This window comes from Dasypus novemcinctus, chromosome X, assembly GCF_030445035.2.
Source record: "Dasypus novemcinctus isolate mDasNov1 chromosome X, mDasNov1.1.hap2, whole genome shotgun sequence".
Classification (NCBI taxonomy): Eukaryota; Metazoa; Chordata; class Mammalia; order Cingulata; family Dasypodidae; genus Dasypus; species Dasypus novemcinctus.
This window is the reverse complement of record NC_080704.1, coordinates 34,673,517-34,811,158: the sequence shown is the minus strand read 5'-3', so window position 1 is coordinate 34,811,158 and position 137,642 is coordinate 34,673,517. Positions and strand designations below refer to the sequence as shown.

Sequence of the window (137,642 nt, the reverse complement as noted above, 5' to 3'; positions counted from 1 at the left end):
GTGGAGTCTATGTCCACAGACTACCCCTTTTGGCCACATTATAGTGAGTATAACTAACACTGCTGATTTAGAAATGTGATTGTGGCTGAAAGGGGCAGTCTGTGAATATAAACGTCAACTGAAAGGAAACTAGAGAATAATCTAGGGTATGTTTAACATAGTGATTTCAGTGGTGGATGATGACTGTCGTTAATAGTATAAATATAAGAATGTCCTGGGAAACGGACTTGGCCCAGTGGTTAGGGCGTCCGTCTACCACATGGGAGGTCCGCGGTTCAAGCCCCGGGCCTCCTTGACCCATGTGCAGCTGGCCCATGCGCAGTGCTGATGCGCGCAAGGAGTGCCCTGCCATGCAGGGGTGTCCCCCGCGTAGGGGAGCCCCACGTACAAGGAGTGCGCCCCGTAAGGAGAGCCACCCAGTGCGAAAGAAAGAACAGCCTGCCCAGGAATGGCGCCGCCCACACTTCCCGTGCCGCTGACGACAGCAGAAGCGGACAAAGAAACAAGACGCAGCAAATAGACACAGAGAACAGACAACCGGGGGAGGGGGCGGGGGAATTAAATAAATAAATAAATCTTAAAAAAAAAAAAAAGAATGTCCTTCTTTTACAAAGTGTTAAAAATATGGCAATGCATGGAAAAATTACAACTAATGTAACTTATGGACAATAGTTAAGAATAACATTGTGGGAAGTAGATTTGGCCCAACGGTTGGGCATCCACCTACCACATGGGAGGTCCAAGGTTCAAACTCCGGGCCTCCTTGACCCATGTGGAGCTGGCCTATGCGCAGTGCTGATGTGTCCAAGGAGTGCCCTGCCACGTAGGGGTGTCCCCCATGTAGGGGAGCCCCACATGCCAGGAGTGCGCCCCATAAGGAGAGCCACCCAGTGTGAAAAAATGCAGCCTGCCCAGGAATGGTGCCACACACACGGAGAGCTGACACAGCAAGATGACGCAACAAAAAGAGACACAGATTCTGGGTGCCACTGACAAGAATACAAGCGGACACAGAAGAACACACAGCAAATGGACACAGAAAGCAGACAACTGGGGGGAGGGGAAGGGGAGAGAAATAAATTTTAAAAAAAGAAATTAAGGTGTTAAAATTTTTGGTTCAATAATTGTTTTTTGAGGAAAGAAATTGCATTTGTAGCTTATTAACATTGATGCAGATCTATTGTGATTTTTTTCCAAGTATGCTCTGTGTCTCATACTGTATGTGGAAAAAATGTTCACTATGAAATATTCTATGAATTTGATCAGTCACCATTTCCCAAATTAGTTAGGTTTTACTATATTTGGATGCCAAAGTGCTTATGGTGCTTAGAACATGGTATGACCAAAATGTTGATGAAACTGTAGTAATAAAGAATATTTTCTTAATAAATTTGTAAAGCTCAATATGTAAAAAGCAAATGACAATAAAAGAGTTAACAAAAAGATTTGCTTGACATTAAGACAATAATGGTGTCATCAACATAAGGTACAATTAACACAACTTTGTCTGAGTTTTATTTTATTTGTGGATTGTTGTAATAATATGACCTGTGCATGTATTCAAACTTATCTAATTCTACACCTAAGTTTGCCTAGTTTCTGGAAAGCCAATTAAATGATATAGACTCTACAGGCTTTGAGTAATCAGGAAGGATGTAGACTGAATGTGTATTAGAGCGCACATCCAGACGGAATGTGGGCAGTATGTTAATTCAAGCTTACCTGGTTTCCAAACAAACCCGAAACCCTAAGAAACTAATAAAGAAAGTTCTTTCTGCACCAAAAGCGCCACTTGACCCATGCTCCTAAATCCTCTGTGTAAAAGGAACCTGGAAATCCTGTTTCAGGACTTGGTCTTTGGACAGAAGTCTGCTGGATCTGGCCAGCTGTTAATAAACCTTCCTTCTCAGAAGAATCTCACATCCTGGCCCTCAATACCATGATCACCGACTTCTCTCTGCTGCCACAACAGTAAAGACATCATTTTCTTCATACTTTTGTCGAATCCAGTAGGTGGAAGGCAATAAACGAACAAACACCAAAAAGGGAAAGTGAAAAATAATTTGGTTGGTATTGAGGGAGAAAATGGGAATACAATTTTGTTTTGGAATTGACTGATTGTATTTTATCATCCCACGAGTCAAGCATGAAAAGAGGTGCTTTAAAAACTTTTATTTAAAGAAAACTGGCTATAACTAAGATCTTTATGATTGAATAAAATTAGGAGCACATATAATGTGTAACTGGCAGAGATATTCCAGTTTTTTAATAATTGTTATATATTAAAATATAAATTATGAAGAGCCATATCTATAAACCTGAGTTTTACGATGAGCTGAAAAGTTTAAGGAGAAACAAAGATGCAGGGAGTGTCAATGGATTGCTAGTTTCACTTAAGCCTTTGGTTTTTATGGTCCTAGTATGATAGCGTCCCTTACATGTCCTGTGGCCACTACAATAGTTTCATTTAACTGTGATTAAAACAGGTAGAGTTCCAGCTTCTGCAGTACACACTGATGGGATCCAGTACATCCTGATGGGAGGGATGCCTGAGACTGAAAAGCCTGACTGTGGAAAGCAGCGCCATCTAGGGGTTCAATTTTTGTCTAACAAGAAACTAGCTTTTCAATAGGTAACTTAGTCACTAGATCCTATTCTAGAAGGCCTATGTCAAGATAGCAGAAGATCTAGAAAACAAGTGATGGACTTGGAAAAGATAGGGGAATCTTACTTAATTGTGGATGAATATTTGCGATATTTCAAAGAAATGGTTCAGCCTCTGTCCATATAACAATCAATATTGACTTTATGGTGCCTAAAATAAAACTCAGGGCAAAAAAAATCTGTCATTAAATTTGAAGTCCTTTCTACTCTGATCAAATGAAAGAAACCGTTATTAACATTTGTAACTTCACAAGTTCTTTGAGTTGTAGGACAAAAACACGTGGCTGGAATGTCACAGTTGGAGTTGGGTATGGAATGAGGATTTTCTTTCCTCAGGTTGGAAAGGCAATCTGCTTTTTTGGACCTTCATGTGGTTACCAGCAAGTGTAGTTCAATTTAGCCCAACACAGTTGTTGAAGTTAATTAGGAGACAATAAGAAGCAGCAGGCCCTATGTGTTATAGGTATGGGCTTGCCGAGGCTGGGCACACCTTTCTCTAGGGGGGAGGGATGGCAACCATGGTGTCTCTAATGAACAGACTAGGGGCCTGGCAAAAATTCCCCTCCAGTAATTTTTATTACCCCAGCCCATAACTGATAGACAAGAAAATGGCTCTGGTTTTGTTTATTCTAAATTTACCCATTTAATAGAAAGTGCTAAGAATTGCTATTATACTCACATGTGATTATACTGAATAGAAGAAAAATATGTACTGTATGCATGTGTGTGTGTGTGTGTGTAGGTGTGTATCCCTACAGGTACTTATATTTAACATATAGAATAAGCTCAGTCTGTGGGATGGATACATAAAAATAATATTGAAAATCTACGGAATGACCCAAATGACTTAGCCTTAGTCGTTCCTTCCACTTCTTGTTTTAAAATCTAATAAAGTGACTAATTGGCAGTAAAATTTCCCTGAGTGTGAGCAAAGAGAAGTAAACTATCAAGTCATAATGGGAAAAAAAACAGCAGCATAGGTGAAACTGTATAATTGTTTGCTTTCAAAGCCCTTCAATATCAGTGGTTAGCCATTTGGATCATCACCCTACCATTTTATGTTGCCCATGTAAAAGTTGTGAACTTACAAAACATGCTTGCATAACATACAGGGCTACCATACCTCACCCCAACACCAATACCTTGCATTGTTATGAAATATTTGTAACAAATTGTGAAAGAGCATTGTCAAAGTATTACTACTAACTATAGTCTATATTTTACAGGATATTTTCATTTTTTAATACATTTTATTTGGAGGCGGACTTGGCCCAGTGGTTAGGGCGTCCGTCTACCACATGGGAGGTCCGCGGTTCAAACCCCGGGCCTCCTTGACCCGTGTGGAGCTGGCCCATGCGCAGTGCTGATGCGTGCAAGGAGTGCCCTGCCATGCAGGGGTGTCTCCCGCATAGGGGAGCCCCACCCGCAAGAAGTGCGCCCCGTAAGGAGAGTCACCCAGCGTGAAAGAAAGTGCGGCCTGCCCAGGAATGGTGCCGCACACACGGAGAGCTGACACAAGATGACGCAAGAAAAAGAAACACAGATTCCTGGTGCAGCTGACAACAACAGAAGTGGACAAAGAAGACGCAGCAAATAGACACAGAGAACAGACAACCGGGGTGGGGGGGGGGGAGGGGAGAGAAATAAATAAATAAATCTTTAAAAAATACATTTTATTGGACAAATAATACAATAATAATGTTAGAGGAAAAGTAGAATACAACCTTATCCATTATTCTACCACCTAGCACAACTTCCATTTTTGCTTGTTCCTTTCCATTTTTTGGTTAATAGGAAGGTTCCTTTCCATTTTTTGGATCACATGTATGCTATTTCCAAAGCTGCAAATGTACCTAACATTTCTAGATTTTAAAAGTTACCAAATATTTTCATGTTTGAGTAGCCTCTAAAATTAAAGTAAGGAAAATAAGCACCTCTTACAGAATAAGCCCTCAATAAATGTTAGTTGAATGCTTTTCCTACATAAGATGACAATGAGTTTGCGAGTATTCTCTTTTTTTCCTCTTTTTGGAAAGAGTTTTATAAAATTAGAATGATCAGTTCCTTGAGTTTTCTAGAATTATTTCCTAATAAAATGTGGGCCAGGTATTTTTCACTTGTAAGTTTTAAACTTATTTTTCTTTTTCTAATATAAACATTTAATTGTCATCTAAATTTTGACTTCATTGAAAGTCTCACATTTGGATAGGTAACATTTTCGTTATCATACAGTTCTGAATATTTGTAGTGTAGTTTCCCCAATGACTTCTCTAATCTATGAATTATTTACAATAAATTTTAAATTGATTCTACTGTTTTTAGGTGGGCTTTTTCTTGATTGGGCACATGCCCTGTTAACAGCAGTCCTTCAACTGTATTCTGGAGCTTTTAGAAAGATGTTTCTGCCATTTCTTGCTGGTTGTTTGAAGTTTCTGTGGCAGGGATAGAACCCTGAAACTTCTCACTCCACCATCTTGATCCTCATGTCAGTATCTCCTTTTTGAGTCATTCAGGCTAAGGACGTAACTTATTTATTTTTTATAATCTATATTTAACAATGTAAGTTTCTGCATTGATTTTTTTTTTAAAGATTCATTTATTTACTCCCTCCCTTCCCCTCCACTCCCCCTGCCCTGCTGTTTTTACTGTTTGTGTCCATTCACTGTTTGACCTTCTGTGTCTATTTCTCTTTTTGTGTTCTCATTTTTTCTCCTGTAAGATTCGCCAGGATTCCATCCTGGAGGCCTCTGATGTGGAGAGAGTTTCCTTGTCAGCTGTGCCATCACAGTTCCTGGTTTCCACTGCACTTCACCTTTACTTTCCCCTTTATCTCTCTTTTGTTGCATTATACTTGCTGCGTGACTCACTTGCATGGGCACTCGGCTTTCCACACAGGCACTTGGTTCACCACATGGGCACTCAGCTCACCATGTAGGCACTGGCTCGCTGTGTGGGCACACTTTCTCTTCTTCTTTTTGACCAGGAGGCCCCAGGGATTGAACCCGGGTCCTACCATGTGGTAGGCGGAAGCCCTATTACTTGAGCCACATCTGCTTCCCAGTATGTAACTTAGAATACACAGTATTTCTTTTGTATTATGACAATTTGTACCAGATACTTGAGGGAATTCTGCTAGACGATCAGGACTTCTAACTTTTTAATTGGAAAGGCCGTTAGGATAAACAAAATGATGCCAATGGGCAGTGAGCAATGGACTTATACACACACACCAGGAGGGCACTACATTTCATATGTTTCAAGCATACAGAAAAGTAAAGAGAATATAAATACCTCTGCGCTCACTATCCAGTATTGTCAAACCTTAAGATTATGCCATTTTGCTTCAATTAAAATTTTTTTCTTTAAAGAAACAAGAAACATTTCAGATTCCAGTGAAGCCCCTTTCCCTGATTCCATTCTCCTTCCTCCCTCCCCAGAGGTAACCATCATTCTTAACTTGGCAGCATATTTTAGACTTCGATTTCACCTTCATGTATCCATATACATGACATCTAGTATCCTTGAAAATTTTAAATATGTTTTATGAACAATCAGAATCTATGAAATAGTTTTGGGGGAAAATAAAAATAAGTACAATTTTGGGAGAATTTTAGGACTATGGATGATTTCCCACTCTTCTAACCACTTTTATATTCCAGCTTGTCTAAGATCAGAATTCTTATTTTCAGAAAATTTCATCAAAATATTAAAAATTAAAAAAGAGCATCCTTGGCTATTGAGAAACAAATGTTACAGAGTGGGAACTTGCAAATAGTTACCGTCATTAGAATTAGATTTACAATTAATTGAAGCTGTAGATTGCAAACCTTTTGTTTCTTCTTATAAGCTTTGTGGTAAAGAGGATGTGGTGGTTAATTAAGAGCTAAAGGTTTTGTTTTTTTTCTTTTCCTTCAGAGGACTCATTTTTAGGGATCATAGACTGGGCATTTATGTTTTATGTTTACTTGCTAAACTTTCATAAATGGAAATTTAAAACTATGTTGTTTTTTTAAAACCTGTTGGCTGAGTTTGGCCTGAGTAACTAGCTTGAGATCTGAGCTTTACTTTTCTCCTCCTTTATTTTATCTCAACTTAAGGTAATTGTAAGAAATTACATTTCGTTGAGATATAATTTACATACCAGAAAACTCATCCTTTCAAAGTGCACAATTCAGTGTCTTCTTATATATTCACAGAGTTGTACAACTGTCATCCCTGGTTAGTTCTACAACATTTGCTTCACTCCCAAAAGAAATCCCATTCCCATCAAGTCGTTACTCCCCATTGTCCATTCTTCCCAGGCTCTGCAACCACTAATGTGTCTCCAAGGATTGCTTATTCTGGACAATTTCATAGAAACTGCATAGTCATAAAATATGTGGTCTTTTGTGCCCTATTTCATTCACTCAGCATAATGTTTTCAAGCTTTGTCTATGTTGTAGCATGTGTCAGTATTTCATTCCTTTTGATGGTTGAATAATATTCTATTATATGGATGTACCACATTTGTTTATCTTTCATCAGTTGATGGACATTAGGTTTGCTTCACTTTTTGGCTATTAATAATACTCCTGTGAACATTCATATATGACCTCCAAACATAAGTTCAAAAATTTTAATTTAGTATTGTAAATAGATTATATATTAACATATTTAAATATCATACATATGTAGCAGTTTGATATGGTTATGAATTCCAAAAGTAGATATTGGATTATGTTTGTAATCTGGTCTTTACCTGGGCATGATTAGGTTATGATTAGGGCTTGATTGGGCCTCGTCATTAGGGTGCTGAGTCCCCACCCCATGGTGGGATGGTCAATGTATTAGTCAGCTAAAGGGGTGCTGATGCAAAATACCAGAAATTGGTTGGTTTTTATAATGGGTGTTTATTTGGGGTAGGTGTTTACAGATAAAAGGACATAAAGAATAAGTTATTTCTCTCACTAAGTCTATTTTCACATGTTGGAGCAAGATAACTGACATCTGTGAGGGTTCAGGCTTCCTGGGTTCCTCCCTTCCAGGGTCTTCCTTCTCTCTAGGTTCAGGGTTCCTCTCTTCCTGGGGCTAGGCTTCAGCATCAAACTCCAACATTAAAACCCCTCAACTCTGTCCTTTGCCATGCCTCTTATCTGTGAGTTCCCGCCCACCAAGGGATGGGAACTCAACGCCCTAATCATAACTCAATCATGCCCAGGTACAGAACAGATTACAAACATAATCCAATATCTATTTGTGGAATTCATAACCATATAAACCGCTACAGCAAAGAACAGAGTTGAAGCTTTTGATGGTGGAAGATTTTGATGTTGGGGTTTTGATTTGGAGCCCTCGGAAGTAAGCACACAGAAGAAAGAAAAGCAAACCCCAGGAAGAGAGGACCTGAGTCAGGAGAAGAACACAGAGGAATATAGATGGCTCCTTAGATACGGCAGAAGCCCCAGGCGGGGGTGGGGGGAGGTGGCGAGAGATAGAGCCATTCCCTGATAGTCTACAGCTGACCTTGTGGAGAAAACAGAGAAACTGAGCCCAGAGGAACCCAGGAAGCCTGAACCATCGCAGATATTGGCAGCCATCTTGCTCCAACATGTGGAAACAGACTTTGATGAGGGAAGTAACGTATACTTTATGACCTAGTAAGTGTAAGCTCCTACCCCAAATAAATACCCTTTATAAAAGAGTGTTGAAGAGAGTGTTGATAGCAATATGGATGCTAAAGAGATGTTTTATGATGCCTTAGAAGCAAATGATGAAACTATTATTGGAAACTGGAGGAAAGGCAATCCATGTTTTATTTTTATTATTATTACTATTTTTTAATTGATTGAAGTATATCACTCATACATAAACATACATAAACAGCAAGTGTATAGTAATAGTTGTGAACTTACAGAACAAACATACATAACATCATACAGGACTCTCATAACTCACCCTACCACCAATAACTTGCATTGTTGTTAAACTTTTTAAACTAATGATTGAAGAGCATTGTCAAACTATTACTACTAAACAATATTCCCCCAACCAATCCTATTATTATTATCTTTATCATTTATATATGAACATACATAAACAATTAAGTGTATAGTAAAAGTTGTGAACTTACAAACATGCATAACATCATATAGGGGGCCCATACGTCAGCCCTCCACCACACTTGGCATTGTCGCGAGACGTTTATTACAAATCATGAAAGAATATTGTCAAAATCTTACTACTAATCATAGTCCTTATCTTACATTTGGTGAGTTTTCCCCCAATACACCCTATTATTATTTTGTAAATATATTTTTTATGACAGAAGTTGTAAACTTATAAAACAATCATGCACATGTGCAGAATAACCAAACAATACCCCTCCATTAACACACCACATTGTGATGGAACATTTGCTACAGATAAGATAATATCATCTGATTGTTACCATTAACATAGTGTACATTTGGCTCACATTTTCCATACTGCCTCATTATCAATACAGTACATCTTTTGCATAGATGCAAAAATGTTATATTATTACTGCTAATCACAGTCTATAAGTCACTCCAGCTGTATTTTCCCCATGCATCTCCACATTCCCAATACCCTGCAGTAGTGATATACATTTGTTCTGAGCTCACAAAGGAAACTCTTGCATCTGTACCATCAACCACTATTCTCATCCACCTCTTGGTTTATTGTGCTACTCAGTTCCTAGATTATTCTCTAGCATTCTGTCAATTGACATTTACATACCTAGACTACCATTTTCAGCCACATCCCCATTTATAAACTAGCTGTTACTCACAATGTGTTACCATCCAATCTATACATTTCCACCATTTTACAGTAAAGCTAATAAAAACTTCTGCATACATTAAACATCAGTAGTCCATGGGTCTTGAAGATATTTTCCTACAAATTCTTCCAGAAGTTTTATGGTTCTTGCTTTTATTTTTAGGTTTTTGATTCATTTTGAGTTAATTTTTGGATAAGGTGTGAGATAGGGGTCCTCTTTCCTTCTTTCAGCTGTGGATATCCAATTCTTTCAGCATCATTTGATGAATGGACTATTCTGCCTGATCAGTGTGGGTTTGACAAGTTAGTAAAAAATCACTTGACCATACATGTGAGGGTCTGTTTCTGAACCACTAATTTGGTTCCATTAGTCTATGTGTCTGTCCTTATACCAGTACCATGCTGTTTTTACCGTTATACCTATGTAATATGATTTAAAGTCTGGAGATCAGGTTTCGCTTTTCCTTTTTATGATGTTTCTGGCTATTCAGGATATTTTACCCTTCCAAATAAATTTGATGATCGTATTTTCAATTTTTTAAAAATGCTGGTGGAATTTTTATTGGGATTGCATTGAATCTGTGTATCAATTTGAGTAGACTTGACATCTTAATGATATTTAGTCTTCCATTCCATGAGCATGGAATGTTCTTCCAGTTATTTAGGTCTTTTTTGATTTCTTTTAACACTGAGTTGCAGTTTTCTGAATACAAGTGCTTTACATCATTGGTTAAGTTTATTCTTGACTATTTGAGTTTTATCTGTTATATTTTATTTTTTACCACTCTTTTGACACTTTTAGTTACTTTTATTGATATAATCTTTATTTCTACACTCTCTTTTAGGCCTCTCTCGCCTGTCTTTTCTTTTCAGGCTCTAGCACACCCTTTGGTATTCCTGAAAATCTGGTCTCTTGTTTAGAAATTCTCTCATTTTCTGTTTATCTGTGAATTTTCTAATCTTGCCCTCATTTTTGAAAGACAGTCTTGCTGGATATAAGATTCTTGGCTGGAAGTTTTTCTCTTGCAGTATCTTACATATATCAGACCACTGTCTTCTTGCCTCCAGGGTTTCTGGTGAGAAATCAGCACTTAATCTTATTGGGGATCCCTTATATGTTATGCATTGCTTTTCTCTTGCTGCTCTCAGAATTCTCTGTCTTTGGCCTTTGACATTCTGATAAGAATGTGTCTTGGAGTTGATTTATTTGGATTTTTTCAGATGGGAGTATGTTGTGCTTCTTGGACATGGATATCTATGTCCTTCAATAGGGTTGGGCAATTTTCTATCATTATTTCTTCAAATATTCCTTCTGCCCCTTTTCCCTTCTCTTTCTGGGACCCCCCATGACATGTATATTTTCACACCTTTCGCTGTCATTTAGTTCCCTGAAACCTTGTTTTCAATTTTTTCCATTCTTTTCTTCATCTGTTCTTCTTATGTTCACTTTCAGAGGCCATTTCTTCTGCCTCCTCAAATCTATTATATGATTCCAATGTTTTTTAAAATTTCATTTATTGCACCTTTCATTCCCATAAGATCCACTATTTTTCTCTGTATGCTTTCAAATTCTTCTTTGTGCTCATCCAGTGTCTTCTTTTTTTTAAAAAAAAAGATTTATTTATTTATCTCTCCCCCCGCCCCCAGTTGTCTGCTCTCTTTGTCCATTCACTGTCTGTTCTTCTGTGACTGCTTCTATCCTTATCAGCGGCACTGGGAATCTGTGTTTCTTTTTGTTGCGTCATCTTGTTGTGTCAGCTCTCCGCGTGTGCGGTGCCATTCTTGGGCAGGCTGCACTTTCTTTCGTGCTGGGTGGTTTTCCTTACGGGGCACACTCCTTGTGTGTGGGGCTCCCCTACGCAGGGGACACCCCTGCGTGGCACAGTACTCCTTGTGCGCGTCAGCACCGCACGTGGGCCAGCTCCACACAGGTCAAGGAGGCCCGGGGTTTGAACCATGGACCTCCCTTGTGGGAGGCAGATGCCCTATCCATTGGGCCAAGTTCACTTCCCCCAGTGTCTTCTTAATATCCTCAATCTCTTTCGCTCTTAATATCCTTAATCTCTTTATTAAGATTTGTTTGAATATCTATGATTAGTTGTCTCAACTTTTTTTAATGTCATCTGGGTGCTTATCTTGTTCCTTTAACTGGATCATATCCTCCTGTTTCTTGGTGTAGATTGTAATTTTTTGTTTGTGTCTTGGCATCTGGCTTAGTAGAGTATTTATTCTGGGTGCAGTTTTTCTCTTTGGTCTAGGGCTTCCTGCCCTTTCTCCCTTGCTGGTTGTGCAGTAGGAGCCAAGGTTGTAATTTGTGCTATGAGCTGTGGAGGCTCAAGCTGCCCTCATTGTGCCAGGGACCAATGAAGCTTCTCCTAACTTTCTCCTTTGCCAGGGGTAGGGACAGAGTCACAGCTGTGTGGAATAATCCAAGTGCAGGCCTAGACTGTAGTTGCCCAGAGAGACTGATGAAGCTTCATACCCCTTTCCCCCCTGACTGGGCAGGGATGGATCTGCAGGTGTGGGCAGCAATCTATGCAGTGCGGGGCCAAGATGACTGCAGTTTCCCCGGTAGACTTCTGATTATTCAGTCTGTGCATCAGACATAGTCTTTTCGGCAGATGGGAAGCCTCCTCTTTCCATTCCTTCAAGAATGTTGCAGGATGCTCTTTTGGCCTCCTGAAGCCCCCAAACAAGTGCTTCGGCTAGCTCCAGATAGCTCTGGGTGTTTGCTAACTGCCCTATAGCAGGAGCTGACTGTAGGAGCTCCTTACTCCACCACCATCTTGCTGGTTGTCTCCAATCTGTGTTTTAGAGTCACAGAGAACTTAGCAAGATTAACTCCTAGTGTTTTATGGAATGCAGATTTGAAAATGGTGAGCCTGGGAATTTAGCTGAAGAACTTTCCAAAGTAAACTTGAAGAATGTGGCTTGGCTTCTCCTTGCAGCTTATAGCAAAATGCTCGACAAGAGAGATATACTGAGGGCTGAACTGTTGGGCACAAAGAAAACAGAAGCTGATTCTGAAAATTCCAAGCCTCTGGAAATCAAGCTCCCAAATGTAAGTACCCTATTGGAGGACTTCACTAAACTTGGAACTTTTAAAACAGGATTGAAGATGCAGTTATGTTGGAAAGACTTGTAGAAATTCTTACTGTCTGATGGCTTGGACCCCTGCTTCTGGCATGCTAAACCAACAAGGTTTTTGAGAGAGCTGTATGAACAAAACCACTGTCAGCATGGAGTAAAAAAGACATGAAAAGGAGATTGAAGGAGAAACAACTTTAAGAGGAAACCCATGGAAGCCGAGATCTGGAATTAAGACATTACCTTGGGCCAAGAGAGGAACCCCAACCATGTACAGAGAGGGTGAAGCACATCCCTCAAGGTTTATGGTGGTTAAGGTCAGCACGCCACAGGTCTGAGAGGGGTGGACTTGTCCCTCCCATTAGTTAGGAAAGGCCATGTGTTCAACTCATTGCTCTGAGAGGGTTGAGCCTGCATGCCAAAGTTTAGGGGATATGTTGTCTTTATGTCACTGTACTAGGGGGGTTAAGCCTCTAACACAAAGATTGGGTAAGTTGTGGCAATCACCCCAACACTCTTGGAGGGTGAGGTCTGGAGCTTGGTTGACACCCACATGCTTGATGAGGGTGGAACCAAGAAAATGGTCGTTGGGCAAGCATGTGGAAAGGGTGGGTTCACATACTGCCCCAAGGGGAAGAAACCATCATCTAAAGAATGACTGTATTTTTGGAATTCATAACCATATCAAACCACTACATCTTCTTTCATCATTTGTAACATATGTGACAACAATGTAAGGTGTTGGTGAAGTGATGTATTGGAATCTTGTATGTTATGCATGAAAAACATATCCCTTAGGGGCTCCCAATTATGTAAGTGCAATATGGAAAAAGCATACGCACAATAATTAAACATATTAAATATAAGTTTTGCCTGAAACCTGTACTGGTTTTGTGGTCTTGGTTAAGTGATAAACTTCTCTCTGTTTCAGTTTCTTCATTTGTAAAATGCCAATAAAATTTTTAATCTCAAAAAAAAAAAAGAATGACTGAATGAAATTGAATGGAGGATGCTCTGCAGGTTTACTGAACTGTAGAGGACCTGTGACTCATGTTTACCTCCCAATTTCTCCTTATTGTAATGAAAATGTTTATCCTATGTCCATTTGTGTATTAGAAACAGCTAAATTGTTTTCCAAGTTTCAGAGGTCTATAGCTGATAGAACTTTGCCTCAGCACAAACTGTATTTCTTTAAATTGATTGTGAAATGATTTAGTACTTACATTGTTACTGATTTAAGGTTTTTTCTTTTTTAATATTGTAATGTCTTTTTGGAATTCAGAGGGTGGAGTGTAGCAGTTTGATATGGTTATGAATTCCAAAAGTAGATATTGGATTGCTTGTAATCTGGTCTGTACCTGGGCACGATTAATTTATGATTAGGGCTTTGATTGGGCCACATCATTAGGGCATTGAGTCTCTGCCCCTTGGTGGGTGGGTACTCAGGGATATAAGGCGTGGCAAAGGACAGAGTTGAAGCTTTTTGATGCTGGAGTTTTGATTTGGAGCCCTGGGAAGTAAGTACACAGAGGAAAGAGAAGCAAGCCCCAGGAAGAGAGGATCTGAGGCAGGAGAAGAACACAGGAATATAGATGGCTCCTTAGACACGGCAGAAACCCAGGGAGAGAGAGAGCCATTCACCTGATAGTCTATAGCTGATCTTGTGGAGAAAACAGAGGAGCTGAGCCCAGAGGAACCCAGGAAGCCTGAACCCTCACATACATCTGCAGCCATCTTGCTCCAACACGTGGAAAGACTTTGGTGAGGGAAGTAACTTATGCTTTATGGATTGGTAACTGTAAGCTCCTACCCCAAATAAATACCCTTTATAAAATCCAACCAATTTCTGATATTTTGCATCAGCACTCCTTTGGATAATACAACATACTTATGATGAACATAGTTAAATACATATATATGAAAATTTCTTCCCCCACTGTCTCCCATGTGCCTGGTTACTGCCCATTTAGGTCCCAGCAACTATGCAATATTACAGCTTCTTATGTCTTTCCAGCACAGGGAAATATTCTTTTATTTTTCAGTAGAAAAGGTAGCACACTGCTCTGCTCTTTGTTTTTTTCACTTATGCTGGAGATGTCTGAATGCATTTCCAGATAGCGTTCTCAGGCTTTTTTAAAGTTACACATTTTCTATTGTACCATAGTCTTTTTAACAAGTATCCTTTTGAGGGATGTTTTGATTATGATTTAAATGATTTGACCTAAAGAGACCCATGGGAGTTATGGTCATGGCCGATGGGGTTAACTACCAGGTCAGATGGCCCCTCTTTGGAAATGGTGTTTATGTGTGATGAATCTGGACTCAGATGGGATCTTCCTTCATAAGACTTTCATGCTAATGTGCTGGAGGTGCAGTTAATGTTGGGGTTTAAGATATATTTAGGGGATTTGAATCTCTGGACTGACAATGTGATAGCCAGGTCCTGAGCCTCAACAGACTCCAGCACCTACAATCTGATTTATTGGACTTACCACACTCAGCTAAGATGGAGTTGAAGAAGGACAACCACCACACCTTGGAGCCTAGAGTGATTACAACTGAAAGTGGGAGGATTGCATCCAGCATCCATGTGGAATCTGAGCCTCCTCTTGACATAGAGGTGCAATGGACACAACCAATCCAATGTCCACATAGAAGAGGTGGCATTGGATTGGGAAAAGTGGACATGGTGGACGATGGGTATGGGGAAAGGCAGGAAGAGATGAGAGGTGGAGGCGTCTTTGGGACATGGAGCTGCCCTGGATGGTGCTTCAGAGGCAATCACTGGACATTGTAAATCCTCACAGGGCCCACTGGATGGAATGGAGGAGAGTATGGGCCATGATGTGGACCATTGACTATGAGGTGCAGAGGTGCCCAAAGATGTACTTACCAAATCCGATGGATGTGTCATGATGATGGGAATGAGTGTTGTTGGGGGGGGAGAGGGGGGGGTGGGGGAGCGGGGTTGAATGGGACCTCACATATATATTTTTGATGTAATATTATTACAAAGTCAATAAAAAAAAAAAGAAAAAAAAAACAAATCCAATGGATGTGTCATGATGATGGGAATGAGTGTTGCTGGGGGGGGGGGGAGAGGTGGGGAGGGGGGGTGGGGTTGAATGGGACCTCACATATACATTTTTAATGTAATATTATTACAAAGTCAATAAAAAAATTAAAAAAAAATAAATGATTTGATATTTATGAAATCTATTTGTAAAAGTCACAAAAAATAATGAACAACCAATGAGATAAATGGTTATCAGGTTAAATAATGTGAAATAAATAAGCTACTGAATACTAAATAGGAAAAATTTTAAAGGCCTGAGGCCTTTTAAAATAAAATACTGGGAGTGAATGTGGCTCAAGTAGTTGGGTGTCCTTCTTCCACATGGGAGGCCCTGGGTTTGGTTCCCGGTGCCTCCTAAAGACAGGCAGATGCAACAAGCTGATGCAACAAGCAGACACAAGCAGGGAACAGATGTGGCTCAAGCAGTTGGGCACCTACCTCCCACATGGGAGGTTCAGGGTTTGTTTCCTGGTGCCTCCTAAAGAAGAGGAGCAGACAATGAGCAGTCATGAGCACAATGACTAGTGAGCCATCTTGGGGGAGGGAATAAAATACTGTCATGTAGAAGTTATCTGAAAAGGGCTGAAAAATGGCAGTATTGGTCAAGTTGAGCAACTTGTTCTTAACCCATCTTTTGATTCTTAGAATACTTATCTTTATAGCCCCCCAATTTAACTTAGTCAATCATTAAACCTGATAAGAGGGAGATCTCAAGAAATACTTATGAGTTGTCTATAATAGTTGGTTTATCTGATATTTTATCATAATGCCGAAAGTAAAATATGCATCTCTAAAGTAGAGACAAAGTAGTAATCAAGTTGGTTTAAAAATCGGTTTTCTGTTTATTATGTGAATATTAGGGGAGTTGTTAGGTTGCATGAACAAAGGATCAAGTCAACTTCATTATTCAAATATTAGTTAAAATAGGCTATTATGGCAGGCAGGTGTAGCTCAGTGATTGAGTGCTGCTTCCCATGTACAAGGTCCCAGGTTCAATTCCTGGTACCTCCTAAAAAAAGAAAAATAATTTATTAAAAAAGTTTCAGTTAAAAAATAATTTTTGTACTTCTGTTTATTATTAGGTAAATACTACCTACTCCATGTTAATGCCTTTCTGTTCTATGACAGCTTCTATTTAAATGGTTTCTCCTAAATAGCTATCATTCTTCATTACCACATGATACAAAGCAGCCATTAACATTCAAGGAATTGAGCTTTGGACACTTCCAGCTGGGATATAACAGTCTAGTCAACAAATCGTGCTGGGAGAACTGGATGTCCACATCCAAAAGAAAGAAAGAAGACCCCTATATCTCATACCTTATACAAAAGTTAACTCAAAAGACAAAACCACAAACAAACAACAAACAAAATTAACTCAAAATGGATCAAGGACCTAAATATAAAAGCGACAACCATAAAACTCCTAGAAGAAAATGTAGGAAAACATCTTTAAGATCTTGTGACAGGTGGTAGTTTCTTAAGAAACTTTATACCCAAAGCACAAGCAACAAAAGAAAAAATAAATGGGACTTCCTCAAAATTAAACACTTTTGTATCTCAAAGGACTTTGTCAAAAAGGTGACAAAGGCAGCTAATTCAATGGAAGAAAATATTTGGCAATCCATTGTAACTCAAAAATAAAGAAATATTTGGCAATCCAGTATAACTCAACAATAAAAAGACAAACTACCCAATTAAAAAATGGGCAAAAGACTTGAAAAGACAATTTTCCAAAGAGGAAACACAAATGGTGAAGAAACACATGAAAAGATGTCCAACATCACTAGTGATCAGGGAAATGCAAATCAAAACTACGAGCTATCATTTCACACCTATTAGACTGGCTACCATTAAAAAGCCGTGAATGTTGGTGGGAATGTAGAATGGTACAGCTAGTGTGGAGGACTGTTTGGCAGTTTCTAAGGATGTTGAACATAGACTTGCCATGTGACCCAGCAATACCATGGATAGGAATATACCCAGAACTAAGAGAAGTGACACAAATAGACATCTGCACAACGATGTTCATAGCAGCATTATTCACAATTGTCCAAAGCTGGAGAAACAACCCAGGTGTCCACCAACTGATGAATGGATAAACAAATTGTGGTGTATACACATGATGGAATATTATGCAGTAGTAAGAAGAAACGGAGTCATGGAGCATATGACAATGTGGATGAACCTGGAGAACATTTTGTTGAGTGAAGCAAGCCAGACACAAAACAAATACTGTTTGACTGCACTGTTATGAACTAAATATATTGTGTAAACTCATAGAGTTAATAAGTGGAATATATAGGAAAATAGGAGGGTAGAGAATGGAAAGCTGAGGGCTAATTTATGCAGAATTGGTAAAAAGGTTGTCTGCAAATCTTGGAAATAAATAGAAATGGTGAAAGCATATCATGGTGCTAGTAACTAGCAGTAATATTGTATAGGTATGACAGTGGTTGAAAGGGAAATTATGCATATTACTAGAAGGGAAGCTAAAAATATATAACATGGGACTGTATAGTATAGTCAAACCTCATGTGAAATATGAATATGGGTGATATTGCATCTATAAGACTGTTTTTACAAAATATAAATACAAACATACTAGAGAGAAGGAAAAAGAATAGCAGCTATATGGCAGGGGAAGCAGATTGAGAGGATGAGTTTTTGTTGTTGTTTATTATTATTGGAATAATGAAAGTGCTCTAAGAATGATTGAAGTGATGAATGCACAAATAAGTGATTGCACTGAATACCACTGACTGTATACTTTAGATGGATTTATGCTTTAATATATATCAAAATTGATTTCTTTAAAAAAATTAAAAATTCTGAGATATCACTACAGAAGCAAAGATTTATTATTTGTTTTACTGATTAGCTGGAGAACAAAAGACTGTTTGGAGGCTACTGAGCTGAGAAAACAGTGGTGTACTAGACTCCACTCTTACAGGTAGGGAAGCTGGAGTACAGTGTGCATCCAGGCGAAGTTAGCCATGTGAGATCCTACTGATAATGGCTGACAAGAGTGCTGAGATGAGGTCTTTTCTAATCGAGTAATTAAAGTGCTCATTACTTCCAGAAACTACTTTTTCAACTATTGGTTAATTCTTCCAAGTGTGTCTGATTAAGTGCTAATACCGAATTTTATTATTTCCTGAAGCATTTTTCTTAATTTAATTTTGATCCAAGCTCTATTCTGTAAATGAGAAATGCAAGGAAGAATGAGGGGCCAATTTATTTTAAGTAAATTTATCATTAAATATCAACATTTACAATTTCAAATATAATTTATAAACCTTTCAATTTGTAGAAAAAATAACAGCATTCTAAAATTATTTTCACAATTATTTACAATTAATTCAACCTTTCTTTATAGAAATTTAATTATATTTCAAAAAAACCTCCAAGACCAAGTAATAATTCACAGTAACTTTATGTCATTTAAATGGCATCCACATTTTAAAAACCAGCATACTGATTAATTTACAAACAGCACAATCAGAAATGCAAGTGTAAGCTACATGATTCAAAACAAATTCAGTCATCTCAAATAGAAATTATAATTTCTTACCAGCAATTGATAATGTATTTGGGTTGAGTTTTGGTGTGATTTCTAAGTTTTTTTCTACTTAGGTGTTTTATCTTTTTTGACATACTCTGATTCCCCCAAAGGATCCCAGATATGTCTAAAATTAATTCAAAGGGAAAAACACTATGATTTGGACCAGCACTTCTGTTTGAAAACAGTGTTTACTAAAGTATTCCAGGCTTTTTTTAGCAAGTATTCAACTAAGACAATTTAAAAAGGTATAAGAAATAGTTGAAGTCAAAATAAAGTACATTTTGTTTTATTGACATAGAATATATATTCTGTGTGTGTGTGTGTGTGTATATATATATATACACACAAGCACACTTAAATTTTAAGTGCTGGCTATTTAAGAAAATGTTTTTCTTGGTAAATGATATGTTTAACCGTTTAACCATTGACCAAAAATGTATACAGCTGTTTCTCCAAAATATTTAAACACATAGCGGTCCACTTAAGACCAGCCCTGTTTAACCTACTGAATACAGTATGCTCTTAATTTATAAATGGGCTATCCTCAATATATAAATATATATATAGGCATGTACGTTATACATACAAGGTAAAAAATGTAGAAAGGAGAGATGAAAAGGGAAAAAAAGTAACAAGGGAAAAAGTATCCTTCCCTATAAGATCCAGACAGCAATTCAGTGAAATTAATGACTATGTCAAATGTCTGAAGAATTTCAGTTTTGGCAAACTTTTCAGGAAAATATCTATCCTATGAGTGTACTAAATTTCGATGTCAAGAAATTTAGTACAGGTTTCCATTAAAGGTTCAGTGAAGATGTTGTCTTCTTAATACGTAGAAAAGAGGACTTTTGGATCTGTTAAAAAAACAGAAAGTCCCTCATTTTGAGATAATTCTTCCTAGATCTTAGAAGGAACGGGACAGGATGCTATGGCAATGGAGGGGGTCAGCCCCAAAGGTAGCCAGCCCAACCTGAACTGTTGATGTTAAAAAACACACCAAATGTTTATGCAGCATTCTTTCTGCTGCATTTTCTTTATTTCAAGCCACAGGTCTACTTGGATGGTCATGCAGCAAGTGGCTTATAAATAAAATCAGAGTCTATGAATAATGCCATCACATTAGGAGACAGAATTGCTGGATTCTCTTGTTGCATAAAAGGCTCGCTTCCTGGGAATCCATGAGTTCGTTTTTAAGGGATACCTAAAATGGGGGACAAAAACCATATACATCAATAACACATACACGCAATTCATAAATTGAAGCAATGAAGACTATTTTCTCATTTCTTGAACTAGAAACTCCATGTGCTTTCTAAATCTTGCCCCACCATCAAAGTGCAACTAATGTAACTGGGCAAAGTCCAAAGTTATTGTTAATTGTTTACCAAGGCAAACAATTCCCACTGTTCTGAAATCTCAGCATATGTCACCAAAGAGAGGACCTAAAGATGGTGACCATATCCATTTTGGAAACCTAGGAGTTTGGATACTTAACATATCCTTTAGCTTAAAGAGACCAGGCCTTTTCATGCTGTTACGGTACCAAAGGGTAGACAAAGAAAATAAATAAAAATATTCAGCAACATTGCCCAAACCACCCTCCCTTTTCCAGACCCTCATTATGGAGCTAAAAATATTCAGGATAACAAAAATAGTTTTTTCCCTAACACAGTATAGACATTCTTTATAAATTTACATTACATTCTGGGAATGTTTAGAGTCTCCCACCAAACATTCCTGAGCAGCAGAAAGAGAATAGACTTCTGCTAGTTCTGTACAGATTTATGTACACAGAAGCCCTTTGTAAGGTTTAAAGCACTAATACCAATGTAAAGTTTTGTTATTATGAAAGCAGAAGATTTGAACAAATTTATCCTGAATATGCTTGAAAATGAAGAATATGGAAAAAGGAAATATAATCTAGCTTTATTCCCATTGATGTAACCATTAATTAAAAGAGAATCTAATTTGCTAATGTAAAGAATTTTCATTCCATAGTTATATATAGCACTATATTGATGATGCTAAGCTGAATTAAGGCTTGTCAGATTTCTACAGATGTTCCCCCCACATCAATAAAGTTTAAATTTTATATTTTAAACCCAACTCATATAATTGAGAGATAACTTAATTCTTTTCCTAATCATGAAGAGTTACTGTTTCACTTCCTTAGAAACATGGAATGAGAAATAAGTCACTTCCATTTAAGCCATTAATTTGAAGAAAAACTGAGCTATCATCAGGAGCAGCATTCAGAAATGACTAACACAGGCTATGCAATGAATTTCAGATCATGCTGCACAATTTTACTTGTATTAGGATATTCAGAAGTTAATAGGAAAAAATAATAATTCAATTTTAATTTTAACCCTAATTTAAGGAGTGACTTAAAAATCTTCTCCTAAAATGTCTCCTGTATCTAAAGTAACAGTGACTATAAATCTTCCCCATTTTTGGAGTTTTACAGGAACTCTGCCAACACATTCTAGTTGAAATTCTTACCAGAATTGAAATATTAAGACTTGTTCAGAAAATTTTCAGGTATTTGAAAAGCACTTTATGTATATTTGAAAATCAATTTAATTAATGGCGAAAATGAAAGTTTATATAATCAGTTAATCTGAAAGTCCTTTCATATAAGCATTCACATTAGCACTTTTGTCTTTGCTTATTGCTGCAGCTGATGCAGAATGTAGCCCCTCAAAGAAATCATCCACTAAAAAAAAATTAAGCATAGTTACAGTTCTTAATTCTGACTGCCCCAAGATATTAGCTAATTAGACCCTTGATTGATTTTCCAGGTTCCTAAGCATAAGTACAATGAAAAGCACAGAAAACTTTTCTGCTGAGTTATACACAAATACGTTAAAGCTAACTAATAAAAAAATGTCTGATTTAAAGAGTAACTAACCTGAGATGTACCTTGCTCCGATTAACATTACCATGCTACTCACTATAAAAAAGCCCAAGGGCAGACTACAGAAGATACTAGGGTCACCTGTGGTCATCCAAGTAGGAGGGAATTCCAGTCAAGCAAACCAAAAGAGAGACACATAATTACAATATCTGTGTTAAAAATCACATGATAGCAAAACAAAATAAGTTACAAATATAGTATATTCATAAAAGCTAGCAAAGAGTTATTACTTCAAATCAAAAATATAATCAATATTGAAGGCTTATGACAGTTAAACAGTACATATAGCATGCCACAAGTAGCCAAGAACATAGTACATATAGACCAACATAAGCCTTGCATTGCCAAAGCCCAAAAGAGCTTTTTGGGAGGCTGTTCATTTTTTGCATTCTTGATTCTTCTTCACGTGATGTTAAATGAGCAATTCAATTCCCCCAAAGTTCCAATTATAGATGCTTTGGCTATCAAAGAAGAGCTGTATTAGTTTCCTGAAAATGAACTGTGAATCTCAGTTTTGCTAAAATATTGGTCCAGTTTTATTTTTAAATAGAATTTGGTTTTAAGGAAATGCACCCAACAATATTACTGTATTTGAAAGACTAAATTGTATTGCTATACATTGAAAAATACTACAACATGGTTTTATATTTTCATACCTAAAATTCTTTTAGAATCTCTTCCTTAAAATAATATTCCTTATTTATAATCTTTTCTTAAATTTTAAAATTATATATCTAGAATGTTTAACACTTATTTTAAAAAGAGAAGTTTATTAAAAAATAATGTCCAAGAGGAGCAGATATAGCTCAAGTAGCTGAGCACCTGCTTCCCATGTAGTAGGTCCTGGGTTCGATCTCTGGTACCTCCTAAAAACCAAACCAAACCAACGAAAAAACCAACTCTCATTGGGGAGCGGATGTAGCTCAGTGGTTGAGTGCCGTCTTCCCACCTATGAGGTCTTGGATTTATTCCAGGTGCCTCAAAAAAAAAAAAAAAGTCCAAGATAACAAACGTAATGTCCAAGAGTTGCAACCATTAGGCAAAGGTGCCTCACTGAAATACAGGTAAAAGTTCTCTGTGGGGCACATTTTGTGATATAATAAATTGATGATAATCATTTCTTTGTGGGTTTTTTTTTAACCTCATTCTATTTTATTCCCCTTAAAAGGCAGATTTTCATTAAAGAGGGACATAAATCATTTCCCCCATTTTCCTACTGCTTATGTTACTTTTCCAATAAAAATATTGTTTCTGTATTTGTAGAGAGCATATTTTAATTTGATTTTGGGAAAGGGGAACATATTTTCCAGTTCTGTTAGAACAACCCACCTGTGAGTTCTAGCTTGAGAATTTACTGAATTCATGAGTCCAAATCAATTTAGGTGGCATCTATTTAACAAAAATACTTCCTTTTTGTTGAAATATATATATAATATACTTGCTATTTGATAGCTCATAATGCATTTTGAGCCAATTTGACCTGTGTTCAAAATGTTGTTTTGATGGGTTGAGTCCAAAGCCAAGAGCCATCATTTATGATAAGCTCTCTCAAAAATGGCCATTGTTCCATTGGTTATGTTTCAAATCTTTTATTTAACAAAGAACTAAAATGTTATCTCCTGTTATCCACTTAAGGCTGTTTATAACTAAATGGTTTATTTGGCTGAACACCTCCCTGCCTAACTGATTGAATATGGTAGAAAAAAACGGTAGGAAGCTCCTACCTTTCTATCTCAGTGCCTGAAAAAAAAGTCCTCTATTTATTGCCAAGAACATTTCCCAACCTGTAATGACACTTCTCATTTGGTACATTTCTTGCTCTCTGATTCCAAAGAAAGTCCTATTATGTATATTTGCTGAGTACTTGGAATCAACCTAGCAAACAGTGGAATATATTCTGAAATCAATATAGCTTTGGGATGATTCAGCCCCCCAAAAAGGCAGAGTAGACATTAAGAGGAAAAAGAAGAAAAAAAAAGAATTTCATTGATTTTTTTTCCATTAAGAAGAAGCTAGAAGTAATTTTACTTTTGGAAAATTAAGTTATCAATGGAAGTACAAGGAATAAACTAAAAATGAAAGATATGGCATGAGAGTATTTATATCGACCTGATAACTTACATTTTATGTTTACAACTTTAAAGTGTTTTCAAAATGTAAGAAAATCTGGACGTATGATAAGAGCAGCCAAAAGACATTCCTGACTAAGTGTGAATGGCCTGATATTTAAATAAAGTATTTAACATACTATGAAAAAGAGACAATAATAAATAATAAAGACAGCTTTACCACTTTCGGGAGACTGAGTTGTAACCCAGCCCACTGACTTCATCACAGCTTTCTTCCACATAAAGTATCGAATTTCACTTTCTAGAATGACAAGGTAGGAAAAACACGCATATGAAAGGTAGTTTACTGAGATGTTCTAAAGCACCATACTTAGGTTCACTCAGCATTCTTGACAAATTTTTGTACTCATTAAACTGAAATTGAGCTTTACCATGGCCCAGGTTTGGGAGAGTACGGTCGCTGATGACTACCAGTGCCTGAGAGAGAAGCTGCCTGGAAACTGGAATGAAATCCAGTAGGGGAAGTGAAGGGATACTTGGGAGACATGTTAGGAGGAGAAACAACTGCTAGGAAGGTGGGAAGATGCTCACAAACAAGAGGTGATGAATTGGCGGGGGGAGCCCTGTTTGATTTGCTCTCTTTTATTGTGTGTGTTTGTTGGTGTTGGGGAGAGGGCTTGGGATGAGGGGAAGGAAGGGTATGAAAGACTGGAAGGAGAACCGTTTTTGGGTCCAAAGGAATTAGCAAATGTTGACTTCTCACAAGATTCAAAGGTTAAATTCCTGTGAGCCCCTTACCTATCTTAAAGCAGGATTCCTTTAAGGAAAAACGTGCACTGGGGCCTCTACTCGTGTGCTGTACTCGTCTTTCTCGTGAGCTCCCCCACCCTGGCCTTTCCACAACACTGCTCTCTGAGGCCTACACCACCTGTGAGACAGGAGTCTTGGCTCACTCACCTCAGAAAGCTTTCCAGTGCCTCACTTCTGGCCCCTCCTCTACCTTCCCACAGCACTTAAGGCATAGGAGTTTTTATGGCTTTGTCTGCCTCTCCCAAATATACTTGAAGCTCTGAAGGGCAAGATTTTGGTCTTAATCATTGCTGTATCTCAATGTCCAGTAGAATCCCTTGGCCTGTAGTAGGCTCTAAACAAATGTTTGCTGGAAGAATGAGCTGTCTATTTCAAGGTATCCATTCCCGCATGTGTTTCTGGGGGGGAGGAAGGGGAGGAGGGCAATTGACCTAACTGATGTGCTCCAGGCTAAGGCCTTAAAAAATGGCAGAGATGGACAGAAAACAGTAATCTCAATCCTAATTCTCAGAAAACAGTAATCTTAATCCTTTGCTCGAAACTTCATTGCTTTAAGAGTGGAATTAGCATTTGTAGCCCATATAACTGTTCCAAACATTATTTCCTTTGAACTTCACATTTTATCCAATGTTCTAAAAGTTAAAAATTACTTGCACACAGAATATTAGATTTTGAAACACATTTCTACATCAAGGTAAAGATGTACTTTCTGACTATAAAATTACTAGTATTACAATGCATTTTCTTATATAAGAAAAATTAAGAAACACTGGCATAGCATTCCAGAATAAAAAAAATACATTTGAAAGCTTATTTTCCAATAGCTCAAAATTCACTTTGATGCTATTTTATGCTTAGGTTTTCAACAGTGGACTATAGTTAATAGTACAATTATAAAAATGTTCTTTCATTAGTTGTAACAGATGTACTACCCTAATGCAAGGTCTTAATAATAGGGTGGTATTTGGGAACTCTGCATTTTATGCATGATTTTTCTGTAAACGTACCGTTTCCCTATTTTTTTTAAAGGCAAATTTACTATAAGAATGCCTCATAGCCTTGCTAATTATGTCCTAAAGATGGGCCACTGACACCAGAGATGATAGGTGTAGACATTAGCGGGTGGGAAGCCGATAAATCTACTGTAGCAGTTTGATATGGTTATGAATTCCAAAAATAGATACTGGATTATGTTTGTAATCCGGTCTATACCTGGGTGTGATTGAGTTATGATTAGGGCTTTGATTGGGCCACATCATTTAGGGTGCTGAGTCCCCGCCCCTTGGTGGGTGGGGACTCACAGGTAAAAGGCATGGCAAAGGACAGAGTTAAAAGTTCTTAATGTTGGAGTTTTGATGTTAGATTTTGATGCTGCAGTCTTAAACTGGAGGCCCACGGAAAGAGACAGAGCCATTCGCCTGATAGTCTACAGCTGACATTGTGGAGAAAATAGAGAAGCTGAGCCCAGAGGAACCCAGGAAGCCTGAACCCTCGCAGATGTCGGCAGCCATCTTGCTCCAACATGTGAAAATAGACTTTGGTGAGGGAAGGAACTTATACTTTATGACCTGGTAACTCCTACCCCAAATAAATACCCTTTATAAAAACCAACCAATTTCTGGTATTTTGCATCAGCACCCCTTTGGCTAATACATCTACCTTTTCACTTTTGAAAAGGCTTTTCAAACAAGCCATAATGACAGTATGGCAGTGCTATCCTCCTACACGATTTTAGAAGTTATTTTGTATAAAGAACTATTTTTCTTGCTAGAGCTGGCTGGGGGCAGCCCAGTATGTGTAGACAGATCAGCACAAAAATAGTAGCCCAAAGTGAAACAGTAATATTTGCTATTTTACTTTGTTCCTTAATCTATGAATAAGCAGAAGGGCAATGCCCTTGCACTGAATATGTACTTTTTTCACACTATGCCATTAAAAGTTTCAGTCTTTAAATGTACCCTCAGCGTTGATCTGTGGTTCAAACCGCTCCATAGTGACGGCTGACAAATCATCAGGCTCCAGGCTCCAAACTCCGACTCCTTCTGCAGCCCCCGCTGCCATGGCAGCTCCCAGGGCAGTTGTTTCAGGCATGGAGGGCTTCACTGAGGGGAGAGAGCTCCATGAATGTCTTTGCAGTTACATATGCCAGAAGAACTCCTTTCTCCAAAAGAAACGTTAACCTTGGAGTTTAAAGGAAGGAAGGCTTACTAACCTACTGGGATATACAGAATGTCTGCTTGTAGCTGCATAAGAATTTTGTTGTTGGTCATTCCTCCATCTACCTGCAAATGCCTGAGTGGAATTCCACAGTCGCGATTCATGGCATCCAAAATCTTAAATAAACCAGTGCAATTACACAATTAACTCCTTCATAGTAATATTGCTGAAAATGGCAACCCTCCACTTAAAAACCCTCAATAGCTTCCCAAACATACAGAATAAAATTCTTATTCTGATCTTACAAGCCCTCCTTGATCTGGTCACAACCAATCTTTCCTCTCACTACACCTCTCCGCTCACCCTTACATCCAGCCAAATCAAACAACTCTATCTTGCACCCTGGTTTCCTGCCTTGATGACAATTTTTGTGCTATTCCCTTTGTGAAAGAGGTATCACTAAGCATCCCCCCAATTGTAAAATGTCCAGTGCCTAGCAGATAAGAGGAACTTAGAAGGTAATGACAGCTAGGAAAAGGAAAAAACCTCACCCTTGTATTTATTAGTGTATAGATAGGCTTCATTTTTGATGAAGTATTTAATACATTTTAAAAGTAAATTATATACAGGAGAACAGGCCCATATTTATTACCTCTCGGGTTTGGAAACAAACAGCTTCTAAGGCAGCAAAAGCAATATGGCATTTATTGGTAAACTGAGTGAGACCACAGATTATCCTAAAACACAAAGATTTTAAAATTAGAGTGGGCATCACCACCCCAAAGTCCTCAGGATTGAGGAATGAATAAACATAAGGGGGGGAATGAAACTATGGCCTAAAGCAGACTTATTATTATTCTAGTAATGGAAGAACTTGTAACACTGATATAAAGGCTGTGGTCACCAAAGGTTCTAAGGGGAGAGGAAGGAAAGAATAGGTGTAACATGGGGCATTTTTGGAACATTGGAATTATTCTGCATGATATTGCAATGACAGACACAAGCAATTATACATTTTGTCAAAAACCATAAGATTGTACAGTGAAAAGTGTAAACTATAATGTAAACTATGCTCCATGGTGAGCAGCAATGCTTCAATATGTGCTTATCAATTGTAACAGATGTACCACACTAATGAAAGATGTTGTTAATAGGGGGAAGTGTAGGAGGGGTGAGGGTGGGGTATAGGGGAATCCCCTATATTTTCAATGTAACATTTATATAATCTAAAGCTTCTTTAAAAATAAACAAAATAAAGAGAAAAAAATGAAATGAGTGTTATAAATGATCACCAACCTGAAGTGTCCTAAATAGACAGATATGGAAAAGTTTAATTTGGTGGACAGAAATGTGCAGGGAAAGAAAATTGGACATAAGTATGAAATAATTTGAAAAGTCCTCAGAGTAAATAAATTTGCACCCACATATCAAAACGTTCATGACACATCAGAAGAAAACATGAAAATAATATAAAGCAAATCAGTATTCATTTAGAAGATTTTCCTTTGCTAGACAACTTGCAGACGCCCTGAAGATAAAAAATACTAACATTACCATGAATACCAATATGACAGGAGTTATTGTCAGATGATTTATAACTTCTTGGAACTTAAAGGTCTTGAAATTATACTCTCCAAATACAAAAGCCTTCCTCTGCACTTTAAAATCATTTGAAAATAACAGGAAAACACACACACTAATTTAGTAAATAAATCAAGACCCCCAAAAAGCATACCATATTTTCAATTCCTTACCCTCTTGCACTGGGTTCCCAATAAGGTGCATATAATCCTGAAAATGCTGGGACAAAGTAGCAGCCGTAAGAAGTACCTACTTCTTTAGCAAGTTTTTCTAATATTAAAAAAAGAAGAAGAAAAAGCACATTAATAGCCTTTATTCAAAACATACCTGTTTTGGTTTTAACATGGCAACATGTTCCTGCTTACAGCAACAAACATTGAACACCCCCATAAAAATGCACCCGAGCTCAGGAAATAAAGGAACCGGATCAATTTTCTAAAGGTATTTTAGTTCATTTCCACAATTTTTTAAGGTTGCTGACTAAGACATAAAGAAGTGGCCTCCAGTGCATCCTTAATCAGAAATACATTTGGGATTATTCCACCTTCGGGTGGAATAAACAAGTGGAGGATGGAGTAGGTAGGTGAGTTCAAAATAATTATCCATAGAATGAAAATTGGAATGTTAATATTAGAAATTAAAATATTTAAATTTTTCATTATTCAGATTTTCTAATCCTTTGTTAGAATATACTCACCAATTTCTTCTGAGGTTTTTATGATTCCAAGATTGTCTCTTAGCCAGCGAACAACAGCACCAGCTATAGCTACAGAACCCTAAAAAAGAAAAAAAGGAATCTGAGATAGAATATATGTTATCACCAGACAAGGTTTTTCTTGAACATGTTCCCGATGTATAATGCATTACCAGATGGAGAAAAAAATTAAAACAATCTCAACTTTGGGATTTCTACAAACAGGATAAATGAGATCTTCTAGTACAGTGTTATCGAGCTCGCTAATAAAAGTTTTTCATGAGATAGAGACAAGAAGCAAACTCTTCAGCACCACCCTGAATCTGTCCCCATAGATGGACATCAGTCTGTTAAGCAGAAATCCTTGTACATTTTTTCTATCTGTTGCTAAGCCACCGGGGTATATTATCACCTAGAATACATTCCCATCTTATCCACAAAGCTCTTAGGAGAGGTCACATTAAAAAGTCCTTTCAAAGTCCATTCCCCATATATGGCAGTACATTAAATCAAGAGGAAGGAAGGGAGGGAGGGAGGGAGAAGGAAGGAAGCTAGCTACAAAGTAATTATTCTTTACAACAAAATCAGCAAGGGTAGTGGGAAGCTGTGGCGATAAGGAAGAAAACATGATTCAGAGTCAGATGAATGACGTTGGAGTCCCAGTTCTAGAATGTACTTGCTATGTGATCTTGTACAAATTACTTAGGCTTTCCGAGCATCTATTTCCTCACCTATACAATGGTGGTAACTATAACAACACCTACCTAAACAAACCAGTATGAGGCACAATTTGTGAATATGTGATGGTTCTTACCAAACTACTACCTTCATTAATTTTCTTTATTCATCATTAATTTTTTAATTAAAAATACTTTATTGCTAAAAAATACTAACCATCACCTGAACCTTCAGCAAGTTGTAATCTTTTTTCAATTAAAACAATTATTGAAGTATATCATTCATACATGAATATACATAATAAGTGTATAGTAAAAGTTGTGAATTTACAAAACAAAAAAATTCATAACATCACACAGGGCTCCCATACATCACCCCACCACCAATACCTTGTGAAACATTTAACAAATCATGAAAGAGCATCACTGAAGTATTTCTACTAGTACTAAGGGGTGGGGGGTTTCTTTTTGGAGTCATGGAAATGCTCTAATATCACATTCCATATTGAGTGAAAAACTCACAAAACCAATGTCAAGGCTTGAGATGAAAATTATTTTAAATTTGGTCATCAGGAGTGTTTTGTGGTACGTGAAAAAATAGATTCAAATATGAAAATAAAAGGTAGAAGAAACCCATTTATGTGAAAGTATATAATTTTAGTATTAGGATATAATTGATATTACTATTCAGCTTAAAAAAATTAATACAAATGAAAGAAGCCACATTTCCAAAAGACACATAGTCTCTGAATTCAGAGGCAAGAGATAAAAGTGGAAGATAGTATAATGCTTTAAAGATGGGCAGGAAAGTGAGATAGTACAAGGAAAGGAACAGAAACTTAAAATGATAGCTAGAAGATCTACTTGTTACTACAAATTACATCCTAAATATAAAGATCCAATATAATACTTCAGCACATCATCTACAAATATGAATCAATGCTTGGTCTAAGACATGACCCTCTGAGAATAGCATATGCAAGTTTAATAGTTATACTCTAAAAAAGACATAATGGACATGAGAGGGTACAAAGAATAAATTAAATGATAAAAGGAAAATAGGAATAAATTTTTAAAAAACTGGATATATAGACTGGCAAATAAAAGGCTAAGGAATAGGTTATCTCAGGATATCAAGTAGATGTGATACAATGGCATAACAGGTGATGGTACTCTTCCTCAAAGGCTCCTTGACAGGGATGTCATATGAAAGTATATTTATAAAGTAGATATTTTGGTATGCTGTGGAGTTGTTCACAAGACAGGTTTAAACACAGTGAACCTTGTGGTGGATGATGGACTGCAGTTAACAGTACAAATGTAAGAATGTTCTTTCATGAATTATAACAAATATACGATACTATTACACGGTGTTAATAGGGTGGTATATGGAAAAGTATACCTAATACAAGCTATGGAATAGAGAAATAATTTTAAAAATTGTACACATTCTAAAAGTTTAGTAAATGCAAAAAAAAAAAATCAGTGGGTATGGAACAAAATCATGTAAAATTAAGATCTTCCATAAATTACCTAAAAGTATCCATTAGGCACAGTAAACATAGTTTTGTATATGCTATATAATATGTATCTCTACCTAATTTATATGTATTAGACTACACGTGCAAAGTCTAATTATATAATTATATAGCATTTTTAATTGCATAGAAAAGAGAAAGGGACCAAAGAATTGAATTGGGGCAACATTATTTTTGAAATATAATACAGTTTATAAATTCTTCAGTAACAAGTTACGGAATTTAAAAAGTCCGTAAACAATGTTTATAGGCTGTAGTAGACAGACTCTTAAAATGGCCACCATGGGGTGATCACCGGACATCGTGGATCCTCACAGGGCTCACTGGATGGAATGGAGGAGAGTATGGGCCATGATGTGGACCATTGTCTATGAGGTGCAGAGGTGCCCAAAGATGTACTTACCAAATCCAATGGATGTGTCATGATGATGGGAACGAGTGTTGTTGGGGGGGGGAGAGGGGGGGTGGGGGGGTGGGGTTGAATGGGACCTCACATATATATTTTTAATGTAATATTATTACAAAGTCAATAAAAAAAAAATGGCCACCATGATCCCCAACCCCTGGTATTCAAGCCCTTGTGTGGCAGGACCTGTGACTTGCTTCTAACCGATAGTATACATCAACGGTGATGGGATGTAGGTGATATGTGCCTTGTTAGGTCACATAAGATTATAGCACCTGTCTTGCTGGACCCTCTCCCTTCCTTGCTGGCTTTAAGGAAGTAGGTGGCCACACTGGCAGATCACACATGACACGGAACTGCAGGTGGCCTCTACAAGCTGACGATAACCTCTGGTTGACAGCCCAAAGAAACTGAAGCCCTCAGTCCTACAACTGCAAGGAACTGAAATCTGCCAACAACCTGAGTGAGCTTGGAAGCATATCCTTCTCCAGTCAAGTCTCAGATGAGACAACGGCCTTAGCCAACACTTTGACTGCAGCTTTGTGATACCCTGAGAAGAAGACTCAGCTAAGCCCTGGAATCCTGACTCACAGAAATGGAGATAATAAATGCATGTTTTTTTTAAAAAGCAGTTTTATTCACATACCATACAATCCATTCAATGTGTATTGTTTTAAGTTACTGAGTTTGTGGTAATATTGTTTCACAGCAATAGATAACTAATACACAGGCTTATACCTAAAATGGAATATCTGGCTAAAGTCAGGATGAAAGATTCTACAAAGGAAATCTTAACATTGTAATCATAAATCCTACCAAAGAGATGCGGGAAGGGATATTTAAAGAAACCAATGAGACTACACAGGAAACCCTCTTTGAAGCTCATATAAAAAAGAAAAAAAAAGGGCTAATATAGGATTGGTATTTAAACAATATCTACTGAGTCCCAATGCCAGCATGCAGGGATAGAGTAGAGAATAAGACAGACAAGTACTGTGACCTCAAGAAACGTATACCCCAGTGAAAGAACACAGAATGTGGAGGTTTTAAGCAAGTTCTCGTTCATAAACACATTAAAGTGATGAGTGCATAACTATCTGATTATACCAAATACCATTGGTTGTACACTTTGGGTGGATTATATGCTTTATTATGTATCAATAATATTGATTTTAAAACATATTAAAGGTCTCCAGAAGGATTTTTGTTTTGTGAAATAATATTTAGACATGAAAATGAAATAGGAAAGGGAGAAGCACAGCTTGAGGAAAATTAAGAGACAGAAGAGGGAAGGGTTAGAACTATTCAACTGCTATTCTGCATCACATCACCTTCTGCCACTAAGAAAAAGTTATTTACCAACTAGAAAGGGTGGGAAAAATTTAATCAGTTTAAAAATAAGTTTTAGGGAAGCAGATTTGGCTCAACTGATAGAGTATCCGCCTACCACATGGGAGGTCCAGGGTTCAAACCCAGGGCCTCCTGACCCGTGTGGTGAGCCGGCCCACATGCAGTGCTGATGCACACAAGGAATGCTGTGCCACGCAGGGGTGTCCCCCACATAGGGGAGCCCCACACACAAGGAGTGTGCCCTGTAAGGAGAGCCACCCCGCGCGAAAAAAGTGCAGCCTGCCCAGGAGTGGTGCTGCACACACGGAGAGCTGATGTAGCAAGATGCTGCAACAAAGAGACACAGATTCCCGGTGCCACTGACAAGAATACAAGTGGACACAGAAGAACGCACAACAAATGGACACAGAGAACAGACAACTAGAGGGGGGAGGGGAGAGAAATAAATTTTTTAAAAAAGTTTTGAGTCATGGAACAACTTAAAAGATTGTATTTCCCAACTCCCTTTTACAGACAATGAAAATGAGAACTCAGACATGTTAAAATGTCAGGCCTAGATGAATCATAGGCCAGGACCTGAGAGAAAAAAGAAAAGCTTTTTCCTAGTCATTAAAAAAGAGGAAGGTGTCCCCATCAACAAAACATCATGAGTTTGTATTTCAAAAGTTTCTGCCAAGCAAGTATCTACTTTCTCACTAAGGCCATGGCTTAATGGAATGTGAAAACCTCGGTTGGTGGAGGCTAAAGTTCTGGTAACTGGTTCTACTAAATCCCTAGTTTCCCCCAGTACAATTATTAAAAATGTTTTGAATTTATGAGCCCAGAAGGCTATTCAAAATGAGACTGGAAATGAAAATTCTAAAGTACATGAAGCAATCTATTAAGAAATTGGCCAATAAAACTTAATAGCTGAAATAGACTTCATTCCAGTAAGACAAAGTCTTTTTTTAAAAATCCAACAGAATTTATTTTTTTGAGATTTTTAAAATTTACTTGCCTTTTTAAAAGTGATACATAGACCACACAAAAAATATTACATTTAAAATAAGTATGCTGGGGGAGTGGATATGGCCTGTGCAGCTGAGCCCCTGCCTCCCACACGGGAGGTCCTGGGTTCAGTTCCTGATGCCCCCTGAAAAAAAAAAAACAAACAAAAAACCAAACAATAGGCGGCGGACTTGGCCCAGTGGTTAGGGCGTCCGTCTGCCATATGGGAGGTCGGCGGTTCAAATCCCAGGCCTCCTTGACCCGTGTGGAGCTGGCCCATGTGCAGTGCTGATGCGTGCAAGGAGTGCCCTGCCACGCAGGTGTGTCCCCCGCGTAGGGGAGCCCCACGTGCAAGGAGTACGCCCCGTAAGGAGAGCCGCCTAGCGCGAAAGAAAGTGCAGCCTGCCCAGGAATGGCGTTGCACACTCGGCGAGCTGACACAACAAGATGATGCAACAAAAAATAACACAGATTCCTGTGCTGCTGACAACAACAAAAGCAGACAAAGAAGACACAGTAAATGGACACAGAGAACAGACAACCGGGGTGTGGGGGGAAGGGGAGAGATAAATAAATAAATCTGAAAAAAAATTGTATTAAAAACAAACAAAGAACAAACAAACAAACCAACTCAGGAAAGCTGATACGGCTCAGTAGTTGAGCACTGGCTTCCCACATAGGAGATCCCAGGTTCAATCCCCAGGCCCCAGTACCTCAAAGAAAAAAAAAGTATGCTGAGAATATTCAAAGAAATAAAAGCACAACTTACATTTTTTAAAAAGCCATGAAATTATGAACTAAAAGAAAAATAAGACAAAATCAAGTGGATATGAAAAATAACCAATTAAATATCCTCTACTTAGGCAGCGATGAGTAAATTAGTGTTCCCATATACTGCTGGGAGTATAAGTTGCTATGTCCACTGTGAATAATGGTCTGCATTTTGTACTAAAAGTGAAGCTACACATAATCTATGACCTAGAAATTCTCCTCCTGCAGTAATGTGTACAAATATACATCAGGAGACATGCAAAAATGTTCATAGAAAGCATTTTTTCATAATGGCCAAAACCCAAAAGTAACTCAAATGTCATCAACAGTAGAATACCACTAAATTATGGTATTTTGGTATGGTAGGCAAATAAAAAAGAATAACTGTATCTAACAACAAGGATGAATATCATGAATATAATGTTGAGTCAAAGCATACTGTATGGCTCCATATACATACATATTATTAAAAACATCCAAAACTCTGGGTTTTAGGGTTGAACCTTTAGGTGGTAGAACTTTGAAGAGTGAGAAGGCTGTGATTGGGAGGGGCACGTAGGGGGCTCCTGGGTGTTGGCAGGGTTCTATTTCCTGACCTTATAGAGGTGGTATGGGTCTTCTCTTTAGGATCGTTTTAAGCTGTACATTGGTGTTTGGTGCATTTTTCTGCATGTATCTTCTAATTCACAATAAAAGGGCTTTTTGTTTTGTTTTGTTTTAAAGAGAATTTGGAAATGGAAGGTAGACATTGAGAAACTTACCAGGGATACAGCACAGAGCAATAAAGAGATTTTAAAAACATGAAGGGGAAGTTAAGAGACATGGAGGATGGATTGAGAGGTATTTGAATATTTATCAAATAATAATTCCAGAAGAGAATGGACTTAATGGTAGAGAAACAGTATTGAAGATAAAATTGCTGAGAATTTTCCAAAACTGAAGACAGAATTGTATCCAAGTGACTGACAGGACAAATAAAAATAAATCCAAACCCAGGTACATCATAATAAGACTACAGGACATCAATGATGAGAGAGATTGCTGAAAGCTGTTGGACAATGTGGCAGTTTGATATAATTTATGAATTCCAAAAAGAGATACAGATTATGTTTGTAAACTGGTCTGTTCCTCTGGGTGTGATACCCTTTGACTGTATTAGATTCAGCTGAGATGCCTTTGATTAAATTAAGATTAGGGCTTTGATTCCACCATTTCATTAGGGTGTGCAGGATTGAGTCCCCACACCCTTGGTGGGCTATATAAAAAGACAATCAAGGAGACACACAGAAATAGATATACAGAATAAAAGAGACAGCTCCATAGACATGACAGAGGCCCCAGGAAGAGAGAGGAGCCATTCGCCTGATAGTTTACAACTGACCTTGTAAAGAGACAAGAGTAACTCAGCCTGGACAGAAACAAGCTCTCCAGCCTACAGCTGAGATCGGAAAGAGCCGGGACCATGGAGCCTTAAGCAGGAAGAGGAAGACTGAACCCTAGCAGATGTCGCCTGCCATCTTACTTCAACATGTGGCAACAGAGTTTGGTAAGGAAGTAACCTTACGTTGGACTCTTTAGGGCCTTGTAACTATAAGTTTTTACCCCAAATAAATACCCTTTATAAAAGCCAACAGATTTCTGGTACTTTGCATCAGCACCCCTTTAGCCCACTAATATAGACAATAAGCCTGCAAAGGGACCACATTTAGATAGCAGAGGAATCAATGGAATAAAAAACAGCCAGAAAGGACATGGGACAACAACTGTTAATTCAAGACTTTACACCTACCCCCAGAGTGAGGGCAAAATAAAGACAGACATAAAAAGACTAGACTTTGGAGTGGATGTAGCTCAAGTGGTTGAACACCTGCTTCCCATGTACATGGTCCCAGGTTCCACCCCAGGTACCTCCTAAAAACAAACAACAAAACAAACTCTCCCTGGGGAGTGGATATAGCTCAGTGGTTGAGCGCCTGCTTCCCATGTATGAGGTCCTGGGTTCAATCTCTGGTACCTCCTAAAAGACTAGACTTACTACTTAAGTCTCTTACTAAAAGAGACTCTAAGACTAAAAGAACTATGAAAGGGTGTCCCTCAGCAAGACAACAAATAGGGGGAATGGGGGGGCATGAAACATGTGAGACCACAGAAGTGATACTGACATAGAAATTGATAAAAATAAGTCAATGTCATTTACTATCAACTGAAAAGAGAACAGTACTAATTATTGCAAGTTTTTTTTTAAAAAGGGGAAATGCAACTTTAAATGCAATAACATGATTGTTGGTGGAGGTGGCGACTGTAAGTGTTCAAGGCCCTTGTTGTGGTAGGGAAGATAAAAACACTAAACAACTATAAACACTGCTATAGTTAGTCCATTGCTGGGTTACAGTTAGTTGTAATACTAAATAGTAAGAGGATGCTCTTGCATAATTTGTTACAAATGTTTCACAACAATGCAAGGTGTTGGTGGTGGGGTAATTGTTGGGACTCCTGTATGATGTTATGCATGTTTGTTTAAGCACATAACTTTACTATACACTTACTGTTCATGTATGTTCATGTATGAATGACACTTAAGTACACTGTTTTTAAAATGAAAAAAAAAGAAATAAAAATTCTATTTGTATGGAGAAACAAGTGAAGAGAGTTGCTCTGTGTTTTTTCACTCAGTGGTTCTCCTTTAGTTATAAAAATACAGAATTTTCCAGCTGAAAGGAATATTAGAGATCAAGTCAATCCCTTCACTAAACTAGAAAACCTTACATTGCAGAGTAGTGGAGTTACTAATACGCCCAATTCACACAATTAATTAGTATAAGAACTAAGGAACCTATAAACTTAATGTCTCTTGGGAGACCAGAGCCCCAGCCCTATCCTAAGTTCCTTCCATTCAACCAAACATCAAACAGATAACTGAATTTTTTTAGTCCCATATATTAAGATTTACCAGAAAAGGTGTTAGAAAATGCTAAAATTTGTATTAGTTGTAAATATTTCTCATATTATCCACACTGATTTAAAAGAACTTACTTCCAATGCATAATACACTGGCTTGTCTCTGCCTAGTTTGTAAGCCACTGTGGTCAGAAGGCCATGTTCAGAAAATACACACTGTAAGAAATAGAAAAAAGATGTTCAGTAGTTGAGACTATAAAAAGGCAGCATGAGAATCTTTTTTAAAGCTGAAATGACCTAGGTACAAAATAATTCAACAAATATACCAACTTAGAAAAGAAATGACATACACATATTTCACAAGGTTTCAGTAAGCTATATAGTCCCATGTTACATTTTTTAGCTTTCCTTCTAGTAATATCCATGACTTCAGACTTTCTCTTTCAACCACTGTATAGCACAGTGAAACCTTGCGTGAAATATGAATATGGGTAATATTGCATATGTAACACTGTTTTTCTTTGAAACTGAACAAATGTATGTTAATGTTACAAGATGTTAATATCAGGGAAAAATAGAACCAAAGCAAATTATGGATAGTAGTATACAATATTATATTAATAATATTCCATTAAGGATTTAAAAAAAAGGAAATATACTAAGTGAAAGAAACTAGAAATAAGATACTACACATTGCTTGACTCCATCTGTATAAAATATAAATACAAATAAAATAAACTAGAGAGACAGAAACAGAATAGCAGCTATATATGGCAGGGGAAGCATACAGAGAGATTAAGAGTTGATGAGTTTTTTTTTTGTTTGTCTGTTTTTCTTTATTATTATTATTATTGAAAAATGAAAATGCTCTAATAATGACTGAAGTGATGATTATACCAAATACCACTGATTGTACACTTTGGATGGAATGTATGCTTTATAAATATGTATCAATAAAATTGATTTGATAAAAAAGAAATCAAATCTTAATCATCAAAATTATTAGTATTAAGAATAACACACAAACTGTACCAAAAATCTCTTCTTTTTTTTCTAAATTAGAATTGCATTAAGAATCTGACAATGTCTTGGTCTAGGTTTCCCACTAACACAATTTAAAAAATCACACACATAAAATGCAAAGAATCTAAAATGATTCTCACTAGAACCATTCAAATTTAGTGATTTGTATCATTTTTACTGAGCTTTAAATGAAACTCCGATAAGGATTAAATAAAAGCTGAAGACTCAAAAGTCACTTAATAGGAAATTATGCTTAAGCATTATTTATACAAAGTTAAAGGAGACTTTTACCAATCTTTTAATTTTAAGAACCAACCTTATGGCCTGTATTACATAGTAAGAAACAGCCTGTTCCATACCTATAGTTGGGGGGGAGAAAGAACAGTATAACAATTTTATTAAAGCAAATTAAGAAACCGTAGTAGTACAAATTCTCTAAGCTGACATTTAATGCAACAAGTCATTATATTAAAATTTTAGAAAAGCTCTAAAAGTTAACGAACACCATATTACTCTTTGGAATAGTATTTTAAAGATCAGTATAGAAGATAATGTCCTTAGTGCCATTTTAACGGAAAAAATGCAAGTATTTTATTTAGTGTTTAGTCAGTCATAGCCCAAGGCTGTATTTATAAAATATCACTGTTGTTCAACAAATTCTATATTTGGTCAGTTATGTTGCTACTAATCCATGAGACACCATGTTTTACAGCCATTCACCAAAGGAACTAATTGCCCAGCTTAGCTCTCTCATTAATAAAGTTAGAAACAGAAAAGTCACTATCTTCTGCATATAGAGAAGAAGACTAGGTCCAGAGTGTGAAAAAGTATAGCTGGAATACTGGGATAGGAGTGGCATAGAAAGGAAGGCTATTAGAGTATGCTTTTTCTTAAAACTGAAACTTAATGTTCAAATAATCCATGCTCATTCTAGAAAAATGAGAAAATACAGGTAAGCCAAAAGGAAAATTAGAATTACTCATAATCTGCCCCCTACCGGGAACCAGAGATAGCTTCCCATTGACTTCTGAGCTGAATGTCATTTTCTCCCTGATGAGGTTTGAAGAGATTAAATTCTCAATTCCAATCTCTACAACCTTTTAGGACCCCATTTATTATACAACTTTCATCTCTTCTCTGCTCAGACTCTAAAGTTTTCTGGTCTTATCAGAATTAAAAAACAAAAACAAACAATTGAGAAGTGATTATTAAGGGGTAGAGCTATTTTCCTGTTTTATTATTATTATTGTAATAATGAAAATACTCTAGTAATGATTGTGATGGTGAATGCACACTATGTGCTTATAACAAATACCACTGATGGTACACTTTGGATGGACGGTATGCTTTATTAATATGTATCAATAAAATTGATTTTAAAAAAAGAATAATGGGAGAGAATTGGGAAATTAAAAGGAATGATTACACAATCTCCTTTCAGATGTATGAAAATCCTTTCCACAAAGGAGACAGTAAAGTACAGAAGTTAAGAGCCCTGACTGAGGAATGAGATGAATCTGGGCTCAAATATTGCTTTTCCGCCTTACTGTGTGATATTGCATAAATTAGTTATTCTCTCTAAGCCTCAGTATCCTCATGTATGAAATGGGGATATTAATTAGATTGCTATGAGGATTAAATGACATAATATGTTTAAAGCACTTGGTGCATTATTTGTAACACAATACCCATTTACTGAGCTTGCATTATAATTATTATTTTAGCTTTTTGAGGCATATTCGTTCCTGTTCATCAATACACGTCCTTAGTCGGTAAGTTTTTTTTAATGTCTAAAAGATTACTTTCAAATAAGCAACAGAAAGAGCATGAGATTTAGAGTCAGAAAGTGTGGGCTTGAGATCTGGCTCCGCCTTTGACCCTATGATATGACCTTAGGAAAGACAGCTAACTTTTCTGATGTACCTTTTCTCATCCTAAACTGGAAGTAATCTTCTTAGCACTCTCAGATATGGAGTGTGTTACAGACTCTCAAGTGTGAGTAATAAGTTGATATTAGAAGAAAAAAATGCACCAAAGCTTTCTGCTTCTAGGAGAAAATTTAGGTAACAAAGAGAAAGCACAGTGCCAAGAAAATAACATAGAAAATTCCATAAAAATATGACTATAAAATTATGGTGAGAAAGACTTGGGGAGGAATAATATAATGAAAATTACGGTTTAAGTTACAGCTCTTTTCCATTTCTTCCCACCCACCCAGAATTATCCCTAAAATGACATGACTGTTCCATTGATATTTTAAACCAAAATTTAGTTCCTGGTTATTGGATTTTGAAAATTAAGGTCTCCATAAGCCTTGTCCATGTCTTTATATATGGCATGATGTATTTTTATTTGAAGGAGATGAAGGAAAACAAAGGGGAAAAATTTATATATCCATATTGGAGCTACCATGCTATTATTTTGTAGCCTGGATGAATGTCAAAAGCTTTTCCTCATTAAAAGCACCAAACGGTTGGAAAACAAAAAACGAAATACCATTCTAGTCAGTTACTGGGTTTTCAGGTCTGTTTTTTAAACTCACGTGTTTTTGGCTTGTCCATCCTGGAAGCACATTTGTCCTACTAATGCAGCAGACTGGTCCCCCAAACACTGAAAGTGTAAAATGACAATAAAAACACTGACTGAAATAGTATTATTGGGAAACAGATGTGGCTCAAGTGATTGGGCTCCTGTCTACCATATGGGAGGCCCCAGGCTCGATTCCCAGGATCTCCTGGTGGAAGGCAAGCTGGCCCGTGCCATGGAGAGCTGGCGTGGCAGGATGATGCAAGAAAGGGAGACACAGAGGAGAGACAGTGAGAGACGCAGCAGACCAGGGAGCTGAGGTGGCTCAAGCAACTGAATGCCTCTCTCCCACGTCGGAGGTCCTGGGATTGGTTCCCGGTGCCTCCCAAAAGAGAAAAGACAAGAAGGAAAAAGGCAAGCAGATACAGAAGAACACATAGTGAATGGACACAGAGAGTAGACAGCGAATGTAAACAACAAGGGGGGAGGGTAATAAAAGCATGCTAATATGCAAAAATGCTTTAAAAAGCTAGTATTATTAATTCCCTATTTAGAATAGTCATGGGCTTTCTTTTCCCTTTTTTTTTATTTATCAAGAAATAAATTATCTATGTTGTATTTTTTTCCATTTGGCCATTTTCCCATTTGTTAGTACCTCTGTAAGTGACAATTAGAAAAATAATGTGTCAATTTATTCAAAAGAGTCTCAATGGCTCACACTATATCATTACAAGAATTCTTCTACTCTTGTTTTTTATAGTTGAGGAAGAGGCAGATTGATTTCTAAGATATGGAAGGAAAGCCACAACATGGAAGGGAGATGAGAGAGTGGCAGGGAGGTGTTTGGCAATGAAACTTACCCCAGATATTGGCACACCTTCCAAGGCACCAGCTTTCTAATAAAATTTTTAAAAAGGATTATGAATAATTGCACATTTTGGTATTATAACATAACTACAACAGGAATGAACACAAATAGCAACATGCTCTGGCATGTGGGCAGACAAGACAAAGCAAGTGTTTCAACTACATGAGTGATAGAGATAGATGCTAGAAGTATTCCTAGAATGACATGAAGAGACAAATACCATTTGATTGTACTCTTTGGATGGATAACATTGATTTTTAAAAAATGAATAAAAAGAAGAGACATGGCATTGTATGAATAATATGAGAACAATGGACTGGGAGTCAGGAGACCTAGGCTCTATTTCTGGTTTACCTATTAGTAGTAACCTACTAAGCAGGCCACTGAAACTTATCTAAGCCTCAATTTGCTTATCTATTAAGAAGGAGTTGGGTTACAAGATCATAAGAATTCCATTAGCACATTGTTATTATTGCTGTGATCAAGAAATGATTAACACATCCTCTAAAATAAACATAGAGTAGCTATCAGTCGAGCATGTATTTGGAAGGCTGTATTTTACCAACTCTTCTTTCTACCCGAACTGCTCTTAAGATAAGGAAGTAAGAAACAAGAGTGTTCAGGTATTGGATATTATTTTTTTCATAGTAAACATCATTCTTCATGTTTGGCTAAGTTGGAGTTATGCTATGAATAGTGGTTTTTAATTTAAGCAAATATGGTCGGTATTCTAGAAAGAAAAATAAGATGAAGTGTCTGATTACATACATTACTAAACTTTAAAATTTGTAAACATACAGATACAAAGCAATGTTCACTGATATTATGTAAAAAAAAAAAAAAAGGAGATATGATATACTAAAAAGAATACCAAACAAAAAACTTCGGAATTAGTGTGCCAAGTGTACACTATGGACCATGGTTGATGGTGATAATCTCATATCTCATAATCTGTAGCAAGTATTCCACCCACAGCGTGGTGTGTTGGTGAAGGGGTATTGTATGGGAATTCTATACATGTGCATTATTGTTTCGTAAGTTCAGAGCTTCTGTAATAAAAATATATTAAAATAATAATAATAGGGTGGACTGGGGGAAAATACATAAAACGTAAGATAAGGACTATAGTTAGTAGCAATATTTTGATGATATTCTTTCAGGATTTTTAACAAATGTTTCATGACAAAGCAAGATGGTGGTGGTGGGGTGATGTATGGGATCTCTGTATGATGTTATATGTTTGTTTTTAAGTTCGCAACTTTTACTATGCACTTACTGTTTATGTATGTTTGTGTATGAATGATATATATCAATAAAATAAAATAAAATAAGAGAGTATTGGAATCTTTGGAATGACTCCTCATTCTGCTATTTGTGAGCAAGGCTCCTGAACTCTGGAAGCTTTAAGCTCTCTGTTTAAGTGAGGGTAAGAATAAATCCACCTCACCTGGCAATGATGAGACTAAGAGGATGTATGTGGAAACCCTTTACAGAAGAGAAAACTTTTCTAGAGAGCTGGTATTATTTGATTTTTTTTTATGCTTGCTGGATAATTCAAGACCTGCTATTTTTATTTAAATAAATGTTCTTTGAAAATGTGGACCTAGAAAAATAAGTAAATGATAAGTTTAAAAAAAGGCTTAAATTGTATCAGTAGAGGAGAGTGGGTGTAGCTGAGTGGTTGAGTGTCTGCTTCCTATGTTCGAGGTCCTGGGTTCAATCCCTGATACCTCCTTAAAAAAAAAAAAGTTAAGGAGAAACTGTATCAGTAGGAAACATTAAGGTATGTATCTTCGTATATTCATACAAAATCCTAAAAAAGACTTTGCTTATACTTTTTGAAATTATTGTGCTATCAGCAAGGATCTACTGTGTGTTTTCAGACACACAGTGTTATTTTTTCTTCATAGGCAGGGGCCTCTGGAAGATTCCTGGGAGCATCCTCTGGTGAAGCATGCAGAAAAAGTGACAGTGCATTTCCAACTAACTGGTCTGAAAAGTTGATCAAGATACCATTTAAGACAGATGTTTAGACATTTAAAAACTATATCTAATTTCTCTATTATGCTAAAGCCCAAAGCACATCACAGCTATACTCTGTGATAGAGAACATCAGAATTTCTGATTCCAGGAAACTCTTAGACTTTTATTTTAGAATCATCACCCTCAGTATTATTAAAAACTTAAAACAAACAAGATTTAAAAAAAAATTAAAACCTGACTCAAGATTATAACCATTTAGTGTGTCATGGAATTTCTAGATAAATGTGTAGTGAATGGATTTGTGCTTGTTTAAAAATAAATGGAAATGCACTGTATCTTTTCCAAATGATTGGGTAGCATAATTGGTGGGCAACCTACTCACCAGGCTATGAGAGATTTTCTATAGTCAGCAAGGGGGAAAAGGGGGGACAGAAGCATAATATTTTAAATGCAAGAGAAAACTAGTCCAGTTAATGTTTTTTCAACTATCCTCTGAAACTATTTCTTAAAAACAACTTCCCCCGACACAAAACAGTTTGTTGAAAGCTATTAAATTATCAGTCCTTTTATTGTAGACAAGAAGTGACTATGCTTCCCTTTAAAAATTCTATTTTGTCTTTAAAAAGCTTTATTATATATGAAATATTTAAAATGATTGTTGCTGAAGCTTTATCTGAGTTATTACTAACTCTATTAAGTAGTTTCTAACATTTTTCATGAAATGTCTAAACAATATATTTTTTTGAAATCTGTGATACTTAGTCCATAAACTTATTATGAATTCCAGATTTTTCTGCCCAAATGCCAGTTCAATCCTTCTAGAAATTTTTTATTCCTGATGTTTAATCAGGGATACTCAATGACGCTAAACATACAAATCAGAAACAGACTCTTTACGTTCAGTTTCTTTGCTGAAGTACTGCTCAGGCTAACGGAATCTAATATTAACATGGTTTGGCTATTGAAAGTTTCAACAGGTGAAAGAATACCATTAAAATGTGAAGAGTCCCTCCTATAAATTAAAAGCACAGATCACAATTACTAAGCAGTTTTGGGATTATTAAGAAAGATCGGGCTCAAACATCCCCATGCTACCCTCTGTAGTTAATTATCCCATTAATACTTTAAAAATATTACTACTAAAATAAAGACAATTAGTTTATAAAATATAAACTCAATGTATAAAAAGAACCAGATTTTTGTTATAAAACTAAAAAATACTAAATTCTTATTTTATATACTACTAACATTCACAGAAAAGTCACAAATCTCTTAAACTATAAAACATAATGAAAAAGAAAAGAAATAAAAAAAACATAACAAATTTGGCTTTTGAATTCTGAATAGTAAAGCTTTTTAAAACAAAGTGTTTTGGTTTGCTTTTTTACCATTAGGCCATAGATCTCAGAAGAACTCCGGACATTAGGAAGAATCTCCATTGGAATTCCAAAAAAGCTGAAAAGCAAAAAGGTATCATTGCATGTATAACACTGTTTTAAAAAAACGTTTATGTGTTTGAAAGTCAAAAAATGTAAATGACAATTAGAAAATGGATTTGTGTACAAACTTAGAGTAATGAATAAATAAGCCAACAGAAAAGTTGTGTGTTGGATATTTAACATTCTAACTTCACACAAACAAATCAACAATAATGAAAAAGCACATAGAAACCAAAATATGTTTCTTAAAGGAATCTATTCTTCCTTGAAGAATACTGAAGATGATGAATTAATTTGGCCTGTTTATCTTATCTGTGATAATAGTCTCATTTACAAAAACATACAATATAGACTAATAAGTTACAGCTGAAATATCAACAATTAAACCTTGATATTCCACTGATATCTGCAAATAGTTAGATTTTGGTTTTAAAAATGGCAACAGATTTGGAAAACTATATTTATGGCAAAATACAACTTACTCGCAGAGCTCTTTATCCCATTCCAAAGAATGTATGTTGAAAAGCATCGTCCTGCTTGCATTTGTTACATCTGTACAATGGACACCTCCATTGACTCCTCCTGTTAAACTCTAGACAGAATAAAAAGATATGCTAAATTTTTACTTATTTGCAATATAAATTACAATTTTATTCAGGGCCAGTCAGCAGCCGTGTACACAGAGCAGGAGAATGGAACATTTCAATTATTTAATTTCTAGCTTTCATCCAAGTGCAATAGATCTATAATGTAAGCCACATATATAATTTTACATTTCTGAGTAGACACATTTAAAAAAGTATAAAGAAAAAGGGGAAAGTAATTTTAACAGTGCTATTTATTTTATGTATCCAAAATATCATTTCAATAGGTAACCAATATAAAAAATTATTAATGAGACTTTTATCCTTTTTTGGGGTACTAAGTCTTTGAAACTCAGTGTGTATTTTATACCTAGAGTACATAGGACTAATCATGTTTCAAGGGCTCAATAGCTACATGTGGCTAGTGGCTACTGTATTAGTGCAGTTTCAGTTAACTGATGGTTAAATAAATGCGTATGACAGTGGTTGAAAGGGAATAAGATCATGTATATTACTAAAAGGAAAGCTAAAAACTGTAAAATGGGACTGTATAGCATAGTCAAATCTCATGTGAAATGTGAATATGGGTAATACTATATATATAAGACTGTTTTTCTCTGAAACTGAACAAATGTATGTTAATGTTATAAGATGTTAATATCAAGCAAAAAGAAAAAAAAACCATTATGCTAAGTGAAAGATACCAGATACAAAGTATTACATATTGTATGACTCCATTTATATGAAATGTAAATATAAATCAATTTATAAAGATGGAATTGGATTAGTAGTTATATAGGGCTTGGGAAGGATAGAGGGATTGAGAGGTGACTGCTAAGGGGTGTGGAGTTTTGCTTTTTGGAGTAATGAAATTGTTCTAAAATTTTTTCGTGGTGATGAATGCACAACATTGTGATTATACTAAAAACCACTGATTATATACTTTGGATAGATCATACGGTATATGAATATATCTCAGTAAACTGCCTAATAAATAATTATGCAAGAATAGCCAGAAATAGCAGCTATGTATAGCAGGTAAAGCATAAAGAGATCAAGGGGTAAAGAATTTTCTTGTTAGTTTATTACTATCATTATTGAAACAATGAAAATGTTCTGATGATTGAAGTGATGAATGCACAACTATGTGATTATACAAATACCATTGATTGTATACTTTAGATGAATTGTATGTTTTATTAATATGTATCAATATAATTGATTTGTTAAAAAAATTGGTTTTAGGGCTCTGTATTTTTTCTCTAGATTTCACCCTTGCTTGGTTTTAGCTCACGGTTCAGTGATTTGTATTTCTGTCCCTTGCTGCATTGAAGCCCATGAGAAGCATGCACTATTCCCTTTTGAATATTTAAGTATGTCCTTTACCTATTATACTTAATCCTTATGACTCATTTGTGTGTGTATACATGGTGTCTGGTATATACAATTGGATTCCCATGTTGTAACATGGGAATATACTGGCCTGAGGTCACTGAGCCCCTGACAAAGGTTACAATACTTATTCACCTACTTTTGATGCTAAAAAAATTGAATAGACCTCAATTAGAATGTATAGGTTAAACAAAGTCTTTAAGAGTTGTTTTTACTCACTTTACATATCACTTCAAGGTTGTTAACCTGGTTATCTCATGCTAATTAGAAGCTCTGAATGGCAGCTTTAGATTTCTTGATTAAAACTTGAACTAAGTTTTACACAAATCTTTTAATAATAAAGGGTTCTTGGCAGCAAGACTGGGGACTATTCTACTTGGGGCTTAGTAAAAAAAGTTACTTATATTCCAGGAAAAGTTAACTTCCTAAATCCGAAGTTTTCTTCCAAATAAATAATGATTTTTTAATCTCAAAAAAAAATAAAAGATCAACCATTAAAAAAATCAATTTGTTTTTATCCTCTTATCTTTGGAAAAGGCACAGGGTCTTATTTACTCTACTTCCAGATAGTTGTCAGAGCTACGCATGCAACCCTTGTGAAAACTGCTGGCCAGGAGCACCATCACAACCTGCTCTGGCCAAGCACTTCTTAAAAATGCTTCTCAAAGATCTGCTCTGGGGATGCAGCAAGTGAGAATGGGGACACTGCTCCCTTGAAGCTCCTTTAAAAGTTGAAAAAGATAATCATACACTTACTGACGTTTTTACAAATGCATGTCTGTGATTTGCATTTATATGTCTTTGCATTATATGTCTGTGATTTGCTTTAAAATTATCTGTGGGGAAGATGAGTATGTGAGTACAGTTAAAACAAGATAGGCCATACGTTGATGACTGATGGAACTGGCTTACTATTGGATAGGTTCCTTACACTATTCCCTCTTCTTTAGGTATTATTTGAAAATGTCCACATGCAAAACAAAGAGAACAAGAGAGAGAGGGTACCACAGAACATGCACTTTTGAGACATAGCTGGGAAATGTTCCTACTCAGCCATGATTTAGCCCAGGCAAAAAGATTATATAATAGAAATTTCCACTATGATTTAGGTTTAGAGTATGGCTTGATTATACAGGAGACAGCTGTGTAATGTTGTAAGTGAATGATAAAAGTACTCTATGTATTTTGTCATGTAAAATAGTTATTTCTCCTAAGATGGCAAGTGGAAAAGAAATGTATGATATGCAAGAAAGGCTACCTAAATGACATTTTAAAATGATAGACATGAGATATGGTTTTGGTAATTATCCTCCATTTTTACTGAAATGATGCAGAAAAAAAAATGAAGTAGCAAAAATGCCTCTCAAATAGAGGCTTAAACCTGCTGCATCTTCAGTTTTCTAACTAAAAAGTCTGAACTATTAGTAGAAAATAGATAGTAGGCAAGGCAGTCTAAAAAATATTTCTGAAATAATTCTCCATACAACCTTTAAACATACCCAAATAAGCCATGAATCAATGGTCCCAAAAAGAGCTCTCCCTTCTTCAACAGCCTTTTGAACTTTTCTCACATTGTCAAGTAGCCAACGAAGTTTCACTGCACTGAAGTAAGTGCTAAGTGGAAGGCCTGTCTTAGACTAAAACAATTATGAAATTGAGTTAGCATGTTAAATTTTTAACAATTTAAAACAGAACAACAACAACAACAAAAAACTTCAACAGATCAAAACATTCAGTGGCTCTAAAGGCCACTGTATTATGGACAGAAACACTTTTCCTATCTCATAGTCCAGGAAAGCATGCTTATGTACAAAGATCAGAGCATTATGTTTGCAGTTCAAAGATCATCCACATAGCAAGGTAAAGAGAAAATTAAATGACATAATATCCTGTAACCTAGATATTGAAAACTTCGATGTTAACTTTTGTGGTAAGTTAATATTACATGTAGAACATAGTCTAAAGCCCTGCTTTTGATTTTATATTCCAGGAAAAGTAATATTTAAACTATTGAAAATCAGAGTTAATCAAATCATAAACTAATGACCATAACCAGACATTTTCTATTTCAAAACACAGAAAGGAAGTGGATTTGGCCCAAAGGATAGGGCATCTGCCTACCACATGGGAGGTCCAAGGTTCAAACTCAAGGCCTCCTGACCCGTGTGATGAGCTGGCCCATGCACAGTGCTGATGCACGCCAAGGAGTGCCCTGCCACGCAGGGGTGTTCCCCGCATAGGGGAGCCCCACGTGCAAGGAGTACGCCCCATAAGGAGAGCCGCCCAGCGTGAAAGGAAGGGCAGCCTGCCCAGGAATGGTGCCGCACACATGGAGAGCTGATGCAGCAAGATGACGCAACAAGAGACACGGATTCTGGGTGCCGCTGACAAGAATATAGGCGGACACAGAAGAACACACAACGAATGGATACAGAGTGGACAGCTGGGGGGGGGGCGGGGAAGGGGAGAGAAATAAATAAAAAATAAATCTAAACAAAACAAAAAAAACGCAAAAGACTTAACTGCTGCCACAATATATTTAAGTAACATAGGTGATATCAAATGAGTGAGGACTAAGGTAGACTTCAGACACACACCAGATGATAGTTAAGAGTTGATGTATGTAAAAGAGCCGTTGCCTGAATTCAGTGAATACTGTGAACGGAGGGAGGGTGGAATGAATAAAGCTGAAAGCGAAAAATGAAACACATAGGGGCTTATCAATCTTTCTTGAGAATGGGTCATGTCTGGCTCTTATTTTTGTTAGTACATGAAATAATGAATTTATCAAGGGTGATTACAGGACTGAAATTAGGCCATTTTTATAAGCCTTCATTTGAAGTGGAAAAGGAGTTCCATAAAGGGCTAGAGATTCTGCTTTCTCTCTCCCTGAATCCAGATGCCTAAAAAACTTAAAAGCTTCCAATTTCCATTCTCTGTAGAAGAACAGGTCATTACTTTTTTTTAAAGATTTATTTATTTCTCCCTACCCCCTTGTTTGCACTTGCTGTGTCTGTCTAGCTTGTTTCTTTAGGAGGCACTGGGGAGGGAACTGAACCCAGGACCTCTGATATGGAAGGAAGGTGCCTAATCGCTTGAGCCACCTCCATTCCCTGCTTTGTTGTGCCTCTCATTTTGTTTTTCTTTTTGTGTCTCTTGTTGTGTCAGCTTGTCGTGCCTGCCTGTTGTGTCAGCTCCCTGTCTTGCTTGTCTCTTTAGGAGGCCCCAGGAACCTCTGTTCCCTGCTTTGTTGTGTCTCATTATACTTTTCTTCTTGTGCCTCCTGTTGCTTTAGCTTGCCATGCCTGCCCGTTGCACCAGCCCACCATCTTCTTTAGGAGGCACTGGGAACTGAACCAGGGACCTCCCATGTGGTAGGTGGGAAATCAATCGGTTGAGCCACGTTTGCTTCCTTTATTGACATGTTATTTATTGATATGCATAAAATACATCACATTTTCTGTTCTGTTGATGCTATAAATTCAATACCAATTTTCCAGCCACATCAGTTATAAGCATACAGTGTATTATGTAACCTCAAATCTCTAACTTTGGAAGGCTTAAAGAATGCATGCTACTATAGAGTAATGCTGCTTTCTTTGATGTGACAACTGAACATCCGTCTCCCTCCCCCTCAGATGACTTCTTCAGTATGTTAGAGCAGTGAGGAATAGTTTTAGTCTCATAAACAACTTAGAGTGAAGACACTGACCACATAATGCACATGTTCCATTTTTTAAAAAAATTCTGAACCTTGGGCAACTGTTCTCTTGTACCTACTTTAGTTTCTAAAAGCAGTTATTGCACCCTTTGTATTCCAAAATAGGGTCTCAAACATTTTATAATTTTCATGTAATTGTTAGAAAGCTTGGAGTTATTAGTTAATCTACCTTCCAATACACTGTTTAATATAGCACTGAATAAATGAAGCAAGTTGTCAATGGATGAGTGATCAACAAATAGTTCTATTAGTAATTGATTTTTCTTTAATAAAGTTGCATAAACCAATGAGTTAGCTGCCTAGATTAATTAGCATGGGAAACAATCTTTTGTAAATGTAAAGCTTTTTTTTTTGTATATACTGTTGGGATTTGCTTCATTGTTTGATATCAAATGATGATGTAAAGTTCAAAATGAATATTTTGCCATGTTCAGTTAAAGTGCACAGTCTGTTACAGGTTGACACACTGATTGATGTGATTTACGCAGAATTAATAAGCTAATCAGTTAGTGTAGCTTTAGTATGCCACATATGATGCTGGCAGCCTCAGAGCTTGATGGACTTGGGACCCAGCAGTTTTGAAACATGTATATCGAGTTTAAAAGTTTATTTTCCAGGTACAACCTCCATTTAAAATTTTTCTTCACCTTGTACACTTTACAGATGATAGTCATAGCATGGAAGTAATAATGTGTCAAAATTTACAAAATAAAAAGTACTGTTTTGGAAAGCGAACATGGCTCAACTGACAGAGTGTCGGCCTACCACCTAGGAGGTCCAGGGTTTGATACCCCGGGCTTCTTGGCCTGTGTGGTAAGCTGGCCCATGCACAGTGCTGCCGTGCACAAGGAATGCCATGCTGCGCGGGAGTGTTCCCTGCATAGGATAGCCCCACGCTCAAGGAATGCGCCCCTCAAGGAGAGGCACCCCACGTGAAAAAAGCACAGCCCACCCAGGAGTGGCGCCACACAGAGCTGACGCAGCAAGATGGTGCAACAAAAAGACAGTTTCCCAGTGCCGCCAGATAATACAAGTGGATGCAGAAGAACACACAGCAAATAGACAGAGAGCAGACAACAGGGGGGAAGGGGAAATAAATAAATAAAATAAATCTTTAAAAAAATGTTTTAAAAAATAAAGTACTGTTTTAGTGTGGGAGTTGTCATGAGGCTGTGTTGAAGTGACTTACTATGTGGGATAGTGAGTGTCCGTTGAAATGGATTTGTTCAGCCATTTACATTAATAAGCATTTAAATGCACCAGATACCATTTCAGGTGACTTAACATGAATGAATAAAAGTCAGTGCTATTGGATTAAAAACAAGCAAACAAACAATAAACTCAAAAGCACCCAGCACTTTCTTCAGTGAGCAGTAGAAAACAATAGGGATGGATTTGGAAAGCATGGTGGAATTACATGAAGTACCCCTTTGGGGACTATGGCTTAAATGGCAGGGATATTTTATGATCCCCCTCCAGTCTGTTGACCTTTGATTATTGCTGTCATCCATCAAAGGGCAAGAAAGACAGGAAAACTTGAGTTGGTCTCAATTACCTGCAGAGGAATATTTTATAAATTGTATCAGAAAGGCCTCCGATGATAAGATGGAAGGTGCAAATAGTCCTTTTGGTGAAATTTGTAAAGCATTCTTACAGTATACTTTAAAAAAAAAGATTTATTTCTCCCCACCCCCTCGTTGTTTGCACTTGCTATGTCTGTTCATTTTCAGTGTTTCTTTAGGAGGCACCGGGAACTGAACCCAGGACCTTTGATGTGGGAGGGAGGAGCCTAATCACTTGAGCCACCTCTGTTCCCTGCTTTGTTGTTACTCTCATTACATTCTTCCTCCTGTGTCTGTCTCTTGTTGCATCATCTTGTTGCATCAGCTTGCCATGCCTGCCTGTTCTGTCAGCTCGCTGTCTTGCCCGTCTTCTCTAGGAGGCACTGCGAACCTCTGCTCCCTGCTTTACTATGTCTCTCATCATGTTCTTCTTCTTGTGTCAGTTTGCCACACTTGCCCATCATGCCAGTTCACTGTCTTCTTTAGGAGGCACTAGGAACTGAACCACAGACCTCCCATGTGATAGGTAGGAGCTCAGTCACTTGAGCCACATCCACTTCCCTTTACAGTATACTTTTGAAGTGATCTCTTACCTTGACGAAGTTATTATTTCCTGGAATTCTTTTACTAAGATTCTCAACAGTAGACTGGGTTCTTAGATCAAGCCACACTACAAATCAAAATACAATAATATATTGAAAAAAACCTTAAAATCAGAATTTAATGAAATCACTTGTCAGGGATAGGAGTCTGATTAGTTTCCATAAGCAATTAAAATGCTACAGCTTTCAAAAGACAGAAATTAGAACATTAGAAATGAATGGGCATATTGTTAGAAGAGAATAAATTTATGAGGGAGAATTTAAAGCTTTTACATAAAATTACAGACCAAGTTGGGAGAACAGTACAAACCTTAGGGCACTTATTTTGGATCCTTTTCATAGAAAAAAATTAAGAAAATACGGTTTGGATATGGAGTTTCTAAGTATACCAGTAGAGAACACATAGTTTAGAATCACCGTATTATGTAGAAAGGACTTATCTTGAAAAATTGGGAGCAATCTGTGACAAAGACAATGTAGAGAACCTGGTACTATTACTGGGGGGTGGGATGGTAATAAGATTCAGTCTCTCATGTATGCAAAGCTTAGTTACATTAAAATTTTTCAAATATGCTATAACACTGGACTGTAAAAAGAATTATTTAAAAGCCACCATTCTTCGTCCATACTGGGTTGTAAAAACAAAAGTCTCAGTTTAACAGATTAATATGAGCTTTACTAAATAACTACTGTTCACTTTCTGATCCTAGAGTATAAAGTATTTCTGTTTTGCTTCATGATAGGTTTGAGAAAGAGAAGGCATTAAGTAGTACATAAAACAATTGTAAAAGGTAATCAATACAATTGAGTTTTGTCAGATTTATGTTTTGTGCTTAACTTTTATAACCTTTAATCTGTTTGTGGTCACTCGGTATTTTTAGGACACTGGCTGTGCTCAGGTGCCTCCTACAAAGACTCAGGCCTGTAGTCTATTTAAAGGACTCTAAGGAAGGTTACACAAGCTTGCCACTACACATTTGAATGTTCACGGGTAACTCTAATAGTCCTTTACTGTCTCTTCACTTAAAAACCGGTTATCTCCTGTAGCGAATTTTAATCAATTCTTTCTAATTATTTAACCTGTCATTTCTCTTGAGGGTTGTCTGTGCTTGATTTAGACAGAGACTGCTTCCCATAGGATTTAAACCAGGCATTTCAGGACACTCTACTGGCTTGGTAGATGTGAAAAGCAGCAAGACAAGACTTAGCACAACCAAGGACATAGAAGAAAAAAGAGAAAGAGCATGAAAACATGTTCTTATTAATGACATCTGCGCTTGCATCCCTTCCTCCTGCTTCCGGAAGAAGTAGCTCATATTCTCTTTAGAAAATCATCCATCTCATTCTCAGCCATGAGGTTTACCTGATATTTGACCCCACCTCCAGCTCCAGAATGAGATCCTCCTGACAGTAGTGATTAGTTCAAGAGAAAGCATCTTGTCTAATTAGCCCAACTGAGATTTGTGCTCAGTATGCAAGAGTCCCTCTTCTCAGCTGAGTTTGGCAATGGGAGGCTTGAGTCTGCTACCCTCATAAGGGGAGAACTGAATCTGACAAATCTTGATCTGGAGCCAGCCCAGAAAAGACAAAGTTGAGGGAGATGCAGGTGATGTTCTCTGAGTCCAGAATCAAACAGCACCTGAACTGAGCTACCCTTGGGTCCCTGGTTCCATTCAGTTGGGGTGGAGTTTTTTATTACTTGCAACTGAAAGCCCTATAATTGATAAAAGACATTAGCAACAGAACCATGAGGAGTTGGCAAGAACTTCTCTCCCATGTCCAGGGATCAAGGTCAGTCCACTTTGTACACAGTGGCAGTATTTTATGACTGTGACAAAACTGACCTTCCTGACAGACAAGGAACCCCAGATGTTAATGGTTTAAGGATTAAATGGAAAATTAGAGGAAGTAGAGAGAAGTCTTAAATGTGTGACAGAATTAACTAACATCTCAGTCCTCCCTCTTTCAAACTTCAGGTGGTTGTGTGTTTAACCAATTTAGTGAGTTTCAATTATCTGCTTTAAAATGAAATATAATAAAATAGAAAACTAGAATTTATGGTACTCAGTAAGTATTGATTTGTGCCACTTTTGTTTTAGTTACATGGGTATACTGAATAGTGATATAAAATATATTTCTTACATATATGAGTGTCGTGAACTACATTTGAAAGCCACTGCTCTAGAGTTTTTGTTTAATATCTTAAGATTTGTAGACCAGTGTTTTTTTTCATATTTTAATGTACAGAACAGTTACTACGGAGCTTAAAGATGGACCTCCCATCCCCAGAAATTCTGGAATAGTAGGTCTGGGACCCAGAAATTTGTCTTTTAAGTAGGTGCCCACGTTCAGAAACACTACTAGATGCCAGAGCAGTGATTCTTACCCAGAAAGCACCTGAAAAACTTTGCAATCACACAAACCAGTCCCTACCCTTGCAGGATCCTGGTTGTAGCCGTAGGCAGGGCCTGAGCCACGATACTTTTATTAAAAGTATCCCAAATTAGTATTACATTAAAGTTGAGAACCTCTTTTCTAGGGTATGTTCTTTAGGATACTAGATTTGTTCCAATCACTTGTTTAAAAACAAGGAACCCTTAGGGAACTGGGCTCTACTCTTCACCTGAAAGCTTGCAGTTATGACTGACAACAGTGGTATCCACAGAGCTAACCCATCACCAAAAAGAATCAAAATGCTGGGTGTGAAATGAGGAAACCAAAAGTTCTACATCTGGCTTTGCCACCAACGAGCTATATGACTTAAGCAGATCATTTTATCACTCTTTGACTGGACTTCCTAAATGAAAACTAAGGAGCTTGGATTAGATGGCCTCTAATCCCTCTCCTTCCATTATTCCATGACCACAGAAGGCTTTCATCATATTTATTTTTATAGCAGAAGACTTAAGGGCAATTAGAATACAGGGAATGAATTAGTGTAACTGCCAAAGAGGAAAATGTCAGTGGTTGGTACACCACCAAGGGATTGACAAATGCTCAAAATTAATCGAATTAAAAACAAAAGAATTAGAAAACTCATTAAAGAAGGTAAGATGGCAGAATTAGATTTGCAAAGTAAGAGATCAAAAGCCCAAGACTAATCTGTTTGTGTAGGTAATTTCTGAGATCAAAAGAAGTGACAGATCCAGATCCAGCATCAGCGGGTCCATTTCCCCCAATACGAGTTGAGAGACTGGGAAGTGAGCAATAGCCAGAGCACCAATACCTGAGGAAGTACCAGCCGCTGGAACTGAAGAGCCAGAGGGGACAACAGCAACTGGAACTGAAGTGCCCGGAGAAACTGGAGCAGCTGGAGCGTTAGGAGAAATAATGGCATTTCAAGCAAGAGGTGGCCAGATTCCAGGTCTATGTTCTCTTGTTTACCACTTAGGAAATGGCTGATCACTTGGGCAAGTTCATCAGAACTAAAGCTGTTTTGCACATGCGTATGTAAAAAAGAAAAGCAAGAGCCATGGAATAGAAGGGGAACCAAGGAAGTTCAGTCTGAGTCTCTGGTTCAGTGGTATTTTCATCTGGATGAAGACTAGATAAATACCTGCTTCTTGTTCAGGATGACATTCCCTGTCTGACCACAACTATGTGTCCCAGTTAGAAGAGTAAATCAATTGGTTATCAACTGTTCACCCAACCACTGAATTGGAATGATGGGTGATGTACTGTGGGAGCACATTCCTAAAGGATAGCTATGTTAAAAGGAATGCTAAGGAGCATGCCACAATCTCTGTTTGCAGTAAGACGTGAAAAGGCGGCTTTGGGAAGGTACAGCCCAAAGAAAGCGCTTCATTAGTAGGGTGACAGGAGGAGGGAGGGAGGGAGGGAGAGACGGGGGGGGGGGGGGGGGAGAGAGAGAGAGAGAGAGAGAGAGAGAGAGAGAGAGAGAGAGAGAGAGAGAGAGAGATAAAGCATGCACACATGTCTAGAGGGAACAGGGACTTAGTTCCAAAGTGATTAGGAAAAAAAATAAGGAAAATAGATGCTACGGAGTCTAGAACACTATACAGCTGTCTTTAGAAGACATGTTCCTTATCTAGACCAAGTAAATTTGATTTAAATGGTCCAGACAATCAAATGAATAGGTTAAAAAAAGCACAACTTGGATATGATCTGAAAACTTCCATTTGTAGAAAATGAAGTTACATCTAATATATTTCTGGCAAATTTATTTTGTTCTGGGGAAACTAAGTTTTAAGAGTGAAGAGAAATGCCATAGCCTCGATCCCCATGGATCAGCATTAATTTAGTGCTATAGTAACAGGACTGAGGAAGAGATTATTTAGAATAATAAAATCTCATAAATTTGTATAATTTCTGGTAGCCATACCAAGGAAGCCCAAGGCAAACACTAAATCTCTTCTGAGATGTTTCATTATGGGGAGTTTGTGATGTGATGGGAAGGGAGGTGAGGCTCCAGATTATGGGGCACACTCTAAGCAAGGACTGCAGACAGTTAGGCAAAGTGTTATCACTACAAGAGACATAATTAATAGTAAATCAGATCTAATTGCTATATGTTACCACTTGCCAAAAGTTAAAGCTATTAATTAAGTAGGCTGAGCAAGAGATCGTTTGCAAGAAGGAAAAGAAAATAGCAGGACTGCTCAACACCAGATGGCATGTTCTGAAATCAGGTGGGGCCAAAAGAAAAGCAGAAAGTAAGGGTGGGGGGTGAGTTAAAACGTATTTCCTCTCTTATATATGCCAAAACACGGGGGTTGAATCATATTTCGGCTCATAGTGTATTAATACAAAACTGCCAATGGCTGACATGAGTGTATGTGACTGCAGATTGGATCTGCTTCTCCCTAAGGAACACCTGTCACAAGAACCCAATCATTTCATCAGCGTTCCTGGATTACAAAGACTAATTCAGTTGAGTGAAATAATACAGACACAAAAGGAAAAATATTATATTGTCTAATATGAACTAAATATAATGAGTAAACTCACAGAGGTAAATTCTAGAGTATAGGGTACTAGGAAATAGAGGGTGGGTTGAGAGGGGGAGCTGATGCTTAATGTACATAGCATTATTAATAAGTTTAGCTGTAAAAGTGTGGAAATGAATTGAGTTGATAGTAACACATTATAGTGAGTGTAACAAGCACTTCTGATTAATAAATGTGAAAAAGGTAGTCTGAGGATATAAATGTCAATTGAAAGAAAAGACAGAATAATTTAGGGAATGTATAACAGTGATTTGGTGGTGGATGACGATTCAGTGGTTAATATTAATAGTATAAATATAAGAATGCTTTTCTTTTACAAAGTACTAAGAATATGGTGATATATAGGGAAATTACAACTAATGTAACTTATGGACAATAGCAATAATATTGTAGTATTTTGCAGCAATGACAAGAAGATATTTCAATCATAAGGGTCAACAATGGGGGGGGGGTATAAGGGGGTATGGGATTTTTCCTTTTGGAGTAATGAAAACATTCTAAAATTGACTGAGGCAATGACAGCACAACTCTGTGATGAAAATGAGAGCCACTGAGTATACCCTTTGAATGGACTGTACAAAACATGGGATTGTATAACACAGGGAATCTGGTGATGGATGATGTCCTGTGGTGAACAGAATATGAGAACATTCTCTCATGAATGATAGCAAATATATATTATTAATATAGGGTGTTAATAATTGGGTGGGTTGGGGAAAAATACATCAAATGTCAGATATAAGCTATAGGAAGTAATAATATTTTGACAATGCTCTTTCATAGTTTGTAACTAATATTTCACATAAATGCAAGGTGTCAGCGGTACGGAGATCTATGGGAGCCCTGTAGGGTGATATGTATGTTTGTTCCGTAAATTCACAACTTTTACAGTACACTTATCGCTTATGTATGTTCATGTGTGAATGATAAATTTCAATATAAAAACTTAAAAAAAAAAAAAAGGCTAATTCAGGCAATTCCAAATGGTGGTCATGGTTAATGCTTACTGAAGCCTTTTTGTCTACCAGGCACTCTTTTAAGTATCTTACATGTATTAACTCATTCATCTTCACCTCAAGCCTCTGAAATCTACGCTTCTAATTTCTCCCACTGTGTGGAGGGAATAGGCACAGCATGGGAGTAAGTGGAAAAGTGAGGATTTGAACCTAGAGTCTGAATTTAGAATTCAACTTCTATGATGGAGGTATAGCCAGGATGAATTTGTAAGTCTTAGATGGTTTAAGAAGAACTAATAAAGATCAGAGACCTCAAAGTCGAAATCTAATTCAGTTTCTTTATTTAAATTAAACTGGTCAGAGTTGAAAAACTTGATCATTGCAAAACAAGACAGTATTTTTTACCTAGGACAAAGGCAATGTAAAGGCTTTCCAAGAACCAGGTAATTTAAGACCTGAAATACTGAAACATAGGTGGATCTTGATATAGTCTAGCTCTCACAAAAGTAAAAAAAAAAAATCTGCTCCCTCTTGAAGCCAAATAAAATGATAATAAAACAAAAACTGCATTTTTACTGTTTAAGACCAAGCATGCTTAGGAGTTTTTGGTAGTTTGCCTTCTATGGTTTTCTATCATGCTGATACTTTTGAAACAGACAGGTCAGAAAACATAAAAGAATTGAGCTCATGATCCCATCAGATCTCAGCCAATGATTAAAGTGGTTTAATTTTTGACTCAGGGTACATTAAAAAAAAGAAAATAAAGGTAAAGAGGATGATCAATGTTTCAAACTGCAACATCTTGTGTTGTAGGGATCTTTAAATCAAACATGGAAAAGTCTGAAATACCATTTGAATGAGGACATGGTTTTCAGGAAGAAATGATTTTGTGGATGCTTTTCTTTAATACAGTAAAGGTGTTAAATCAGTGATTCTTGTCTTCCTAGATATTATTTCTTACTATGAATGATATTTATTTATTTTTATTACATGATAAATTATACTCCCCAGAAAGCTAGTGGAATGAGGTTAACATAGCACTAGGTTTTTCATGCATACCAAACAACTACAGTGGTGAGTGACAAAACCCGGCCAAGAAGCAAGGAAACAGTTTGGTCATCTTAAGTCAGAAGATTTCTCTGATAGCATCCACATTTGAAATACTTTGGTGCTTTTGTGCTTCTTTGTCATGTTAGTCTGTGACATGTCAACCCAAAACTTTTTTCAATAATACAATAAGATAACAAGGTATGTAGACCACTAATAAAAGCAATTTTGGAAGAAAAAAGCAGTAGAAATGGGTGGGTGGGAAACCTTAGAAAAATATGGATGAAGATAATGCTAAAGAGAGAAAAAAGTAGGAGGGAGGAAAGAAGCCAAAGGCCTGCTTCAGATTCAGGGCCACAAAACACCGACAATTCACTCGTGAGGTCATCATAATAAATGGCTGCATCACAGCGGAGTGGCTGGGAGGCAGGGATGCAAAGTGACACTTCATTTTACATTTACCAAGTAACTACAGAATTAACACATAAATTTAAAAATACATGGAACTTCCAAAATAAACCATTTGTGCCTCAATGGATCCATTTAAACTTTTTCCTATGCTCATAATTTTATCTGTTGCAAAAAGGTGTCAGTTTAAAAAAATACACCTTTATTGCAAACAAGAATAAACAGACTTTTTCCACCTTCTTCACCAAGCCTATGCCATGTCTATCAATTGCACCCTGAAATCCCTCTCTCTTGGTTTTTCTGCTACAATACTGGGAGTGTTAACTTCTCAAGGAAACCCTGAGCCATAAAAAAGTCCACATAAATTATAAACTGCCCCTCTCATCTGCTTGTCTGTAACAAATACTGCTTTAGTAAGTAAAGAGTGGGAGAGAGAGAAAGGAATGAAGAGGAAGACTATTCTAGAATGAAAGATATAAGAGAAAGAGACAGAAAGCACACAGAGGGAGAAAAAAAAGTATAAAACCCGGAGACTATGATAAAAACAACAAAAAGAAGCTCAAAGACATGAAAATCTGATTCTGGTTCCATCAGACCAACCTTGGGTTGTTTCAGCATAAAGCTACCAAAGATTTAATACTCTATTCTCAACTAAATACCTACATGGAGACATGAAACCATAGTGCTTTCCTGGATGAAATAAAATTGGAGGTTAAATCTATCCTTGTCATTACTTAGTGGCTTATCTTCCTGATGTGAGCTATGGGTGGGAGGCTCTTTGACTCTTCAGAGATAACCTTAACCTAAGCCGTCTGTCCTGACTTGTGGGTGTGGGATGGTGAGAGGCTGCAGTCCTGCCCTTGGTGACCATGGCAACGACTCCAGTCCCAGGAAACAATTTAACAATACAAAGTCTATAAACTTTAAATATTCAGGGGAAATGCAAACCAAATGTGCTAAAAGCTTATCTAGAATGTATGAAGTCCATGCTAAAATCTTACCTAGGATGTGGAAGATATATGCTAATTATGATGTGGGCTGTGGGTGGGAAGCTCTTTGTCTCTTCAGAGATAACCTTAACCTAAGCTGTCTGTCCTGACTTGTGGGTGTGGGATGGTGAGAGGCTGCAGTCCTGCCCTTGGTGACCATGGCCACGACTACAGTCCCAGGAAACAGTTTAACAATGCAACGTCTATAAACTTTGAATATTCAGGGAAAATGCAAACCAAATGTGCTAAAAGCTTATCTAGAATGTATGAATTCCATGCTAAAAGCTTACCTGGGATGTGGAAAATATATGCTAATTCAAGCCTATTGAGAACTGAAACAAAAGGACCATCTGGCCTTTCCTCTCTGTATAAGAGGGACTCAAAAATCTTGTTCAGGGCTCGGGATTGAAACAGAAAGCTCCCAAGTCTGGCTGGCCGTCAATAAACCATTTTTCCTTCTTAAAATCATTCCTGAGTCCTGGTCTTTCTATACGCAAATAATTGAACCTCTCTCAAATTCTACAACATTCCTAGCTCTCTCCTTTTGTTTTTTTAGTTCCTTTTTTTCCTTCTAGCCTCCAAGTACCCATCCTTAGCCTTGTGTCATGATTGCCTGGTTTGCCACTACGTGCCTATAGGTCATCATAGAACCTGATGCCTAGAAAGACACCTCAACATTTGTTGAACTAATTAACTTTACATTCATCTATGAATTGAGACTATCATCTCTATGTTATCAACTTTTAAATCTACATGTCAAACAATCTCTGTAATAAGAGAGCCACAAATTTCTAATCCCCTATAAGTTAGGCTCAGTTCACAAGTTCTATACTCATCTTGTTCAAAAAAGAGCCATTTTTCTCCTAGGTTGGCACTCCTTAAATATTGTTTATTTCTTTCTGTTCTCTCTAAATTTCTTGTAACCCTGTTTTATTTTTCCCTCTTTCTTGTGTCTTATCCAATATGAAATATAGGCTGTGTCTCTCATCTGGAAGGTCTTGCCCTCTCACTGCACTGATCCCACCAACTCACTTGCAGTCCCATTTGATTCCTTTGCTAGATATTACTATAGAAACATACCTTGCTTTTAAAAATATATATTTACTTACATATTTGGGGTTAAATGTTGTTTATTCTTCCTTCCTCTTTCATGTTTCTTTGTCTTTCCTTTTTTGCTTTTAATAAGTCAATTTTTTTTGCCTTTATAATTATTTTACTTTCCTTTTAATTACCCTAGAGAATATAACATGCATCCTGGGCCATCTAGGACCACAAAACACTTTAGCCTCATTTATAACAAATTCCTTTCACGTACCATGTATTTCAATTCGTAATATATTTTAAACATCACAATACATTGTTTTATTTTATGCAGTCAAACATCATTTAGATTGACCTATGTATTTGCCCTTTCAAAAGCTCTGCATTCCTTCCTGCATTGCCAAATTTCCACCTGAGAACGTTTTCCTTCTGCCTTTGGTGAGGGTTTACTTAAATGATTTCTCTCAGTTTTTGTTGGTCTTTGCCTTGATTTCACCTACATTTCTTAAGGATATTTCACTGGATATAGATTTCATGGTAGGAATTATTTTCTTTCATTACTTTAAAGATTTCATTTCTTGTATTCTGACTGACTTTACTTCCATTGAGAAATCTTCAAGAAGTTTTAGTGTTGCTTTTTTTGAAGGTCATGTCTCTTTTTTCCTCTGGCTACTTTAAAATGTTTCTCTTTATCTTTAGGTCAACAGCTTTACTATCTTAGTTTATGTTTGGTTTTCTTTGTATTTATCTTGCCTGGTGATCATATCAAGAAATCTATTGTTTACCACTTTTTAAGAACATTCTTCCATTATCTGCCAAATATTACTTTAGCCTCACTCTCTTTCCTTTCCTTCTGAACCTCCATTTACAAATCTCCTAGACATTCTCACCTTAATCCACATTTTTCTTAGATTCTTTTCTGTATTTTCTAAACTTCTGTCTCTCTGTGCTTCAGTCTGTATATTTACTTCAGTTCTCTTCCAGTTCACTAATTCATCTTCAGTTGTATCTAATCTGATATAAAACCCGCCAATTTAGCTCTTAATTCAGTTCTAGAATTTCCGTGCTTAATTTCCAATTAATTGCCAAGATTATTAATCTTTTCAATTGTCCCTGTCACTTGTTTCTGTTGATTTTCAGTCCAATTTATTTTGTTTTGTATTCCTGATTATTTTTTTAATAGACAAGCTGGATGTTGTATATGAAAAATTCCACAAATTTGAAGCTTTGCATGCTTTCTTCCTCCAGAAAGGTTTACAGTGTTCAGCATTAGCAATCTCAGATCATTTTAATCTATTCAGGGTTTTGATTATCTGATTCTAGGTTTCAAAATTCTTACTAAGGTTATATTTTCAGTATGCCTTCAAGAATTTGGCCGTTCAGAGTCCTTATCAAAAACCTGTTTACCAATACTCCTGCCCTTGGCAGCCTCTAATCTTTTGCTTCCTAACCTTTAAAAATCCATAAAAATGCTTAAGACTCTCATATACTCCTTTCAGATCTACAGATCTCTGGGGGATAAGCAATACCAAATACAACTTCTTTCTCCCGGCCCCCAGCGTTCCTTCTCTCCTGAATCTTGTTTCACAATTCTCACGCCTTGGTAAACTTCTAATCCTTCAGTTTTTTGGGGTCTATCTTTTCTAGCTGTTCTCTAGCTGCTTCCTTAGAGAACCATGGCTAATACAGAATTTGGGACTAGGAGTGTTTCTTGAGAAAGAGAATCTTAAGGATGAGATTGCTGAGTTGGTTCTGGGATTTTTTGAATTGTTTCTCTAACCTTGATGTAGGCTATGGGTGGGGGGTCTGTTAGTCTCTTCATAGATAACCTGACAGAGCTGTGCATTTGGGACAGTAAGAAGAGCAGCCCTGCCCTTGGTAACCATGACAACAACTTCAGGCCAGGAGAAACAGTTTAGCAATGCAAACTCTATAAACTTTAAATATTCAGGGGAAATGCAAACCAAATGTGCTAAAAGCTTATCTAGAATATATGAAGTCCATGCCAAAAGCTTACCTAGGATGTGGAAGATATATGTTCATTCAAGCCTATTGAGCACTGAAACAAAGTACCATTTGACCCCCCACCCTGTATAAAAGAAACTTGAAAATATTGTTCAAGGCTCAGATTTTGGAATTGGAATGAGAAGCTGAGTTCAGCCAGTCGTAAATAAATCCTTTTTCCTTCCAAAAATTACTCCTGAGTCCTGGCCTTTCTGTACGCAAATAATTGAACCTCTCGCAAATAATTGAACCTCTCTCAACTTCTACAACAACCTGACACTATCTATTTTCAACAATAAAGATGGTCCATGACTTGAATTGGCAAAATACCACCACTGGATAAGAATACTAAAATGTTATAAGTGGCAAGGCTCTGGGTGAGTGTTTTTTTTGGGGGGGGGGGGGATAAATATTGTTTAATGTAATAACTTCTAAAATTAAATGTTAAACCTATTTTTTTCTTCTTTATTTTATTTTAAATGTTACATTAAAAAATATGAGGTCCCCATATACCCCCACCCCACCCACTCCACCCGATGTGGACTATGGGTGGGAGGCTGTTCGTTCCTTCGTGTCCTGACTTGTGAGCGTGGGACAGTGAAAGGCTGCAGTCCTGCCCTTGGTGACCACGGCAATGACTCTAATCCTGGGAAGCAAAGCAAACTCTATATCATACCAGTCAGTCCAGGGAAACTCTGATGGTGGTGATGCTGAAGCTTAAGGGAACTTGGACTTGGCCTCGAATGGGAAATATAATATAGCCTGTGCATAAATTCAAAATCATCTAATTCTGTATCCAAGTGTGCCTAGTCTCTAGAAATCCAGTTAAGTGATAGGGGTTTGAATGTTCAGAAAGGATGTAAAACTGAATGTGTATTCAAAGTTGCATCCAGACAGAATGTGGGCAAGATGCTAATTCAAGCTCACCAGAAATGTGAGCCAATATGTTAATTTAAAACCTACCTGGTGCTCAAGCAAACATTTAACTAACAAAAAAAAATAGTTTTCTTTGATAAAAGCACCATTTGACTCCCCACCCTGTGTAAAAGGAACTTGAAAATCTTGCCGGAGGCTCAGGTTTGAAACAGAAAGCTCCCAAGTCTCGCAGGCTGTCAATAAATCATTTTTCTGACTATGGGGTGCAGTGATGCTCAGAGATGAACTTACCAGGTGCAATGGATGTATCACGATGATGGGAGAGAGTGTTGCTGTGGGGGGAGTGGGGGGCGGGGGCGGTGGGGTTGAATGGGACCTCATATATTTTTTTAATGTAATTTTAAAAAAATAATAATAAATAAATATTAAAAAATAAATAAATCATTTTTCCTTCTCAAATCATTCCTGAGTCCTGGCCTTTCTATACGCAATTAATCGAACCTTTCTCAACTTCTGCAACACTCTCATATCAACAACCTCTTCCATCACTGCGGCACATCCACTGCACCTGGCGAATATATTCTGGAGCTGGGTGAGTGTTTTTGATGGTGTAATAGTTTTGGGGAGTAAATGATGTTGGCTGTTTGTTCCTAAGTATGCTGGATACAGTTGTAAAAGAAAGGGATGAGTTTAAGGTCTCAAATTTCCAATTTAAGTGCCACATGAAGGATGTGAAAGCTTCTATTCTGAAAACCAGATCGAGTCTCCCACTGGGCCAGTAAAACGTAAACAGAATTCCCAACCTTGCATGGTATCTGCTGTTAAGGACAAAGCATTGATTGGAAAGGAATAGGATCCTGGAAGTTGGAATGAAGACATATGGGTTGATAATAATAATAATAATGGTAGGGACATTGAAACTCTATATTCTGCTAAATCTTTTATCAGATAAACCTGTAAGGGTCTTCCCTAAGGAATCAGCCACTCAATCTCCATTTTGCCCTGAGGAATCAGCCATCCAAACTCTACTTTGCTGTACCTGATAATCCTGTAACCACTTCCCCTGAGGAAACATTTCTGTCTGAACAGATCAACCCTGTTTCAACAGAAGAAACAGCAACTGAATATCCTGAGGTAATTGGCTTGCAAGATACTAATTCTTTTCATGACCCACCCCACCATTCCTCTTTTTTTCCATACCTAAAACCAAACTGAAGTCCCAGAAGGCCACAAAAGTGACCCATGGGGAGGTATACTATACTCCAAAACAATTGCAATGACTTTTTCCAAATTATATAGACAGAAATAAGGAGAATATGTGTGGAATGGATATTAAGGGTATGGGATAATGGTGGAAGGAACATAAATCTGGATCCGGTTGAATTTATTGATATGGGCCCACCAAGCAGATATTCTTGGTTCAATATTGTAGCTCCAGGGCTCTTCGATGATGCTTTCATAATTTGTTATAAATTTTTCACAACAATGCAAGGTATTTGTGGTGGGGTCATGTATGGGAGCCATGTATGATGTTATGCATGTTTGTTTTGTAAGTTCACAACGTTTACCATACAGCTATTGTTTATGTATGCTCATATAAGAATGATATACTTCAGTAAATTGCCTTTTAAAAGGGAAAAAAACTATATTAGTCTTCCTTACTTGTATTCAAAATGAAGTTTGATCAAATTTCACAAAATTATGATAAAAATATTCCTAGTGAATATATTTGGAATGATATTCAGGAAAATCACAATAATATTATATATTCTATATACTGGTACTTACACATTACTAGAATTACTAGAATGAAAACATTTGCCCATAGTTAAGTGTTGGAAAATTCACTGTTGACTACGTAAGGCAATAAAATGGATATTCTCTATATATTCTTAAAAATTTAAAAATTAATTACAAATATTTCAAATTTAATTAATTATTGCTTTTCTGTTTAAAAAATGTAGGTACTTTTGGATAATAGGATCTTCGGTTGCAACTTTTTGAGGTGTTGTAAGTATTTAGCTTTTTTAATCACAAGATACAAACACTTTCTGACACAATCACATTAAATATTTTAATATGTTATAAAGATTATTTTGAAAGAATTCATGCCCTCAGAATGTACCTCCTTCAGTGTATTTTCTGCTTAAATATCACTGTCTTCTAATCATTACTAATGTAACTATGTTACAAAAGTAACTTAAAGTAAAAATACTTTATAAATCATTCCCATCTATGATAATAATTTCTGACTCTGTTTCCCACCCCACACCCCGGGATTTCATTGATGAAAAAAACCATGCTATGCTCTTTCTGAAAGAATGAAGTCTTTTAGTGATTGGTATATTTAGAACACAATTTTCTCTTTACCAAGTGGTAGTGTAATTCAGTGCTCAACAATTGTGATGTGCTAAAAATGATGCTAAAATGTACATATGGCCATAAAAATTTAATAAAATACTTAAAAAGTGGTATATTTGAAATTTTGAGTTTTTAAACCTTTGCTGAAATAGTCAAATTTGTAGAAGGAGCTAGAATTTTGAGATTTTACTTTCATAACCTCAGAAGAGTTTACTCAAACCCCTAGATGGGAAGAACAAGTACAAAGGTACTTTTTAGATGACAGTGAACATTTATAATTTTGATTCCAGGGGGAAGAGATCTCTTTCAGCAGGGATTATAATACTATTTGGGCAACATTCACCCATTTGTATACTACAAATGAGGAAAAGGAGAGAGCAAGGGAGAGAATTAATTCATTATGTGAGTAAATATGACCTGAAAACATTTTTGGACTCTTCTGCCCATCCCATCAGGTTGTAGGAAACATGACTGCATGCTTTTTAAACTAGATATTTTAGTATAACAACATTTCCAAGTGGAAAAAGGACCTTCATTTGACATTCAAGCACAATGGCTTACCCACAGCATTGTAGAGAGGCTCTCCAGTTAACTTGTCCCAGATGACAGTGGTTTCCCTCTGATTGCTGACACCAATAGCTTTAAAGAGAAAGTTTAACAGAAGGGAACAGAGAATTAAACAAGTAGAAAATTACTTCTGGAGAATAGTTTTTTATTCTATAGGCACAACTAAACATAACAATTTGAAAAAAACATTTGAAACGTCTGTTTTTATTTTCTTTAAGTGGCCCAGGGAAAAGTGAACACTTAACATCAAATGCTCCTTTTATTTGTACAGATTCCTCCTGCTTCAACATCAGCACACAATGACATGGACCCAGATCAATACCCAAATAACGTGATGAATGCACAACTCTGTGGTTATACTAGGTGCCACTGGATGGACTGTATGCTTTATGAATATGTATCAATAAAATTGATTTTAAAAAATATCCAGGAGCAGATGTGACTCAAGCACTTGAGTGCCCACCTCCCACATGGGAGGCCCTGGGTTTGGTTCCCGGAGCCTCCTGAAAAAACAAAAACAGGCAACAAGCAAAATAAACAAAAAGCCAACTCAGGGCTAAGTGGTTGAGCACTGGCTTCTCACATATGAGGTCCCAGGTTCAATCCCAGGCCCCCGGTAACAAAACAAAATAAACCAAAACAAAAAATGAGCCCAAATGAAAGGTTCCCAGGTTGGCTTACAAAAAAGGAATCCAAAAACTTTCGAAATTTATAACTCAATTTATTGTTCTGAGCAGACCAACGCTTACCTCATATATTTTACTTACTAATAGCTACAAGGATTTTCTCAATGGTATAGTCTATCCATACTCACCTTATTCAAGTTCAGCTTGATTCAGCTAATTCAGAGGTTCTCAGATTTGGTTATACATTAAAATCAACTAGGAAGCGTTTTTTTTTTTTTTTTTAGGTACCTGGGATTGAACCAATGACACTGTACAAGCAAAGCAGGAGGTCAACCACAGAGCTACACCTGCTCCCCATAGGAAGCTTTTAAAATACATCAGTGCCCAGGTCCTGGCCCAAACATTCCCATTTAACTGAGCTGGGGTGGGATCTGAGCATTGTTATTTTTTCCCTAAAACTCCCCAAGTGGGATTAATATGCAACATAGGTAGAACACACTGGGCTAGAGGATAGAGCTCTTCCCAGATTAGGGCAGACCTAAGAGCAGGGGTTCTTAACCTTTTTTGTTCCACATACCCATTTGACAGTCAAATGAAAACCACAGAAAACTTATTATTAAGTCCACACTCTACTGTGTATTATTTAGTAAATACATCACACCCACACCAACATGTCCTCACAAGAATAATGGTTTTTTTAATTAAAATTCAAGCTCATGGACTCCTGCCTTAGAGGCCATACAGCCAGCAACACGTCGCATGCTCAATTTTCCTCTAGAATCTTCTATCATGTGACCATTCCAGGTATGCACTTCAAGTGACCAGATACTCACTACCTCTCTCAAGGCAGACCAACCTCTATTGGACAGCTTCTTTATTAGAAAAATCCTTTTCCTTGTAGCTTCCACCTACAAGTCTTAGTTATTTTCTTTGGAAATACACAGAATAAGGTGAATCCTTTTTCCACATGTCAGTCTTTCAGAAAGTCAGGGCAGCTATTTGGTCCCTCAAGTCTCTTCCCCTGTCTAGGCTGAACAATCCAATTTCCTTCAAATGCCCCTGCCTCCATACGACATGGTTTAAAGTTCCTTCACCACCTCTCCTATGAGCATGCAATACCTGGCCCTATCATTCAAACTGTACTGCCCAGAATAAAATACAATACTCTGGGAATGTTTGGACCAGCACAGAGTTGAGAGGGATCATCACCTCCCTTGCTCTAATATTTATCCAGTTTTGTTTTACTTACTTTAATACCTTTGCTAGAGGTATAAAGAGGATTGAGATTCTGCTCTGAAGAGGCATAGGGTAAAGGGAAGAGTTTTTCCTTTTAAAATAGAAGACAAATATGCTTGGAGGAATAAATGAAGAGAAAGGAGAATGGGGGAATATGAGGGAATCAATGGGACATGGTCCTGATCCTTTTAGTGACAGGAAGGGATGGAAGGAGAGCAAAGCTAGCTAGGCTGTTGCTTCCCTAGTGATGTAGGAAAGGGGGCAGGTGATGCAGATATTAAGGAACAGGAGGCTGAGGAACTGAGGCCCTCAAACCACCATTTTCTCTATGAAGTAGCAAGTGAGGTTATCTGATGAAAGAGGACCAAGCAAAAGTAGGCTCAAAGTTTGGAGCACTATCAACATGGTAAGAAATCAATAAATGCCATCTATTGGGGCCATTGTCATCATTATTATTGAGGAAAGAGTGGAGTGACAGTTGTTGACAATGGGATTGAACTAAACAGGAATTTCCCAGTAGCACTGAGGGCACAGCAGATACCAGAGAATTTAGTGGGACCTGGGCATGGGTTGCTAAAGTGGAATATTGTGAATGGGGTGCTTCTTTTAAGTGGCAACTTTACAATATGGGATCACAATGAATCCAATGTTAACTAAAATCTATTCCTCCCTACCACACTAATTTTTCCCATAAATAAACTGGCTTTTCCCTTAGCCGCAATCTTCCAGTCCATATTCTATCTCCCTCATGCTATCTTTCTTCACTGGCTCATTCTATTTTGAAGTGAGAATCTATTTTAAAACTATTTGTATCTGACTTTTTGGTTACTGAAGAGGTTCCTTCCTGAACACATCTTTCCCCTGTACCTTAATTCTTTTCCTTGGTTCCAAGGATTTTCTTGCCAAATCCAGTGAAATAGCTTCCGTGGATTTTCTTCCAATCACAAATACAACTTTAGTACCTGTTTTTCCCTAGGACACATGGACTTTCTGCAATGCCTCTGAAGTTTTTCAATGTTCTAACTTATCAGCTGTATCCTAAAATCCTAACTTTTCCTAAAGAAAAATCTTTCAGACTGTTAATCCCAGCATCTGTGCTTTTCTTAATAGTTTCCAATTCAATTCCCTCTTTCTCAGAATAGTAGGTTTCCAATTCTCCACCCTAGCTCAGCTGTACCCTTTAGGAACATATGAAAGTTAAATGCATAAAGTATACACTTCTTGGCCTCAAGGGCTTTTAGCTATAGATATTATAACCATAAAATTATAACTGCAGCTAAGAAAATATGCGTAGAACAAAAAAGACTTGAGGTACTCCAAGATGTTAATAATTGTCTTTGGATGGCAGAATTATGGATAACCAACATCTTTTTTAAACCATAATTTATAACTGGAACATTTTTTGAAGGAAAAGAAACCCATAGAGACATAAGGGAACAGAAAAATACAAGGCGCAGAAGAAGGCTCTGTGGCTACTAAAAGTGCCATGTGGGAGGAGGTATCAAGGTCTTTAAGAAAACGGTCTCTAAAGTTGTGTTTGAAGCAAGTTATAACAATTGCAAGTAAGATGCGATTTGTGCTGGGAAGTTATGGTGGAAAATGAGGTGCCTTAATTAGCATGTAGATAAAACTCCTGAGAGGTTGGGTCTGAGAGACGGAAATGTGTGAGTATGCTAGGTAGGGAGAGGCGGTGGAGGGATAGATGAGGGGGTGTTTCACTTTTCTCAACAATGAAATAACTGTGTTAGATACAAGAGAAACGAGTCACTGAGAACTTTATGCTCTCAGCTTTGAGACTATTTATGAGTAGGAGTATCTGGCGTTTTAATTCTTCATACTCTGTAGTTCAGTGATTGGCAGAAGAGTCAAGGACAGAAGCAGCCTCTTGTTTCCAGCTAATGTGTGCTCTTCAGCTGTAGAGTGCACTTCGTTTGTGGGGGCATTGTTCATGGTGACCAAAAATCAACAAACTTTCTGAAAGACAAGGACATCTAAAGCCAATGAAACTGATATTTGCAAAAGAAATACAACCAGATATGATGAACTCAATGATTCTTAGGTGATACTGTTGTAGAAGCTGAGAGATTTAATTATTTGCATATAGAAAGGCTAGGACTCAGGAATAATTTTTGGGAAGGAAAATGATTTATTTACGACCGGCCAGGCTTGGAGCTTTTAATTTTAAAATCTGAGCCCTGAACAAGATTTTTGAGGTTTTTTTTTATAAAGAGGAAGGGCCAAATGGTTCTTTGATTCAGTGCTCAATAGGCTTGAATTAGCATATATCTTTTACATCCTAGTTAAGCTTTTAGCATGGACTTCATACATTTTAGATAAGCTTTTAGCACATTTGGATTGCATTTTCCCTGAGTATTTAAAGTTTATAGAGTTTGTATTGCTAAACTGTTTCTCTGGGACTGCAGTTGTTGTCATAGTTACCAAGGGCAGGGCTGCAGTTCTTACTGTCCTAAATGCACCGCTCAGAAAACATACCTCAGAAAACATACCGCTCAGGTTATCTACGAAAATATGAACAGCCCCCCACCCATAGCCTACATTAATACTATAAATGTCAATCTTCAGTCGAAGATCTGTGGTAAGCTAATTTACTTACCACACTGAAAAAGAAAAAAAATTGAAGTGGTTTATATGATTATCATCAGTGTGGTTCAGGAAAAAGAGCACTGGACTTGGAGCCCGGGGAACTGTACTTCAATATTATCCACCACTAATTAGCTATGTGACCAGCAAAAAGTCTCTCTCCCTCATTTGCAGCTAGCAGGAGCTGGTCTAGGTGAAGAAGAGTCTGTATGGCTTTACTATTCTGTGATCTAGAGTTCGATAAAGGCAAGCAAAAGCTTCACCCTTGGCTATGCCAGTCTGATAAAACTATTTGGGAACAATTTTTTTTAAGCATATCTGGCCTGCTATGGAGGGGCTTGAGGGATGGTCTCCTCTTTGGCCATAGGCTGGTAGTTCTTGGTCACTCTGGATTGTGTATGGGTGAGGAATGCAGAGAAGAGAGCTGCGCGTTCAGTGTCCTTACAAATCAGATGAGTTAGAGCAAGTAGAGGACAAGACATCTGTGCAGGAGCTGTTTGTCACCCTCACATATACCAAAAAAAAAAAAAAAAAAACAAGAGAAAAAGGAATGGCACCCAAATGGGTCCAGAAGGCCAACATGCCACAGAACCAGTTTACCTGGAAGGGAGATACACCAATGTCAAAGCCATGGAAAATTGCCTTGGAATCCACATGCTGAACATAGTTTTAAGTTGCCTGATTATTTACATCTTTGGTAATGAATATTTTGAATACCAAGTGTGTTACTGGACGCTTATTATTTATTTGCACTGTTTAGACTGTGAGAACAGCTCAAGAAAATGACCAACAATCACTTTGACTTATAAGTTCTAAAACTTGGTAAGTGCAACTCTAAAAGAAGTTTGAAGCACTTCCACTGAGATACAGGGATAAAATGAGGGTAGGATTAATGTGCATGATATTAAGAGTTATTAACATCAATTGTATGTGTTTATTTCTTTTAAAAGCCTGTAATAATAGAATTATTGCTACAAGTTTTTGTATGTGATTATTGGATTAACATTTCCTGCACATGACCATTTGCTGCATGACCATTTTTGCTCCTTTGAAACTATAGCACACCTAACTCATAGTAAATAGTGCTTACTATAAGTAACTCATAGTAAACACTATGGGTTTGCTGAATGAATGATTCTGTTTATGCTTGATTCTTTAAGTGAATTTTCATTTATGTAAAGAGAGGAAAGACTGAAAAAAAATCAAGGTTTTCACTCTGGTAAGTCTTGGAGCTAGAATTACATGAATCAAAGCACTACTACCACCAATTGATGGCTCCTCCTATCCACAGTCAAAATACTTAATGAAAAAATAGTCCTTGGATGGTGAAAATTTTAAACTACAGAGACAGCAAACACCACATTATGCTTTTATCCTTTATTATAATTATTATTTCACTTATATTAATCTTGGATGACCGGTTTGTACTTTTTCTCATTGTACAAATAATGCAAAGCCAAAATTAGGTAGATATTCTAAACTACTAGGAATTTATGAAGAAATCTGCAATAATCCAACACTATCAAGCAATTATTTCAGAGAGATTTTACAAATGAAATGTTTTGATGCGTAACAACCTCACCCCCTCTGTCCCCAGTCCTCCCCCTGCCTTGTACCTTTTCTTTTTCTAGTCTTCCTTCCCTTGGTAAAAGGCATCCCCATCTATCAGGTAGCTCAAGCAAAAACCCCAAGCATCATCTTTTACTCACTTTGTCTCCCTATCCCACTAATTTCTCTACTACCCTGACATCCAATCAATCTGCAAGTCCTGTCCTTTTCTCCCCATCTCCACTGCTACCACTCTTGGCCAAGACACCCCCTTTCCCTCTCTCAGTACTCTCAGAGCAACTTAATCATTGGTCTCCCTGTGACCACACTTATGCCTGTACCATCCATTTTCCACATGGCAGCCAGGCAGAGGTCTTTAAACTACAAGTTAGTTCCTGTCACTCCTTGCCCCCTTACTTAAAAAAAAAACTTTTCAATGGTTCTCTGTGATGCTAAGAATAACCTCCAAACTATCACTGCCAAGACTCTACCCATTTCCCCAACTTCAGCCTCTACTAAAACCTCCTATCCATCTGCCCCCAAGTCCCAATTCTTTTTACTCAGCTTTTGACACGTGGGCCTTTTTTCTCACCCAGTAACGTGCCAACTTTATTCACACATCAGGACATTTGCACATGAGTTCCTCAAACACTCTTCCCCAAGATATTTGCATGGCTGCTCCCTTTTGGCCTTTCAGATCTCAGCAAAAGTGTCACCTCCTCAGAGAGGCCTTCCCTGTCTGCCCAATCTAAAGTGAGTAAAATAGACGTCTCTAGGCACAGTCCACCACATCCCTTGGTTAGATTTTCTGCATGGTACTTAGCACAGTCTGAAATTAGCTTGTGTTTGTCTGCTTGTATTTGTTTCAGCTTCACCAAAATAGAAGTGCCACAAGAATAGGGACTTAATCTGCTTGTTTATTGTTATATGCCCAGTTCTCACAGAAATGCTTAGGCCTGTATAGGCACTCAGTTATATGATGAATTAATGAATCATTTCATGTAGACACAGTTTTTCTTTCATTATAATTATTATAGCTCTGATTGAGATAATCATACCATGTGAGTAAAATATTCTATTAAAAATACCTTTTATGTTGGAAATATCAATATTGAGCTGTCCAAGTTTTTCACACGTTTTCTCTATACACTCATAGACAGACTGCAGAATTTCCTTAGGGTCTTGTTCCACCCATCTTTGAACAACAAAAGAATGTATTTGGTTAGTCTACAAGAAAGCAATACAAATGTAATTTATTTCTCTAGAAATGTTCACTTATAAGGGTGTGACTGGTGCATAAATTTTAAAGGAAAGCAGTTTAAATTTACTTAAAACTTTGTGAATAAAATTTTAAGGAGATAAGAATGTTTTTTAATTGATCAAACAGATATACTTGCTACCAAGTCAAATGCCATGAAATGAGGCTAAAAAAAGACTCAATGTTTCATTAGAACATGGAAAGATTAAAATCTTTTCTTGGCTCATAAAATTTGACTAAGTAAAAAATATCCGACAATCTAAAGAAATGATTTAAAGAAAAGCCTATTTCCCTTATATTTGTATCATTCTTCATACAATAATTATTTATTTTAAAGATGGCAACTAATAAGGCCACAGATAACAAATATTCTTCCTATTTTTAAATTATTTTTTCCAGTCCAATACGAAATTAATTCTTCAACTCTATATCCTGTGGGTTTCCTGCATTTTGTTATTTCTAAGGAGACTGATATATATATATATATATATATATATATATATATATAATATTCTTGGGTAATTGATATATAATTATATATATTATTCTTGTGAAATAGACATATGTGCATATGTGTGTATATAGAGAAGCAAAAGGAATTCTGAAAAGTCAAATAAGTATAATGATCTCTTTTGCCATTTTTTTCCAAAAAAAAATATTTTTTTTCTTTAGAGTTAGGAGAAGATAAATTCTTTCCAATAAATATTTCATGTAGACAAATGATTGGTCCAAGTTTTCAGACCTAATCAAGGCTAATAATAAATGAGAAGGAAGTGAAACCTGGGAGAAACAAATGGCTACTATTTGAGGAAGCCTGAAAGTAGGAATTACACAAACTAAAAGAATCTTACCCTGGCAGTAGCAAGGGAAATCCAAATGCCTTTCTTCTCTGCCTTCCTCAAACCTGGTTCAATGCTTCCCTTTCCTGAACTTAGAGTTCTATCTCTAAGTTCTGTTTTCCAGAAACCTAAATCCTCTTCCAAAATTTCTAATTTTCATCCCTCCAAGACCCAGGTAGCCTCTCTCCAAATTGCACTGGGATCAGGCATCTGAAACAGGCATTCTAATGTAGCCAACATAACAATAGCTTTTATTATTAAACAAAGGAAAATTTTTCATGTAAAGAAACTTAGTTTCTTCTCATTTTTCTTTTTTAAAAAACTGAGGTGAACTTTACAGTGAAATGCAGAGATCTGAAGTGCATAATTTGTTGAGACTTGATAAATATATATTATATACCTTCTACCTAACACCCAGGTCAAGTTATAGGAATATCTCCATCGCCCTTGAAAGTTCCTTCATGACCATTCCAATTCAATCACACATCCCACAGGCAAGCACTTTTCTTATTTCTATCATCCTAGATTAGTTTAGACTATTCTTGCATTTCTGATAAATGGAAACATATACTATGTACTCCTTTGTGTTTGGCTTTTCTCACTCTTCATAATGAGATTCATCTATGTTGCCGCATGTATCAGAAGTTCATTTTTTAAAAAATGGTTGAGTAGTTAAATTTTATTATTATCCATTTTACTGAGATATTTGGATTTTTAAAAAACTTTTGGTTATTATGAATAAAGCTTCTATAAAATATGATTTAATTTCTCTTGGATAAATTCCTAGGAGTGGAATGCTACAGGTATGTTTAACTTTATAAGAAACTGCCAAACAGTTTTTCAAAGGTTATAACATAAACATTATTAAATTTTAAATAATATACTTAACATTATATTTAATCAATTACTATATATGAACAATATCTACCCAAATGATGATTTTTCTTATTAAATAAGCTATGTGAATCTTTTACAAAGATATCTGTATTAAAAAACAAAACAAAACTTAAATCAGCAGTGTTGTGACAGTGAAGGGGATATAGAATTAAATGACTTTAAAGTTAATGTAGAACTTCTGATATTTAACAATCCTTTTTTGTTATTTTATAATCTCTTCCTTTTTCTGACCCTGAGTTTTAAAGTAAGGTTTTACTCAGCCACCAAGTTATTGGTTCTTTTCTTGACTAATACTGATCCTTCAAGACTTCTGGGGAAGGTGTTTTGCCAGTTTATTTTACAAATCCACAGGACAGGTGGGGTGAGATGAACTAATATAAACATGATGTGTCTTTACATATTAAATTAGGAAACATACCCTTCTTTTGGAAACTCTTGTTTTATTTCCACTTGATGATGACTAAGTAGTTCGGCTGTTTTTGAATTAAAAACCTGAAAAATATATTGCAATATTAGGGTAAAAATGCAGGTAGATATAAAAAATGTTTAATTTCAGCAACTGAAGTTCTTATTTACTGATAGAAAAGTCAATTCAGATGAAATGTCATACAAAATGATCTACTTTCTCTTCAGACAGAATCATAAAAGTTATAAGGTAGCTTCAGAAATAAAACTTCCCTTTGGATAAAACAGAAACCATGAGAATTAAGCCAAATTAAGAGGCAATCCCTTATTCCCTATTTAAAAAAACAAACCCGAAAGACTCCAGATGAAGGAAAGCTAATGGGTCAACCAATTAATAGAGCTGATTTTTTTTAGGGAATAGGAAAACCAAAAATAAAAGATCTGGCAAAATGGTGACAGTGATGGCCTAAGGTTCCATTCCTCACTCATCTGGAATGTACGGACAGAAAGACTCATTGGATGCTGAGACAAGGAAGTTAACTGGGTAAATTCCTTTGAAGGGAAGTGCAGAGCCTTATCAGCAGCTGGAAGACTCGTACACTGGCCCCAACCAGCTGATTGCTCCCTGTGACATACTTATGAGTCGTTCACCCTTGATATAAAACATTAAAAGAAATAGATGAAAGCTAAGTGCTGAATGATCCTCTATAATTTTAATACTATTAAGTCAACATTTTAAAAAACGGAGCAACATTTTTTATATATATTGTTCTGTCTTCCACCTTTAATTGAGTACCAAAGTGCCTGCTCTTAAAGAGTAAGAATTCATATTTCAATTAAAATTAACTTCCCAAACCACTGTAAGTGCAACAGTAAAGTCATTTCTAATTAGTAAAGAAAATGTTTACATGCCTAGGTTTCCTGTGAGAGAAAACTACCTGCTCAATGCAGACTAATAAAAAGGAAAGCAATCAGAGAAAACACTGAGTTGCCCCCCTCCCCCCAACATACACAACTCCTTTTCTGGAGGAAATGATAAACATAATATAAGTAAGAAGGCAAATTCTCAAGTCCTTTGAGGAGATAAAATATCTCGAGAGTCAAAGGTTAACTTGACATACCGTAAATGAAAAGCACTTGGCAGAATCCCATGACATAGCCCAGTAATTTACTACTTAGCACTAGGGTACGTTTCTAGGATGTTGGTTCCAGACTGGGGACTTCTGTCCTGTTTCATTCACCGATATATCCCTAGGGGCTAGAATAGTGCCTAGCAACAGGGGTGATACTCAAAAAATATTTTTTGAATGTCTGAAAAAATTATGGTCTATCAGATACCTATTAGGAGAAAAACAATCAAATAAAATGAGAAACTTAAGTGGCAGAAAAACTCTAATAGGAAATCACAGTAGCATTATGTTATTCATATTCCAGCTACCTGGGGGCCTGCTCACAAATTCCCACAGGACTCTGGGCTTAAGAAACAGGGTGCTCCCTTCTGCTGGCTGGATTCATAAAGACCCCAAATAACGGACAGATGAGGCTACAGATAGGGTGGTATTCTATTACATAGTTTTAACTAGGCTATCTCCAGGACCCTCAGTACTAAAAATGGATTTATAGGCTTTTGGAATAGGTGAGTGCCACAGAAAAGGGAAGAATCCTGGTAAATTCTATCTCATATTAGACCTTCATGAAGCTCCATGACATTCGACATTTGAAATTTCACCAGCACAATCCAATCACACAGCATTTAGACAAAAAAGGATGGAGCATGGACCTCCCTTCTTTGGAGTTCTGAATCTCTGAAGACTGATACAACCTTGAAGATTGATATAACCTGTGCACCACTCCCAAGTTTGTGGGATACTTTTCAGATTTAATATTTCTGGAATCTCTAACTTTCTAGAGCAGCATTGTCTAACATTAATAATGTAAACCATAAATGTGAGCCCCATATGAAATTTTAATTTTCTTATAAAAAGAAACAGGTAAAATTAATTTTAATATTATATAGAGCCAAATAATATCTAAAATAATATCTAAGTATCCTTTCAACATACGACCAATATGAAAAATTATTTGAGATATTTTTATACTCTTTTTGGTCACTAAGTCTTTGAAATCTGGGATACAGTTTATACTTACAGTTCATCTCAATTTGGACTATCCACATTTCAAGTCATAAGTAGCCACATATAGCTAGAGGCTACCATACTGACAGTAAGCTTTACAGTATTCTTCTCACATAGCTAGGTTTATGTGAAGAATAATAATGAACCTCTTGGCTATCCATTTCTTTGTAGATGGACAAATGTACAAAGAAGGCTAAGATGTTTCCACAAGATTTTACAGGCTGGAGAGTTCTCCATATGAGAACATAACCAGTAGCAAGAATGCTAGTCTGTTCTTTTCAAGTAGATTTCAAAAACCACTGTCAGCCCACCCCAATCAAGAAGGTGGAGTGAGATGCTTCAGGAATCAATACTAGGTACCTCCTAAAAAAATTAAAATAAAGGGCTGCATTAACTGGGAAATACAGCTGAATCAAGAAAATGCAGCTTCAAAAGCCCTAGAAGGCCTTATATTAACCATGAAGAAAAAATCCAAAAAACACATTTTAAAAGAAGTGAGAAGGGACTCAAAATGGTACAATACAAAAAAAAATCAATATGGAAGTAGGCATTAACAAAAGAATTGAGGTTCAAAAAAGGTATAAGACTTAAATAAAATAGAAAATGGCAGAGATCCTGCAGTATTATTAGTCTATTTACATGTAAATGGTTGAACTCTCCAGTCAAAAGGCAGATTGGCAGAATGGATAAAAAAGCATTATCCAATTATATGCTGTTTACAAGAGATTCATCCTGAATTCAAAGACACAAGTAGGTTGAATGGGAAAGGATGGAAAAAAAATATACTATGCAGGTAGGAACTGAAAGAGAGGTAGAGCAACTAATATATAAAATAGACTTTAAGCCAAAAATTGATATGAGGGGCAAAGAAGGTCATTATACACCAATCAAGGGGTCAATTCAACAGATGTAATAATTATAAATATACACGTACCTAACAGCAGAGTCCCAAAATATATGAAGACAATACTGACAGATCTGAAGGGCAAAAATGTTCTACAATAGCAGGAGACGTCAATACACCACTTTCAATAACGGACAGAACCTTGACAGAGGATCAATAAGGAAAGAGAAGACTTGGATGATACTCTAAACCAACTAGACCTAACAGACATATACAGAACACTTAACCCAACAGCAGCAAAATTCATGTTCCTCTTTATTGCAAATGGATCATTCATTATTCAGGATAGAACATGTTAGGTCACAGAACAAGTCTCAATAAATTCAAAAATACTGAAACCAGTATATTTTCTCCAATCACAATAGAATGAAACTAGAAATTACAAACAGGGACAACTGGAAAATCCACAAATATGTGGAAATTAAACAATGTTCTCAAACTAGCAACGGGTCAAAGGAAATCACAAGGGAAACTAGGAAATATCTCAAGGTGAATGAAAATGAAAGTACAACATGGGAAAACATATGGAATGCAGCAAAGGCAGAGCACATAGTGGAACATGATGTCTGGCCCAATTTGTTGGTGGCTTGAGGGACCTGCCCTGTATACAATGCTGAGGGAAACAGTTAACTCATGTTGCATGGGGCAAAGGACTGCCAGCTGTGGGATATACAGTGCAGTGCCTGAAATCAGGAGGACTCTGTGTCCTAGGGAGGAGGGGACATTCAGAACCTTGTTAAATGCCAGGGTTCCTAGGGCCACATGCATAGGCTCAAGATAATATGCAGGTACAGAAAGGGCCAGGGAGGCCCCTATGTTTTGGCCTGGAGCTATTCTCTAAACTCACTGTATGTATAAGTCCTGAGGGAGAGTACTTGCACAAATCAATCTGTAAAGACTGGAAAAAGTGTTTTCTTTTTTCATTTCTTTTTTTTTTTTTTGTTAGTTCCTGGCATTCTATGAAAGCTCTGTCATAACACTAAGATGCAAGCTTAAGAAACATGCCACAAGTCTATATTCTAGCAGTAACACATTAAAATATCAACAAAAGATTATAAAACATACAAAGAAACAGGAAGCAAAGATCCAGGTAAAGGAGAAAATTAAGGCATTAGAAATCAGTGAGGAGGATCAGACCTGGGATATACTAGAAAAAACTATTGAAAAATGGACCTAAATATGCTCAAAGAGTTAAAGGAAAATACAGACAAATAACTAAAGAAAATCAGGAAAATGACAGATGAACACAAGGAGAATATCAGTAGAAGACAGAAATGATGAAAAGGAAGCAAACATAGATGAAAACCACAGTAACAGAAATAAATTCCCAAGAAGGATTCAACAGCAGATTGGAGCTTTCAGAATAATCAGTGATTTTGAACAATTGAAATCATCCAGCCTGAGGAGTATGAAGAAAGAATGAAGAAAAGTGAACAGAATTTGGGGATCCTATGGAACACCATGCAGCATTTCAATATAAACATTGTGGGAGGAGTCACAGAAGGCAGAGAGAATATTTAAAGACATAATGACTGAAAACTTCCCAAATCTAACAAAAGGCATGAATATACACATCCAAGATGCTCAATGGAACTCCAAACAGGAAAAACCCAAACAGACCCATTCCACAGCATATTATAATCAAACTGTCAAATGCTAAGATAAAGAAAGAATTCTAAAAGCTGCAAGAGAGAAGCAACATGTCATGTATAAGGGAGTCTCAGTAAGATAAAATGCCAGTTTCTCATAGGAAACCATGGAGGCAAGAATGCTCTGTGAGGACATATTTAAAGTGCTGAAAGCAAAAAAAACAATAACTGCCAACCAAGAATTCCATAGCCATGAAAACTGTCTTTCAATAAGGAGGGAGAGATTAAGACATTCCCAAATAAGCAAAAGCTGAGTTCATCACCACTATTTATGCCCTACAAGAGATGTTAAAAAGAGTTCTGCAGTTTGAAAGGAAAGGACAAGACAACAGATTGAAGTTTCATGAAGAAATAAAGATCTCCAGTGAGAGTAATGATACAGTTAAATATAATACCAGTACTATTTTATTTTCAATTTATAACTCCGCTTTTTATTTCCTACAGGATCTAAAAGGCAAATGCATAAAATGTAATGATAAATCAGTGCTGCTTTGGGACTCATAATGTATACCCATGCAATTTGTGACAAGAACTACATAAAGGTGGAGGAATGCAGGAGTATGGAAACATAGTTTGTATATAGTATTGAAGTTAAGTTGGTATCAAAGCAAGGAATTTTCTTATAGATTTAGGATGTTGTATTCAAAAGATATTCCCTAAACTATTGCTACTGCTATTACTATTACTACCACCATCACTGATAAGTGATGGAATTTAGGATTAGAAATCACCTGGGGGTTTCTGTATTCATCTATATTCTATAGTTTTATATTCATCTCTAAGCCCAAATCATGCCTCTGTTCCTGGCTTTTTTTTTTTTTGGTGGTGGTGGTGGAGAGAATTAAAAACTGAAGACACAAGGAGAGTTAATGTAGGAAAAGATTTTAGCAAAGGGCAGAAACAGTACACATCCAAAAGATGTTACCACTACTGCTGTAACTTATTATTACCTAGAAGTAGTAGAATTAGAGTTAGAAGTCACCAGTTCTACATTCATCTCTATGCCTAAATGATGGCTGAATTCCTGATTTGGAGGAGGAAGGGAGTTAAAAGCTGAAGAAACAAGGAAAATTGTTTTTACTGGGAAATTATTTTAATAATAATAAATAAATTTTCTGAAACAATACATGCATTTTCCCTCATTAAAAAAAGAGTAATGTAGAGGTAAAATGCTCTCCTTACTAAGTAACTATCCTGTAGGCTTGCCTTACTCACCCTATGATCAATGCAGCTGTCCCATCATAAACATGCACATTCATTTCCCTTCTCATGTAATTTCCACACTAGCCTACTCTTTCACACCACACCCAACTTTTCCATGTGATAAGACATTATTCAGGAGTTTAAACTCCCTCTTTAGAACACCATAATCCTATATAAGTTTGAAAAATCTAAACTAAAAATACTGGCTACAGATATGTCCAGTCAGTTGCAAATTTAACCAGAAAAGACACAATGACATCTTCCAATAAGCCACAGAAGAAGAAAAAAACACAAATGGCATATCTTTCTTTAAAAATGAAATTATATTAAATAATATATACATACAGCTAATACAGCGATCGTTGTCAAAGAAACAAACAAACAAACAAAAACTTTTTCCAAGGCCTTTCAAGTTTCACCTGGAAGGTAAGAACCTTCTAATCCAGGGTTCTTCTTCTAATCTTCTTCTAATCCATGAGTTCCAGTCAATACACCTGAGCCCTGTAAGCCCCTCTGCTGATGTCTATTTATGTAATGAGTACCCACCACATGCCATATACTGCCTCACGTTTTGGGGGGGAGGGGGACAAAAGATGCTGTATCCATCAGGGAGCTCAAAATCAAAAAGTCTTAATGCTTGTGAGAGACAAAAGGATGAGAAGGTAGGAGTTCTTTGATGAGAATGTGTACATGCCACTTGTGTAATGTGATGGGCAAGAAAACAAACCAATTCAATGGGGGGGGGGGGGAACCGAAGAATCACAGCTATAGTTATCACAAGTGTGGCCTCATTCTAGCTATGAGACAGAACTAGTTTTTTTTTTTTTTTTTTTACCAAATTTACTGTTCATTAGTTCCTGGCCCATAATGGGTGCTTAATATGTGTCGAATAAATAAAAGAGGAAATCCATCCCTAAGTCTTATGAGATCTCTAAAGATAATGAGACAGCTAGAGCCAAGACAATGTTTCCTGCCAAAATAAGCACAGAACTACAATTCCAGTCATTCTTCATATAGGCTGGTTGTTGGAACAAAATGGTTATGCAACCATTATCCACTGACTACACCAGAGCCCTGCCCAGGACACACTGAGGACTCATTCAAAGTCAACATTTTTTACATATTGCGAAACCTATTTGCAAGGATGTTCTTCTTGGGGAAGATTCAGTTGTGACCATAACAAGAAATGATGATTGTTAGGTGGGTGGCCTTCCGCATTATCTAATCTCCCATCTCCTGCTCCAGGCAGCAGAGCAGACACATAGCTCAGTGGTGGAGTACCTGCTTTGCATGTATGAGGTCCTGGGTTCAATCCCCGGTACCTCCATTAAAAAAAAAAAATTTAAAGCTAAAAGTGCTCCAGGTAGCTGGAGAGCAGAAGGCAGTGGGTAAAGAGGACAGGCTTCAGAGTGCAACAGACCTGAACTTTAATTTTGGTTCCACTAGTTATTATGTGTGGTCTTGGGCACAATCTTCAACTTCAGTCTAATCATCTGTGTAAAAAGAGCTTAACTGTACTACCTACATTACAGAGTTGTTACGAGGATTAAATGAGAATGCGGAATACAGTACTTCACGCATTTCAAGCCTTTGTTTAACCTTCAGCTTAATGGAAAAAATATTAAGTTACCAATTGAAGAAGGAAGTTGACTGTTTAAGCTGAAACTCTTGTCATAAAGAAGAGGCTTCTCCTTAAAACCTGTTACGCTAATTCTCTTTCCAAGAAGTTCCTACTCTGCAATGTGAGTAACCGTGAGCCAACCCCAATTCACCTTCCTATCAGACAAGTTGGGAAATTTCCTTTAGTACAAAGCATTTGCGTAGCTACGGTCCCGAGATTAATTCTTTTAACTTGAAGAAGACGCGAATATATTTTAAGACTGCAGGTCTACAACTAAAATCAAAGCTAAGTAAAAAACATATCCAGGCCAGAAAGTTAAGGTTTTTTGATGAGGTAAGAAAGAACTTAACTCAGGACTACAATTCAGTTGACTTATTAGAGAGTAATAAAATCTATTCAATAAACATGTATAAAGAGCTCCTGGTAAACAAAACACCTATTCATTTTTTGTGTTGACCAGCACTGTTTCAAGGGATGCAAAGAGGTCCTCACAAAATGTTAAAATTGGTCGATTTGGCTATCTGGGGGGTGGCTGGGGGGTATGTTGGAGCTCTCTGTATGGGGTTTGTATTATTTTGCAACTGTCCTGTAAGTCTGAAATTATTTCAAAATAAAAAGTTTAAAGATAAAACAGGGAAGTCCCTGCCCTCAAATACAGCAGGCATAAAATTATAATACAGGTAGAATGTGATAAGTGCTATCAATAGAGATATAAGAAGGGGGAGAAGTTCTAAGGGTTTTAGGAAGACTTCTAGTAAGATACGGCAGTTGAGCCACTATTTGGAGGTAGAGTAGAATTTTGAGAGGCATATATGCCGATACGGGGAGGAGAGGAGGCATTTCCCTTGGATAAAAGAGTACCAATAAAAAAATTGGGGGAGGTCCCTTATGGGAGAAAGCTAATATTGCTGGCAGAGGAAAAGGAAGAATAAAGCTTGGGGAGGTTATTGGTCTAGGGAAAGTTGGATTAAATATGCAAATTTATGAGTAAAGGCCAGGAAACGATTTAAATACCCTTAACCTTATAAGCTTCCTTTTGACAATTATTATCCACTCTATTCTTTCCTGAGGAGGTAATTATTTTTTGAGTCATAATTACAACGTGGAACAACATGACTGGAATAATCCTTGGGAATCATCTAGTGCTTGAAGCACTTATTCAGCAAATCTATTATCTGCATTTTGCAGGGAGTGGTTTAGCAACCTCTTTCCTTAGAAGCAAAGGAAAAACAAAACTAAACCATCCCCAAATGTGAAATATTCTTTCATAGTTGTTTCTCAAGGGGCACTCAACATTGGGGAGAATGATTACCATCTTTGAGCAATGTTTATACGTCATTCTATAAGCAAGATGGGAACCTAATGAATTTGCCCTTAGCTTACTCATCGGAGTTCGTGCCATATAGAGTTCAGTAACCAGAACCCAACTCTTACAGGCTCATGTTCATGTTACACACTGAATGAATGATGCAGGTGATAAATTCCTTCTCTATCAATGTAGAAAGGCACCTTCTGGACAACAGAATCTGAGGGACCAGGATTAACCTGCAGTAGGTAAGACTGTTGTTATAGTGAAGTTATAGTGAAGAGCCAAAGGGAAGACAAGTATGATAAGGCTGGCTCCTAAAAAGAAAGCCTTTAAAGTGATGAAATAGTCTACCCACTTTCATAGAGGACAAAGGTTGTAAACTTCAGAAAGCCGCCAGGTTTGGTTTGGCCCACGTGGTGCTTCATGAAACAATTTAAGAACTGGGAGATGTACCATCTTGGTGTGTATTTCTGCCTTTTTCTCCCATTTCTCATCAAGCTCTGTTCTTTTTCCCATTTCCCAAATAAATTTTTGTACTGGCAAAAAAAAAAAAAAAAAAGAATTGAGAGATTTCGCTGCAAACTAAACGACCTGCTTTTCTTAAGAAATCTGAAGATCTGACAACACTGACCCTACTTGGCAGCTATTGGTTGTCCCTTTGACCTAGGTATGCTCTCCAGCCTGCAGTCCGCCCTCCCACTTCTACCTGCCGGGACCCTACAGGCACTTGTGTGGGCAATTTTTGAATATGGCTTTTTAAAAAAATCAACCCACAGCTTGTTAGCACACATGTCTTAATGGTCTTTCTTAATTTGGTAAGATGGTAATTACTGTGTATCTTATATATTAGTCAAACCCACTTAGGCAGACTTTTGAACTTATGATTCAGGATTACTTTATCAACGTTTTTAAGAATATAAGACAAAGTGAAACTTGCCCTGGGTGATCTAAAGATAAAACAATGCAAGAGAGGTGGAACTATGTCTTGGCAGCTCAAACCAGGGAGTCATTCAATAAGAACAAACAAGGGTAGGAAGTATCTCACTTTAGAGACACGTGTCAGGATCAAAGCACAAATGCAGTTTTTTAGCACAGTAGCCAGCTAAACAGCACTCCGAATATATATATAATGCATATATACAGAATACACACATAAACATACTATATAATGCATGAAAAAATGATTTGAGGTAAAGAAGTGAAGAAGGATCTAAAGAATCATTAAAGAGTTTCATCAATTTGCCAGGTAAGTTAGTCCATTGAAAGCATGGGCTCTTACCCATAACCATTCATTTAATTTATTTTCAAATGATCTCACTGAACTCTGGTAGAGCACTATAAAGAGCAAGTCTCCTAATTGCAGAAAACACATTAATCAGCAGAGAGCCCCCTAAACAGACGCTCTCCAATAGCTCTCCGGTATGGTAAAGCTCCACGTCATTCATGGCAAACAAAACGGAGAAGAGAATTTCTGTTACATGATGCTGTGAAGCGTGGAGAGGACAACCATCTATTTGTAGTGGGCAAAGGATCAGAACTGAAATTTGCAAGGCTTCGAAATTAACTAAAGATTCTGGCCAAAGCCGTATGGTGTGACCGTTTTCTGATTTGTTCTGCCACCCCCCTCTTAGCAGTTTATCTTCTGCAATTTCTGTGGGAGTGGATGACAACGCATCCCCACGCTAATACTTTCTTCGTTCTACTGCTCCAAAGAACGCGGTAGGCTAGCACAGCCGTGACACAGCTTTCCCCCCATTCAAGGACGTCCTGCCCCCCGCAAGCCAAATGTTCCTGGGGAAGACCGCAGTAGCGGTCAGTGCTGCCACCTGTCCCTCGCTGCAGGCGAGCCGCTCAGCGCGGATGCTCTGCGAGCCCCAACTCCCGTTGGGGGCGGAGTCCCCCGCCCCATAAGGTGACCCGGCTCCACCACCGAGCCTCAGCTCGGTCGCGGGGGTCTCGAGAGGCTGAGGCGGCGCAGCCCCAGCGAGGCATGTCCAGCTCCCAGGCTGCGGCCTCCTTCCCTCGCCCGGCGGCCCGGGCCAGGGGAGGCGTGGGACGGGAACGCAGCACCCAGCCTCCCTTTCTCCGGCTCCCGCCCCAGCTCTGGATCTCCTCACGGGTCACCCTGGGCTCACCAGAAAGCGCGTGGAACTGGTGCCCTGGTCCACAGCCCCTACCAATGGCCCCAAAACTGCTTTCTTTGCGGCTGCCATGAAACCAGCTTCGGGTCGGCGGGCAATCGCGACCGGTTTCCCGGGTGACGGCGGCGGGCGGCCGGGGGGAGGGGCGGCGGCGAGCCAAGAGTGCGAGGTGGAGCGCGACGGCAGAACGCCCGGAGCCCGCTCTGAGGCGGCCCCTTTACCCGCGCGGCGCCTTCTCACCCCGCCCCTCCGGCCCAGGCCCCGCCCCCGGCCGCGTTCCCCAAGGCTCCGGAGGCGTGGCTGGGGGTGGGGGCGCTGTCCTCCGGACGGACCAATTAGCGGCCGCGGGAAGAAGCGAACGTTCCGACCCTCCGAGCGCCGGGAGACGTCACGGGGGGCGGGAGCTGGGCGCGGTGGAAGGGGCGGCCCGCGGGACAGGTCACGTGGGCGGTGCTGGGGGCGGTGTCGTCCAGGCCGTAGAGTCTGCGTGCGGCCCGGGGCAGTGGCGCGGGCGGGGTCGCCCGTCGTTGGGAGCGCCAGAGGGCACCACCCCACCGGCACCTTGGGGCTCGCGCCGGCGGAAGCGTTCCAAAGTGCAGAACTGTTTGTTCTCTCCGGTGGGCTGTGTGGAGCACGGTGTGAGTTGCTTGTGTGAGCCGTCCCGCGCTTCCCACTCTCCGCCCACTTTCTCGCACCTCGCCGGTGGTAACGATAATCCCTATGGCTGGAGCCGACCCCATGTGGAGCGAAGCGAATTACACGCCGGTGTAGGCTTTTCACGGATGAGGGACGCGGAAGTTCTGTCGGTTTAAGGGAATTTAAGGGAAAGGCTTTGCAAATCTCCTCAGGTCCCTCAATTGACCATAAGGGCAGAAGGTGCCCAGCACTTTCCTATCCTGAGGTGCCCTTGCTCCTCGATTGACCTCGCTCTGGTTTCCCCTCCCTTCACACGCCATTTCCTCTCCCTCCATTAACTACTCTGGTCCAGGGAGAAAAAAGGGACTCACTCTCGCTTGACCTTGAACTTACCTTGCCAGGCTCCATTTGGGTCCTGAGTTACAGGGGCTTTCAAAATTTGAACCAAGACCCCACAGTGAGAAATAGTTTACGAAACAACCCGGGGCATTTATGTGTATATGTGTTAAGTATATGTGTGTATAAATAATTTATACTCATGTAGGCTATGGGGGGGGGGGGGGGCGGGCTCTACATCTCTTTGTAGATAACCTGAGCTGTATGTGTCCTGAGTTGTGCCTTTTGAACAGTGAGTACTGCAGCCCTGCCCTTGGTAACCATGACAAAAACTCCAGTGGGGGGGGGGGGGGGACAGTTTAGCAATGCAAACTCTATAAGCTTAAAATATTAAGGGAGACTATAAACCAAATGTGTTAAAAGCTTACATGGAATGTATGAAGTCCATGCTAAAAGCTTACCTAGCATGTGGAAGATATATGTTAATTCAAGCCTATTGAGCACTGAAACAAAGCACCATTTGACTCCCCACCCTGTATAAAAGAAACTTGAAAATATTGTTCAAGCCTCAGATTTTGGAATTGGAATGAAAAGCTCTAAGCCCGGCTGGTCGTAAATAAATCCTTTTTCCTTTCCCAAATTACTCCTGAGTCTTGGCCTTTCTATATGCAGGTAACTGAACCTCTTTTGACTTCTACAACAATACATATATGTATTTCCAAAACAATACTTACTTTCAATGCTATTTATTTTGTATTTTTAGTCTATTGCATATCAGTTTTTAAAAATACTGATTGGAAATCACTAAATTGATTTGTAAACCACCATTCTCTATTATTTGCAGAAACAATCTACTATTCCCACCCTCTCATTTCCTACCATCCCCATCTCCCAATCTCTATTTTAGTGTTCTGGTATATGGTTTTTCTTTCTTTTTTTCTTTCTTGCCTTACTCTGGGCCACCTCACATAAACATCTGTGTTTATGGTTCTTGTCCTGGAAGCAAATTTTCCTGTGCTTTGTCTGGAAATCAGATTGTGGTGTTTCAAATACACCTTCCTATGGAGATGCTGAATTTATAACTGTTTTTTTTTTTTATAGGAGGTACTGGGGATTGAACCCAGGACCTCGGTACATGGGAAGCAAGTGCTCAACCACTGAGCTACATCCCCTCCCCAGTGAGAGTTGTTTTTTTCCTTTGTTTGTTTGGTTTTAGGAGGTACCCGGGATCCAACCTGGAACCTCGTACACGGGAAGTAGGCACTCAACCATTTGAACTACATCTGCTTCCCCGTAACTATTGATAACTGGCTTGGTTTAGGATAGGAGTGCAGATGAATCAGTATTTCTGAATTTCCTGGAAGAGGAAGAGACAGACAGGCATATACAGTAAGCAAATGTAAAGGAATTAGGTCAACTTGTCTCCAAAAACTGTGGAAGGCATTAATTGTAAGAATGATATGGATTAGGGTTTCCTCATCTCCAGAAAGCAATTAAAAAGAAAGCTGCCAAACCTAACACATTGGTCAATTTTAAAAAGTACTTGATCATGTTTGAACTTTCACATACTTTTTACTTGTTTAGCAGCTTACTGGGATCAAAATCCAGATAATTCAGAATAAGTAGGGTTAGGTACACAGGAGAAAGTCTTATGTTTATTGATCTTGTGGTTCCTACCATAGTCTGTATTCCACATTCTCATTCCTTTCACCAAAAGAAAACTGAAAAGCCAAATATGATTTCAGCTTTCAGGAGTCATACATATTTAATGTCTCTCTTAGAGACCGGGGAAGGTCAAGAGGAAAGGACATAAATGGAAGAGTTGAGCTCAGCCTATTTCTTTTTTTTTTTTGGTAAAGATTTATTTTATTTATTTCTCCCCCCACACACACCCAGCCACCCCAGTTGTCTGTTCTTTGTGTCCATTCGCTATGTGTTTTCCTGTGTCCGCTTGTATTCTTGTCAGCAGCACTGGGAATCTGTGTCTCTCTTTTTGTTGTTGCGTTATCTTGCTGCATCAGCTCTCTGTGTGTGCAGCACCACCCTGGGCAGGCTGGACTTTCTTTTGCGCTGGGCAGCTCTCCTTATGGGGCACACTCTTTGCGCAAGGGGCTACCCTATGCGGAGGGCACCCTTGCGTGGCAGGGCACTCCTTGCACGCATCAGCACTGCGCGTGGGCCAGCTCCACACGGGTCACGGAGGCCTGGGGTTTGAACGGTGGACCTCCCATGTGGTAGGCGGACGCTCTATCTGTTGAGCCAAGTTGCTTCCCAGCTCAGCCTATTTCAACTCCACATTCCAAATATCCAGTCTACTTTTTCCTAGGTCTGTTTTATCTTAACATTTTGGAATCACTCCCTTTTATCTGCCCTTTCCCACCCCTTCAAGCCCCCAGCTGCAGCCTGAAAACTCAAATTTATATAAATGAGAAAATCAACCAAAGATATTTTGATTCCATTTTTCAGACTGTGGCTGACAGAGTTGAAAGTAACAATGAGACATCTTGAGACCCAGAGAGCACAAGTGACTTGTCTGGAGCCAGCCAACTTTCTGTGGCTAAAGCCTGGTTCCCTCTTACTGCTGAGAGAATGGAAGCTGAGGGAAATCAGAAAGGAAAATGGATTAGAAGGAAGAAGGTAGGGGTGATCTAAAGGAAGAAGGTAGGTAAGATCTGTGGCAATGTTCAAAGTGTCCAGGAAAAAAAATTAAGGGTCCTGCCATTAAAGAACTTGGATGCTGGTCCACCTTGATCTCCCAATCATCCACCCCAGATCTTGAGACAAAACTGTGGGGAAAACGCTGGACAGGAAAGCCAAGGACCTGGATCTGATCTTGGCCTGCCAGTCAAGACTTGATCTTCTTGACCTTGAGCCACTCACTTCCACCAATGGCTTCCTTTTGCTTATTTGTAAAAATAGGGAAAATGTCACCAGCATGGGTGGGCTGATATGAGACAAGTGATGTGACGCCTGTGAAAGCACTCTATAAGCAGCCTGGTTAAATCATGAAAGGCAAAATGCAGTCTCTCTGGCAGGTCTATTACCACCAAAGAAAGTCTGAGGTAAAGACCAAGTCCTTAATTCAAATGATATAAGTTGCTGGACACTCTCAACCTGGCTTTGATGATTTCTGAGACTTTCCCCCTCGGAGAGTCTTTAGGTTGTTTCACTCATCCCTCTTTAGTTTTTCTTGTTCTTTGTCATCTTATACAGAATATATAATATATAAGCAGAAAGCCTGTACTTCTCTAGAGATTTTTTCTTTCTTCCAGGTAATGCTTCTTGTTCTTCTATTTGCTGGAGAAGTAACACTTTATTTTCCTGAATCTAGTCTACTTGGAAAGCTAGCCTTTCATTAATCTCCCTTGCTATTCTAATGATTGCTTGGATATAGATATGAAAAACATAATATAACATATAGATATGGAAAATTAGTGATGGAAAGAATTACAATAAATAGGAAGGGCACTCCTTTATTTTATGGGGCTGGGATCATTTAGACAGATATGTAAAGTGATTTGCACCAGATAATAACAGAGGGAACTCAAGACAGATGAGGAATTTAAAAACAGTTGATTAAATTTAGGGCCCCAAAACAGCCAAAGTGGGAGCCTCCCCTTCCCCATTTCCAAACTGGAGAGTCCACTATCGTGCATTTTAGTAATGTAAGTGTAATTTACCTACACTTAATGTCCGTCTGTATGCAGTCTTGCAGTTGTAATAAGGTTTGACTGTGGCAGTGATTCTCAAACTACGTACATCAGCACCATCCAGAGGATTTCTTAAAACCCATGTTGCTGTGTGTCCCAGTCCCAGAGTTTCTGGTTTATTTGGTGAGATCTAAGAATTTGCATTATTAATAAGTTCTTGGGTGATGCTGATACTGCTGGTCTGGGGACCACACTTTGAAAACTACTGAGCTGTGGGTATCATGGGACTCCCCCCCCCCCCCGTTTTTTATTCCCTATGATTGGCCAACACTGTAGCAAAACTGTGAGGTAAAAGAAGTCAGTCTTATGAGTTGTATGAATGCCCTTTTCTCCAAATTCTTGGTCTCTGCTAGCAGAAAGTAATCTATCTAGAATATTAGTGGATAAAGACTTAAGGCAGATGCGGCAAGCTGACACAACAAGAGACTCAAGAAGAGGGAACAAATGAGAGACACAGCAATATGGGAAGCAGAGGTTCCTGGTGCCTCCTAAAGAGGACAGTGAGGTGACGCAGCAAGATGACACAACAAGAGATACAGGGAGGAAAAACAATGAGAGACAACAAAGCAGGGAGTGGAGGTGGCTCAAGCAACTAGGCACCTCCCTTCCACATCAGAGGTCTGGGGTTTTGCTCCCGGTGCCTCCTAAAAATAGAAAGAAACAAAGGAGATGAACAGGTGTAAAGCTGAGGGTCTCAAACATTAGTCTGCCTCAGAATCATTTAGGGTGCTGGTTAAGATGCAGATTCCTGCCACCGTCTCTCCTTACTTATTAGTTTTCCCTACTGCAATCCTGCAAAGGCAATGAGTTCCCTGATGCTAAGGATTTTGTCCTGGTGATCATTGTATTACTGGGGTCTGGCATAATATTTGGGTGATAGTGTTTGTTCTGTAAATGATTTTTCAACAAATGAATGAAACGTCCAGTGGCTAATAGAAAAGGGCCAAGGATGTACGTTCCTTTTCATTTTCTGCCATTTCCTACTGTAATATAAAGGAGTGAAAAATATGAATTCTGATAAAAATGAAGCCTTAATAACCACTATTATGTTTACTTTCTGTATTACAGTTAAAATTGTGAGGCACTGACTTTTAAAGAGCTCCATTTATACATTCATATCATACTAAGAAAAATAAATACATTCTTAGTGCTTTCTATGACAAGTCACATAGGCACAAAATATATGGTGAATGGGCAAATAACTGAATTTATTAATCCCAATGATATTGTAGCCATTTATTTGCTGATACCTTAAATGTGCTACTAAAAAGAAAAGATAATTTTATAATTTATGCTTATATTTAATTATTAATTTATATATTAATTTATATTTAAATCTCCATATTAAACTTGATTGGGAAAAAATTGGAAGCAAATGTATCCTTTATCACACAATAATGGCATGTATGCAAAGAGGAACTGAATGCCCTTTTTTTTTTTTTTTTTAAAGCAGTTTTATTGAGAATATTCATATAGCACACAATCTATCCAAAGTATACAATCAATGGCCTTTACTATAATCACAGTATTGTGGATTCATCATCAAAAAATTTTTTACAACAATTTCATTACTCCAAAAAGAAAAACTCCACACTCCTTAGCAGTCACCTCTCTATCCCTCTATCTTTTCCCAGCCCTACATAACCACTAATCTAATTCCCTCTACAAATTGACTTATATTTACATTTTATATAAATGTAATCACACACCATATCTGGCTTCTTTCACTTAGCACAATGTGGGTTTTTTTGCCTGATATTAACATCTTATAACATTAACATACATTTGTTCAGTTTCAAAGAAAAACAGTTTCATATATGCAATATTCATATTTCACATGAGGTTTTACTATGCTATACAGTCCCATGTTACAAATTTTAGCTTTCCTTATTTTAATATACATGAGCTTAGACATTCCCTTTCAATCACTGTCATACCCATATAATAGTACTGCTAGTGTCAAACACTGTGATGTACATTTCCAAAGATTCACAAACAACTTTTTAACCAATTCTACACAGGTTAACCCTACGCTTTCCATTCTCTAACCTCATTGTATTTTCTGGTGACCTATATTCTAGTTATTAATGCCATGAGTCTACACAATATAATTAGTTCATAATAGTTCAATCATACAGTATTTGTCCTTTTGTGCCCAGCTTGCTTCACTCAACATAATGTCCTCCAGCTTCATCCGTGTTGTCATATGCTTCTTCTTTTTTTTTTTTAATATTTATTTATTATTATTATTTTTTAATTACATTAAAAAATATATATGAGGTCCCATTCAACCCCACCGCCCCCGCCCCCCACTCCCCCCACAGCAACACTCTCTCCCATCATCGTGATACATCCATTGCACCTGGTAAGTTCATCTCTGAGCATCACTGCACCCCATAGTCAATGGTCCACATCATAGCCCAGACTCTCTCACGTTCCATCCAGTGGGCCCTGGGGGGATCTACAGTGTCCCGTAATTGTCCGTGAAGCACTATCCAGGACAACTCCACGTCCCGAAAACGCCTCCACATCTCATCTCTTCCTCCCGTTCCCCACACCCAGCAGCCCCCATGGCTACCGTTCCCACACCCATTTCACATTTCCTCTGTGGACATTGGATTGGTTGTGTCCATTGCACACCTATGTCAAGTGAGGGCTTAGATTCCACATGGGTACTGGATGCACTCTTCCCGCTTCTAGTTGTAGACACTCTAGGCTCCATGCTGTGGTGGTTGACCTTCTTCAACTCCATGTTAGCTGAGTGGAGTAAGTCCAATAAGTCAAAGTGTAGGAGCTGAAGTCTGTTGAGGCTCTGGGCCTGGGTGTCATATTATCAGTCCAGAGATTCAAATCCCCTACATATATCTTAAACTCAGCACCAACTACAATTCCAATAAAGTAGCATTCAAGTCTTGTGAAAAGAGATCCCCTCTGAGTCCATTTCCATCACGCAGAGACACCAGCTCCAAAGAAGGGCCATCTGTCATGGCAGTGAACCCCTTCTGCCATGACCATAGAACCCGTGGGTCTCTTTATCCCTCAAAAGAACCTTTTTTAAAGATTTATTTTATTTATTTACTCCCTACCCCCATTGTTTGCTCTCGCTCTCTGCTCTGTGTCCATTTGCTGTGTGCTTTCTGTGTCTGCTCATCTTTTCTTTAGGAGGCACCAGAAACTGAACCTGGGACTTCCCATGTGGGAGAGAGGTGCCCAATCACTTGAGCCACCACTGCTCCTGCTTTGTTGTCTCTCTCATTGTGTTTACTCTTTGTGTCTCCTTTGTTGCATCATCTTGTTGCATCTGTTTGCCATGCCAGCCCATCACAGTAGCTCACTGTCTTGCTCATCTTCTCCAGGTGGCACTGGGAATCGAACCTGGGACCTCCTATATGGTAGCTGGGAACTCAATCACATGAGCCACATCTGCTTCCCTGAATGATCTTAATTGAAGTATATTGTTGTCGTTATAATGGGAAACTCTACTCCTTTTTGAAACATTTCATTGAGATCACTTTTACCTTTGGGAGCATTTCTGCTCTGTGAAGGAACATATGGATTTAATTTTTATTAATTAAAGGATTAGAAAGAACTTCCCAGATGGCCTAGCTCAATTGCCCTTAGTAAAGATGAACATAGTAAAGTCAAGAATCTGGGTAACTTGTCCAATGGCATTCAAATGCATGACATTGGTCACCAGATGATGAGATACACATGAGTGTCTTGTCATGAATTTATAACTGTTCTTGAAAAAAAAAAGAACTCAAAGTATAAGCCTACCTACAATGAATCAACAGTACTCTTTTCCCAAAGATATTTTATACAAATAAACATGATATGTATGAATAATTGAGCCATCACTGAAAAAACGGTGCCCTTATTTCTTAGAGCTATTTTACCATGCTTTCTGTATTCCATTCTCCCAAGGCTCCATCCTAGGTCTTCATCTTTATCATCTGTCTCTCTATATTAGAGACTGAGGGATTAGGGTAGTGATAGTTTTTATAGATTTAGATGGTTTTGTCTCCCTCCTCATCCTCCTCATCTGGCCATGCCTTCCTGGGTATTCATTACTTTAGTTGAGAAATCATCATTCTTTCCCTCCTATTGCCACTCCAATTCCTTTGTCTTGACATCCCTGATTGTTGGCCATATTGTTTGCATTGATATATTTCCTGGCTTTTGATAAAAGTAATTTTTTTTAGAATTCTTTTTAGTGGCATTAAATGAGCTTATTGATGCAATAATTTTTTTAAAAACTAAGTATATTTTTTAATGTTCTCTAAGCTATTGGCTCAACATGAAATCACTAACTTGAGAGAATAGAATTTGCTTCTCCATTTTTAAACAGTTGGTCCCCAAATCTGCTATGCAGGACAATTTTAAGTACACTTTGTATTTAAACTCTTGAATATACCTTAACTTCACTTCCTTTTATTTCCTTTCCCCTAATTGCTGTTTTATGACGTTATAGTTTACAAATGGAAATTTTCTGTTTAGTAGTTTGTGTATGACTGCCTGGAAATGATGGTGATGTCACAATCATTGGTTTGCAGTTAGGCAACCTAGTTAGTAAGCGGAACCTGGTTAAAGGGGAAATAACTTGTTTGTAAATGAGTATTTGTATAATGTGGAAACCATAAGTTTGTTCGACTCTCCTCTCATAACTCCCTCTTCTTCTGTATGGGGTGATATGACACCTCTGCTTATAAATGAGAACTTGCTTTAATGTGGTGTCTATGCCTATGTCAAACTTCATCCGTTGGGGTGCCTGCATATTCCACAGGTGGTGAAGTAATAAAGCTTTGACTGTTGGAGAGTTCCAGTCTACCAATCCTATACTCACATGCACACCCAGACTGGCATATGTGTTCAGAAATAGGGAACAGTGACCACTCTTAACTTATGATTCACAGCCATGGGGTTATGAAGCTTAAACAAGCAAGGAAGGCCTATTGTAAACAAGGGTTTGGTGCTTTCTATAATACTCCCTGGTGAAGTGTTTTGCAGCAGAACAGTTTTTCTCCTTATACTTGTGCTATCCAGTAGAAGAGAGCTCGTTATGTGACTTGTGTTCGGGAAAGACCTTATTTTGATTCTCTTGATATTCCACCCCGCCCATTACTCCAATTGGAATGATTTTTTTTCACTATTTCTTGACTTTTTTTCCTGAAGGGAGAAAGGCAGAATAAAATGACCAGAGATAATTATTGTATTTCTAAAATAACGATTTAGACCAGAGTTTCTATAGTTTTACAATCACAAGTTCTTGTGCTCTTCCAAAAGTATGTAAGGTCAAGTTAGAGCAAACTGGAGGTTTTCTTAGATTCATTCCCTTAAAAAAAACCCAACTCACCTGGCTTTTGGCCTTTGGTCCCCTCTCCTTTAGCAGTATTCCTTTCTCCCTCCCTGTCTGTTGCAGCCTGTGGTACATTGTTTCAGTAATAGCTGCCAATTTGTTTAACCCTCCCTGCATTCATGCCCTTGCATAGTCTTGATCCACACTGAATCTGTACTTGACCAGGTGACTTGCTTTGGCTAAGGGGATAGTAGTAAATATAATGTAAACAGAGACCCATATACCCATGATGAGTCCATAGCAGGTATTGGGATGCAAGTAGGGGTGAAGAATTGGGGCCGTAATGCAACCTTCTATGCCTTTCCCTTTTCATGTCTTGATATTCTCATCTTTGGACCAGCAGAGATGGTAGTGGTGGTGACTAATCACAGAGAGATGGAAGAGATGAGTCCAGGGGCTAGGGAAATGAGCTTGTCTATAGGAATGATTTCTAAGAATATCAAGTCAAAATGACAGGTTTTCAAGGGACATTATTCATATGGGTTTGTTCTGGGCCAATACTGTTATTCTAGGAGATCTAGTATGGTACCATAGCTGCAATATCTAGACCATGGATGTGGCCCCAAAGTGGAGAGAGGCCAGCCAGGTAGCTGGTGGTTCAGGGCAGAGCTGTACTCCCTGGAGTGAAAAAAGTTCTGTGCACATCAGGAAATCAGCATAAATATATAGTCATATGCCAGGCCAACAAAGTAAAGGTTAGAGGCAAGGTGTCAACATGATTGGCAAACACTGGGCTCAAGGCTAAGAAGGCAAGACTTCTTCAGACCCCAGAAGGTCTGATTTGGTCAGGCTTGGCCAAGGCCAGAGGCTCAAGGTTATTGAAGTTCCTCAGGGCCTGCAAGAAAAAAATAAAAAAGAATGGACTAATCTTGCTAGCTCACAGTGCCTTTTCTTTCTCGCAACCCCTCCACCCCACTACCTACCTGCCCCCACCACACAACTTGATGTCTAAATAATTCAGTTGGCAGTTCATCATGTTCTACCTTGTCTGTTTATTTAATTTGTCATGTGTGGATCATTTGAAAAATTAAATAACTATATTTTAAAATAAAATTTAGAGCAGGCCCATGCCTGAGTGGGTCTGGTAGATCCCGATTATTTAAGGAGTAGAAATCAGGGTCACAAAGTCAGAAGACCCAGTTAAGTAGATAGGGGGAACTGATGATAGGTGGAAGAAGGAAGAAAAGTAAATTATGGGCAAGAGTTTACTTTGAGAGTACCAGGAGAGGCTCCTGATGCAAGCTAGGTAATAGTGGAGTAAAGGAGGCAGTGGCCTGACTGTAAGTGTTAGGAGAAATAGGGGAGGAGTTTTCTCTGAGCACTTAAGGGAAGAAATAGACCCAGGCCAAGCAGCACTGTGAACTCTTCAAACTTCCTTGTGTCTGAATTCAGAGTAAGCTCCTATTTACCTTTCCAGTTTCATCTTCCACAACTTCCCTGTCTGTACTTTACCCACTGCCAGTGAGAGTGCATTCCATTTCCCCAGAGACTTGCTGCTGTTTTCCTATTTTTGCCTTTGTGCTATTCCCTCCATTTAGGGTGCTGTCTTCCCAATTACTGCCTATCAAATTATTCTCATCCCTCAAGGCCTATCTCCAATTCCACTTCTTCCCTGAAGTGGATTCCCTAAGCAAATATGATCTGGTCCTACTTTATCCCCTACTGTGCGTCTCATAGTTTGCCTTGTATCATCATTTTCCCTATATGTGTTTTAGCCATTCTTTCCCTTCTCTGTCCCTCTGTATTAGTTCTCTTGGGCATCATGCATTTTATCTGACAACCCTGCCAATATGCATACCCTTAAAATTCTTGCCCTCAAAAGACTCCAGTTCTCGAGGGGAGGCAGACAGGTAAACGGGAATTACAATATGTGGTAAAGATGAATCAGAAATAAGCATGCTTACTAAGCTAAGGGGCCTCTAAGATGGGAATGCTAACCAGCCTTTTAGTTTTTTCAAAAGATTTATTTTATTTATTTATTACCTGCCTCCTCCCCCCCATTGTTTGCACTCGGTGTCAGTTTGTTGTGTGCTTGTCTTCCTTTTTTTTAGGAGGCACTGGAACTGAACCTGGGACCTCCCGTGTGGGAGGGAGGTGCCCAATGGCTTGGAACACCTCCACTCTCACTTGTTGTATCTCTCGTTGTATTTCCTCATTGTATCTCTTCATTGTGTCATCTCGTTGCATCACCTTGCCACACCAGCCTGTCACGTCAGCTCGCTGTCTTGCTCATCTTCTTTAGGAGGCACCGAGAACTGAACCTGGGACCTCTTGTGTGGTAGGCAGACACCCAACTGCTTGAGCCACATCGGCTTCCCTAACCAGCCTTTTTGAGGCAGACTCCTGAGGGTAAAGGGCAAAAGTCATTCCAATAAAGCCAGCAGCATGTGCAAAGGTCCTGGTGTTATTTAAAAATTGTATTATTAAGAATAATATATTAAATATTCATACTAGGATCTTGGTAAATAAATAACCTAAATGCATAAATTATATAAATATTTTCACATGTGTTATGTCTTTTGGAACCCTTCAATTAGCCATTATTAACCCCAATTTTTAAATGAAGAAACTAAGTTTCAAGGTTTAAATGATTCATCTGGAATCAATCAAATTCAAAGTGGCAGAGTAAGACTAAGTAGCAAAATAAAAACTTGATTGGTCTTTGTCCTTAGTTCCTGGGGTTATAAACTCTACATCATTAGACTTTCCCTTGATAGGGGAGTTTTTTGGTTTTTTTTTTTCATGTGGGCTCAGGACCACACCTAGCAGTTCACATGCTAACAAGATAACAGGATGGGGCCAACCACACCTGTTCTTTTAGGATGGGAGCTGGTCATAGCAGAAATACCAACTATGTACTTAGGGTTTCAATCTTGGATGAGCATCTACAACAGATAAGATACATCACTATGCCAAGGTTGTGACACCTCCTGATTCCATATGGAGAGGATATGGAAACTTGCATTTCAGACCTTCCCAGACCTTGTCCTATGTGCCTCTCCTTTTGGCTTCTTATTTATATTCTTTTATTATAATAAAGCCATAATTGTAGGTGTTGCACTTTCAGTGAGGTCTGTGAGTCACTCTAGCAAATTATTGAACCTGAAGGGATGGTGAGAACCCTGAATTTGTAGTCAGTTGGTTAGAAGTGTGGGTGGCCTGGGCCCCCTAAACTTGTGAATAGTGCCTGAAGGACTATCTTGTAGAGGATTACCTCTGGCCTACCTCCAGGTAATTAGAATTGAATTAAATGGAATTGAGTTTCTGTAGACTTATTAGCCTGGTGTCAGGAGTGGAGTTCACTGGAATGTCCCTGACTCACTGAAACATGTAGTTTAAGAAGAGAAAGGATGAAAGGGCAGGGAGTGAGGAACCTCTGATTCCTGAACAGCCATCTCGTCACCCATGTTTGGAAGCTCCAGCTGTACTGTGATCAGTTACTGAAGGTAAAGCTGACCCATGGAGTTTAGAAATGGCAGATCTTACTCCCAGGGAGTTGGCTCACTAGATATATAAGGAAATGCAAAGTAATAAGAAAAAAGCAAGATATATAATGGCTTGATTTTTTTTTTTCCATCGTGGTACATTCATTGCATTTGGTGAATACATTTCAGAGCACTGCTGCACCACATGGATAGTGGTGTACATTGTAGTTTACACTCTCCCCCAGTCCACCCAGTCGGCCATACAATGTCCAGCATCTGTCCCTGAACTACTACCCAGGACAACTCCAAGTCTTGAAAATGCCCCCACATCATATCTCTTCTTCCCTCTCCCTACCATCAGCAGCTACAGTGGTCCCTTTCTCCATATCAATGCTACAATTTCTTCCATTACTAATCACAATAGTTCCATAGTAGAATACAGTAAGTCCACTCTAATCCATACTCTATTCCTCCATCCTGTGGACCCTGGGATGGTTATGTCCATTCCCCCTCTATATCAAAAGGGGGCTTAGATTCTACATGGATGATGGATGCAATTCTCCTGCTTGCAGTTGTAGGCACTCTTGGCTCCCTGGTATGGTGGTTGACCTTCACCTCCCTGTTAGCTGGTCAGGGTAAGTCCAGTAAACCAGAAGGTAGAAGTTGCAAGTCTGCTGAGACTCTGTAAGAATTAAAATGAAAGTAAAAGAATGCTGGAACAGGTACTGACATTGGGCCAAGCTCGGATTTCAGCTCAGATTGAGCTATGACTGCTAGCCTCAGGGCTAGTCCCTAAGTGAAAAATTATGCATGGACAACAGATGATCTCTGGTCACCAAGAAGGTAGTCCAGGTGGGAAGATGACAAAACCAAGAAACTAGGGTACATAGTGTGAAGGAGTTGTCTCATTTTGTGGATTGGTATTATCAGCTTCCTGAAGAACCTTTACAAAAATGGATTGTGAGAGTGACTAAGTAAGGTGCAGTGTCTTTGGTTTTGAATGCTGCAGGGTGGAAGGACATGTTTGGAGTGATGCAGGACACCCAGCTCACTATATTTTTTAGGCACTGGGGGCCAGGGGTTGAAACCAGGACCTCATATGGGAAGCCAGCACTCAACCACTGAGCCACATTAGCTTCCCTAAGTTGGTTTTTTTCATTTGTTTTGCTTGTTGTTTGTTTTTTCAGGAGGCACCAGGAACAGAACCTGGGACTTCCCATGTGGGAGGTGGGAGCTCAACTTCTTGAGCCACATCTGTTCCTCCAGCTCACTATTGATGGCTTTACATTTATACACATATTGATGGTTACAGAGGGCTACACATGATCCAGACATAAACCAGATTATTCTTGAGGGGACGTCTAGCCTCATGTAATACATAAAAGCCACTGACGATTTGTTTAGCTGAGAAAGAGGATTGTCCTGTTCCTCCTATAAGTGTTGAGTGAAACACCCCAAAAGAAGCAGCTGATATGCTTCATATGCAAGCCATGCTAGATTGGCTTTATGATCAGAACATTTATCCATTGAATATATACTCCTTACCCAAGTCATGGTAAATGCTGTGATTAAGTGAGCCCCTTTGGCATGGGCACCCTATTAATTTTAACTGTTGCAAAATTGAGTAATAGTCCGAAAAGCCTTGGTGTTTTAACTTCCCCTTATGGGTCTTACAGAGCATGGAGGGGCCAGGGCCCCTTGACCCAGTTCCCAGCTGGGAATCCAAGGCCATATGCGCAGGAGAGGATAAAGTGGTCAGAGGGTGGAGAAAAGTCTCTGGGACTCCTTGATACAGAAGTCCTATGCTCTGTGATTCCAGAACCTGTTAGTGAAGTCCTAATGAGGGTTATGGTTAGAGTGGGAGGATAAGGAGATCCACCAGTTGTTGGATTATGAAAATTGGTATGTTTGAACAGGATTTATGTGAAGTGATTGTGTTTCCTTTACCTTCATGTTTCATGGGATTGGATAGTATCCCATGGAACTGGGATAATATCCAGGGAACCCTTCCCTACCAAGTGTTGTAAAACTAAAACTTGTTGGTAAATTTTAATGGGAGCTACAGTTAGGTTGAGAAAATATGAAAATGCAAGGATTGATGGGATTAAGGTGAAAATTAGGATATTTGAACAGACCATATGTGATGCGATAGTGTCTCCCTTATCTGAATGTATTAGGGAATTGAATACCATGTCTGATTTGGGAATGTTTCCTCTACTGAGTATTATAAAACAGAAGGCATGTAAGTCCACTTTTTCAAGCAATATGAATTGAATGTGTTAAAAGGGAACCAATAAGATTGCCTGAACCAATAAAGGTTGTTAATATTCCAACAGTTTGGAATAGAAGTGATGGTATGGAAAGATTCTCTGTACAGTAGCCCTGAGTGGAGCTGGGGTTTATGGCAAGAGCCTATGAGTGCCACTCAGCCATGACAAATGGGATTTTGAACTAGAATATTTCCAATTGAGAGATGGTTATTAGCTGGATATTGGACTTGACTGAGGCTACCTCTATGACTGAAGGATGTAAGATAATCTTGAATCATAATATCTTGGATGCTGTTGGGGAATACTCTAACAAGGAAGGCAATGCCCAGAAGAGTTTCATAATAAATTGGAAATGGTTTATATAAGATCTTGCTACTAGGAAAATGCATGGAGGTACTCATGAGCAGGGTGCCTCTTTTCCTCTACGACTGACCTTGGAACCGCTAGAGGAGATGTCAGACCCTATTGCCACTGTAAACAGCTCTTGACTAACAACAAAGAGCTGCTCAGTTTATGGATGGCAGATTCAAGGTATACAGTAAAAACAAATCAGCTCTGTGGGCTGAATTGCATGCTCTGTGTCCATATGTTTGGATTTTTCCTAACTCATGGTAAGTAGCCAATGGCCTGGCCATGTGGTCAGGCAGAAGGGCAATGGAAAACTGCCCTTTTAAAGGGATGACTGTGTGGGCCACAGCCCAGTGGAAATCACTATGGGAACTGGAAGAGTGCATTAAAGTAGGACATTTTGACGCTTATCAGAAGAACCCCCTTCCAGGACCAGAAGGCCATTGAGGCCTGTGAGTGGATATTGTGGTATGCTTGCTTGAGGTGGCCACTTGGGTCCATGAAATGAGTGGACAATGGGGCCTGCAGCAATGCAGAGATGGGCTGAATCTAGACATTCCTCTTGCACCATCTGAAGTACAAAATACCAATAAGGACTCTTCTGTCTGACAACCAGAGAGACAGAAATTTCAGATCACTGTGGGGCAGATTCCCCAAGTGAAAGACCTTGCACAGAGCTGGCAAGTTGGACTGATGCCGGTAGCCCTGGGAGACTAAAAAAGGGTACCTTCAGGTTTAAACTCTCTGGTCTGGGCTTTGCTGACCTGATGGTACAGTCAAATGCTCAAAATACTATAAAAGAACTGGAACAGAAGGTAATGCATCAGTGTGGACTGCCAAGTCACATTCCTTCAGACCAAGGAATAATATGTTCATCCTCAGCAAAACTGCGGATTGGAGGAGGCAATTGAATATTGGTTGTCTAAAATGGGGGCAGGTGTAGGTATGAAAGGCTGGCTTACATACCTTCATCAGTGTGTGCTTATTCTCAACATGAGGGGTCTAAGGTAGGGTCTCCACTGTATAGACTTTTCCTCTTTTATGGGAGTTCTGGGGAAGAAGGGTAGTGGAGGATGCTGGTATGAAAATAAAATTCTTTCCCATAGCACCTCAGATTTTTTTCCTTCCCGCCCTCCCCCATCATCTCAACTCTCCTTTTCCTTGGCTAATGCAGTGGTCCCAGGAGAACCAGGGGTGCTACTGAAAAGTGCTGAAAGCAGAAATGATTCCTGAGCTTTATGTTAGATTTCCTAGGGGCATGACTGGGGGAATTGTGACCTCACCCCATCTGGCTGCATTGGGGTTGCCAGTAAATGCAGCTATATTGCCTAGTGATAGTGATAGTGCTCACTAGCTCTGTATTTGTGTAACCCTACCCTATATGGATGAGAATGAATTGAGGGGGAGGCACTTGCTAGACTAGTATTGCTTCTAATAATCTGGACCAATGGCTGAACCTAATATCCTTTCCGTAGGTGGAAAATTTGGGTAAAAATAAGTGACAATTCTGGAAACCTACAACTGCTCTAAAAAAAACCCTGACAAATAGAGAGGAGAAATAATAGCTGAGGGAAAACAAATGGGTTATACAACAAGGGATATCCAATATAACATTAATACCTTGAAAGATGCTGAAATGAAGAGGAAAGTATTGTCTCTGCTCACTTACACCAGATACCTGAAAGGGTGAAACCACATGTTCACATATTGCTGAGAGCATGCCTGCTTTTGGAACCTGATGAGATCAAATGAAAGCCTGCATTCATGAGTGATCTTGCCCTGGGAGACATTTCGGTCATATCATATGATGATGGACTGGAATGATTTTTTTTTTTAAGATTTATTTATTCCCTTCTCCCTCCCACACACACACATTTTGCACTTGCTGTCTGCTCTCTGTTCTTTTGGTGCTCATCATCTTTTTAGGAGGCACAGGGAACAGAATCTGGAACCTCCCATGTGGGCAGGAGGCACCCAATGGCTTGAGCCAACAACCAGTGGCTTGTTGTGTCTCTCATTGTGTTTCCTCATGGTTATTCTTCATTGTTTCATCTTGTCATGTCAGCTCGCTGCACCAGCCCATTGCATCAGCTCACTGTCTTGCTTGTCTTCTTTAGGAGGCACTAGAAACTGAACCTAGGACCTCCCATGTGGTAGGTGAACACCCAGCTGCTTGAGCTACATCTGCTTCCCTGGAATGATTATTAATGAGTGAATGAGGTGAAAGAACTGTGGCTAAAGACCAAGCAGTGACCTGTAGCATAATAAAATCTTGGCTGATATTTGTCTCCAGTTCCTGGGGAGGTAACCTCTCCATCCTTGAAAGGAATTTCCTGTCCTTGTTTTTGCTTTTGTTATTCATGGTGGGTCCTGAACCGTACCTGATAATTCATATGGGGTACTGGCTACACCAGAAAGAGCAACCATGTGATTAAGGGGTTGGGGTTTTGAGCCCCTTCGTGTCAGGCCAAACTCCCTGAGCTGGAGACTGACTTCAACCACATGGCCATTGATTCCATTCATCATGTCTACATAATGAAACCCCATACAAACTTGGGACACATGAAACTTGGGTGGACTTCCATGATTGATAATAACATCCCTGTGCCCGGAGAGTGATACATTCTGACTCTTAATGGAGAGGACATAGATGCTTGTGTTTGGGACCTTCCCAGACCTTGCCTTATGTGTCTCTTTTTTTGGCTTCTTATTTGTATCCTTACTATAATAAAACTATAATCATAAATGTAGTACTTTCAGTGAGTTCCTTGAGTCATTCTAGTGAATTATAGAACCAAAGGGGTAGTAGGAACTCTCCAATTTGTAGCCAGTTGGTCAGAAGTGTGGGTGCCTGGGTGCCTGAAATTGTGACTGGTGCCTGAAGGACAATTTTACAGAGGATTTCCCTTAACATGTGGGGTCTAACCTAACTCTGAATAGCTAGAATCAGAATTGAATTGAATTGAACTGAGCTACTTTAGATTTATTAGGGTGACAGTACAGGTTTTCTGATGCTCTGATGCAAAGACTTGCTCTTTCCACTATCTTCTGCCTCTCAGATCTGGCTCCTCCTGTTGGGAGAGAACTGGGCAAAAGGTCAAGGAGAAGCTACAGAAGAAAAGTTAAGAGCTAGAGGAAGTTACATGACCTTCACAGTTTTTGCCCAAGGCTAACTGCTTAATAACATATACAAAATAAAATATATGGTAGGTAGACCAGAGTGCCTCAATCTATTCCCATAAATTCTCTACTTTCAGTGGTTGGCACTGCCATTCACATCAGGTAATGAAAAAGGGGGAGCAGAATGACATCTAATGTACTTAAAGAACTGACACACCTGCTGTGATGGTAGCCAACAGGAATGTCATAATGTGGCAAGTATAAAGAATTGACTTGAAGTTGCACACAAAACACCTAACTGAAATTCTAACCTCAGTTGAGTAACACCCCAATAGTGTGCTCTTTTTCTCTGGACAATAGAATAACACCACAATCTAACTCAAAACAAAGTTTGTTTCAGTTCAGTTCCACTTGAACATTATAAACGTGCCATATAAAACATTTAGGAGAAGTAATAGGATTTGGTAAAATCTAGCAATAAGATTACTGTAACTGCAAAAATACTTGTCTTTATAGAGACCAGCACTGCCACCCTCAGTAAGGGGTGGAAATTGCAGTTATCAAGTAAGAATATTATGTCCTTAAATTAAATGTAAATCACTCCCCTAATTAACAGCCTTAGATGATAGAATATTTGTGTTGGGAGAAACCTTGGAGCTCACGCCTCATTTTCTACATAAATATTAGATTAAGACATTTTGATGACTTTGCCAAGAAAAGTTTCTTTGGGATTTTCACATATATTTTAACATTTTATCATTTTATCATTTTATCTTTGAAACATTGAAAGGTAGACATGACAGGTATTATTCCAATTTTACAGATGAGAAAACTAAGGCTCAAAGAGTTTAAGCTTTGCTCATCAGCGCAGAAGTAATAAGTGATCAGGCCAGGATTTTTGTGCTTTCTACTGTACCATGTGACCATGAATGTTTGTTGATCTGAAGGAAATAATAATAAGGAATAATAAAAAAACAGGCGGCGGACTTGGCCCAGTGGTTAGGGCATCCATCTACCACATGGGAGGTTCGTGGTTCAAACCCCGGGCCTCCTTGAACCGTGTGGAGCTGGCCCATGCACAGTGCTGATGCGCGCAAGGAGTGCCCTGCCACGCAGGGGTGTCCCCCGTGTAGGGGAGCCCCATGTGCAAGGAGTGCGCCCTGTAAGGAGAGCCGCCCAGCGCGAAAGAAAGTGCAGCCTGCCCAGGAATGGTGCCGCACACACGGAGAGCTGACACAACAAGATGACGCAACAAAAAGAAACACAGATTCCCGTGCCACTGACAACAACAGAAGCGGACAAAGAAGATGCAGCAAATGGACACGAGAACAGACAACTGGGGTCGGAGGGGAGGGGAGAGAAATAAATAAATAAATAAAGATTCATTTAAAAATAATAATAAAAAACCAGTGGCATATCAGTGTTTTCTTATGCAATCTAATAAGGAGATGAAAAGGATTCTTGATTGGAGTTTGAGATTAATTTCCAGTAGTTATTGGCCAAATTACCTTGGGCTTGCTTCCTGCATGTCATTTCTAAAATTCCTGGAGCTTGACCTGGAGACTCAAAGGAGTTAAAGGATAGGAAAGTGTATAAACAAACAAATGTTAAGTGATTATACAGTCAAAACAAATACTGCTTTAGAAATGTAGGGAATGAAAAAAATTAATTGTTGAGACCCTAATCTAACAAGGGTCATCTGTAACTTATAAAGGAGGACTTGACAACTTTAACAGCAGAAACAATATTTTTAGGGAAAAAAGATAACAGTATAGGATTAACTCTGAAACTTTTACACTGTTATCACAACTTTAAAATTAACTCATTAACATTAACATGATTACCCAACTTTTCCTTACACTTTCTTTCTTACCTTTAATTATAAAACCACAGGATAATAACCTTTTTCTCACATGGGGTGCCAATCTGTAGCTCAAGTGTAATCGGGGAATTTTTAGCATTAACAGGACTCAATGTGCTTGTAACTTAGGAAATACCTTTGAATAGGCATACAGTTTCTATAGAAGAGCACATAAGCCTGTTGAGTTTAATATCAACTAGACTTTTTACCTCTCTTTCTTTGTAAAGAAAGTGTTTCTATTATAACCAGGCGCAATATGGCACCAGGCACAATATGTATCTTAAATGTTAACTAGAGCAGAAAAGTGGAAAAACTCCCCAACTCCTTCAAAGAAATGTTGTCTATGATTAATTTTCTTTGTTGCACATCTGTCTAAAAGCTGTAGAAAAAAACCTCTTGGGGGGGGGGGGGCGCACATTTGAGATTGGTTAGAGCTCCTGTCCCCTGCTGGCCAATAAAACTTCTTTTCCTTCTCAGCCTATTTCAGTGTGTCTGTCCTGCCACACTGAGTGAGTGAACCCAGCCAAGGATCATCCTGGCCCCTCTTCACTGGTACTAGGTTAAGTAGAGAAAATAGAACAGTGAAGTAGAATAGATATGAAATGTAGACTAAAAATATTTTATATCATTATATATGGAAAATCAGGTGACATAAAGTTATGTGGCAGTTTGAGATGATTTATGAATCCACAGAAGAGATTATTTGTAAACTATTCCTCTGGATATGTGTAGCAGTTTGATATGGTTATGAATTCCAAAAATAGATGTTGAATTATGTTTGTAATCTGATCCGTACCTGAGCATGATTGAGCTATGATTAGGGCATTGAGTCCCCTGGTGGGTGGGGACTCAAAGATAAAAGGCATGGCGAAGAGCAGAGTTGAGGGTTTCTGATGTTGGCGTTTGATGCTGAAGACTTAAGTGAAGCCCCGGGAAGTCAGCACGCAGAGGAAAGAGAAGCCAGCCCCAGGAAGAAAGGAACCTTGAACCCAGAGAAAAGCAAGCCCCACGAACGTAGGAACCCAGGAAACCTGAACCCTCACAGATGTCGGCAGCCATCTTGCTCCAAATAGATTTTGGTGAGGGAAGTTACTCATGCTTTATGGCCTGGTATCTGTAAGCTCCTACTGCAAATAAATACCCTTTATAAAAACCAACCAATTTCTGGTATTTTGCATCAGCACCCCTTTGGCTGACTAATACAGTGTGATACCCTTTAAATGCATTCGATTCAGCTGACATGTCTTAAATTACTTGTTAGGATTAGGGCTTTGATTCCACCATGTCAGTAGGGCATGACTCAGAGTTGAGTCCCAGCCCTCTTGTGGGTGGATATAAATGGATACTCACTCAAGAAGACACAGAAGAAGAGAGAACTTTGTCATATTTGATCCTGGGGCCCCGGGGAGAGAGAAGCCATTTGCCTGATAGTTTGCAGCTGAAGAGAACAGGACAGCTGAGCAGCTAAGAAGGACTGGGAAAAATGAGCCCTATGCCAGCCTACAGCTGAGCTCCAAAGAAGCTGGGGCCACAGAGTGTTAAGAGGAAGAAGGAAGGAGAGACCAGGAAGAGATCGCCTGCCATCTTGCTTCAACACATGGCAGCTGACTTTGTTGAGAAAGTACCTCTTATGGTACTGTGAGTTGAACTCTTTAGGGCCTTGTAACTGTAAGCTTTTACCCCAAATAAATATCCTTTATAAAAGCCAACAGATTTCTGGTACTTTGCATCAGCATCCCTTTGGCTGACTAGTACAAGTAGTATAAATGAATCACTAATAAATGTGTTAAAATCAATATGGAGAAGAATAAGTTTATAGCAATATCTTTTATCATATCCAAAATATATTTCAAATTAAAGTGTTAAATATGAAAAAGCCATCGACAAACAAAGCTAGAAGAAAATGTATTCAGACCTTAGATCATTTGTGAATGGGAGATAATTGTTTTTTGTTATTGTTTATATCTTATTTGGGAGATAATTTCTTGGTAATTAAAGTAATAAAATATCTGTGGTAAAATGGATATTATAAGAAGTAAATTATTATTTTCCACAACAATGAATAATGAAATGAGAACAACTGAAAAAGAAACATTTCTAATTGACATGTAGGAGAGAAATTTTAACCCCAAAATATATTAATAAGCTATATTAGGGAAGCAGACTTGGCCCAGTGGTTAGGGCATCCGTCTACCACATGGGAGGTCCACGGTTCAAACCCCAGGCCTCCTTGACCCGTGTGGAGCTGGCCCATGCGCAGTGCTGATGCGCGCAAGGAGTGCCCTGCCACGCAGGGGTGTCCCCTGCGTAGGGGAGCCCCACGTGCAAGGAGTGCGCCCCGTAAGGAGAGCCGCCCAGCACGAAAGAAAGTGCAGCCTGCCCAGGAATGGTGCCACATGCACGGAGAGCTGAGACAACAAGATGATCCAACAAAAAGAAACACAGATTCCCGTGCTGCTGACAACAGAAATGGACAAAGAAGACGCAGCAAATAGACACAGAGAACAGACAACTGCAGGGGGTGGGGAGAAAGGGGAGAGAAATAAATAAAATCTTAAAAAAAAAGATATTTAGTTTATAAAGGCAATAACCATTCTCTAATGGAAATAGGATCAAAGAATATGAATGTATAGTTTTACAAGAAGAAATGTATGAAATAAGCACACATTATTAAAAAGTTAAAAAGGGGGGGGATGGGTGTAGCTCAGTGGTTGAGTACCTGCTTTGCATTTGCGAGGTCCCAGGTTCAATCTCCAGTATCTCCTAAGAAAAAATATTGTTGTTGTAGCGGGTATAGCTCAGTGGTTGAGCACTTGCTTCACATGAGTGATGCCCGAAGTTCAATCCCTGATACCTCCTAAAAAAAAAGGTTTAGCTGCCAGAAGAATTTAATTTATGTGAATTAAAACAACTGTAACTTGTTAAGTACACTTAATTAGTAAAAAATAAATCAATTTGAGTAGGTCATTGTTGACAGGGTCATGGGGGGAAAAAAAGATATTCTTATGCATTGCTGATGAGATATGGGCAATCTTTTCCAAAGAAATACTTAAAAAAATTTTTAAAGACCCACTTGTACAAAAGCATTTACACCTACACATTGTATTCCAGTGAAAATTGGAAAATACTTCAGTTACCACTGTGGAGAAATTGCTAGGCAAAATGTGAATGTATGGGCAATGGATTAATATTCCCCATTAGAAATGATAAATGTTAAGACCATATATATATGTAAAAAAGTATAAAGTAATGGAAAGTAAACAATATCAAACTGCCACAGTGGTATCTTATTGTTTCAATATGTTTTTCCTAATGACTGATGATATTCAGCATCTTTTCATGCATTTATTGGCTATTTGTATATCTTCTTTAGAGAAATGTCTATTCAAGTCCCTTTGTTCATTTCTTAAATGGGCTGGTTGTCTTTTTGTTCTTTATGTATTATGTATTTTGGATATTAAAACCTTATCATATATATGGTTTTGAAATATTCTCTTCCATTCTTTAGGTTTTCTTTTCACTTTCTTGATAATGTCCTTAGATACACAGAAGTTTTTAATTTTGATGAAGTCCAATTTATCTGTTTTTTCTTTTGCTGCTTGTGCTTTAGGCATAATGTCTAAAACTCCTTTGCCTAATACAAGATCCTGAATATGTTCCCCTCCACTATATTTTCTTATAGGAGATTTATAGATTTAGTTCTTATAATTAGGTCTTTGATCCATTTTGAGTTAATTTTTATATATGGTGTGAGATAGGGCTCCACTATTTTTTGTATATGGATATACAGTTTGCGCAGCCCCATTTGTTGAAGGTACTGTTTTTTCCCCATTGAGTGGATTTGGCACCCTTTACAAAAATCAACTGGCCAGACTTCTGGGAAGATGGAGGATTCAAGAGACACAGGACTCATTTGTCTCCCAGGAAAATAGCTAGAGAACAGGCAAAAATTGGCCTGAAAAAATGCTTTAGGGTTTAGGGCTCCAGGGGAAGGGTGGACACCACTACCTGGAGAAGGGAAAAGAGTTTTGACTGGAAAACTCTGTGAGTAAAAGCTACAGCTGCAGCTGCTAGAGCCCATCCCCCCACCCTCAGAGAAGAAAGGTTTGAATTCTCTGGCCTCTGGCTGGCAGCTATGGACAGAGGGGTCTACAGGAGATAAAGGCCATATTGTCTTTCAATTCATTGATTTGATTTAGGAGATTTTTATGAACCTCATTGATTAGTTGTCTCAAATCCTGTGTCTCATCTGGATTCTTTCATATATTCCTTTCCTTGGGCCCTATCTTCGTTTTTTTTAAGTATGGCTTGTAATTTTTTGTTGGTGTATAGGCATCTGATTAGGATGGTGAGCTGGGGGGACCTGCTCCAACCTCTCCGGGAAAATACAGACCACTCCATGGAAGCTGGTGATCATCCTACTCTGGTGGCACAAGCCGTCTCAGTAGCTATTCTTTGACTGGAATTGGAAGCTTCATTTCCCAAAAATAGAAGAGGAAGAGACAGCTGGCCACTGATTTCAGCTACTAATTAGTAAATTCGGCTGGCTAAAGTATAACCCTAAGAACACTAAAGTTTGAGCCTGTCCAAGACAGAAAGAGGCTGGTAACCAACATTTTGACTCTACCCCCAGAATGAGGGGAAGCTGGGTTGACCGAAAATACCAGTGAAGGTACAGCCCAGCTTCTTTCACCCAGATGGGCCTGCAGCCCTAGCCTAGGCTTCAGCCACACCTCTAGCAGGAAGGAAGCTGTGTACCAACCTCTCCAGGAAACTGCAGGTACATTCAGCTGGCACAGACTGAGTAGTCAGAAATCTACCAGGGCAACTGTGGTCATCTTGGACCTGCGTGGCATAGATTGCTGCCCACACCTGCAGCTCCATCCCTGCTCCAGGCAGGGGAGAAAGGGGAATGAAGCTTCATCAGTCTGTCTGGGCAACTTCAGTCCAGGTCTGCATGACTTGGATTACTACACATGGCTGTGGCTCTGTCCCTACCCCTGGCAAAGGAGAAAGTTGGGAGAAGCTTCATTGGTCCCTGGGGCAATGAGGGCAGCTTGAGCCTCCACAGCTTACAGCATCTACTACATCCTTGTCTCCTACTACACAACTAGCAAGGGAGAAAGGGCAAGAAAGCCCTAAACTAAAGAGAGAAACTGCACCCAGAATAATGCATCTAGTAAGCCAGAATGACAGGACACTAACAAAAAATTATAATCCACACCAAGAAACATGAAGATATAGCCCAGTTAAAGGAACAAGATAAGCCTCCAGATACCATAAAGGAGTTGAGACAACTAATCATAGATGTTCAAACAAGTATTAATAAATTCAATGAGATGGCTAAAGAGATTAAGGATATTAAGAAAACATTAAATGAGCACAAAGAAGAATTTGAAAGCATACATAGAAAAATAGCAAATCTTACAGGAATGAAAGGTGCAATAAATGAAATAAAAATACACTGGAATCATATAATAGCAGATTTGCGGAGGCAGAAGAAAGGATTGGTGAGCTTGAAGAAATGGCCCCTGAAAGTGAACATACAAAAGAACAGATGAAGAAAGAATGGGAAAAAATGAACAAAGACTCAGGGAACTAAATGACAGCAAGAGATATGCAAACATACATGTCATGGGTATCCTAGAAGGAGAAGAGAAGGGAAAAGGGGCAAAAGGAATATTTGAAGAAATAATGGTATAAAATTTCCCAACCCTGTTGAAGGACATAGACATCCATGTCCAAGAAGCACAATGTACTTCCATCTGAATAAATCTGAATAGACCAACTCTGAGACACATACTAATCAGAATGTCAAATGCCAAAGATAGAGAATTCTGAGAGCAACAAGAGAAAAGCAATGCATAACATATAAGGAATACCCAGTAAGATTAAGTGCTGAGTAACTACAAGTCTTAAAAGAGTGGTGAAAATAAAATATGACAGCTAAAACTCAAAGGTCAAAATGGGAGTAAGAACTGCCTTTATAGTAATAACATTGAATGTTAATGGACTAAACTCCCCAATCAAAAGAAACAGACAGGCAGAACTGATTAAAAAAAATGTGAGCCACCTATATGCTGCAGGAAGAGACTCACCTTAGACCCAAGTATACCAATAGATTGAAAGTGAAAGTCTAGGGAAGCAGATGTGGCTCAAGCCATTGGGCTCCTGTCTACCATATGGGAGGCCCCGGGTACAATTCCTGGAGACTCCTGGTGAAGGCAAACTGGCCCATGCCATGGAGAGTTGACCGTCTACACCACGGAGAGCTGGTGCAGCAAGATGACACAACAAAGGGAGATGCAAAGGAGACACAGTGAAAGATGCAGCAGACCAGGTTGCTGAGGTGGCTTAAGTGATTGAGTGCCTCTCTCCCATGTTGGAGGTCCCAGGGTCGGTTCCCGGTGCCTCCTAAAGAGAAGACAAGAGAAGAGAAGCAGACACAGAAGAACGTGCAGTGAATGGGCACAGAGAGCAGACAGTGAGTGCAGGCAGCAGGGGTGGGGTGTGGTGTGGAACAAATAAAATAAAAATAAATCTTAAAAAAAAGAAAGTGAGGGGCTGAAGTCTCTCTTCAGACTCCCTCCGTTGGGAAAGTGTCTCAATAAATTATCTGCCTGTGGTCATATTACTCTCTTTGTCCCAGTGAATGCCATTTTTCTCCAACATTTGGTGCCCAAACCCCAGGACTGGGGTTATGTTGAGACTGATTGACTAGTGAGGAATCTCCATTCTGACATGGCTGAACTTCCATCCAACACTGGACATCAAATCTCGGCTGAGTGAGTTAAGGATTTCTCCACTGGAGGATACTTCTGTCCCTCTCTCTCTTTTTCTGTTGTCCAAGACAACTCACTGGGAAAACCTAGTGCTAGGTCAGGATCCTCACCATTCCCTAAGGGCCATGGCAGGTGGTATGCCTGGGTCCTCATGGGAAGAAACCCCTTGGCTCCAGAGACATCTGGCTCCAAGTCCAGTTTCCCATTTCCTTGGAGATATCTGACTGATTCAGGGATGCCTGTCTCACTCAGAAACTCCCCTGATCTAGAGATCCTTAGTCTCACCCAGGCCACCTAAAACAGGGAATTCAAGTTCGACCCACCACCCCCCAAAACCACAACCTTAAACTCTGTACCTGAAAGGAGACATCAGACCCAAAATCTCATTTTCTATTCAACCTCTGTGTGGCCACAATACCAATTGGACAATGAAAGTCAATGGTGAAAAAATGTACTTTTAATTCCCAAGTTCTCCAAGACTTAAAGAACTTTATCCAGAGCAGTGGCAGACATGCAAGATTCCTTATGTTCAGGCCTTCTCTCATTTTTGTATCTGCCCCTCCCTCTGTCAGTCCTGTTCTTTTACAATAAAAACCCCTTCAGAAACTTTCTTCTTCCTCCTTTCTGCCTCCCAAATCCCTCCAAAACCTCGACTTTGATCCAACTGATGAGATTCCCCCTGCACTTCCTCCATGTATTCCTCGGACATCATGTCCACCCCTACCCTCCTCATTCTCTAACTCCCCGTTTTCCCCCTCTGGTCCTCACCGCCTTCCACCCCAACTTTCTCTCCTCTTCATACAGGCACCGAGCTGGAACTCTCCTTCCCACCCCTCCTTGACTTCTGTACAGAGAAAACCCTTCTTCCAACTCAAATCTTTCTCATCACACCCCTCCTCCACTGCTGTATGCCTCATCAGCACCCCTACTTACTCCATCCTCCTCCAGTGCCCCCACATCTCCCTGTGAACCTGCTCCCTTCTCCCCACCCACTATCCACTCTCAAGCCCAACTCCCCACTCTCTAGGCTCCTTCCCCAGCTCCTATCCTTCCTATTCAGAGAGTGGCTGAGGCAGAAAGCACATCCCCTTCTCAATATGATCTCTCCCAAATCAAACACCTTCTCAGACCCTATTCCCCTGATCTCTCACCACTTACCAATACCCAGCTGTCCTTAATAACCTTCCTTAACCTACAATTGCTTGCCTCTTAAAAGTAAGCTTTCAGCTAACTCCTAAGTCTAAGTATAATCTCAAAAGGTAATAATCCAAAATATGTGTGCTAAATATTTGTCTATCTAAACTGTTTAAGTTTAACTGCATTTATTGTGCTCAAATATTCCTAACTGTTGCTGATTACTAGTAAACATGTTCCCAAAAACAAAGTCACATATTACAAGCAATACTAATTCCAAAAAATGAAATCTTGAAAGCAGTAAAATAACCATACCAAAGGAGTAAAAATTATAAGTGAAATTAATGAACTTTATATTTCTGTCCGTGTGCCGAAACTCTTTTTGTGTTTGTCTGTTTGTTCACTGCCAGTGTATATTTTAATACCTCTGAATGGTAATATTAATTCCTACAAGAATTCTATTCAAATGGCCAAAAATTAAACAAGCACTTATATTAATAAATAGGTATAAATGCTAACAAAATCTTTAAAGTAATGAAAATTGTAAGTCTTAACTAATAAAATTGCTACACATCTCTTCCTGAAAAATGGTTCTTGCCTAAATTAAAATAAAATTTATTTTTCTTCACAGAATAAAATGTAAAATATTGAAAAAAGTTAAAAAAAAGAAAATAAAAAGCTGGAAAAAGACATTCCATACGTGCAGTAACAAAAAACAAAAACAAAAACAAAGCAAAACAAAACCCGGAGTAGCTACACTTATATTAGATGAAATAGGCTTTAAAAGACACTAGTAATGTGCAATCTGAGGAGGAAGTCAGGAAAAAAAATTTAATTTACAATAGCGACTAGAAGAATCAAATATTTAGGAATAAACTTGACTAATGATGTAAAGCACTTGTATTCAGAAAACTCCAAATCATTGTTAAAAGAAAAAAAAAGACCTAAATGGTCCGTGGTTCAAACCCCAGACCTCCTTGACCTGTGTGGAGCTGGCCCATGCGCAGTGCTGATGCGCGCAAGGAGTGCCCTGCCACGCAGGGGTGTCCCCCGCATAGGGAAGCCCCACGTGCAAGGAGTGCACCCCATGAGGAGAGCCATCCAGTGCGAAAGAAAGTGCAGCCTGCTAGGAATGGTGCCACACACACGGAGAGCTGACACAAGATGGCGCAACGAAAAGAAACACAGATTCCTGTGCAGCTGACAACAACAGAAGCGGACAAAGAAGAAGATGCAGCAAATAGACATAGAGAACAGACAACTGGGGTGGGGCTGGGAGAGAAATAAATAAATTTTTAAAAAATCTTAAAAAAAAAGACCAAATAATTGAAGAACATTCCATGCTCACAGATTGGAAGACTAAATATCATTAAAATGTCGATTCTACCCAAATTGATATACAGATTCAATGCAATTCCAATAAAACTTCCATCAGCATTTTTTAAACAAATGGAAAACATGACTATCAAATTTATTTGGAAGATTAAGGGATCCTGAATAACCAGAAACATCTTAAAAAGGAAAAGCAAAATTGAAGGACTCTAATTTCCAGACTTTAAACCATATTACCTAGCTACAGTGGTAAAAACAGCATGATACTGGCTTAAAGACAGACACATAGATCAGTGGAACTGAATTCATGGTTCAGAAACAGACTTTCACATCTATGGTCAAGCGATTTTTTGACAAGCCTGTCAAACCTACCCAGCTTGGGCAGAATAGTCTGTTCAAAAAATGTTGCTGGGAGAACTGGATATCCATAGCCAAAAGAAACACAGAGGACTGCTATCTCACACCTTATAGAAAAATTAACTCAAAATGGATGAAAAACCTAAATATAAAAGCAAGAACATAAAGCTTCTAGAAGAAAATGTAGGAAAATATCTTTAAGACCTGGTGGTAGGTGATGGATTCTGAAAGGAGATAAGAGGAGGACTGGGATGGACTACTGATGTTTAATGTATGTAGAAGTTTTAATTACCTTTATTTTAAAAGTGTGGAAATGTATAGAGTTGATGGTAACACATGATAATGAAGAACAACTAGTTTATAAATGGGAGTGTGGCTGGAAAGGGTAGTCTAGGGATGTAATTGCCAACTGAAGAAAATCTAGAGAATAATCTAGGGACTGAATAACATAGTAAACCCAGAGGTGGATGAAAATTGTGATTGATGGTAAAGAGTATCTTTTGTGAGCTAGAGCAGATGAACATCACTATTGCAGGGTGGTGGGAATGTGGAGAAGCATGGGAAAATACAACTGGAGTGACCTATGGACTGTGGTTAACAGTAATAATGTAATAGTCATGCATCTATGCCAAAGATGTACTGTGTTGATAATGGGGGAGTATGGAAAAACTGTTCCAAATGCACGCTATGGACCTGGTAATAGTCTCAAGATATTATCTCATAATCTGTAACAAATGTTCCACCGCAGTGTGGTGTGTTGTTAGAGGGGTGTTGTGTGGGAATTCTACACATGTGCATATTTGTTTTATATTGTTCTGCCATAAAAATATATTTGAAAAATAATAGGGTGGGTTGGGGGAAAATACACTAAACGTAAGATAAGGACTATAGTTAGTGATAAGATTTTTTAAAAAAGATTAATTTATTTCTCTCCCCTCCCCTCACCCTCCTACCCCATTGTCTGCTCTCTGTGTCCATTTGCTGTGTGTTCTTCTGCATCCACTTGCATTATCAGGCGGCACTGGGAAACTGCATCTCTTTTTTGTTGTGTCATCTTGCTGCATCAGCTCTCCATGTGTGTGGCGCCACTCCTGGGTGGGCTGTGCTTTTTTCATGTGGGGCTGCTCTCCTTGCAGGGTGCACACCTTGCACATGGGGCACCCCTACACGGGGGCACCCCTGCGTGGAACGTCACTCCTTGCACATGGCAGTACTGCACATGGGCCAGCTTACCACATGGGTCAGGAGGCCCTGGGAATAGAACCCTGGACCCTCCATATGGTAGACGGATGTTGTATCATTTGAGCCATGTCTGCTTCCCAGTAGTAAGATTTTTGATGATATTCTTTCATAATATATAACAAATGTCTCACAACAATGCAAGGTGTTTGTGGGTTGATGTATGGGACCCCTGTATGATGTTACGCATGTTTGTTTTGTAAGTTCACAACTTTTATGTATAATTATTGTTTATGTATGTTCATGTATAAATGATAAAAAGGAAACTTAGCCAATGCTACAGAAAAAAAAATACTTGTAAATAGAATCCAACAGCTTGTCAAAAGACTTAAACACCCCAACCAGGTGGGATTCATTCCTGTTATGGAAGTGTGGTTCAACACAAGAAAATCAATTAATGTAATACACCACATTAACCAATTGGAAAACAAAAAAAATCCACAACAAAACCATGATAATCTCAATTGATGCAGAAAAGTCATTTGACAAAATCCAGCATCCTTTCTTGAGATCAGGAGCAAGGCAAGGTTACCACTGTTATTCAACATTGTACTAGAAGTTCTAGCTAGAGTAATTAGACAAGAAAAAAAAGGCATCCAAATAGGAAAAGAAGATGTAAAACTCTCACTATTTGCGGATCACATGATCCTATATTTAGAAAATTCTGAAATATCTATGACAAAGCTACTTGAGCTAATAAACAAGTTCAGCAAAGTGGCAGGATACAAGATCAACACACAAAAATGAATAATATTTCTATACACTAGTATTTAACAATCTGAGGAAAAATCAGAAAAAAAGCCATTCCATTTATAGTAACAACTAGAAGACTCACGTACCTAGGAATTAGTTTAATGAAAGATGTACAGGTCATATATTCAGAAAACTACAAAACAATGCTAAAAGAAATCCAAGAAGACTTAAACAAATGGAAAGACATTCCATGTTCACTGATTGGAAGATTAAATGTCATGAAGATGTCAATCCTACCCAAAATGATTTATAGATTCAATGCAATACTAATAAGAAATTCCAACAGTCTACTTAACTGAAATAGAAAAGACAATTACCAAATTCATTTGAAAGGGAAAGTGCACCCAAATAGCCAAAAGCATTTTAAAAAAGAAGAGCAATGTGGTATTACTTTCACTGTCTGTCCTTGAAACATATTACAAAGCTACAGTGGTCAAAAGAGCATGGTATTGGCATAACAATAGACACACTGATCAGTGGAATAGAACTGAGATAGAATTGAGAGTTCAGAGTGAAATCCTCACCTCTATGGCCAACTGGTTTTTGACAAACCTCCCAAGTCCATATTACTGGGACATAACCGTGTCTTCAACAAATGGGTCTGGGAGAACTGGATATGCAAAAGAATGAATGAGGACCCCTGTCTCACTCTCTATACAAGAATCCATTCAAAATGGATCATAGACCTAAATATAAAAGCCAGGACCATAAAACTACTGGAAGAAAATGTAGGGAAACATCTTCAAGATCTTGTGATAGGTGGTGGTTTCTTGGACCTTACACCCAAAGCATGATCAACAAAAGAAAACATAGGTAAATGGGACCTCCTCAAAATTCAACACTTTTGCACCTCAAAGGACTTTGATAAAAGGGTGAAAAGTCAACCAACTCAATGGAAGAAAATATTTGGAAACCACATATCCAATAAGGGTTATATATCCATGATATATAAAGAGATGCTACAACTCAATAATAAAAAGAAAAACAACCCGATTAAAAAATGGAGAAAAGATTTAAATAGACATTTGTCCAAAGAAGAAATATAAATGGTGAAAAAACACATGAAAAAAATGTTTAACATCACTAGCAATTAGTGAAATGCAAATCAAAGCTACAATGAGATATCATTTCTCACCTATTAGAATGGCTGTTATTAAAAAGACAGAAAACTACAAATGTTGGAGAGGATGTGGAGTGATAGGAATGCTTATTCACTGTTGGTGGAGATGTAGAATGGTATGGCCACTGTGGAGGACTGTTTGACCATTCCTAAGGAAATCGAATATAGATTTGCCATCTGATCTGGCAATACCACTACTAGGTATATACCCAGAAGAACTGAGAGCAGTGACATGAATGAAAGAACAAATACAGTATAATGATACTATTATGAACTAAAAATATTGTGTAAACTGATGGGGTTAGAAACTAGAATATGGGTCACCAGAAAATAGGACAGTAGAGAATGGAAAGCTGAGGGTTAATCTGTGCAGAATTGGTAAAAAAGTTGTTTGTGAATCTTTGGAAATGAATAGAAATGCTGAAAGCATGTCATAATATTTGTAACTAGCAATGCTAATATATGGTTGAAAGGGAAAGCCTATTACTAGAAGGAAGGCTAAAAAATGTAACATGGGACTGTATAGCATAGTAAAACCTCATGTGGACTGTGAATATGGGTATTATTGCATATATAAGACTGTTTTTATTTGAAGCTTAACAAATGTATGTTAATGTTACAAGATATTAATATCAGGCAAAATTGCAACCAAAGCAAAATATGGACAGTAGTATGTAGTAATATATTAATAATCTTCCATTAAGTGTAAATAAAAGAGGGAAATATACTAGGTGAAACTAACTAGACGAAAGTTACTTCATATGGTTTGACTCCATCTATACAAAATATAAATACAAATAAATTAGAAAGATGGAAACAGAATAGCAGCCATATACAGCAGGGGAAGCATAGAGAGATTGAGAGGTGATTATTTAGGGGTAGAGCTTTTTTAATTTGTTTTTTGGTTTATTATTATTCTTGGAATAATAAAATGCTCCAACAGTGATTGAAGTGATGAATGCACAACTATGTGATAATACCGAATACCATTGTATTAGTCAGGGTTCTTTTTGGGAAACAGAGTCAACAGGAGATATCCATAAATAGTATGAGATTTTTAAGATTCTCTCCTGTGACCATGGGAATGCACAAGTCCAGGTTCCATAGGGAAGCTGCAAACCAGGGCGTCCGATGAAAGTCCAATGAGGGTCCTTGATGAGTTTCTGGGAGATGTTGGCAGTCCAAAGACGAGCTGGGAAATTCTCTCTGAATGCTGAAATCACTTCTCCTTTTAAGGCATTCAACTGATTGGATAAAGCCTCACTCATTGCTGATGGCAATCTCCCTGGTCAATGCAGATGTAATCAGCCATCTATGCAGTAAACTCACTGATGACTAAAACCCATAAATGTCCTTGTATTACAATTAGCCCAGTGCTTGCTTGGCCAAACACCTGGGCACAATTACCTGGCCGAGTTGACACATTAGCCTAACCATCATAACCATTGTACACTTTGGATGGAATGTGTGTTTTATTAATACATATCAATAAAACTGATTTTAAAAATTAATTGGGGGAGGTGGATGTAGCTCAACCCCTTGGGCACCTGCCTACCACATGGGAGGTCCCAGGTTTGGGTCTTGGTGCCTTCTAAAGGAAGACGAGCAGACTCTGCCTCCAAATGCAAAGAGCTAGTCTCTGCCCCTGCCACAACAAGCAGATGCCACAGGCCAGCAGATGCCATGGCTCGCGGGGAGTGGATGTGGCACAGACTGTTGGGCACTCGTCTCTCATGTGGGAGGCCCTGGGTTCAGTTCCTGGTGCCTCCTGGAAAAGGCAAGCAAACAATGAGCAGAGAGACAAGCAAACCATCTGGGGAAGAGGGGATAAATAAAGAAAAATTAAGTAAATAAATCTTAAAAAAAATTTAATTGGGTGAAGCAGATGTGGCTTAAGCAGCTGGGCGCCTGCCTACCACACGTGAGGTCCCAGGTTTGGTTCCCAGTGCCTCCTAAAGAAGATGAGCAAGACAGCAAGCTGACATGATGGACTGGCACAGTGAACTAACGCAACAAGATGATGCAGCACGATGATGCAACAAAGAGACATAGCGAGGAAACACAATGAGAGACAGAACAAGGAGGGAGTGGAGGTGGCTCAGGGGTGCCTCTCTCTCACATGGGAGGTCCCAGGTTTGGTTCCTGGAGCCTCCTAAAAAGAAGATGAACAGAGAACAGACAGCAAGTGCAAACAAATGAGGCAGGGGAGAAATAAAATAAAATAAGAAAAAAAGTTAATTGACCATGTGACATTTTATTTCTGAACTCTCAGTGTTGTTTTATTTGTGTGTCCTTGTTACCAGTACAAAACCATACTGTTTTGGATTGCTATAGCTTTGCAATGTTCTGAAATTTTCCTCCACTTTTTAGGACTCTTGCGATTATATTATATATAATCCAGGATAATCTACCTATTATTTTTTTAAGGAGGCACCAGCAGCTATTGAACCTGGGACCTTGTACATGGCAGGCAGGTGCTCAACTAGTGAGCTGCATCCACTCCCTCTATTTTAAGGTCACCTGATTAGCAATCATAATTCCACATGCAACCTTAATTCCCCTTTGCCATGTAACCTAACATATTTACAGGTTCTGGAGATAGTTTGAGGACATCTTTGGGGGAGCCATTATTCTGTCTACCACAGAACTTGAGGACAATGGCCACTCCTGAGACCCTACAGAGATGTTCCCAATATGAGCCAGAGGGATTGGAATGCTAGCAATTTATCTAGAAAGACTAGATGTGGCTTTATATAATCTCTTACCCTGACAATACTGCAGTTTAGTGTGGCCAGAAGGAAAACCTATTATTCTAGTTTAGTACTGAGTTGAACCTGGGAAATAAGAGGACTCCCTGTTGCTTAATTCCTTTATCTCTTTCCCTCTCTTCTATATTTTGAGATGTATTTGCTGTTCCTGCTTTTGCATCAGTGCTTTTGCTCTTTTGCTAATTCCTTCATCCACCAATACAATCACATCCCTAGTGTGAAAATACGCTGCCACAGTGCTCTGTCCTTGGCATACCTCCTCAGAAAGTTCTACCACCCACCATGACCCCTACTGTAAAACACTTCTGTTTATCACTCTTCATTGGCAAAAGATATGGGTTAGCAACACATATTTTAGGTCTCTGTCTCTCTCCTTATCCCCGCCCCCCCATACCACCCCCAACTCAACAATTTACTCTGGAGGTTTCAGTGGTAAAGAAAAGGAAAATAAAATTTGGCTTGAAATAGAAACTCCATGCATAATTCAGAAGTAAAAGTTAATTTGGGGATAATGAGAGAAAATGCTTCTATAATTAAACAAAATCATATTATTTAGAAATATCAGTTCTTTTCTAAGTTACCCAAAGCACATTTTTGAGAACAATTTAAAAAATTTCCCCCCTAAGTTTAATCTTTCCTCCTGATCTCGTGACATTGGTAGAATCCAACCCAGAATTTGAAAACAAGGTCAGAAAAAAATATCATTATTGGAAATGCAGCTAATATGAAACAAAAGGGGAAGATTAATCATGAATAAGAGTGACCTACCTAGAGAGCTGTTATGGGTTATTAGGGAACTAAGCCAGAACTGAAGTGCAGGTCTTTGAACTTCCAATTCCAGAAATTTTACTCTTTAAAGTGAAGACAGAAACTGACTCATTGCATCTCAAAGATATGGACAAAGTTTCTGGGCTGAAGTGGTTATCTAAATAAGAGAATCACTCATTGCTGGCAAAAGACAGCGTTGGAGTCTCCTGTTTAGGAGGGAATTTGAGCTACCTGGCATTAGGTAAAAGTGGGAGCCCACAGCAGGCTCTCAGCAAATACTGACTTACTCCTTGACATGGATTTCTTCTCCAATGCAATGGAGATTACAAATATTAGAAACCTGGCTTAAAGATTACAAATATTAGAAACCTAACAAAAACAACAACAATAAATATTAGAACCTAGGTGACAACCTCCGTAATGGTTGGTTCACAAGGAAATGGTGTTTTCTGGAGTGTAGGTGTGAAGAGGGATCGAGGTGAGATTAGAGTGGAAATTATACCTGGCTTTGGGTATGTATCAGGGAAAGGCAACTGAGAGACCCACAATTATTGGGTCATTTTCAAGGCAATATAAAGAGCTTCTTTCATCTCATGGGGCTCCTTATGTAATGTGGTTGTGCATGTTGGGTTGGGGGAATGAATAGGGGGCACATGTATGCCTTTCTCCAAGCAGACATGTAAGAACCCTGTACATTCCTGTCACCCTTGCCTTTCCTACCTCTTCCAGCTCTCCCCACCAAGACGAAAGACAAGTAGCAACAAAGCCCACTTCAAGCCACACCTACTGAAAAGCCAAGTACCCTTGTGTACTTAGCATATATTATTTGAACATGTTGCTGATGATGACATACCATGAAAAGGTTATGTAATCTGGTTGTGAATTTGCAACAAAAAAAGGCAATATCCTCACTGGGAATTTTCTGTATAATCTGGTTGTATGACTAGTAATAGAAGAAATTGTAGCACTGATGTGGAGAAAATGGCCATGGTAGTTGCTGAGGGCAGGGAGAGGGAAGAAGAGATGTGATGTAGGGCATTTTTGGGACTTGGAGTTGTCCTGAATGATATTACAGGGACAGATACAGGACATTATATATTCTGCTATAACTCACTGAATGGACTGGGAGAGAGTGTAAACTACAATGTAAACTATAATCCCTGCAGTGTAGCAGTGCTCCAAAATGTATTCACCAAATGCAATGAATGTGCCACAATGATGAAAGAGGTTGTTGATGTGGGATGAGTGGGGTGGGGTGTGGGGTATATGGGAACCTCTTATATTTTCATTCATTCATTCATTCATTCATTCATTCATTCATTCATTTATTTATCTCCCCTCCTCTCCACCCCAGTTGTCTGTTCTCTGTGTCTATTCGCTGTGTCTTCTTTGTCCACTTCTGTTGTTGTCAGCAGCACGGGAATCTGTGTTTCTTTTTGTTGCGTCATCTTGTGTCAGCTCTCCGTGTGTGCGGCGCCATTCCTGTGCAGGCTGCACTTTCTTTCACGCTGGGCGGCTCTCCTTACGGGACGCACTCCTTGCGCGTGGGGCTCCCCTATGGGGGGTACACCCCTGCATGGCAGGGCACTCCTTGCGCGCATCAGCACTGCACATGGGCCAGCTCCACACGGGTCAAGGAGGCCTGGGGTTTGAACCGCGGACCTCCCATGTGGTAGACGGATGCTCTAACCACTGGGCAAAGTCCACCGCCTCTTATATTTTTTAATGTAACATTTTTTGTGATCTATGTATCTTCCAAAAATACAATAAATAAATAAAAAGAAAGGCAGTATCTTCCTTGGCAGTTGTCTGTAAACTGCGCACTTATCTTTTTTTTCTCTGCTCAAAAAGTGACTGAATATGAACTTGACCATCAACTTTGAAATACAGAAAAAGGGCACATCAACTGAAAGAAGACTTTCCATCTGTTGAAATTCAAAGGTCAGCCCCCAGCAACTTTTATATAGTTATATTTCCTGAATAATGGGGAAATTCTTCAGTATTAGACATTTAATGGGGCTTTATTTCTCTTTTCCAAATAAGGTTTAGGTCATGGCCTATTTTCTCTGTGTATACTTATCATTTGAAATTTTAAGTTTGTGCTATGTTTATCCTGGTTGCAGATCAGGTCAAAACTAATTAAGTACCCTTGCAAATCACTGCTCTGTTTACATTTCTATTATAAGAGTTAAGTGTTTAAGTAAAAGATTACTACTTTGTTGCATCCCCCCTCCTTTTTTTCCCCCCAATCTTTATCGGTTCTACAAACCTGAGTGGCTTTGGCAGCTTTCTAGGCAAGTAGACATGCACACACTTATTTCTATAGGAATAGCACATTCCTGTGAGGCTGATTATTACAATATTAAGTTGAACCATCCAGCCATTTGTACAATTTACTGGAAGCCTTAATTTCTTTATGCCACTTTGAACCACTGTCTAGTGTCCTTTCCTTTCAGTCTGAAGAACTCCATTAGCATTGCTTATAGGGTAGGTCTAGTGGTGATGAAGTCCCTCAGCTTTTGTTTATCTGGGAATGTCTTAATCTCCCTCTCACTTTTGAAAGAAGGTTTCACTGGATATAAAATATTGGTTCACAATTGTTTTCTTTCAGCACTTTAATATTTCAGCCTACTACTTCTTGTCTCCATGGTTTCTGATGAGAAATTGGCACTTGATCTAATTGGGAGTACTTTGTACATAGCAACTGCTTTTCTCTTGTAGCTTTCAGAACGTTTTCCTTGTCCCTTGTATTTGACAGTCTAGTTAGTATGTGATGGAGCATTTTTTTTTTTAAGTTTATCCTGTTTGGTGTTCTCTGGGCTTCTTGGATGTGTACATCCATGTCCTTTGCTAAGTTTGGGAAGTTTTTTTGTTATTAGTTCTTTGTTTTATTTTATTTTATTTATTTTATTTATTTTATTTTTTCACATCAGATGGGTAATGTGCTGATGTTGTAACAAGGTTGGAGGGAGGCACACCACACAAGCACATGAACACCCATTCATCATGCTTATGAACCACAAAAGGATCTGTTATTAGTTCTTTAAATATTCCTTTGGTCTCTTTCTCTCTTTCTTCTCCTTCTGAAACACCCATGAGATATGTATTGGTATGTTTGATGGTGTCCTAGAGGTCTCTTAGGCTATTTTTTTGCTTTCTATAATTCTTTTTCCTTTCTGCTCCTCAGCCTGACTCATTTCAAGTGTCTTGCCTACGGTTTGCTGATTCCTTTCTCTGCCAGTTCCAATCTGCTTCTGATCCTCCTGGGAATTTTTCATTTTAGTTACTGTGGTCTTCAACTCCTGTAGTTCTGCTTGTTTTCTTTTTAAAAATTTCTCTTTCTTTATTGAGATTCTCATATTGTTCACTCACTGTTTTCCTCATATCATTTAGTTCTTTCTCTTTATTTTCCTTCATCTCCTTGAACATTTTGAAGATCATTTTTAAAATAAGTCTCTGTCTAATGTGTCCACATTTGTTCTTTTTTTTTGATATTTTCTGTATTTTTATTCTCTTTGGATAGGCCAGCATTTTCTCTTTCTTTGCTTGCCTTGTAATCTTTCGTTTTATACTGTATACTTTGATATTATAAAATGTTAACTCTAGGATTTATTCCCTGTGATATTTGTTTTTTGAGTTTGTAACCAGCTGGCAATATTACAGAGATTTTCTTGAGTGTCAGCCCTCCTATCAGGAAGGTCCACCCAAAGCAAATGCAAAATACAGGGTCTTCCCTGTCTCTGGGCCTGTGTCTTGTCCTGGGTTTGTGCTTACTAATGGCTTAGGAGTTCCCCTGTTTACAGGAGTTTTAATGTCCCTCTAATTCCCAAGAGACAGACCTTCTCCCTCTCCTGGGTATTCCCCTGCTGCACTTAAGGCAGGTAAGCCTTTGACCCAGGCCCTCTACCTCAGTTGTTTCTTACATTGCTTTGTTTGTCTCAAGCTGCTTTTTGCCTGGAGGGAAAATTCTGGGAGTGGGGGGTATGCCAGAGAAGAGTTTCCCAGGTCAATCTTTCCCAGCTGGAACAAGGCCAGGTACCCACAAAGTGACTGCTGGCCGGTTCTAAACTGCCCTGGAGAAGGGATGAGGGAGAGGTCAGAAAAGCCACCAGGAGCTTCTTCCACACTCCCCAAAGCTTTACTTTCTTTACTTGCCCAGCAAATGCAGCCCTTCAACTGTCTTTTGTAGCTCTGAGGAAGCATGCTGGGTTTTTTTTTTTGTTTTGTTTTTCAGGAGGTACTGGGGATTAAACCCAGGACCTTGTACATAGGAAGCAGGTGCTCAATCACTGAGCAACATCTGCTCCGCAATGAGAGTTGGTTTTGTTTTTTTGTTTGTTTGTTTGTTTTTAGGAGGTACTTGGGATTGAACCCGGACCTTGTACATGGGAAGCAGGAGCTCAACCTCTTGAGCTACATCTGTTCCCTAACATATTGTTTTTAAGTTTCCTCTGCTGCCTTTGTCCAGGGAGGGCTGGAATAATGGCTGCCCTCAGAGCCAGGCCCCCAGTGATCCAAAGTAGATAATCAAAAGCTGTGATCAGTGATTGACCCTTGCCCACCCCAGATCCTGAGGAAGTGGATTTTTATGTCCCTTTCTGACACCAGCAAGCTATACCTGAGGCCAGACCTCACTGCTGCCTGCTGTGAGAGTGGGGCCAGTAATCACCATGTGGAGAGAGAAGTTTACTAGTATTTATCATAATTTACCAGCCCCTTCTTCCTGATCTGTACAGTATTTTACTGGACTCCTAAGTTTCAAAATAGTTGATTTAGATAGTTCTTGCCAGTGTAATAGTTGTTCTGAGGAAGGACTGATTCCTGCTCTGCTATCTTCCTACAATCCTCCCCTCAGTCTCCTCTTTTTTTTTAAAAAGATTTTATTTTTTATTGATTTCTCTCCCCCTGCCCCCCATCGTTGTCTGCTCTCTGTGTCTACCCACTGAGCGCTGCATTTCTTTTTGTTGCGTCATCTTGTTGTGTCAGTTCTCCGTGTGTGCAGTGCCATTCCTGGGCAGGCTGCACTTTCTTTTGCACTGGGTGGCTCTCCCCAGGGGCGCACTCCCCACCCACAGGGCTGCCCCAAGTGGGGGACACTCCTGCACAGCACGGCACTCCCTGTGCGCTCAGCACCACGCCAGCTTCACACAGGTCAAGGAGGCCTGGGGTTTGAACCGCGGACCTCCCACGTGGTAGGCAATGCCTCATTCACAGGGCCAAGTTCGCCTCCCTCAGTCTTCTCTTAATGAAGGTCATTTCACAAAGCCACTTGGAGACGATGAAATCATGAAAATTCTGCCTCTTTCCCATCTTGTATTTTATAGCAGGAGTCAAAGTTCAGTCAATGCTCTAACTTGCTGACACTCCTAACTTAAGTTAATAAAGAACTAGGTTTTTTTGTATGTGTTTCATTTTTGTGGGACAATATTTAGTTAATTTGTTAGCTGTTCTTTGTAAATTAAAAGGTAGTTATGGAAGACCAACAGTGGGGGTGTGGTACAATTACATAACTTAGGGAGTCCAAAAACTTAGTTAAACGGTCACAACTTAACTGAATGACCTTGGGCAAATCACCTCTGATTTGAATGATCTGAATTGCATTTGAATTGAGGGAATGTCAATGACCGGTGTAGAGCTGGCCATGCGCAGTGCTGATGCGCGCAAGGAGTGCCCTGCCACGCAAGGGTGTCCCCCGCGTGGGGGAGCCCCACGCGCAAGGAGTGCGCCCGTGAGGAAAGCCGCCCAGCGCGAAAAGAAAGAGCAGCCTGCCCAGGAATGGCGCCGCCCACACTTCCCTTGCCGCTGACGACAACAGAAGCGGACAAAGAAACAAGACGCAGCAAATAGACACCAAGAACAGACAACCAGGGGAGGGGGGGAAATTAAATAAATAAATAAATCTTTAAAAAAAAAAAAAAAGACCCTACTATGGAATGTTTACCATACTAGTCTTGAGCAAGGGCTTTGGAGTAAGGCTGCCTGGGTAAAATCATAAGCCAGCTGCCTATTGCTTTGTGACCTGGAGCAAGTTACTTAGCCTCTCTATGCAGTACTTCCCCTTCTATAAAATGCTGATGAAAATAACACCTACTTGTAGAGCTGTTAGGATGATTAAATAAGTTAGTATATTTATTTATTTATTATTTTTAAAAAGATTTATTTATTTATTCCCCCCCCCCTTGTTGTTTTGCACTCACTGCCTGCTCTCTGAGTCCACTTGCTGTGAGCTCTCTGTGTCTGCTCATCTTCTCTTTAGGAGGCACCAGGAACCAAACCCAGGACCCCCATGTATGAGAGTGGTACTCAAACATTTGAGGCACCTCTGCTCCCCACCTTGTTGTGTCTCTCATTGTCTTTCCTCCTTGTATCTCCTTGTTATATTACCTTGTTGCGTCAGCTCACTATGCCTACCCATCGCGCCAGCTTGCTGTCTTGTTTGTCATCTCCAGGAGGGACTGCGAAACAAACCTGGGACCTCCCATGTGGTAGGCAGAAGCCTAATCACTTGAGCCATATCCACTTCTCAACTAGTATATTTAGAGACCATAGAAAGTGTTATGTAAGAGTTATTATGCTGTATGGTCTTAATATTGACATTGGTTAAGGGTCAGCCCATTACAGAATAATTTGCCACATTTCATATCAATATTTTTTGATTATCAAGAAGAAAAAAAGAAAGGGACAAAGCTCTTATGGATGACAAATGAAACCATTTACACCCACAGAGTTTACAGTCTACAATCTAAGTCTAATGTGACTTTATTACTACACTATCTTCATCAACATAATTTACTATCCCAGGAGACTTTGCCCTAGAAAATAGAAGTTGCAAGTAACTTTACTGTTCATTCTGGGAATTATTTGAAAGAAACCTACACTCTTTAACAGAAAGCAGGAAATGACAGTTTACACCCCTAGACTCTGAATTCCTTGCCTTAAAAATCCTCCCATTGCTGTGTCTCTTAATCCTAAACTATTATCTAAACCCATCCTAACCACACCCCTCCATTGAAAGGCCTGCCTTAAACCAGACTTCAAAATCTCATGAATAGGCGGCAGACTTGGGTGGGTGGTTAAGGCGTCTGTCTACCACATGGGAGGTCCGTGGTTCAAACCTCGGGCCTCCTTGACCCGTGTGGAGCTGGCCCATGTGCAGTGCTGATGCGCGCAAGGAGTGCCATGCCATGCAGGGGTGTCCCCCGTGTAGGGGAGCCCCATGCACAAGGAGTGTGCCCCATAAGGAGAGCCGCCCAGCACAAAAGAAACTACAGCCTGCCCAGGAATGGTGCCACACACACGGAGAGCTGACACAGCAAGATGACACAACAAAAAGAAACACAGATTCCCGTGCTGCTGATAACAACAGAAGCAGGCAAAGAAGATGCAGCAAACAGACACAGAGAACAGACAACCGGGGTGGGGGGGAAGGGGAGAGAAATAAATAAATAAATCTTTAAAAAAAAATCTCATGAATATCCCAAGTTTCCCCTCCCTGCCCAAGATTATGTCAAGTTGGTGCTCTCTCTTACAGTGGTAAGAATAGACTCAGTTTTGTCTTGTCAACAAGTTGTCTTGGTGATATTTATGAGGAGCCAGTATTCTACGTAAATAAGTGGAATGAGTGCTGGATTTGGAGTTAGAAGGTATGAGTCTTGAGTTGCAGCTCTGCTACTTGGGCAGGTCACTAATTTCTAGATGCCTCCTCTGTAAAATGAAGTGCATAACACTTAACATGCATTTATATAAAATATACGCATGCATATAATGGATATAAAAGTGTTTAGTATACTATGTGGTAAAGAACACAATCAATTTTTCTTGTGTTACCCTTCCTTTTCTTTTTGGTTCCCCTTGGGGGACAAATAAGCTGGGGAGGTGACTATGCTGTTAGTCTGTTTAAGCTATCATCTTTGGGGAGATGCCTGTGGGCCCCTGGTAACTCACCTTGTAAATGTAGCCAGTGCTGTTTGAAGATCCTGGAGGATGGTGATACCTTTTCTGCCTCAGACACCATAATTTCCTAAAGGAAATGCACACAGGACCCAGAACAGAGATTAAACTGTTTTAAATTTCAGAGAGCTGGTAGCTGATCCAAACCCTTATGGGTAGAGGGCTGAGGAGGGCCAGCACTTAACTCCTTTGTATATGTTCTTGGTGGGGTTAAGAGAGATGTCCTTTGTGGATATATCCTAGGTCTTTAAAGGGTACCCTGCATAGACAACACCTTGTTCACTGATTCCTCTCCTTCTTTCTTATGTTCTGTGCCAGTTATTGATTCATTCATTCTCAAATCCAAATTCATAGTCTTTGCTTGCTATGAGAAAATGGATCTGGGCTCTTTAAATATTCATCTTTGCCAGCTGGTGCAATGTTAAGTTTTGTCCGTAGAAGGCTCTGGAGAGACATGCGGAAGTAAAGGATTTTATTTCATGGTTTTGTTGTGTTTGCTCTGCAGTCTCTTGTAGGGCGAAGGGCTTCTCCAGTGCAGACAGCTTCTCCAGCATCTAACTCCCACAGTGCACACAGCCAGCAGTGTCTCATGTCCATCAGCTTCCCCTGACTTCATCCACCTTGGCTAGTTTTGTAGCAGAGTGCCTCTGGTGAGAAATTTCACTGTAATCAGCTCCCCTGGAACCCTAAGAGGTGTATTTTTCCCAGCAAGTTACAGAAGGTGGATTTCCAGTAAGTTCTGCTGATGCAGCACCACAATGACCTCTCCATCATCCAGTGAGTCATGACCATGACTTCCTAGCAGGGTCTGGATCTCAGTCCTGAGAAGAATGCAATCTTCCTCAGGCATGCTATCTCAGCTCTAGGGATGGTAGCTGCTTCTATAGCTGCTATTTTTATATTCTGTAGAGTTCTCTGTACCATTCAATAACCAATCCCTCATTTTGCTAAGCCTCTGTTATAGTTAATGCTTTATATGAAACTTTGTTCAAATTACTGTGTGAGTTTTCTCTCCTGGTTGGATCCAGTCTGATATACTTCTCCAGTCATTTTTCTCCCTTTATCCCTTTCCCTTTTTGGTATAGGGGGTGGGAAGGAGATGAGGTCTTGCCCTAAGTATTTGCTAAATTACCCAGTAGAAATAATTAAGTCTCCTTCTCTATCATCAATCTCTTCTGGAACATTGCAGATTTTGTAGCCCAAGGAAAAATGCCTTTTTCCTCCTCCCTTCATTTACAAGTACTCCAAGACAGACAGGCTCAGAGACTAGTGGCCTTTGTCGTGGTAGAGGATCGTAGGGAAAGGGGAAATGAAGAGTGAGTGCCCTGGTTGATATATAAAATTTTAAATCAAACACATCTTGCCTTCACAAAAATTAATTTCTTTCTAAATCCTATCTACAAAAAGAAAAAAGTATAGTTCTATAAGGTAATCCATTTTTCCCTCTAACATATATTCAACCTTTATTGTAAACTGAAACCCTGGTTTTAGTATGTTCAAAGAGATTTACCCTCCCTCAGCCCTGATTTATTTTGCAAAGCATGCCACATTACTTGGTAATCACTGGTCATAATGTCTATTATCTCCTTCCACATTGAAATATGTCTCTCTCTCTCTCTCTGTATAGTAGGGGAGAAAGGCAATTAGAAATTTTAATTAATGTTTCTTTTAAAAAAATCTTCTACTTCAGGAAACAAAATAGGCTACTAACAAAATGCATTTAGAAATGTAGGATGATCAGCATTTATGTATAAAATCGCTTCCCCTTTCTGTACTAACTTTTCAGTTGGTTGAAGTTATTTTTACATTCTTGTAAGTCATGAGACAGCTGCTTTTTGACCATGCCCTTCATTCTGTTCATTACTTCTGATTCTCCTGCTCTGAAGTCAAAGCACCAAATTTAACAGTGAACATCTGTCTTTTAGAATACCATGACTCATTTACTGCACAAATAAAAATTTGCATTTTTAACAGCTTTATTGATATATAATTGACATATAGTGAACTTCATGTATTTTTTAAAAAGATTTTTATTTTATTTATCACCCTACCCTCCCATTGTCTGCTCTCTGTGTCCATTTGCTATGCATCCTGTGTCTGCTTGTCTTCTCTTTAGGCAGCACCAGGAACCGATCCTGGGACCTTCCAGAGTAGGACAGAGATGCTCAACTCTCCTGCACCACCTCAGCTCCCTGGTCTGCTGTGTCTTTTCTTGTTTCTCCTCTGTGTCTCTTTTTGTTGTGTCATCTTGCTTTGCCAGCTCTCTGTTTGGGCCAGCTTGCCGCATAGGCCAGCACTCCTGCATGGGCCAGTGCTACGCACAGGCCAGCTCTCCACTCGGACCAGCTTGCTGTACAGGCCAGCTTGCCTTCACCAGGAGACCCTGAGAATCGAACCCTCGACCTCCCATTCCGTAGACGGGAGCTCAATTGCTTGAGCCACATTCACTTCCTCATGTATTTATTTTTGCTGTTTTTTGTTTCTTTGTGTGTGTGTGTGTGTGTGAACTTCATATATTTAAAGTATACAATTTGATAAGTTTTGATATATATATAAGCACCCATGAACTCATCACCACAATTAAGGTATTGATCATTTTACTTCCAAAAGCTTCCTCATGCCCCTTTATAATCCTTCTCTTCTGATCCTCCATTCCCCCTTCCCAGGCAATCACTGATCAATATTGACAAGTTTGTATATTCTAGAGTTCTGTATAAGTGGAAGCATACAGTATGTATTAATTTTTTTTGGCTTTGTTACTCGAAAAAGATATTTTTTGATTCATCCATGTTGTTGTACATACCAATAATTCATGCCCTTTTATTGTTTAGTAGTATTCCACTATATTATGTGATACAATTTATTCATTCATTTGTTGATGGTCATTTGGGATGATTCCAGTTTTTGGATATTACCAATAAAGCTGCTAGGAACATTTGCATACACATTCTTTGTGTGGAATTCTTTCATTTCTCTTTCATTGGGCAAATACCTAGGAGTGGAATTTCTAGATCATATGTTAGGTATGTCTAAATACTTAATAAATCATAAAGCTACTTTCT

At 38.6% G+C, this 137,642-nt stretch overlaps 1 protein-coding gene and 1 non-coding gene across 7 annotated transcripts; both read right to left on the bottom strand.

Annotated features, from left to right (window-relative positions):
* Positions 1-18,826: 18,826 nt before the first annotated feature.
* Positions 18,827-89,593, bottom strand: GK (glycerol kinase). 6 transcript variants are annotated; one of them, XM_058292057.2, is made up of 21 exons: positions 89,310-89,593; positions 78,367-78,440; positions 76,043-76,149; positions 68,938-69,015; positions 53,719-53,795; positions 49,342-49,479; positions 46,349-46,458; positions 45,816-45,882; positions 44,810-44,827; positions 42,437-42,472; positions 41,593-41,660; positions 39,367-39,409; positions 38,163-38,243; positions 29,404-29,482; positions 28,880-28,976; positions 27,778-27,862; positions 27,181-27,301; positions 26,927-27,070; positions 24,379-24,459; positions 22,084-22,170; positions 18,827-20,373 (listed from the first exon to the last, which is right to left on the bottom strand). In XM_058292057.2, exons 1-21 carry the CDS (start codon positions 89,385-89,387, stop codon positions 20,363-20,365), a joined length of 1,680 nt encoding a protein of 559 aa, XP_058148040.1. In that variant the 5' UTR covers positions 89,388-89,593; the 3' UTR covers positions 18,827-20,362. The 6 variants fall into 6 exon arrangements, with proteins under 6 accessions (XP_058148040.1, XP_058148039.1, XP_071069142.1 ...); XM_058292056.2 differs by lacking the exon at positions 44,810-44,827 and adding an exon at positions 56,954-57,037 and having other exon boundaries at positions 89,310-89,532; XM_071213041.1 differs by lacking the exon at positions 22,084-22,170.
* Positions 89,594-129,557: 39,964 nt separating this feature from the next.
* On the bottom strand, positions 129,558-129,659 carry LOC111767309 (small nucleolar RNA U13). The gene has a single exon (XR_002799162.2). It is a non-coding gene; the product is annotated as a small nucleolar RNA U13 (small nucleolar RNA).
* Between the last annotated feature and the right edge of the window lie 7,983 nt (positions 129,660-137,642).

Coding starts and splice junctions, on each gene's coding strand:
- GK (XM_058292056.2), bottom strand. CDS start 89,387: ATGGCAGCCGCAAAGAAAGCAGTTTTGGGGCCATTGGTAGGGGCTGTG. Junction 53,796..56,953: donor AGCGGCTGGTACTTCCTCAG/GTATTGGTGCTC, acceptor TTTGATTTGTAG/TGTGGCTTGATCTAAGAACC. Junction 45,883..46,348: donor TGGGATAAAGAGCTCTGCGA/GTAAGTTGTATT, acceptor TTTGCTTTTCAG/CTTTTTTGGAATTCCAATGG.